The sequence below is a fragment of the Maniola hyperantus genome, chromosome 17, assembly GCF_902806685.2.
Source record: "Maniola hyperantus chromosome 17, iAphHyp1.2, whole genome shotgun sequence".
In the NCBI taxonomy this organism is placed as follows: Eukaryota; Metazoa; Arthropoda; class Insecta; order Lepidoptera; family Nymphalidae; genus Maniola; species Maniola hyperantus.
In genome coordinates, this window is record NC_048552.1 from 12,243,683 (window position 1) to 12,350,703 (window position 107,021).

A 107,021-nucleotide genomic window follows, 5' to 3' on the forward strand; every position below is an offset into this window, starting at 1 on the left:
GAAATCCAAGATGGCGGACATGATTTTTTTACAAAAAATTGACATGGGTGTCGTTTTCAGGGTTTTCGAGGGTGCTGAATTTGATGATGACATTTATTCTGAAATCCAAGATGGCGGACATGAATTTTTTTACAAAAAATTGACATGGGTGTCATTTTCAGGGTTTTCGAGGGTGCTGAATTTGATAATGACATTTATTCTGAAATCCAAGATGGCGGACATGATATTTTTTTTCAAAAAATTGACAGGGTGTCGTTTTCAGGGTTTTCGAGGGTGCTGAATTTGATGATGACATTTATTCTGAAATCCAAGATGGCAGACATGAATTTTTTTTTCAAAAAATTGACATGGGTGTCGTTTTCAGGGTTGTCGAGGGTGCTGAATTTGATGATGACATTTATTCTGAAATCCAAGATGGCGGACATGAATTTTTTTTTCAAAAAATTGACATGGGTGTCGTTTTCAGGGTTTTCGAGGGTGCTGAATTTGCTGATGACATTTATTCTGAAATCCAAGATGGCGGACATGAATTTTTTTACAAAAAATTGACATGGGTGTCGTTTTCAGGGTTTTCGAGGGTGCTGAATTTGATGATGACATTTATTCTGAAATCCAAGATGGCGGACATGATTTTTTTTTCAAAAAATTGACATGGGTGTCGTTTTCAGGGTTTTCGAGGGTGCTGAATTTGATGATGACATTTATTCTGAAATCCAAGATGGCGGACATGATTTTTAAAAAAAAAATTGACATGGGTGTCGTAATCAGGGTTTTCGAGGGTGCTGAATTTGATGATGACATTTATTCTGAAATCCAAGATGGCGGACATGAATTTTTTTTCAAAAAATTTGATATGGGTGTCGTTTTCAGGGTTTTCGAGGGTGCTGAATTTGATGATGATATTTATTCTGAAATCCAAGATGGCGCACATGATTTTTTTTTCAAAAAATTGATATGGGTGTCGTTTTCAGGGTTTTCGAGGGTGCTGAATTTGATGATGACATTTATTCTGAAATCCAAGATGGCGGACATGATTTTTTTTCAAAAAAATGACATGGAAATTATGATAATCGTCTTCAAAAATATAACGTAGCTCGTAGCTTTAGTTTTAAGTTTGCGTAATAATTATCACCACTATATCTTAGAAATCCAACATCTGACCATCAAAAAGAGTTATTTATTACCTATTTTGAATAAATCATTTGACTTTGAGTTTAACATTTGAATAACAGAACGCATTAAAAATGTTTTATTTTTGAACGCATCCATAATTATTTACATTCCTAGAGAAATCCATGCTTTTTCTAAACATTTAATCGATTTTATTTCATAATCGAAATAGATCCAATCGCATGTTAACCGTATAAACTGATGTTAAACATTAAACTAAGACAAGCTACTAACATAACCTGGTGTTACAAAACCCTGAATACGACACCCATGTCAATTTTTTGTTAAAAATATCCATGTCCGCCATCTTGGATTTCGGAATAAATGTCATCATCAAATTCAGCACCCTCGAAACCCCTGAAAACGACACCCATGTCATTTTTTTGAAAAAAAAATCATGTCCGCCATCTTGGATTTCAGAATAAATGTCATCATCAAATTCAGCACCCTCGAAAACCCTGAAAACGACACCCATGTCAATTTTTTGAAAAAAATTCATGTCCGCCATCTTGGATTTCAGAATAAATGTCATCATCAAATTCAGCACCCTCGAAAACCCTGAAAACGACACCCATGACAATTTTTTGAAAAAAAAATCATGTCCGCCATCTTGGATTTCAGAATAAATGTCATTATCAAATTCAGCACCCTCGAAAACCCTGAAAACTACACCCATGTCAATTTTTTGTGAAAAAATTCATGTCCGCCTTCTTGGATTTCAGAATAAATGTCATCATCAAATTCAGCACCCTCGAAAACCCTGAAAACGACACCCATGTCAATTTTTTGTAAAAAAATTCATGTCCGCCATCTTGGATTTCAGAATAAATGTCATCATCAAATTCAGCACCCTCGAAAACCCTGAAAACGACACCCATGTCAATTTTTGAAAAAAAAAAAAATCATGTCCGCCATCTTGGATTTCAGAATAAATGTCATCATCAAATTCAGCACCCTCGAAAGCCCTGAAAACGACACCCATGTCAATTTTTTGAAAAAAAAAATCATGTCCGCCATCTTGGATTTCAGAATAAATGTCATCATCAAATTCAGCACCCTCGAAAGCCCTGAAAACGACACCCATGTCAATTTTTTGAAAAAAAATCATGTCCGCCATCTTGGATTTCAGAATAAATGTCATCATCAAATTCAGCACCCTCGAAAACCCTGAAAACGACACCCATGTCAATTTTTTGAAAAAAATTCATGTCCGCCATCTTGGATTTCAGAATAAATGTCATCATCAAATTCAGCACCCTCGAAAACCCGGAAAACGACACCCATGTCAATTTTTTGAAAAAAAATATCATGTCCGCCATCTTGGATTTCAGAATAAATGTCATCATCAAATTCAGCACCCTCGAAAACCCTGAAAACGACACCCATGTCAATTTTTGAAAAAAAAATCATGTCCGCCATCTTGTATTTCAGAATAAATGTCATCATCAAATTCAGCACCCTCGAAAACCCTGAAAACGACACCCATGTCAATTTTTTGAAAAAAAATCATGTCCGCCATCTTGGAATTCAGAATAAATGTCATCATCAAATTCAGCACCCTCGAAAACCCTGAAAACGACACCCATGTCAATTTTTTGAAAAAAAAATCATGTCCGCCATCTTGGATTTCAGAATAAATGTCATCATCAAATTCAGCACCCTCGAAAACCCTGAAAACGACACCCATGTCAATTTTTTGAAAAAAAAAAATCATGTCCGCCATCTTGGATTTCAGAATAAATGTCATCATCAAATTCAGCACCCTCGAAAACCCTGAAAACGACACCCATGTCAATTTTTTGAAAAAAAAATCATGTCCGCCATCTTGGATTTCAGAATAAATGTCATCATCAAATTCAGCACCCTCGAAAACCCTGAAAACGACACCCATGTCAATTTTTTGAAAAAAAAATCATGTCCGCCATCTTGGATTTCAGAATAAATGTCATCATCAAATTCAGCACCCTCGAAAACCCTGAAAACGACACCCATGTCAATTTTTTGAAAAAAAAAATCATGTCCGCCATCTTGGATTTCAGAATAAATGTCATCATCAAATTCAGCACCCTCGAAAACCCTGAAAACGACACCCATGTCAATTTTTTGAAAAAAAAATCATGTCCGCCATCTTGTATTTCAGAATAAATGTCATCATCAAATTCAGCACCCTCGAAAACCCTGAAAACGACACCCATGTCAATTTTTTGAAAAAAAAATCATGTCCGCCATCTTGGATTTCAGAATAAATGTCATCATCAAATTCAGCACCCTCGAAAACCCTGAAAACGACACCCATGTCAATTTTTTGAAAAAAAAAAATCATGTCCGCCATCTTGGATTTATAAATAAATAACATCCCGGAAAAGTGCACAATCAGTTAATACTTGATACACGCGCAATAATATGTATTTATGTAGGTGTGACACAAGGTGCCAACAAGTTCAAAAAATTCCCGTTGTGTAACAGTGTTACTCAACGGGAATGTTTTGAAATTTTTGGTACCTTGTGTCACAGTGTTACACACGGGGGTGTGACTCAACGGGAATAACCCCAGAGGAGCCGCCGATGCGTTGCCGGCCTTTTAGGAATTTGTTGGTCCGCCCCTTGAATAACCCCATGTTATAATCTAGTGGGAACACCGCCGATGGGAGTTGGTTCCACAGTTTGCACGTGCGTGGAAAGAAGGATCTGGCGCAGCGGACGGTCGAAGTGCACCAGACACCCAGATGGTGAGGGTGAAATTCCTTACGGTGGCGCGCGGTGCGGTTGTAGAAAAAAGAGGGTGGAATGAGGTCAAAAAGCTCTTCAGAGCACTCCCCATTATACAGGCGATAGAACACGCATAGAGAGCTAACGTCTCTGCGGTGCTCCAGGCTTTCCAACGAGCCGGTTAGTTTGGGATCGTCCACAAGTCGAACAGCCCGCCTTTGGATCCGATCAAATGGAAGGAGTTGGTACTGGGGTGCTCCAGCCCAAAGGTGGGAGCAGTACTCCATGTGAGGGCGGACTTGCGCCTTATAGAGTAGGAGCCTATGCTCGGGCGCGAAGTACCGCTTTGCTCTGTTGAGCACCCCAAGCTTTTTGGAGGCTAATTTGGCCTTGCTTTCCAAATGATCGCGGAATTGAACCTCGCTCGAAATGTGGACTCCAAGGATCCCAATGCTGTTGGAAGGTGTGAGGGGAGTGCTCTGAAAGAGAAGAGGCAGTGTAAAAGGGGACTTCTTGGCGGAAAACGCGCAAACCTGTGTTTTAGTTGGGTTAAATTGCACTAGGTTTTGTGCGCCCCATTCTGACACTTTACCTAGGCAGGTTTCTATGTCAGACACAAGTTTGGCTCTACACTCCTCCAGCACTGCGCGAGAAAGCTGTGTATGTCCTTTGTACAGGGCATCACCCGTACTGTCATCCGCATAGCAATGGATGTTGTTGTGATGCAACATGTCATTGATATGCAGGATGAACAGTGTGGGCGATATCACCGAGCCCTGAGGGACGCCAGCATTGATGGGTTTGAGTTCCGAGCAAAAACCGTCGACAGCGACCTTGATGCTGCGACCGTCAAGGAAACTGGCGACCCAATTACACAGCTTCACTGGTAGTCCGTAAGATGGTAGTTTCGATAGAAGTGCCTCATGCCAAACCCTATCAAAGGCTTTTGCAATATCAAGACTGACCGCCAGAGCCTCTCCCTTGCTGTCAATGGCTTCCGCCCAGCGGTGCGTGAGATAAATAAGAAGATCACCAGCTGATCGGCCGTGGCGAAAACCGTATTGACGATCACTGATCAGCTGGTGCTCCTCAAGATATCCCAGCAGCTGGGCGTTTATGATTTGCTCCATGACTTTGGACAGGAGGGAGGTAATCGCGATAGGTCGATAATTTGAGGGGTCCGAATGATTGCCTTTCTTCGGAATAGGGTGAACTAAGGCAGTCTTCCACGAAGATGGAACTGTGCCGGAGGAGTAAGACAGACGGAACAGACGAGTCAGGACCGGTGTCAGCTCAGGAGCACATATTTTGAGCACAACCGCAGGAATACCGTCCGGCCCACTCGCTTTATTGACGTCGAGAGAGAAGAGTGCCTTACGCACAGCTGTTTGGGTAAAGCGTATGTCACGCAGCGAGCTTTGACACCGCGGGATGGTAGGCGGTGTTCTCCCCCCGTCATCAAGCGTTGAATTGGCAGCAAATAGTGTGCCTAGAATTTCGGCTTTCTCTTTGGCGGTGTGGGCCAGTGTATCATCCGGTTTGCGCAAAGGTGGAAACGAGGAACGACAGAAGTTGCCTTGAATGGCTTTTGCCAGCGACCAGAACGCGCGGGAACCAGATGGCATTGCGACTAGTCTCTGTCCAATTCTGTCGACATGCTTGAGTTTTGCCCTGGCAATGGCATTTTTGTAGGATCTAGAGGCAGCATTAAATTGTTTTTTCAGGATGGCGGTATTTGGTTCATTGTTGCGTTGTGCTGATAACCAGGATCGGTAAGAGGATTGCTTAAGGTTTGCAGCCCTCTTACAGGTCCCGTTAAACCATTTCTGTGCTCGCTCACCGGTGGGTATTAAAGAGTTGGGGATGAAGCAATCCATACCTTGGAGTATAGCGTCAGCAACGGCCACAGCACAGATGTTGGGGTCATTTACGGAAAAAACAAAGCTGCCCCCATGGATATGAGGCGTAGAATTCGCGGAGACCATCCCAGTCAGCTGATTTGTGATGCCAAACTCTACGGCAACCGGTAGCACGTGGGCAAACGGATGATGGAAGTTGCACGGTGGTCTGTACCAAGCAGTGATCAGACGTCCCTAGCGGAGCATCGACACTAACTTGGTAGCCGGTAGGGTGAGTGGTGAGAAAAAGATCGAGAATAAAGGGGGTATGATCAGCGATATCGGGGATCCTAGTAGGTAGCGTAACCAGTTGGTTGAAGGCGTATGCCAGGACAAAATTATGGGCGCACCTCCCGGCGTGATCAGTGGTACGTGATCCTAGCCATTCCACATGGTGGGCATTGAAGTCCCCTAGGATCACCACCTCGGCGGAAGGAATATGCTCCTGTATATAGTCCACTGATCTTTGGACGTGGTCGAAGAGTCGGTCCGTCTATTATCTTATCTATATATCTATTTTCAACTTTCAAAGGAAGATTACTATACCAACCAAGTGGGTAATCAATAATCATATTATGAAAGGGCTTTACTTGTACATGCTAAAACAGATTATTTTCTATTTTGAGGCATAATAGTTTTGGTATTATCGTACAAAATGTTGATAAAATACGATTGAAGTACGGAACCCTCACTGCGTGAGTCTGACTCGCACTTGGCCGGTTTTTAGGGTTCCGTACCTCAAAAGGAAAAACGGAACCCTTATAGGATCACTTTGATGTCTGTCTGTCTGTCTGTCCCTCTGTCTGTCAAGAAACCTACAGGGTACTTCCCGTTGACCTAGAATCATGAAATTTGGCAGGTATGTAGTTCTTTTAGCTGGCATTAGGGGAAAAATCTGAAAACCGTGAATTTGTGGTTACATTATAAATACTATCTGTCCCGGCTTACTCACGTGTGTAGTCCACGTTAGCCCGACTAGTTTCGAACCCATCCATCATCCCATCCCACCATCCACCATCATCATCATCATATGATGTGGTTACATTACACAAAAAAATTAAATTGTGGTCATAAACTAATAATTAGTATTTTCAATTTTCGAAGTAAGATAACTATATCAAGTGGGGTATCATATGAAAGGTCTTCACTTGTACATTCTAAAACAGATTTTTATTTATTTTTATGCATCATAATTTTTGAAATATCGTGCAAAATGTCGAAAAAATACGACTGTTGTACGGAACCCTCGCTGTGCGAACCTGCCTCGCACTTGGCCGGTTTTTTTTTTAAATTTGTGTTTGATACTGTATACATATATTACACAATCTAATGTAACAATAAAATATGTAATTTATATATACTGTATCAATGTTGTAACATAATAAATCTGTTATTATTATTTTACATGATATATATATATATATATATTATCATAAAAGATTGTTTTATTTCTAGTGTCTCGAAAGCGAATTTTTGTGGCCAACATGGCTCATTGCATATCGACACAGAGTGAATCCACAGACGCGAGCGTCGAATCGATGCGTATTGTATGAAATGTTCCAGTCTGTCTGTCTGAACTACAGATACAGAATCTAATAAATATATAAAAGTGAAAGGTGACTGACTGACTGATCTATCAACGCACAGCTCAAACTACTGGACGGATCTGGCTGAAATTTGGCATGCAGATAGCTATTATGACGCAGACGCAGGCATCCGCTAAGAAAGGATTTTTGAAAATTCAATCCCTATGGGGATAAAATAAGAGTTTAAAATTAGTGTAGTCCACGCGAGCGTAAGCTAGTCATCATAATCATCATCAACCAATAGACGTCCACTGCTGGACATAGGTCTCTTGTAGGGACTTCCACAAGCCACGGTCTTGCGCCGCCTGGATCCAGCGGCTCCCTGCGACTCGTCTGATTTCGTCCGTCCACCTAGTGGGGGGTCTTCCAACGCTGCGTCTTCCGGTGGGAGGTCGCCATTCTAGCACCTTGGGATCCCAACGTCTATCGGTTGTACGAACTATGTGCCCTGCCCATCGCCATTTCAGCTTCGCAACCCGTTGAGCTATGTCGGTTGCTCTAGTTCTCCTACGGATCTCCTCATTTCTGATTTGATCACGTAAAGAAACTCCAAGCATAGCTCTCTCCATCGCCCGCTGAGTGACTCTGAGCTTTCTTATGAGGCCCATAGCCAATCTATGGTTCGCCAAGCTACGGTTCGTTAATATTATGTATGTTCACTCAGTACTGAAGCGACTGTTAATGCCATCTAGTAGCCACACTTTGCAGCTATCGAAACTATTTTCAAAGGCCCATAACAATGCAGCTCATTGAACGAGAAATGACGGGTTATTCCCGTTGAGTCATACCCCCGTGTGTAACACTGTGACACAAGTTCGCAATTTTTGATATGTATTCAAAATTATTTTAAAACTTCGTTGAAGTGTAGGTACCTAATACATTATAAAAATATTCCCAAGAGAACTTGGTATAACTTCGTAAAATATTGGTATTCCAACTTGGAAAGTCCTATGTCCAGCAGTGGAGCAAACTGACTGATTGATTGATTGATACTAGGTTTCTGAAATATTTTTTTGCTTCCGTTCTAATAGCAATAAGATTAAGGTAGGTACCTACTCCATAAAAAGAAATAGGTTGCCTTTGAAACATTAAACCATAGCTTTGATCAATTTCATTTATTCATATACCTATTGCAACAGAATTCATTCATAATACATAACTGCCAGAGCATTTTTACAGATTTAAAGTAAACAAATACATAATATATACAATTTGCTCACAATAGCTAACAATCATAATTTATGTGTGGGTATACTAGTACAGTTGTACCATAGAGATATACCATACCAGAGAGAATATCTATTTCTCACCCTAGCCTGCAGCATTTGACATGATGTATTAAGTAATAAGTAGTTTTAGAGAGTAAATGGAGTAAAATCTGGTATACTGTCTATCTGTCTGGTATACCAGTCATCCAACTATGTAAGTACATGGAAAAAATATTAACAATTCAAAATAACTTGTATCTCTATTTGAATAAAATTAAGTTTGAATCAAAACCATGTCACAATCTGTAGGTACTAATATTATAAATGCAAATTTCACTGCCCATACTCTTAACCGATTTTGACGAAATTTATTTATATCTGTATTTATACAGACATAATATAACTTTCATCCCAGAGTAGGACATAGACAATTTTTTTATCCCATTTTTTTATAACACACGAGTTTCAAATGTGTTTTTGAATAAAACAATTAATTGCCAATTTAAATTAAATCCCAAGCCAACTACATAACATTTTCATGTCTGTGGTTATTGATGGTGTATATCTATCCCATTTCATTGTTTGGGTGTTAGATGTGTATTTCTATAAACTCCCGCAAATTGCTAATGCGCGTGGCTGCCATTTTAGTGACGTCAGCACTAGACTGAAGTTTCGAGCGAATGTTAATTTCTACTTAAATATACGTCAAAATGACGTCATTTCGATGTTAATGAGACATGGTTCCAGCGCAATAGCAATTTGCGGGACTTTATCCATTTTTGTCTACTCTAGTCATTGTACCAGTCTAAAAACAGTAAAGTAAACGACATAACAATCAAGAAGAATAGCACATAGACCCTGAGTCCAGCATTCCTTTGAATAGCTTGCTTTATTTGCTCATTGGCATCTTTCATTGTTTCAGTTGTGCCCACAACTGTGGTGGCGATCCTGTCTATATCTTGCTCTTGTTGTAGTATCTGAGAAAAGATAACATTTTTTTTATTACTTATCTATAAATATAAGAGGAAAAGCTGACTGACACACACACACTGATTTATTGCACAGCCCAAACTACTGGACGGATCAGGCTGAAATTTGACATGTAGATAGCTATTATGGCGTAAATATCTGCTAAGAAAGGATTTTTGAAAATTCAACCCCTAAGGGGTTAAAAAGGAGTTTGAAATTTGTGTAGTTCATGCGTATGAAGTCACGGGAATAAGCTAGTCTTTCAATAATATGTGAGCTTCAGCCTTGTTTTAAGTTGACAAAAATAGTTGTCAACAACACCTTACTACAATGAAAACATTAATCAATGATTCAAAAGAGCTTGTAAGAGTAAATGAATAGTTATAATAGCTGTAATATTGGCACCTCCAAGAGAAGAGTGAATAGGCACCTTCTAGGCAAGCATACACCACCTTAGGATGCATTATCTCTATTTGGTTTGATTGCAGTCAAGGCCTATATATATGGTTAAAAAAAGAAAATAAATCTGTAATGATTTAGTTTTGATAATTCTATCTAAGTGAATATATTGAAAATTCTGTGTGATATGATTTGAATTTTAAAAAGCCAAATATGTGACAAGTTTCTTTTTTTTCTACTTTTCTGTAGAATACTGCTTGTTATAGTATAATGCTTGTTAGCACAAACAATTTCTTGTGCTAACAAGCAATTGTTTATTTTGTATACAGAAAGTAATTGCTTGATGACAATCTATAGAAAACAAAGTAAACATATACCTTTTCAGTAAATATCTCTTGTAATTCAGCAATGTGCAGTACTTTGCTCTCTATCTGTCTCACTTCCTCTGTCATACTGTTCAGCTCATTAAACAGCTGTACATTCTCAGATTCAAACATCTGCAGCTCCTCTGCACTTAGCTCTCCCTCATCCGACAACACTGCTACTTCATTCTCGGACAAATCAAGCTTACTCTTAGAATTATCCACTTCTTCTTCTCCAACATTATCTGTATCTACATTTTCTTCTTTTTCTACAATTTTTTCTTCTATAAACGGGTTCGGTATATTAGATTTAGTCTGTGGTAATTCTAAACGAGATAGTTTTCGATTATCTAAAGCTCTTTTTACCCTGAGCGCTTTTAACTCGCTATGTATTTTGCATACAGCTTTTAAATACGAATCTATGAGGTCTATTACGGCGTCCATGTAGTCCCGCATCTGATGGGACACATAAACCTTGCGATTATCATTTCTAAATTCTTTTAATAGGTGAGAACAGGTGTTGACTATTCTTTGCGCCCCTGTGTCTATTTGATCTCTTTCCGCTTCAGACATTTCGTCCCCGTTTACATTATTAAAGAAGCTTAAATACCTCTCTCTGTGCTCTAGGAGAAAGTCCCGAAGTTTAGTTATTTGTGAAGTTATATCCCTGGCTGTAGCCATAAAACCTGTCTTCGGTTTACTTCGAAGTATGCGTTGTTTGTCATCGCTGGTGGGGTTGTGGATGCCGAAAGCTTTATTCCGAGTTCGAACAGTTTTTATACAAGCTTTGAATAGCGGTGTTATATCCATTTTTTTTTAAATCTTCGAGATTTGCAACAACAAACGAATTAACGAACCAAACTGAACCACTGAACCAAAGTTCCAAATCATTTGACATTGACGTGTAATTTTAACGTTCAAAAATCTTCTGGATTCTAGCCTTTTGGGCCCAAAAACAAATTTAGTTTTTTTCCAACTGGCTTTACGAATCTGGGTTCTAGTATTTTTGAGGCCAAATCTCGATTTTTTTGCTTTACAGCTCTGGATTCAAATTTTTTTGAACCAAATCTTGAATCGCATCAGTACACACGTGGTACACACTATATGTTATTGGTCTGTGGTACACACTCAGAGAACAAATACTATGCCATTGACTATTCGTCTGTGTATTGACCATCGACCAGAAATAAAAGGTATTGACTTCCCACTCATTCCCAGTTAGGTTAATACCGTTAATACGGTCATAGACACGTAGTGATTATATACTCTTTGACGGTTATTGACAAACAATTTCTGCAATCCGCATGCATTAATTTCCTAAAAAAATTCAGAAATTAACTTTGGATTTTTATTTATTTTTAACTAGGTACAAATTGTTTACGTGTGATGTAAACTTGCAACTAAACATAAAAAAACCGGAAAAAATGGCTTCGGCTGACCACAGTTTCCGTCATAGCAAGCATTCCATACCAATTGATATTTTGGATGACCTCTGCAGGTAAACCCATTATTAACCATGAACCCATTAATTCCTTGCATTATATTTAGAATTTATAAAAGTAAACATGACTAGTGACCAATTTTCGGATTGAACGAGATGTTAAAAATTATAAACAACTTATTTTTCTGTAGAAAACACAGTCCTAATGATTGAGGTTACGCTTTACTCAAGGATTGTGGTCTCAAAACAGTATATTAGTTACATGAAAATACATAATTTTATTTTGAAGATTAATCTTACACCTTGAAATCCATTGAGTTAATTATTGTCAAGTTCCAACCATTCAGCCACCCATCTTCCAAAAGAAATGAAATACCAATATTCATTTTGTGTAGGCCATCTTATTGTAACAACAGGTTAAGATTACACCATCAATTCTGAAAGTAGATCTAGTTGATTCTACTGTTAAGAGCCAGCAAAAACTCAGTACAGTAGGTGGTAGAAAGTAATGTACATCGACATTTAGAAGAAGCGTCGTCCCTGTCATTGAAACCGACAAAACGTCACATAGGTATGAGTGAAAGAGACAACGCTCTACAAAGCCGAAATGTCATTCTAAAGACCCATGTACATTACTTTCTGCTGCGTACTGTACTTAATGAGATGACAATGGTACTGATTCTGATCACACCCTAATTTTAGAGTATTCGCATACTCTTCTTACTAATGTAATATGAATAGGACAGACGCAGTTTGACGGTTTTAATTTTTGTTTTTAGATGGTAAAACCCGTGATTTTAAAGTAAATGTAAAGTGTTGAGTTTTTAAATGTAAAGTTCATGTTATGTCCCTTTTTAGCATTGTTAAAAAGAAAAGGATGCAGATACTCTAAATTTAGTATAGAGAAAGACAACGGAATTGGTGCCAATATATTCCTAGTAGGACCAATCTAAAAACATTGGTCATGTAGCATTGTTTCTTAGAAACATCAGTTTCAGAAGAATCAAAGTTTTATTAGAAAAGCGATTTTATTTCTTAAACAATTTATTTTGTGATTTAGCTAGTGTAAGCTCTTACAGCTTAAAATTTTCTACCTTTCAGCCGTTTCATAATCAACTTGCCCCCAGAAGACAGGGGCAATCTGGTCAGGATCTGTTTTCAAATAGAGCTGGCCCACTGGTTCTACCTGGACTACTACTGTACAGATGAGTCCACACGACTATACCCTTGCGGGATTAGAGAGTTTGCAGCTCATATATTTCAGGTATTTATATAGGATTGATTTAACAACCTCTATTGACACTGCCAAAAAGCAGAGAAAGTTCTTATGAACATAGTGTACTGCTTATGGTTGCGAACTACACAAATTTCAAACCCCTATTTCACCCTCTTAGGTGTTGAATTTTCAAAAACCCTTTCTTAGCAGATGTCTATGTCGTAATTTCTATCTGCATGCCAAATTTCAGCCCGATCCGTCCAGTAGTCTGAGCTTTGCGTAGATAGATCAGTCAGTCACCTTTTCCTTCTATATAGTTATAAGATAAGATAACTTAAACATTTATAAAATACAGCTGTACATTTATTTAAATTTTTCCTCAAAAATAAATTTATTTTTCTTTTTAACCGACTTTAAAAAAGGAGGAGGTCGTTCAGTCGTCAGAATCTTTTTTTTTTATTCAGATACAAGTTAGCCCTTGACTGCAATCTCACCTGGTGGAAAGTGACAATGCTGTCTAAGATGAAGCGGGCTAACCTGGAAGGGTTATGATTTATGCACTTATCTGTTTGTTTTATCTTTTACAGCATGTCCCACAGCTCCGAGAGCACATAAGAAACCTCGACGAAGTTCTGGACAACTGGCGAGAATACAAACAGACAGTACCAACATACGGAGCCATCCTACTAGACAGAGACCTCTCACATGTGTTGCTGGTGCAGTCCTACTGGACCAAGGCGTCCTGGGGCTTCCCCAAAGGCAAGGTCAACGAGGATGAGGAGCCGTGGAAATGTGCTGCTAGAGAAGTAAGTTTAACTAACCCAACCGCCCCCCCACCCTAATTAAGGTGATGCCTTCACCTTCATCCACATGGATTTAGGTTTCTTTATAACCCTGTGGGAATTCTTTAATTTTCTGGGATAAAAAGTAGTCTGTATCTGTATCCAGCCCACCGATTCACTAACTCTGTGTCTAGCACTAAATATCATTCAGTTGATAGCCACCAAGCTCGTTTGACATTTATTTTAATCCATTGAAGGTTTTCTATGGAAAGTTATTTTAATATCACCCAATGAAGCAACAATGTAGAACCAAATGACCTTGGTGGCTATCACTAGATATTGAGTTAGCAAATCACCCTGGTTGTCTCTGTACAAAATATAAAATAGATGCTTGTGACTTTCTCACATAGATTTAGGTTTTAAATACTGCCAGAACTTGGATTTTCCAGGACAAAACGTAGCCCATGTCCTTCCTTGTTCCATACATTTAATTCAATAGTATTTACTTTGTTTTAAAGGTACTCGAGGAAACTGGCTTCGATATCTCCGGCTTGATAAACAAACAAGACTACATTGAAGCATTAATCCACGACCAAATCGTTCGCCTTTACATAATCGGCTACATACCGCGCGACACGAAGTTCCAACCGATGACTAGAAACGAAATAAAAGCCTGCGAGTGGTTCCCCATAGCAGACCTACCAGCTAATAGGAAAGACATGACTCCTAAAGTCAAAATGGGCGTCGGGCCAAACGCGTTTTTCATGGTGTTGCCATTCGTCAAGCGCATGCGACGCTGGGTTTCCGAACGGAAGCAAAAAGTTTTTAGACGAACGCGCCACAAATCGATGGGAGAAATCGAATCGTGCAAGGGGAACAATAAACCCATTTCTCAAGGTTTAGAGAACGAGATACACGAGTACCAACAGAATTCTGAACATAAATATAATAAAACTCATGGTAACAATTCGCATACAAAGAATGGCAACACTGCAAACGAGAAGAGAAAGGGCGGGAAAATGGCCAAACGTCAACTTTTTACACCTCAAAATACGCATACAACCACTTTCTCACCAGTTAATAAAGACAATAGTCCAACTAATGAGGGTGAAGAAAATAATTCGTATGTAATGAACTTCGTCGCGCCGTCGTGGGCGAACTTCAAGTTTGACAGGCGCGCCATCTTGGATTGCCTGACCTGAACAAAAGGGTTTTAGTATTAGAATGGATCTCAAGTTTTAATGTATAGTGCGCGCAAAATATGTAGTCTTAATTTGAAGTTGCAACATGGCGTTTTGCGATTAGACTAAATAATAAGTCGATACCTCCCACGTAAGTTGTTGTATCCCCAAAACCGCTATTTTTCAATAGAGCGCTTTAAAAAGTCGAAACGATATTTTAAGCTCTCCTCTTTTGAAAAAAACAACATAACACATCTCATAAGTACTTACTTACTTTAAAAAAAATGTATAAATTTATATTATTTTGAAAGCCTAAAATAAATAAAAAAAGATGTTATTGTTAAAATGTCACTAATGTGACTTACCACAACTTGCGTGGGAGGTATCGAAATACACAAAAGCCTGGAGATTTGATTTCACTCCACTGCGCTGAAGCCCAAAGGGAGGGTTATGTGTTTGCCCTGTATATACTATGTATGTCCGCTTGTACCTACTCAATAGCTCAATCGATTTTGATAAATGATACTTCATTAGATTCGTCCTGATGACGCGAGATGGTGCCTACATAAAATTCTTAAAAAATCAAAACAGATAATGAGCTTTAATGCGCGGGCTGAACAGATGCAGTGCAAACTGCAGTCAGGGTTTTTTGAAAACATTTCAAAGTCAAAGTCAAATGATTTATTCAAAATAGGTAATAAATTACTCGTATTGATGGTCTGGTATGGTGTTAAGTAGATTTGTAAGATATAGTGGTGATAATTATTACGCAAACTTAAAACTAAAGCTACGAGGGTTCCAAAAAAATTTTAAATTACTTGTGTATAAGGCGAAGTCTTACGCCTCGTACTTCAGAGTAGACAACTTGTTTTGCACACTATACTGTTTATCTATCGATAAAATACCATTCAAGCTATTTAAAGAACGATTTAAAAAAAAAACATTTTTTATAATTTCATTATCGAAAGTAAATTTTTGACGTATTATTCTTGCATTTTTCTTACCTTTACCTTTTATTGAATTGAATTTGATTTCCAAAAAAAAAACTGAATTACCTATGCAGAGTTAGCAAATAACTCATAGCAAGATGCTCGACATACCGTGGATTTAAATGAAATATGTCTTCATGAAATAGAACAACAGCTATACTAAATTTGACTCTGGAAATTGTACCTGAGGGTAGTCTTTGCTAATGGTTATAAGAGAAAAACATGAATCATATATTAAATATTTTATTTATAATACATTTATCCAATACAAACAATAATATCACATCATAATACAATGCTAGCCAATATTCTACAAAATAATGATATAAATCCTGATCACAAAGTAAAAATGAGGGTAGCTCAATGTATAGTGTGTGTAAATGAGTGATAACATAACAAAAATCCAAATTGGCATAATATATTATCATACCTGTGTAATAATTTTATTGGTAAAACTCGACAAATCTTGTCGAAAACTTGTTGAATGATAAAATACTCTCATTATTTCAGACATACCTAATGAGTACCTAAATATGTATAATTTTAGTTACAAATAAAAAAATTGTTTAGTCATAGAAAATAAAACAAGTCTAAAATATCGAAAGGAACTTTATAAAAAGGTCAGAGAAGATAAAAATTTATGCATTGATAAAATTTCACTATTTCAGGTATTTACTATGTATTTACAAAATGACACAAATTATCCTAAAGCCCACAAGGAAACCGTATAACGCGTCCAAACTAAGAAAGGGAAATCGTCTCCGCCATATTGTGATTTCCAAGACGTCACAATATGGCGGACATGCAGGTCGATTCCGGAAAAGCTGCATGGCTGAATTTATGGTATTCTTGTTGCAACATTGCACTGTAGCCAATAGGGATGACCAGTCAGCCAATGAGATGTGATTTTACCGTAATCGAGCCGCTGATTTTCATTTCTTAGTTTCGACGCGTTATATATCTAGTTAAGTCAATTTTTAGGGTTCCGTACCTCAAAAGGACAAACGGAACCCTTATAGGATCACTTTGTTGTCTGTCTGTCAAGAAACCTACAGGGTACTTCCCGTTGACCTAAAATCATGAAATTTGGCAGGTAGGTAGATCTTATAGCTGACAATTGGGGAAAAATCTGAAAACCGTGAATTTAGGCTTACATCACACAAAAAAAAAATTGTGGTCATGAACTAATAATTAGTATTTTCAATTTTCTAAGTAAGATAACTATATCAAGTGGGGTATCATATGAAAGAGCTTCACCTGTGCATTCTAAAACAGATTTTTATTTCTTTTATGTATCATTGTTTTTGAATTGTCTTGCAAAATGTCGAAAAAATACGACTGTAGTACGGAACCCTCATTGCGCGAGCCTGACTCGCACTTGGCTGGTTTTTTCGGTATATCGGCCCTTTTATCGATATCAAAATTAGCTACCTATGCATAAACCTTACAAATATTTAAGTAAACCAGTTTTATCGGTTTGGTACAAGTGGACCTAATATATTATTTCACATTTATTTTCAACTCACTAACTCAACAAATAGCTATGAGTCTGAGTTTGAAATTTATAGAGCGCACTTTGGCTTTGCTCAGACTTAAGTTTCAGTTAAAACGAGACAGATTTATGCCAGCGATATAACGCTGTCTCGCTTTAACAGTGTCTTAAGTCTAAGCAAAGTCAAAATGCGCTCTATAGATCTCAACCTGAGATCCACGTTGATCTTCGAGAACTAACCGACATAGTTAAAGGTGAGGGTAGAACCATAGTGATCTAAGTAACGTTTCTATCAAAATAAAGATTTTGACGCGAAGGCGCAAAACAAGTATAATTCTCAATAGCTCAACGGGTACAGGAGTGCACTGAAAACCGAAAGGTCGACGGTTCAAACCCCGCCCGTTGCACTATTGTCGTACCTACTCCTAGCACAAGCTTGACGCTTAGTTGGAGAGGAAAGGGGAATATTAGTCATTTAACATGGCTAATATTCTTTAAAAAAAAAAAATCTTCCATGCTACAGGGATCCAAGTGCTATTTAGTAACATTTGCCTTAATAAATTACAACTGTAAGAAAACGTTTATACCTTATTTTTTCAAAAAACTAAAAATGTCGCTTGGATCACTATGGTTCTACCATCGCTTAATCTATTCAAATGTTATAAGTCCCGCTAATTGCTATTGCGCTGGAACCATGTCTCATTAACATCGAAATGACGTCAGCCGAAATAAAAATATACCATCAGCTCGAAACTTCAGTCTAGTGCTAACATCACTAAAATGGCGGCCACGCGCATTAGCAATTTGCGGGACTTATAACAGGCGCGAATGATTTCTGCGGAAAAGGATAAAATGAGATTTAGACCTGTCACTTTAATTGGAAAATTTCCGACACAGTGCCTATTCTTAGTTCTTGAATTTCGCCCTGTGATTGGTCAGCCTAGCCTTCGTTCAGGAAACTCGGCCTGTGATTGGTCAGCCTAGTCTTCGTTCTCAAACCTCGTCCTGCTATTGGTCTGCTTGTGCCTCCGGAACAGAACATAGGCCACGCCAGACAAGGCCAGCAGCACGGGCACGCCCAGCCCCAGCGATATGATGAGTACCACGAACCACGAGAACTTCTCCGTGGGAGGGGCGCCGTAGCCCACCGAGAACGACCTGTAGGATTTATAAAAAGACAAAGTGAATACTAAGGCTGAGATCTATGGAGCGCACTTTGACTTTGCTCAGACTTAAGATTGAATTAAAACGATATAGCTGTCTCGTTTTAACTCTGTCCTAAGTCTAAGCTAAGTCAGAATGCGCTCTATAGATCTCACTCTCTATGTTTTTGTGTTTAAAATTTAACGTTAAGCAATAAGGTTGCAGACCTTATTGTTTAACGTTTGTTTGTTGGTGTATATTCTGTTTAAGTCGGCGTTAGGTTGCAACTTTTTGTGCAAAAACGAATTTTGCCGATTTTCAACTAAATCCGACAAATTGGAAGTGGAATGAAATAATAAATTTGTTACCTATTTCGACGGAATGACAACATACAAACAAGTATAACTAATAAAACCTCTCCAAAAAGAGCAAATGATCACTTACCACGCGGTGTAGTTGTGTTGTCTATAATACCCGTCGCCCGGCTCGCCGAACGACACCATCATGTCCTGCACCAGCAAGTTCGCCTTCCCATAGTCGTCGAAGAATGTTCTCAGCGTACTATATCTAGGAAGACTTGTCCTGGGAACAAAATATTGTTGACTGATAAAACTAGTCTATAAATTAGCGTCTTGATCTCTATTATCTGTGTGATAAGGTTCATATTGCAATAGTCTCACATATTGATATAAGACAGCGATCTGACCCCTCTACTTCGTCGTCAGAATGCATGCAATGCGTTATGATCTTTATTCTCTATCCAATAACGTTCATATTAGAGTGAGAAGGCTCTTCTTATGCACAACACCTGTTATTCCATTTGATTCCTCATCATACTGCGCTGGCGTTTTGATTCCTATTACTAGTGCGATAAGGTTTATATTTCGGTGTAGCTTACAACTGAAGCTCGACATAATAATTATGAGTGACATAACCCGCCTTATTCATCATACAATTTGATTTCTATTACCTAATTATTAAGATTCATAATGCAGTGTAGTCTCATCTATTAAAGCACCACACATGAGCGACGGTCGGCCTGAACTGGAGATACCCGTTTACTTTCTCACTGTACAGCGCAAGCGATTTTCATCTCTATTACATAAACGATATGGTTCATATTGCAGTGCAGTCTCACCGATTGAAGCACGACACATGGGCGACGGTCGAGCTGGCAACGCCGCGTTCAGGCTGAACATACCCCACCGGCCTGAACTGCAGATACCCTCCCACTTCCTCATTGTACAGCGCTGGCGATTTGATCTCTATAACCTGCGTAATAAAATTCATTTTCAGTTATCAGTCACTTACCACCAGGTGAGATTGCAGTCAAGGGCTAACTTGTATTTGAATAAAAATAAAAATAAATAAATAAAAATCTTATTTTTCTTTTTTTAATTAAGAATAATAGCCATGTTAAATGACTAATATAAAATATAATTATGTCAAAGAGAGTGGAGTTTGGCCCTCACCTCAAAGACTCCGGGCGTGTGTTCGTCGTCCAGACTCTTCCTCAAGGTGTAATGCATGGTCTGAGTGACAGAGTCGGTACTAGCGAGCACTAGATGCAGCGCGTATCGCGACGCGTTGTACCCGCTAGTGGTGGTGAGATTCACGAGGCTTATGTCAAAGAGAGTGGAGTTTGCCGTGTGGATCAGATGGGGGAGCTCTGTGGCGTAGTCTTTGTATGGGAGAAGATCCAACTGTAACAAAACATTTTTTTTTTCGATGGTATATTAACTCTTGACGACGGTTTCATTTGCTGTAAGCATCTGCGATCTAAGTGTCTACAGACAAACTGCATTTGGACTGTCGGATGATGAGATGCAGTCCAAATGCAGTCTATATGTACAGGCCCTTAGGCTGAAATCTACAGTACAGCCACACGCAGCCACCATCTCGCCCGTGAATGTTGATTGTAACAGAATGTTTCCGCGCTCAACTTCAATTGCACTCTTAAGAAAAAAACGCTATAGTTAAAAATAATCATCATCATTATCATCAACCAATATATATCGATCGCCCTCGTATCCGAATATAACTTCCTTCATTAACAGTCTGGATGCAGTTCTAATTTCATTATCTAATGTTAAAACCACAGCTATCATTGGTGACATTAACATCAACCTACTTGCGTCTACTGATCGACAAACTGAAGAATATCTTAATCTTGTTGCCAGTCATGGTATGCTACCTGCACATCTATTTCCCACTAGGAAAAACAACTGTCTTGATCATGTAATAATGAGAGGTAATGTATCAGCCACCACTATTATATTAGACTCTCTTATTACGGACCATTCTCCAATCATATTATGCTGTAATCAAAAACCTAAATATACAAAAGCAGTTCGTACTATCCAGCGTGTTGATGAGGCAGCTGTCATTCGAGACCTTGAAGAAACTGATTTTTCTGCCATCTTAATTTCAGAAGATGCAGAAGAAGCTGCTGAAAAACTTGTTACAACCTTATCCTCAGTCGTGGAGACCCACAAACGTTTTGTGAATATACCTAGTAGAAAAAGAATAATTAAACCGTGGATTACCGCAGGTTTACTCCGCTGCATGCGTAACCGAGATAAACTGTATAAAAAAATGAAGAATGACCCCACAAACACTGATAAAAAAACTACTTACATGCGTTACAAAAATTTTTGTAATAACTTAATAAAAAAAGTAAAAACTGACTATGAACGTGAAGAATTTCGAAAGGCAAAAAATAACGCTAAAAAAACATGGGATCTTATCAATCTTTTCTCAAATATGCAAAAACATAGATCTAAGGATTTAAATGATCTGGTAACTCTTACAAGTGACCCAGTTTCTTCGGCTAATAAGGTTAATGAATTTTTTGTAAATATAGGTAGGAACTTAGCATCTAATTTTAAAAAACGATCAACCAATGAATCTTCCCTTTCGCAAAAAAGTCCTACTTTAGTCCCTAATTCGATGTTCTTAAATAGTGTTGACAACGAAGAGGTGGAAGCGCTCATAATTGGCCTAAAAAATAACTGTGCTGTGGGCTGGGATGGCATACCAACATCTATCATAAAATTAGCTAGAAAGGTTCTCTCACCTGTTTTAACTCACGTCTGCAATCTTTGTTTAACAACTGGTGTGTTTCCAAAAGTTTTTAAAAGAGCCATCGTACACCCTATTCACAAGAAGGGACCTAGAGACTGTGTCGATAATTATAGGCCAATTTCTGTGCTAAGTGGTCTTTCTAAAATCCTTGAAAAGCTCCTTAATCGTAGACTGATATCATTCTTAAATAAAAACAACTTACTCGCAGACAATCAATACGGTTTCAGAGCAAATAAGTCGACTGAAGATGCAGTTATCAGTTTGTCCGAGACTGTGATACGGAATTTGGACGGCAGGAAAAAGACTATAGGTATATTCCTGGACCTTTCAAAAGCCTTCGACACTGTCTCTATTCCCAAAATATTAAATAAACTTGAAAGGCTAGGAGTGCGAGGTTTAGCTTTATCTCTTTTCAAAAGTTACCTCTCGGAGCGGACTCAATGCACTACCATGAATAATGTTACTAGTCATGAAAGTACTCTCAACTTTGGGGTTCCGCAAGGCAGTGTACTTGGGCCTACCTTATTTCTTGTGTATATCAACGAGCTTTGCCAACTTACATTGCCTAACTGCAAAATAATTACTTATGCCGATGACACTACTTTACTTGTTCATGGTGTTACATGGGATGATGCACGTAGGAATGCTGAGTTGGCTTTATCAAATGTCATAAATTGGCTGTCTAACAATTTACTAACAGTCAATGTTGAAAAGACGAAATATATTGCATTTGGTTCAACGGGTTCCTTACCATCCGACTCTTTTACAATTACTGCTCATTATTGCTCGGCCCCTCTTAACCCTGATTGTAGCTGTAGCCGTGTTGCTCGTGCGCAGAGTCTTAAATATCTTGGTGTCATTATTGACCAAAGCCTTACTTGGAACGAGCACATTGAATCTGTTATCTCTAGAGTTAGAAAGGTTTTGTTTGTCTTTAGAAATCTCAGAAATTCAGCTAGCTTTGAAACCTTGAAAACCATATACTTTGCGTTCGTGCAGTCTGTGCTGAGCTATTGCATCACAGTCTGGGGAGGTGCCGGCAAAACTATAATGCTGAGGCTGGAACGGGCTCAGCGAGCGGCTCTTAAAGTCATGTTGTCAAAACCTATCCTTTTTTCGACCACAGAATTATATAAACTGAGCAAGGTCTTAACTGTACGTCAGCTCTTCATACTTTTGTTAACCCTACGTAGGCATGCCAAAACCTTTTATGATCCTGAATTTGGCAAGAGTAAGCGTAGGTTTGACAAAGTCTGTCTAATTGAGCCGTGTAGAACCACTTTAGCGAGTCGTCACTCATACTACATCAGTTCATTAATCTACAACAAAATTAACAAACTATTACACATCTACCCTCTCACATCAAGTAAATGTAAAGTGATACTGACTAATTGGCTACTCACCCTTAATTATGACCAGACTGAACTACTTCTAAAATCTCAAATATAAATTCTTACATTACACTCACACTTTACAACACACACACCCATACACCTACACTTTTTATATTATTAACTTACCTACTTGTTCTTGCATGTAACTTTGTAATTCAATTTTTAGCTCTTACTTTGATTAATCTAATGAATGTTATAGTTAATGTTTTGTATTATTATCATTATTTTTTGTAATCTATAGCAAATAGTTATATTTAGACTTTTTTCAATTATGTGTTTCATTACTCGAGGGATGGGCGATAGAATTGCGACGCAGTGTTTCACTAATGCAGTTCTATCGTTTGTGTTGTTTTTGTTTACACATATTACTTTAATGATTATTAATTATTATAGTGGTTTTTGTAAATTAATTGATTTGTGTACCAAGTTATTAATAAACAAATTCTAAAATTCTAATTCTAATAGACGTCCACTGCTGGACATAGGTCTCTTGTAGGGACTTCCACACGCCACGGTCTTGCGCCGCCTGGATCCAGCGGCTCCCTGCGACTCGTCTGATGTCGTCCGTCCACCTAGTGGGGGGTCTTCCAACGCTGCGTCTTCCGGTGCGAGGTCACCATTCCAGCACTTTGGGACCCCAACGTCTAAAAAACGTCTAAAAATAATATATTGGGGCAAATTGGGAAAAATTCAAAAATAATAAATAGTAGATTTTGCTAATTTTCTTAAAACTAAACATATTCCTCAAATTCTTTTAACTAAGAGGCTAAATCTCACCTTAACTGCAACAGTGCCATATTCACCATCCTCTCCATTGTTAAGTGTCACATAGACCATCCTTCTCTGTCAGACAACTGCTAGACCAATGGTCTAGTTTGTGATCATGGTGGGGAAACTTGGGATCGAAATGACCAATGTCATCTAAATCATCATATTCATAGAACTAAATATACACTTCGCAAATTCTTTTGAATAAGAGGCTAAATCTCACCTTAATTCCAACAGTGCCATATTCACCATCTCTTTCATTGTGAAGTGTCGCATAGACTTGCACCATGGCATCCTTCTCTGTCAGACGACTGTTATTGAGATGCCAGACCAAATGGTCTAGTTTGTGATCGTGGTGGGGGAACTTGGGGTCGAAATGACCATTGTCATCTAAATCGTCGTATTCATAGAGCTGGAATAAAAGAAAAGCTAAACTTACTTTTGACATTATGATGTCTGAGACTTCATCAGCATGGATTTAGGATTTTTAACAATCACATGGGAAATTTATGATATTGTGGGATAAAAAGTAGCCTATATCTGTCTCCAGGACAAGTTATATGTCTCTGTACCAAATAGATGATGCTCATTTTTATATATAGAGATGAAATTAATGTATTAATAATTCTTAAAAAACCTAAATCCACGCGGACGAAGTCACGAGCATCAGCTAGTTATTAATATGATTAAAAATATATATATAACCTACATTTTATACATACTACATTCCTTTGAAATAAAGTCTAGTATTTCATGAATAGAATAGAATGTTTTTTTATTCATGTAAACTTTTTACAAGTGTTTATGAATAGTCAGGTAGTTTTAATTTACCACTGGTTCGGACCGCCGTTCCCACCGAGAAGAACCAGCAAGAAACTCGGCGGTTGCTCTTTTTAATTTTTCAATTTACAATGTTATTATACCGTACTATACAAGCCATTGCAGCCCCGTGCATTGCTGGAGCGAGTCAAATCCAAGCTTTTTTATCGTTTACATAGTCTGCGACTGTATAATATGCTTTTTTTAGGAGCATACTTTTAACACATTTTTTAAACTTGTGTAAAGGCAAGTCTAAAATTGCTTGTGGCATTTTATTATAAAATATTACACTCATTCCCACAAATGACTTTCCCACCTTCCAGAGGCGGAGCGCAGGAGTAGCTAGCTTATTTTTGTTTCTAGTTTGCCTATCATGGAGATCACTGATTTTTTTTTGAACAATTTGTACTATGTATGCTCTTTCCGCTGTTTGTTTTTTCCGGATAAAAGTATAGTATGTCGATCCCTAGGATACAAGCTGCTTGGATATCTTTGCCTGTTGAAACCAGTTCAGCAGTTTGGCGTCAAAGGGTAACAAACAGACAGACAGACAGAGTTTTCTCGTTTATAGTATTAGTATGGACTGTATGTAATCACTACCCCTATTTATAAATGTGAAAGTGTGTTTGTTGGTTTGTCCTTCAATCACGTCGCAACGGACGATCGATTCGACGTGATTTTTTGCATGGGTATAGTTTAAGACCTGGAAAGGGACATAGGCTACTTTTTATCCCGGAAATCAAAGAGTTACCACGGGATTTTTAAAAACCTAAACCCATCGCGTACGAAGTCGCGGGCATCAGCTAGTATGGATAATAATATGTTTTTGGATCTGATTCATAACAATAAGTACATAAATTACAAATATCAGTGCTTTGAGCAATCTAAAAGTATTATTGTAACTATGTAATTGATACAATCATATTGTTTTGTTACATAATATTATGGATCAATTTATCACAAGGATGAGTAATGTAGACCAATGACTAATTGAATTTTGGTTTGTATATTTTAAATATCTGTGCCCAGTTGGCAAAGCCAAATAAAAAGCCAGTAATTGGGAATTGAATTGAATATTTTAAATATTATTTCTCCTTGAAGTAAAGGAAATAATTGGTAAAAACACCATCATAAAAATTATAAATTGTATATTTTAGTACTACTAATAGACCAAAGTAATAAAATTGCCTGAGAAGAAGAGAATTCTGAGAAGAGACCCGTGCTCAGTAGTGGGCCGGCAATGGGTTGATCATGATGAAGAAAAAATATATTGTGTATTTTTCAACAATCACACATCCATTTAATTCTAATCCTAATAATATTATAAATGTGAAAGTGTGGATGTTTGTATGTTTGTTACTTAATCACGCAAAAACGGCTGAACAGATTTGGATGAAATTTGGAATGGAGATAGATTATACCCTGGATTAACACATAGGCTACTTTTTATCCCGGAAAATCAAAGAGTTCCCGCGGGATTTTGAAAAATGTAAATCCACGCGGACGAAGGCGCATAATTATAATATGTTAGACAACCTTGCAAAATAATTACTAAACAAGTAATATTTTAGTTACCAAGGCAAAGGTATCGGTATCAAGAATTGCAGACAATAGAATGTGTGTTTATGTGGTACGAGTCACGACACACTGGTCCAACTGTGTAAATAGTTAATTCAATTTTTATGTACTAAAGACCAAAGTGTCTGGATCTTTTGTGGCCAAAGTTATTTAGCACTTAATACATAAAGGCAATTCGCACAAAGCATTTTGTAATATCCTTATTTCTTTTAAAACAGAAATTCTTCCTAAACTACTAATCAAGAAATGAAATAAGTGAATAAAATGTTTTCATTTTTTGATTACTTACTTGAAATTGTATATTTTTACCAATAGAAAGGCAGTAATCATGACATTGTAGCTATGTTTCAACACTTGTTTTTTTGTTGGTCTATCCTTAATCACTTCACAACGGAGAAACGAATTGTCATGATTTTTTGCATGGGTGTCGTTAAAGACCTGACATAGGCACAGGATTTTTAAAACCTATATCCATGCAGATGAAGTTGCGGGCATCAGCTAGTATATTATAATTCTAACCTAATTCTTTAACTATCATGTTTTGTTGTTACTGTAACCCTAGAGGGTCAAACAACTTAGTTATACGCTTATTAAGTTTATGTTCTTTGTTCTGATTTGTGGTGTATAGTAAAATTAATAATTCATTAATTTCTATTTTCTACGCACATGCAAACTGTGGAATCAACTCCCTTCGGCGGTGTTCCCATTAGGTTATTCAAAGGCGGACCAAAAAATTCCTGAAAAGCCAGCAACGTATTGGTGGTTCCTCTAGTACTGCAAATGTTCATGTGATTACCGCAATCACTTAACATCAGGTGACCTGCCTGCTCGTATGCTCGCCATTTTTATAAAAAAAAAAAATTCATTGTGTTTTGTAGGTTTGTATGACACTTACTTTGTCTAAAGCTGTAGCAAAACTATATGATGGAGGTGGAGAGATGTCAAATCTCACAGGCACGGTGCCTCCCCAAATTATATTAAGAGTAGAGTTGAAGCTCGCAACAGCAATCATCACTGTCGGAAGCTTTCTTGTGAAGTCCCATATTTGGTGTATCGTATCCGAGGGACCCTGGCATTTGACATACACCAGAGTTGTGTTGTCATTACAACTTCTACATCCTGGGTTGAGTTGTGGTGTTATCTGCAATGAAAAAATAAGGATAAGTTTTTAATTACAAAACAAACATGTGCTGTATGACAATCTTCCATTCTAATATTATAAATGCGAAAGTGTGTCAGTCTGTCTGTTTGAAAACAATATTCTCTTTTCTCATTCAAAAGCTTTTCTCCGTGAAACCCTGAATATTTAGAACCTTAAGTTACTAACTTAGTAATTATACTTAAAAATCAAAAAGTAATTATATAAGATTATATTTTATTACCTTACTTACTTAATAAAAAGTTAAGTAAAATATTTTAACAAAGCATATTGCATGATCACCACTGAGCCTCATCATTTAATTCGAAACAAAGAAAGTCAAACAGTTCACGATAAAAAGATCGGAGGGAAGGAAATCGCCAAATATGGGAGGTGGTTTGAAATGTTATTAAATATATAAAACATTATCTTACCTTTCTATCCTGTGCAACGGCAAACGAGAGTAGCGCGATAATAAATAAAACCTGTAACTGCATTATCGGTGCAGGAAGATTTTATTTTTTAGAATAACAACTCATTAATGTATTAACTGCGATTATTGGGTCGAGTTCACCAGTCGTTAAACAATACAAATTACACGATAAACACCTCAGCACGCGCGAGACAGCTTTGTGGAAAAATAAACATGGGTGGGCGATAACGCCTATCGGGAATTAGCAGTGTAATTGCATTTATTTTGCCCTTTGATGTCGTAAAATAAAAGTTTGCAGCCTTCCGCTCCACATCAATTTGCGTCACACTGATCTAATACTACCGATTTTAAAATCATGCTAATCATCATGCTAATTTATCAGCAAATCGGTACATTGATTTGTACTTCTAGTTTTGGTAGGCTAATAAACGAAAATGCCAAATCGAGATGACATTGACTAAGGCGAAATCGTTCAGGAATTTCTTTGACAAGTGAATTTAAAGTCAAAACGTATCCATAGTATACAGTGCGACAAGGCTATCTTTGCGCGTGCTGAAAATCGGAACTAACGTTGCCGACAAGTGTCTCTTTTGTTCTTGTGGTTCCGATTTTCACTACGCGCTAAGACAGCCTTGTCGTGTCGCACTGTATTCTTAATTTTATCGGAAACTACCTGCCCCGGCGAACTTCGTACCGCCTAAGAGTCGATTCTTCACTCCTCGTACTTCAAGGAATATTATAAAAAGAATTAGCGAAATCGGTTCAGCTGTTCTCGAGATTTGCGATCAGCAACACATTCAGTGATTCATTTTTATATTTAGAGAAAGATATCGTAGATGTAAAACTCGTCACTTATGTTGACCATTATTATTTCCAATTATATTTATATTATACCTAACCGCTTCTTTATATTGTAGAAGAATCCATTATATCTAATTTGATACTGTAAAGCTATGGTAATTTCTTACTCGTATATTGATTACAAGTTTGAATAATTAAGTTACGTTACTACATACAGGAAAGTTAAATGACAAACTAGTTTTATAGAATTCTTTATTTATGCAACTGTCTGTTCGTACTCCATATTGGTTTTCTTGTGAATTTCGTCGTCACTTGATGGAGAACGGCCTCGTTTTCCAGCGCTTTTTTCCTTGTTGCAGTGCTTATTCTGATTTCGTATCGCTTTCGATATTTTCTCTTCGCCAATACTGGAACAAAAAATTTAAATAAAAAAGAAAACCAATATGAATATGTGTGAAAGTATCAGATTTTTTATTTATTTTCACTGGCAATATTTTTTGGTAGAGCTGGTTCAGGCATTTAGAAGTTATGTTGGAATAAAGAAACTCACATACATAAACATACATACATATATTAACCTTAAAAACATTATACTTCTTTTTTGGGCAGTCATGTAAAAATGTAAAATAGCTATAACCTTGTCCGTCCCACGTTGATCCCACTTCTGATGTCTTGCAACAGTGTGTATATGTGTGTGTGTATTATAATGGTAATCTTACTTCACAGCGGCTCTAGAGCCGGGTCCCCAATACGGTGTCGGGTTGAACTGGAAGCGCAGTTGGCCGTCGCGGCGACTTATCGGGTTGGCGTCAGGTCGCTCACTCAGATCGATCCCACTTCTGATGTCTTGTGACAGTATGTGTTTTGCGACGGGATCCGATTCTAATCTGTAATACAAATCAAAAACGCTTATTAATAAAAAAAGATGTTTGTTCTTCTTAGGATATACCTAGGTATTTATAAGACAGAATTTACAGCTTCTTCAGCTTCACAAAAATAACAATGTTATTAAAAAAATGAGTACCTAGTACATTTTTTTCTGTAAGAATCATGTTTTCATAATTATTTTATATTCTTCAAGAAAACCAATAAATTTTAGTATGAATTGATCATTGTCTGCAAAAAAACTTAACCCTAGGCCCTAGAATGTAAATGGGTCTACTATCACTTTTTAAGTTACACCGATGTACCTGCACAGAAATCTTTTATTTTAATGGCACGAAAAAATTTCGGCTGACGTCAAAATGAGGTCATGAGGTCGATGTTAATGAGACATGGTTCCAGCGCAATAGCAATTTGCGGGACTTATACTTGGCAGAATTGAAAGAAAAAAATAACAAGGAAGAAATATCAAAATGATGAATAGTGTAAGTGCTGAAAGAACACGTGAACAAAGTGTATCTCTAATCAAGAAAGACTAAGATGCGTCAATGGACAATTTCTTAGTATATAAGATAATTTATAAGTTTAGGTTAAAATAAAATTACCTACTTATCTAAATATATTAAAGGAAAAGGTGACTGACTGACTGATCTATCAACGCACAGCTCAAACTACTGGACGGATCGGGCTGAAATTTAGTCATCCGCTAAGAAAGGATTTTTGAAATTTCAACCACTAAGGGGGTGAAATAGGGGTTTGAAATTTATGTGGTCCATGCGGACGAAGTCGCGAGCATAAGCTAGTTAGTCATAAATTAGGCTAGATCGTAATACAATTGAGTAGCTAATTGGCACTAATTATTACTTGGCAGGTTTGATGGGGTGTGCCTTCTCCCACGTGCGTATGATGTCCCATACGACGTGCGCGGGCGCCGCGGTCTTTATCGACAACTTGGCGGCGTGCGAGTACGACACTTTGTAGCCTGCGTTCAGGATCGCTGACCTGAGGGACACAATATAAAAGCAAAAAGTGACTGACTGACTGATCTATCAACGCACAGCTCAAACTACTGGACGGATCGGGCTGAAATTTGGCATGCAGCTATTATGACGTAGGCATCCGCTAAGAAAGAATTTTTGCAAATTCAACCCCGAAGGGGGTGAAATAGGGGTTTGAAATTTGTGTAGTCCACGCGGACGAAGTCGCGAGCATAAGCTAGTCTTATAATTAAGAGGTCCCGGGTTCGATTCCTGGCAGAGGCAACTTAGGAATTTATAACCGACATAAGTCAACGGGTTGCGAAGCTGAAGTGGCAATGGGCAGGGCACATAGTTCGTACAACCGATAGACGTTGGGGTCCCAAGGTGCTCGAATGGCGACCTCGCACCGGAAGACGCAGTGTTGGAAGACCCCCCCCCCCACTAGGTGGACGGACGACATCAGACGAGTAGCAGGGAGCCGCTGGATTCAGGCGGCGCAAGACTGGCGTGTGGAAGTCCCTACAAGAGACCTAAGTCCAGCAGTGGACGTCTATCGGTTGATGATGATGATACGTACCTCATAACAAGCATAGGCATGGTTTCCAAATGCACCCTCCCAAACAGTTTATCCAGAGTGTAATACAACGGTACGTCCTGCAACTCTTCCCGGACCATGGCGAGAATTCCCTGGATACGTTTGTTGGTGCCGAATAGTTCCGGATTGTCTTGCACGTGTCTTAGTATGCGGGTCACGAACACATCGTCGTGTATCGGCGCGGACCAGATTGGACCGCCTAGCTGTTCCAAAAAAAAAAATTTTGGTTAAAGAAAAAATATTCTCATTCTGTCCAAAAAAACTAGTCAAGTGCGAGTCAGACTCGCATACCAAGAGTTCCGTAGCATCGTACAAGAAAAAATACTTTTTTTGTGATGTAACTACAAATTAACGGTTTTCCGATTTTTCCCTTTTTACTTGTGCTATATGATATTAAAATTAAACCACAGATGGTTTAATTTTAATATCAATCGAGAGATGATTATAAAATTTTTGAGCTCGCTACGCTCACGCCTATAGTTATACTTCCCTAAAACAAAATAAAGTCTCACATGATGCCTCTGGTTGCAGTGTACACAGTGTTCGCCAACGGGAGGCACTGCGGGTAGGTAGGCCTTGGTTTGTTGGGGGTTCTTCTCTGTGGGGTTGGGTTTGAACCCCCCCAGTGCTTGCAGGGTTATGTTGTCGCAACCCACACAGTGGTATGCCATGGATAATTTGCTGGAAGCATACCAAACTAAAATTATTTAACTTATCAGTTTACTAGCTGATGCCCGTGACTTTGTTTCAAAATACAAGTGAAAAGATAGTTTTAATGTCAAAAATAATATTTCTTCCACTGTACCTGGTAGTTTTTTTACAATGTATCGCCCCAGAGTAGACTTTGACAAATACTCTAATATAGAAGTCAGCGGATATACTCAGTAGTGGTACGATGTACCGACTGTATCTGTTTGCGTGTTGCTCTATGCATTGCAGTAGGATTCTTAATGCCTAGAAAATAAATGTTAACTGCAATTGGGTATTTTCCTACTTTTGAATTTGATAAATATTATTACTTTATTATAAACTAGGATAAAAATAATGACGTACACTGAAAAAAAAATTAAAATCCAACAAAGATTTACAAAGTTACAGACATTTTAATTTTGGAGTGGGAGGGTCTTCTATCCCTTTCTCGCAAAACGAAACTTTGTATGAAACCGCACGAAGCTACTATGACATTAGTAGCGTGTGACGTCTAAATTCTATAATGCTATCTCTGTCTAATCAGAAATATTTAAATGATTATAACTTTTTTGTTATTTGATCGATTTAATTAGTTTCTTTCAGTTTACGTCATTATTTTTATCCTAGTTTATAATAAAGTAATAAAACAATTGGAGTCAAATACCCAATTAAGGTCTTTATACAAAAAAAATTTTGCCCATCTATAAACAGGCAATTTGATTTTGAAGAAAATGATTTTTAAACTATACCTAAAAAGTTTTATGTTTGTTGTTAGAAATCCAGCTATAACTATTCGAAATTAGTAACATTGCAAAAAAGATACATTTAAAAATTAAGGAATTACTTTAGACTGCCTACCAATTGTCAAAAAAAACTCATGGAACACTCCACGGAAGATGTCATACTATACTCTGACTCGCTCAATGTACCCAGCCAACAACGAGTTCATTGGCTGGGTTGAGTTCATTTATTTATTTACAAAAAAATTACAGCAAAAATGTAATTATGCCTGCATTTACTAAAGTAACTAGGTGAAAATTAACATTTCAATTTTTGATTGACTTACCATTTCATGGCAGCATTTAGTTTTTAAACTGACAGCCCCATATTTACAATAGCACGTCTCAGGAGAGTTTCCCGCCAAAACTGCCATATCAGTCGCAGTCACCAGCAATAGGCCGCCATCCTGTACACTCTGTACTGCAGAGTCAAGGAAGATAGATGGACATCCGTACGGGTCCAAGTCTATGGCGGCAAACCTCTTAGTTGGATGCTTGTGTTTGTACATTAACATGCTGGAAGCAATCAGTACCCTTATTATAAATGCGAAAGTGTGTTTGTTTGTTGGTTTGTCCCTTCAATCACGTCGCAACGGTGCAACAGATTGACGTGATTTTTTGCATGGGTATAGTCACAGACCTGGAGAGTGACATAGCTTACTTTTTATCCTGGAAAATCAAAGTTCCCACTAGATTTTTAAAAACCCAAATCTAGGTGGATGGACAACATCAGACGAGTTGCAGGGAGCCACTGGATACAGGCGGTGCAAGAACGTGGCGTGTGGAAGTCCCTACAAGAGACCCATGTCCATAATACAATAGATGGCACGCGAGTCACACTGCAATGCATGCAGAGCATTAGCTATGTTTAAAGTTCTTGCTCCAAATATCTGTTATTGAAATCTAGCTGTGGCCCGTGACTTACCTGTGTGGATTTACATTTAAGAAAATCTTTGATTAGAAAATCTGGGATAAAAAGTAGCCTATGTCACTCTCTAGGTTTTCAACTAAATCCATGCAAAAAATCCTTATCTATTCTTTTTGTGTTGTTTGTGCATGTTGTGTGGTGTGCATGTGCATAAGTGTGGATCTGTATTATAATTACAGTTATTGCTGAACTGAGTCACTTCTTTTGTATCCCATATTATTATAAACGTGAAAGTGTGTTTGTTTGTCATTCAATCATATTGCAACAGATCAACATGATTTTTTCCTAGGTACTGTTAAAGACATAGAGAGTGACATAGAGTACTTTTTATCCTGGAAAATGTAAGAGTTCCCACAGAATTTTTAAAAGCCTAAATCAGCACAAAAGAAGTGGCGGACATCAGCTAGTCGCCAATAAAGGTTTTTTCTACTGGCACCTTCCATTCCAGGTTTATCCTAGGAGACACTACTCCAGTAGCAATAAAAGTGAGCCAGAAGAGGAGGAACCTGCAGCAGATGCCAAAGACGAGACACCACTGTTCTCAAGCCAGCTGCCGGCCACGGTGGCCGTGCCAGAGGTGTGGCCACAAGTGCCTGTGATCCCAATCAACAGGAACCCTGTATTTCCTAGATTTATAAAGTTAATAGAGGTGAGAAATCACTGGAAATTGGAATTACTCAACACATTACCCAAGAGTGTAATGTTAAGTCAAAGTCAAAGCATTTGTAATGTTATAAAATAAATAAGAATAAAAATCTTTTTTATTCAAATAAACTTTTACAAGTACTTTTGAATCGTCGGATGCATCTACCACTGTTAAGACTGTTAAGTAACATTACACTTACATATTGGTATGGTATATTTTTATTTCGGCTGACGTCAAAATGACGTCATTTCCATTTAAAAACCCAAATCTAGGTGGATGGACAACATCAGACGAGTTGCAGGGAGCCACTGGATACAGGCGGTGCAAGAACGTGGCGTGTGGAAGTCCCTACAAGAGACCCATGTCCAGCAGTGGACGTCTTACGGTTGATGATGATGATCATGATGATGATCGGGCATCAGCTAGTAATAAATAACTAAAACAATTTACCAGGCATCATCTTGGCTGGTTTCAATCAACTCTGCCACACCATTATGCACAATGTTTGACTTTATGGTCTCAACAGCTTGCTCCGACAGGTCATTGGCAATGATTTTCGTTATGTTTGGCACTTCTTTAGCATAACGGATACTTCTAAGACCCGTTGCAGATAGGGCTTCTAGGATTGTTACAGGGATCTGAAAATTATTAAGTACTGAGTAAGAGCTCTTTATGGAAAGACAGGAACTAGTAAAATTTTTTTTGAAAGTTAAAGAAGCATAGCAAATAAGAATTTGAAAAAAATTACTTACAGCAAAATGTTGAATGTATAGATTTATTTCTACAAGCAAAATAGAACTCAAAATGTAATAGATAAGTAGTTATGTACTTGAAACAAAAACAATAGCCGTAAAACAAACCTCAGGGTTACCTCCATTTCCAGTAATATCTTCTACAACATTTTCAGATTTCTTTACAATTTTCTGAGCTCTGGCGAACTTCTCCTCAATGTAATCCTTAGTAAAAGCACTTAACACTGCTATGCTCAGATCTCTATTAAACTCTTGTACTGGGTTATAGAAAACCTTGTCTGATGTCAGACGTATTTCTGCTTGTCCTTCTTTTATACACTTTTGACTCGTCACAGCCGTAGATGCTTCCATTTTCATAATTTTCTAGCAATGAAAGAAAATTTAAGCTGATTATAACCCACAGTTATAACCTGGATATTTTGAAGGGCATGAACAAGGCAGAATTATGCATGGATATGATACTTACTGGACTATATCTTAATAAGTATCTAACATACTTCATATAAATAAGCGAAAATTGTTTTTTATGCAAAATTGGTTAATTTTTAACGAAGTTTACAGTGTAACAACACCACACTTTTGTGACATTTTTTTCATATCCACAGAGTACTTTGTAATATATTTCATATCAAAAGCATATCCACAGCATATCCCAATTCACAGACACAGACCAATAATCCGTACGTAATCACAGAGTATAGACTTAGTGTCACAGACCCTTGGGGCACCAACGTAGATAGAATAATAGGTAGATTTAAGTACTATTAGTAGTGTGGCTATGGCTGGGCTGATCCTTTGCGCCATCTTTGCGCGGAAATGAGCCAGCCCTTGAGTTTAAGAACGAACGTCTATTATCAATGGTTATCAAATGTCAATGACAGCAAGTTTTTGACAGTCGTGCCGATTCTTAAACTTTGATTAGGAAAAATAACCTTATATTGTTATAAAATTGTTATTTTAAATGAAAACTGCTATAAGTTTTACGTAAAATTAGTAGTAAAAGTGAAGATGCACGCAGCAAATGCGTTAGTGAGGAATACGGTACTGTTCAACCCGAGTTTACGAACTTCTTCACAAGTGGCTCGAAATGTATCGAAAATTGCATCACATTTGCACCGAAAACCTGTGGGGAGTCGGATATTGAATAGCTTTAATAGATACAGTACGCAAAATAGCAGAGTATGCGCGTACGATGGAGGTTTTACACTCATCAATCAGGTATTGCATCAAGGCTATATGCACAGGTTATATCCATAAGTATCATAAAAATTAATCTTTGTGTGTTCGTTAGTTCGTTACCTATACACATACATTGTTCATCCGATCGAGTTATAACTATATACAGTTGTTGTTGACACTTGCGTGAAAGTTTCTGACGCATAACCATCAACATACCAACAACAACCAACAACAATAGATGGCACGCGAGTCACACTGCAATGCATGCAGAGCATTAGCTATGTTTAAAGTTCTTGCTCCAAATATCTGTTATTGAAATCTAGCTGTGGCCCGTGACTTACCTGTGTGGATTTACATTTAAGAAAATCTTTGATTAGAAAATCTGGGATAAAAAGTAGCCTATGTCACTCTCTAGGTTTTCAACTAAATCCATGCAAAAAATCCTTATCTATTCTTTTTGTGTTGTTTGTGCATGTTGTGTGGTGTGCATGTGCATAAGTGTGGATCTGTATTATAATTACAGTTATTGCTGAACTGAGTCACTTCTTTTGTATCCCATATTATTATAAACGTGAAAGTGTGTTTGTTTGTCATTCAATCATATTGCAACAGATCAACATGATTTTTTCCTAGGTACTGTTAAAGACATAGAGAGTGACATAGAGTACTTTTTATCCTGGAAAATGTAAGAGTTCCCACAGAATTTTTAAAAGCCTAAATCAGCACAAAAGAAGTGGCGGACATCAGCTAGTCGCCAATAAAGGTTTTTTCTACTGGCACCTTCCATTCCAGGTTTATCCTAGGAGACACTACTCCAGTAGCAATAAAAGTGAGCCAGAAGAGGAGGAACCTGCAGCAGATGCCAAAGACGAGACACCACTGTTCTCAAGCCAGCTGCCGGCCACGGTGGCCGTGCCAGAGGTGTGGCCACAAGTGCCTGTGATCCCAATCAACAGGAACCCTGTATTTCCTAGATTTATAAAGTTAATAGAGGTGAGAAATCACTGGAAATTGGAATTACTCAACACATTACCCAAGAGTGTAATGTTAAGTCAAAGTCAAAGCATTTGTAATGTTATAAAATAAATAAGAATAAAAATCTTTTTTATTCAAATAAACTTTTACAAGTACTTTTGAATCGTCGGATGCATCTACCACTGTTAAGACTGTTAAGTAACATTACACTTACATATTGGTATGGTATATTTTTATTTCGGCTGACGTCAAAATGACGTCATTTCCATTTAAAAACCCAAATCTAGGTGGATGGACAACATCAGACGAGTTGCAGGGAGCCACTGGATACAGGCGGTGCAAGAACGTGGCGTGTGGAAGTCCCTACAAGAGACCCATGTCCAGCAGTGGACGTCTTACGGTTGATGATGATGATCATGATGATGATCGGGCATCAGCTAGTAATAAATAACTAAAACAATTTACCAGGCATCATCTTGGCTGGTTTCAATCAACTCTGCCACACCATTATGCACAATGTTTGACTTTATGGTCTCAACAGCTTGCTCCGACAGGTCATTGGCAATGATTTTCGTTATGTTTGGCACTTCTTTAGCATAACGGATACTTCTAAGACCCGTTGCAGATAGGGCTTCTAGGATTGTTACAGGGATCTGAAAATTATTAAGTACTGAGTAAGAGCTCTTTATGGAAAGACAGGAACTAGTAAAATTTTTTTTGAAAGTTAAAGAAGCATAGCAAATAAGAATTTGAAAAAAATTACTTACAGCAAAATGTTGAATGTATAGATTTATTTCTACAAGCAAAATAGAACTCAAAATGTAATAGATAAGTAGTTATGTACTTGAAACAAAAACAATAGCCGTAAAACAAACCTCAGGGTTACCTCCATTTCCAGTAATATCTTCTACAACATTTTCAGATTTCTTTACAATTTTCTGAGCTCTGGCGAACTTCTCCTCAATGTAATCCTTAGTAAAAGCACTTAACACTGCTATGCTCAGATCTCTATTAAACTCTTGTACTGGGTTATAGAAAACCTTGTCTGATGTCAGACGTATTTCTGCTTGTCCTTCTTTTATACACTTTTGACTCGTCACAGCCGTAGATGCTTCCATTTTCATAATTTTCTAGCAATGAAAGAAAATTTAAGCTGATTATAACCCACAGTTATAACCTGGATATTTTGAAGGGCATGAACAAGGCAGAATTATGCATGGATATGATACTTACTGGACTATATCTTAATAAGTATCTAACATACTTCATATAAATAAGCGAAAATTTTGTTTTTTATGCAAAATTGGTTAATTTTTAACGAAGTTTACAGTGTAACAACACCACACTTTTGTGACATTTTTTTCATATCCACAGAGTACTTTGTAATATATTTCATATCAAAAGCATATCCACAGCATATCCCAATTCACAGACACAGACCAATAATCCGTACGTAATCACAGAGTATAGACTTAGTGTCACAGACCCTTGGGGCACCAACGTAGATAGAATAATAGGTAGATTTAAGTACTATTAGTAGTGTGGCTATGGCTGGGCTGATCCTTTGCGCCATCTTTGCGCGGAAATGAGCCAGCCCTTGAGTTTAAGAACGAACGTCTATTATCAATGGTTATCAAATGTCAATGACAGCAAGTTTTTGACAGTCGTGCCGATTCTTAAACTTTGATTAGGAAAAATAACCTTATATTGTTATAAAACTGTTATTTTAAATGAAAACTGCTATAAGTTTTACGTAAAATTAGTAGTAAAAGTGAAGATGCACGCAGCAAATGCGTTAGTGAGGAATACGGTACTGTTCAACCCGAGTTTACGAACTTCTTCACAAGTGGCTCGAAATGTATCGAAAATTGCATCACATTTGCACCGAAAACCTGTGGGGAGTCGGATATTGAATAGCTTTAATAGATACAGTACGCAAAATAGCAGAGTATGCGCGTACGATGGAGGTTTTACACTCATCAATCAGGTATTGCATCAAGGCTATATGCACAGGTTATATCCATAAGTATCATAAAAATTAATCTTTGTGTGTTCGTTAGTTCGTTACCTATACACATACATTGTTCATCCGATCGAGTTATAACTATATACAGTTGTTGTTGACACTTGCGTGAAAGTTTCTGACCCATAACCATCAACATAATACAATAGATGGCACGCGAGTCACACTGCAATGCATACAGAGCATTAGCTATGTTTAAAGTTCTTGCTCCAAATATCTGTTATTGAAATCTAGCTGTGGCCCGTGACTTACCTGTGTGGATTTACATTTAAGAAAATCTTTGATTAGAAAATCTGGGATAAAAAGTAGCCTATGTCACTATCTAGGTCTTTAACTAAATCCATGCAAAAAATCCTTATCTATTCTTTTTGTGATATTTGTGCATGTTGTGTGGTGTGCATGTATTGTGCATGTGCATAAGTGTGGATCTGTATTATAATTACAGTCATTGCTGAACTGAGTCACTTGTTTTGTATCCCATATTATTATAAACGTGAAAGTGTGTTTGTTTGTCATTCAATCATATTGCAACAGATCAACATGATTTTTTCCTAGGTACTGTTAAAGACATAGAGAGTGACATAGAGTACTTTTCATCCTGGAAAATGTAAGAGTTCCCACAGGATTTTTAAAAGCCTAAATCCGCACAAAAGAAGTGGCGGACATCAGCTAGTCGCCAATAAAGGTTTTTTCTACTGGCACCTTCCATTCCAGATTTATCCTAGGAGACACTACTCCAGTAGCAATAAAAGTGAGCCAGAAGAGGAGGAACCTGCAGCAGATGCAAAAGACGAGACACCACTGTTCTCAAGCCAGCTGCCGGCCACGGTGGCCGTGCCAGAGGTGTGGCCACAAGTGCCTGTGATCCCAATCAACAGGAACCCTGTATTTCCTAGATTTATAAAGTTAATAGAGGTGAGAAATCACTGGAAATTGGAATTACTCAACACATTACCCAAGAGTGTAATGTTAAGTCAAAGTCAAAGCATTTGTAATGTTATAAAATAAATAAGAATAAAAATCTTTTTTATTCAAATAAACTTTTACAAGTACTTTTGAATCGTCGGATGCATCTACCACTGTTAAGACTGTTAAGTAACATTACACTTACATATTGGTATGGTATATTTTTATTTCGGCTGACGTCAAAATGACGTCATTTCGATGTTACTGAGACATGGTTCCAGCGCATAGCAATTTGCGGGACTTATAAGATAATGATGTAATGCTGATAGTTATGTAAACTTTAAACTTGAGCTCAAGCAAATGAAGGAGGCATCAATTCAAACATAAATTAGACAATGACATAAAAACATTAAGTACTGTAACATAGACACATCAGTGCTTAGTCTATCTATACTTTAATTAATAAATAAAATTGAATTGTCTGTCGGTAATTTCAAAATACTACTCTACAGTAACTTTAGCTATTGCTGTAATGGTTTACATTAAAGTCCATTTATTCATCCAATTTTTTTTATTTTACAGATCTCAAACCCAGCATTAATAGACCTAATCCGCAGAAAAGTCAAACTAAACCAGCCATATGTAGGCATCTTTCTCCGTAAGAAGGAAGACGAGAAATCCGATGTTGTATCAAGTTTGGACGACTTGCATGACGTTGGAGTGTTTGCTCAGATACATGAGATGCAGGATATGGACTTTAAGTTGAGATTAGTTGTGATGGCACATCGGAGGATTAAGATCACAGGGCAGTTTATTGAGGATGAGATTGAGACTGGGCCGGCAGGTAAATATGGATTCTATAACATTTGTGTGCCTTGCATCTATCTTATTGTGATTAAGTTTTTTTTTAATTAATAGGATTATGAAACATTGCTTGAAATTCATTACTTATTCATTTAATTTCCTTATTAAAAAATAACACCAACCAAATACCAATTTTCTTGGATATAACTTGAAAAATTACAGATTTCCATACCAACTTTCATCCTCTGTCCAGTGTCCAACCCAATTCCCAAAACTCGTAAAATACATATTTCTTCATTTTCAAGTTTTTACTGAAACCCAAAATCAGCGGGCACGGTAGTGCCCCCTGATTTTGGCGGCCAAGCCATACTTTTTTTTACTAAGATGTAGGAATTGTAGAATCAGGGCTTATGAGTAGAGTTATTTGTTATTTAATATTATAAATGTGATACAGTCAAGAGCACTTAAGAGCTATATACTTTGGACTTGGGACAAGCCCCATGGGCAGCACAAATCGAAGCTCAGCTAGAGGCTTGGCTCTAGTAGAGATCTCATAACTTTTTAACAGTGAAAGCATTATGAACTTGTGAGTCTTGGCAACATTTACATGAAATGTTTTTGGTGGCATCCTATTTACACATAACTTAAGGAAAAATCAAGGATTTTCATACAAATTTTCAGACTTATTTAATCTTGTTGGTGAAGGAATATCCAAAAATCCTTTCTTAGTAAGGCCTACTGCCTACATCTCCTAGGAACTCTAAGAAACCTACTGTCAAAATTCCTATTTGTAACCCCTGTAGTCTAGATTGTTAGATCAGTCAGTTAGTGAAAATCTTGCAGCTTCACTTCTGAAATGAAACAATATTTCAGAAATGAAGCTCAAGTTTCCCGTGTTTAACGTGGAGTTTAACGTTACGCGCGAAGAGTCCGACGCCGAGCGACGGAGGCGGAAGTACCGCAACACGAGACGGAAGACCAACGACGCGGACCAGCCCACTGGAGAGAAAGAGACGCAGAAACCCGCGCCGGAGCAAGTGATGATGGTGAAGGTGGAGAACATGCAGCACGAGAAGTTCCAGCACAACGAGGAGGTGAAGGCGTTGACGCAAGAGGTCATCAAGACTATACGCGATATTATCAACATGAACCCGCTTTACAGGTGAGTCTTTCATAGGTACAGTCTGATCTTGAACCTGGCTGGATCAGTGATCTATTTGGTGGTGGCTGTGCTGCCGCGCTATTGGTTTGTCAGTCCACCTTTATCTGGTGGTAGGAAGTACAGCGTGATGGCAATGGTGTCTGCTCAGCCGCAATATTGGTTTATCGAGTCAATTTATGTATGAAATTAGTATTAGGTGGAACAAAATGAGATGCAATGTTGTTGTTTGTACTGCCGTGTGATTGGTTCGTCAGTCAATATTTTAGGAAAGTACAGTATCGATGCGCTGACACATCACATCACGCTGAAACGATCGTCGCCACGTTTGGCACAGAGATATAGTCCGCGACAGGATGAGATAGCAATCGGGATATGAGGCTTCGCATATCCGTTCGTCACCCGCGCTCGCCTGCACCGGGTTAGCGCGGAGGCTGTGCGGGTGTGGGGGTGTTCCCTCCCCAATTGCCACCTCGACATGTCACATACTATAGCTTGCATCCGGAAGACAGACAGAATATTTTTCATTAACATGGAACAATTATTTTCCAGGGAATCTCTCCACCACATGCTAGCACAGGGTCAAAGGGTAGTGGACAACCCGGTATATCTCAGTGACTTGGGCGCGGCGCTAACCGGGGCGGAGCCCGCTGAGTTGCAAGCTGTGTTAGAAGAAATGGATGTAAGATAATAAACTCTAAAGATGCACTTATACTAGCAATCTAGTCAATTTAGTCATTTTTATTGTGTAATGATATAGACAATTGGATATTCGGCAATTCGTGTTGGCGACATTAGCAATCCATACTTAATATTATAAATGGGAAAGTGTGTCTGTCTGTCTGTCTGCTAGCTTTTCATGGCCCAACCGTTCAACCGATTTTGATGAAATTTGGTACAGAGTTAGCTTATATTCCGGGGAAGGACATAGGTTAATTTTTATCCCGGAAAATTAAAGAGTTCCCACGGGATTTCAAAAACCTAAATCCACGCAGACGAAGTCGCGGGCATCATCTAGTATGGAATATATGGAGCAATTAGAAACAAGTGCCTGGGGGTTGTTGATAATATCTCTGTAACTACTATTTCGATAGTAGGTAGGCTTGATTATAGGTTGAAATGTTTTTCAATTCAATATATGTCCATATGTAAGTCAAATACAACCGAACCAATCTTTCACAGATACCAAAACGTCTGATGATGTCACTGTCACTACTGAAGAAAGAGTATGAGCTGTCCAAGCTGCAGCAGAAGATCGGCAAGGAAGTGGAGGAGAAAGTCAAGCAACAGCACCGGAAATACATACTGCATGAGCAGCTCAAGGTAAAAGAAAAGTTCCATACCATCATAATATGTCATATTGTCATTCCATGTCCTGTAGAAATAACACTTTTTGATCCCATACCTAGCCCACCTTACACTTGTGACTTCAGGGACCGCGGGTCATAAGTTAATGATGGACTGCGCCATCTATGATGTGATTTAGTAAACATGTTATTTCAACACACTTTTTGATATTTTTTTTGTGATTTGACCACAAATTCACGGTTTTCGGATTTTTTCCTTGTGGTATAAGACATTGCTATCTGCCAAATTTCATGATTCTAGGTCAACGGAAAGTATACTATAGGTTTTGATTCCCTTTTCTTGTCAGACATGACCGACCGACAGACAACGAAGTGATCCTTTAAGGGCGGTTACGCACTCATCCGCTCCGAGTCCGTGAAAATACGTTCTGAAGTAGTCCCATAACTATCTGTATGGTAGCTTATGACATATGACGTACATATTTTTTATACCCATATTTTCACGGATTCGGATCGGATGAGCGTGTGATCGCACCCTTTTGAGGCATGGATCCCTAGAAAAGCGATATGACAAGTTTACGGTCCTGCAACATATTTAATTTCTTTAGAATTCTAATACAGATCTTGATAATACGGAGTCGGGCATGCTCAATGCAATCCATAAGGGTTTTCCTCCTCCAAGGGAAAAATAATAATACGGATCTTGACGTCCCGATACTAAATTCTAATTTTCTTTGCTCAGGTGATAAAGAAAGAGCTAGGTCTGGAAAAGGACGACAAGGACGCGATAGGCGACAAGTTCCGAGACCGGCTCGCGGACAAACAGGTGCCGACGGCCGTGCAAACCGTTATCGATGAGGAACTCAACAAGTTAAACTTTCTGGAGAGCCATAGCTCAGAGTTCAAGTAAGCTCTTTTCCTTATACCACTTATACCCATACGTTTTTGTGGAGTGTAATGATTTGAAATTTAGATAAGTAAAAAGTCAAAATTTCTGACAGCTTTTCTGTTTTTTTTTTTGGTTGTTGGTTTGGTTGGCCACTATTATACAATACAATACAATACAATACAAACTTCTTTATTGCGAATATGGGTAAACAGTGGAGATGTTACAAAATTAATTCATCATCATCATCATCATCGTCATCGTCAACCGATAGTCTTCTGCCGCCGTCGTCCAGTGGCTCCCTGTGACTCATTTGATGTCAACTGTCCACCTAGTAGGGGTTCTCCAAGTTCCAATGGTACGCTTTTCGGTGCGAGGTCACCTTGCGACCCCAACGTCTATCGGTTTTTGGTCTAGCCATTACCACTTCAGCTATGTCGGTTACTCTGGTTCTACAAATCTATTAATTGGTTGATATAAATTAATTAACCGACTTCAAAAAAAGGAGGAGGTTCTCAATTCGTCAGAATCTTTTTTATTTTATTTTTTATGTATGTTCCCCGATTACTCGAAGACGCCTGGACCGATTTTGAAAATTCTTTTTTTGTTTGAAAGGGTATACTTCAAAGTTGGTCCCATTTAAATTTGGTGAAGATCTGATGAACATCTTCGAAGATAGAACAGGTTAAATAATATTTTTGGGGTCGGTGCCAATGAGGTGCCATTGTGGAGTCTCATAGAAATATGAAGTCTAGACGATTCGCGCAGCTAAAGCTAATTGGCACCGGCACTAAAAATATTATTATGGAACTATATTAACTCTTGTATACATAATATATTCGGTAATAAATTTAATTATTTTTCAATTTTTAGTGTTTGTGTATCGAAGTCGGTTTTTATTTTTTTTGTAATTTTTTTTTATTTGAATAGTATTTTTATTGCCCAGCGTAACCCGTTGCTACCTCGACTGGCTAACCTCACTCCCCTGGGGGGTGACATCAGTAGAGAACCTTAAACTAGAAGAAGCTCAAGTGATACTGGACGAGGATCACTACGGAATGGAGGATATAAAGAAAAGGATCCTGGAGTTTATAGCGGTCTCGCAACTGAAGGGCAGTACCCAGGGCAAGATCCTGTGCTTCCATGGACCACCAGGTGTTGGCAAGACCAGTATAGGTAAGCTTTTTATGATCTTATCTTATCTATCTAACACACTCTTATATCTATGGTATGTGGTATATGGTCTTAGGGTATCTTTAAAACAAGAGTGAATAGGCATCTTCTAGGTAAACGCGTCTCATCTTAGGCCACATCATCACTTTCCATCAGGTGTGATTGTGGTCAAGCGTATATATACCTATAATGAATTTTAAAAAAAATCTTGAAGTTAAAAAAAATTAACGATATACGGGGCGATTACAGGATTTACTCGCCAACCGTGGCTGACATCATACTCGAGTTTCAGCACATTCGATGCATCCGAATCTTGAAATCGACAGACGACAGTTTCAGTATTGAAAAACGCGTAAAAATGGCATTTTTGCGGGCTTACAAAAATATGTCCAAAATTATTTTGAGTGTGTAAAATTATAAGTTGTACACTAAAATAAGCATTTTTTCGAATCTATAAAATAAATTGGAAGATATACAAACAATCCTGGACGAAGATCATTTACAGAATGGGGATATAGAGAAAGAAATAAAGGAATAAAGAAAGGAATTTATAGGTTCTGTTCAGCGTCAGGAATGTTCGCAGATGAACGGACTGATTACTTCTTTGCAATAATGCGTCATCATCACTGCTGACAAGGCTGCGCTCAAGTACCAACCGCATCCTGAACATGTTTGCGAGCAAGATGGACTCACCAATGCTTGAACACTTTGTTCAAGCGTTGGTGAGGCCACATTTGTAAATTTGAAAAATAAAAATAAAATTTAACTGTCTTTTTGCCAAAATTATAGTAGTAGTTACTAACATTAGTTTTAAGTGAGTCTGTCTACTAACAAATTGAGCCATAGTTGCTTGCAATAAAAAGATTTTATTTATTTATTTATTTATAGTGGTCTCTCAAATCTGCGGGTTTCCATTCACATTGGTCTTTACGTTCCAGCCCGCTCAATAGCCCGGGCGCTGAACCGGCAGTACTTCAGGTTCTCAGTGGGCGGCATGACAGACGTGGCGGAGATCAAGGGCCACCGCCGCACGTACGTCGGCGCCATGCCGGGCAAGCTGGTGCAGTGCCTCAAGAAGACTGGCACCGAGAACCCGCTGGTGCTCATTGATGAGGTCGATAAGATCGGCAAGTGAGTATAGCCAGAGGTAGGCGGCATTTGAAGAACCAAGTACTCTCATCTTCAGGTCTTTTCGTTTTTGAAAAAGTTCCAAACTTTCCTGATCGTAATCTACACTTCAGTACCCATATTATAAATGTGAAAGTGTGTTGGTTTGTCCTTCAATCACGGCGCAACGGAGCAACGGATCGACGTGATTTTTTGCATGGCTATAGCTAAACACCTGGAGAGTGACATAGGCTACTTTTTATGCCGGAAAATCAAAGAGTTCCCACGGGATTTTTAAAAACCTAAATCCACGCGTACGAAGTCGCGGTCATCAGCTAGTAATATTATGAATGCGAAACTGTGTCTGTCTGTCTGCTAGTCTCTCACGGCCTATCCGTTCAACCGATTTGGAAATTTGAGAGATAGCTTGCATCCTGGGGAAGGATGTAGGCTACTTTTTAAACCGGAAAATCAAAGAATTCCCACGGGATTTTGAAAACCTAAATCCACGCGGACAAAGTCGCGGGCATCATCTAGTACTTAAATAAAATAAATAAATACATTTTATTTGGGAGCTTTTACTTGAAATTTTTGTTTGTAAATTTTTTCTGAGTAGCCCCAATGAACTTATTGTCGGGTTTTCAGTCAGTCATTGAAGTCTTTCAGATTTTCGTCTGCCGCCTAAACTTTGAAGGTTTTAGGTTGTTTCTTCAGATCCTGATCGTATTGTGGTTATATTCAGGGGCGTGCACGGAGACCCTTCATCAGCTCTGCTGGAGCTTCTGGACCCGGAGCAAAATGCCAACTTTCTGGATCACTACCTGGATGTGGCCGTGGACTTATCTCGCGTGCTGTTCATCTGCACTGCCAACGTGGTGGACCTCATCCCTGAGCCCCTCCGGGACAGGATGGAACTCATTGACATGTCTGGTAAGTGAGGGCTATCAACTCTTTTGAATTTGCTAAGCCTGAAGCAAACCAAGTATTTTTAAATTTTTTTATATAAGAAATATTTTCCAGCAGAAATTACTCTATGTTTATGTTAATTTTTTTTTGAAAAATGCTTGTCGTTTACGCATTGTGACGTCATTATTCGCTTTCCGTACAGCGTCACGTTAATAATTAATTATGTTAAAAATAAATAATAATCATGATTTTTTAAAATTATTCTCTTTAATAATTAATTCTAGCCCCATAAACTGCCGCTATACAAAAAAATCACATCATTTTATTATTATTTTGGACTATAATAATAAAATTAGCTGATGACTACGAACGTCGCAATAGCTATCTGCATGCCTAATTTCAGCCCGATCCGTCTGGTTGTTCCAGCTGTGCGTTGATAAATCAGTCAGTCAGTCTTCTTTTATATATTTAGATTATGAAATATAGAAAAATTACGTTAACATCGTTCGGTTCGTCTCGAATTTTCGCAACCAATTCTCTTGAAATGTTATCATAGTTGTATGTTACTACGACAGGTTACGTAGCGGAAGAGAAGCTAGCGATCGCCCAACAGTACCTGGTGCCGACCGCGCGGAAGAACTGCGGACTCAGCGAGGAGCAACTGGACCTCACCGCGGAGAGTCTACACACGCTCATCAAGTCCTACTGCAGGGAGAGTGGCGTTAGAAACCTGCAGAAACACATCGAGAAGGTAAATGTAACAACAGTACCTGGTGCCGACCGCGCGGAAGAACTGCGGACTCAGCGAGGAGCAACTGGACCTCACCGCGGAGAGTCTACACACGCTCATCAAGTCCTACTGCAGGGAGAGTGGCGTTAGAAACCTGCAGAAACACATCGAGAAGGTAAATGTAACAACAGTACCTGGTGCCGACCGCGCGGAAGAACTGCGGACTCAGCGAGGAGCAACTGGACCTCACCGCGGAGAGTCTACACACGCTCATCAAGTCCTACTGCAGGGAGAGTGGCGTTAGAAACCTGCAGAAACACATCGAGAAGGTAAATGTAACAACAGTACCTGGTGCCGACCGCGCGGAAGAACTGCGGACTCAGCGAGGAGCAACTGGACCTCACCGCGGAGAGTCTACACACGCTCATCAAGTCCTACTGCAGGGAGAGTGGCGTTAGAAACCTGCAGAAACACATCGAGAAGGTAAATGTAACAACAGTACCTGGTGCCGACCGCGCGGAAGAACTGCGGACTCAGCGAGGAGCAACTGGACCTCACCGCGGAGAGTCTACACACGCTCATCAAGTCCTACTGCAGGGAGAGTGGCGTTAGAAACCTGCAGAAACACATCGAGAAGGTAAATGTAACAACAGTACCTGGTGCCGACCGCGCGGAAGAACTGCGGACTCAGCGAGGAGCAACTGGACCTCACCGCGGAGAGTCTACACACGCTCATCAAGTCCTACTGCAGGGAGAGTGGCGTTAGAAACCTGCAGAAACACATCGAGAAGGTAAATGTAACAACAGTACCTGGTGCCGACCGCGCGGAAGAACTGCGGACTCAGCGAGGAGCAACTGGACCTCACCGCGGAGAGTCTACACACGCTCATCAAGTCCTACTGCAGGGAGAGTGGCGTTAGAAACCTGCAGAAACACATCGAGAAGGTAAATGTAACAACAGTACCTGGTGCCGACCGCGCGGAAGAACTGCGGACTCAGCGAGGAGCAACTGGACCTCACCGCGGAGAGTCTACACACGCTCATCAAGTCCTACTGCAGGGAGAGTGGCGTTAGAAACCTGCAGAAACACATCGAGAAGGTAAATGTAACAACAGTACCTGGTGCCGACCGCGCGGAAGAACTGCGGACTCAGCGAGGAGCAACTGGACCTCACCGCGGAGAGTCTACACACGCTCATCAAGTCCTACTGCAGGGAGAGTGGCGTTAGAAACCTGCAGAAACACATCGAGAAGGTAAATGTAACAACAGTACCTGGTGCCGACCGCGCGGAAGAACTGCGGACTCAGCGAGGAGCAACTGGACCTCACCGCGGAGAGTCTACACACGCTCATCAAGTCCTACTGCAGGGAGAGTGGCGTTAGAAACCTGCAGAAACACATCGAGAAGGTAAATGTAACAACAGTACCTGGTGCCGACCGCGCGGAAGAACTGCGGACTCAGCGAGGAGCAACTGGACCTCACCGCGGAGAGTCTACACACGCTCATCAAGTCCTACTGCAGGGAGAGTGGCGTTAGAAACCTGCAGAAACACATCGAGAAGGTAAATGTAACAACAGTACCTGGTGCCGACCGCGCGGAAGAACTGCGGACTCAGCGAGGAGCAACTGGACCTCACCGCGGAGAGTCTACACACGCTCATCAAGTCCTACTGCAGGGAGAGTGGCGTTAGAAACCTGCAGAAACACATCGAGAAGGTAAATGTAACAACAGTACCTGGTGCCGACCGCGCGGAAGAACTGCGGACTCAGCGAGGAGCAACTGGACCTCACCGCGGAGAGTCTACACACGCTCATCAAGTCCTACTGCAGGGAGAGTGGCGTTAGAAACCTGCAGAAACACATCGAGAAGGTAAATGTAACAACAGTACCTGGTGCCGACCGCGCGGAAGAACTGCGGACTCAGCGAGGAGCAACTGGACCTCACCGCGGAGAGTCTACACACGCTCATCAAGTCCTACTGCAGGGAGAGTGGCGTTAGAAACCTGCAGAAACACATCGAGAAGGTAAATGTAACAACAGTACCTGGTGCCGACCGCGCGGAAGAACTGCGGACTCAGCGAGGAGCAACTGGACCTCACCGCGGAGAGTCTACACACGCTCATCAAGTCCTACTGCAGGGAGAGTGGCGTTAGAAACCTGCAGAAACACATCGAGAAGGTAAATGTAACAACAGTACCTGGTGCCGACCGCGCGGAAGAACTGCGGACTCAGCGAGGAGCAACTGGACCTCACCGCGGAGAGTCTACACACGCTCATCAAGTCCTACTGCAGGGAGAGTGGCGTTAGAAACCTGCAGAAACACATCGAGAAGGTAAATGTAACAACAGTACCTGGTGCCGACCGCGCGGAAGAACTGCGGACTCAGCGAGGAGCAACTGGACCTCACCGCGGAGAGTCTACACACGCTCATCAAGTCCTACTGCAGGGAGAGTGGCGTTAGAAACCTGCAGAAACACATCGAGAAGGTAAATGTAACAACAGTACCTGGTGCCGACCGCGCGGAAGAACTGCGGACTCAGCGAGGAGCAACTGGACCTCACCGCGGAGAGTCTACACACGCTCATCAAGTCCTACTGCAGGGAGAGTGGCGTTAGAAACCTGCAGAAACACATCGAGAAGGTAAATGTAACAACAGTACCTGGTGCCGACCGCGCGGAAGAACTGCGGACTCAGCGAGGAGCAACTGGACCTCACCGCGGAGAGTCTACACACGCTCATCAAGTCCTACTGCAGGGAGAGTGGCGTTAGAAACCTGCAGAAACACATCGAGAAGGTAAATGTAACAACAGTACCTGGTGCCGACCGCGCGGAAGAACTGCGGACTCAGCGAGGAGCAACTGGACCTCACCGCGGAGAGTCTACACACGCTCATCAAGTCCTACTGCAGGGAGAGTGGCGTTAGAAACCTGCAGAAACACATCGAGAAGGTAAATGTAACAACAGTACCTGGTGCCGACCGCGCGGAAGAACTGCGGACTCAGCGAGGAGCAACTGGACCTCACCGCGGAGAGTCTACACACGCTCATCAAGTCCTACTGCAGGGAGAGTGGCGTTAGAAACCTGCAGAAACACATCGAGAAGGTAAATGTAACAACAGTACCTGGTGCCGACCGCGCGGAAGAACTGCGGACTCAGCGAGGAGCAACTGGACCTCACCGCGGAGAGTCTACACACGCTCATCAAGTCCTACTGCAGGGAGAGTGGCGTTAGAAACCTGCAGAAACACATCGAGAAGGTAAATGTAACAACAGTACCTGGTGCCGACCGCGCGGAAGAACTGCGGACTCAGCGAGGAGCAACTGGACCTCACCGCGGAGAGTCTACACACGCTCATCAAGTCCTACTGCAGGGAGAGTGGCGTAGAAACCTGCAGAAACACATCGAGAAGGTAAATGTAACAACAGTACCTGGTGCCGACCGCGCGGAAGAACTGCGGACTCAGCGAGGAGCAACTGGACCTCACCGCGGAGAGTCTACACACGCTCATCAAGTCCTACTGCAGGGAGAGTGGCGTTAGAAACCTGCAGAAACACATCGAGAAGGTAAATGTAACAACAGTACCTGGTGCCGACCGCGCGGAAGAACTGCGGACTCAGCGAGGAGCAACTGGACCTCACCGCGGAGAGTCTACACACGCTCATCAAGTCCTACTGCAGGGAGAGTGGCGTTAGAAACCTGCAGAAACACATCGAGAAGGTAAATGTAACAACAGTACCTGGTGCCGACCGCGCGGAAGAACTGCGGACTCAGCGAGGAGCAACTGGACCTCACCGCGGAGAGTCTACACACGCTCATCAAGTCCTACTGCAGGGAGAGTGGCGTTAGAAACCTGCAGAAACACATCGAGAAGGTAAATGTAACAACAGTACCTGGTGCCGACCGCGCGGAAGAACTGCGGACTCAGCGAGGAGCAACTGGACCTCACCGCGGAGAGTCTACACACGCTCATCAAGTCCTACTGCAGGGAGAGTGGCGTTAGAAACCTGCAGAAACACATCGAGAAGGTAAATGTAACAACAGTACCTGGTGCCGACCGCGCGGAAGAACTGCGGACTCAGCGAGGAGCAACTGGACCTCACCGCGGAGAGTCTACACACGCTCATCAAGTCCTACTGCAGGGAGAGTGGCGTTAGAAACCTGCAGAAACACATCGAGAAGGTAAATGTAACAACAGTACCTGGTGCCGACCGCGCGGAAGAACTGCGGACTCAGCGAGGAGCAACTGGACCTCATCGCGGAGAGTCTACACACGCTCATCAAGTCCTACTGCAGGGAGAGTGGCGTTAGAAACCTGCAGAAACACATCGAGAAGGTAAATGTAACAACAGTACCTGGTGCCGACCGCGCGGAAGAACTGCGGACTCAGCGAGGAGCAACTGGACCTCACCGCGGAGAGTCTACACACGCTCATCAAGTCCTACTGCAGGGAGAGTGGCGTTAGAAACCTGCAGAAACACATCGAGAAGGTAAATGTAACAACAGTACCTGGTGCCGACCGCGCGGAAGAACTGCGGACTCAGCGAGGAGCAACTGGACCTCACCGCGGAGAGTCTACACACGCTCATCAAGTCCTACTGCAGGGAGAGTGGCGTTAGAAACCTGCAGAAACACATCGAGAAGGTAAATGTAACAACAGTACCTGGTGCCGACCGCGCGGAAGAACTGCGGACTCAGCGAGGAGCAACTGGACCTCACCGCGGAGAGTCTACACACGCTCATCAAGTCCTACTGCAGGGAGAGTGGCGTTAGAAACCTGCAGAAACACATCGAGAAGGTAAATGTAACAACAGTACCTGGTGCCGACCGCGCGGAAGAACTGCGGACTCAGCGAGGAGCAACTGGACCTCACCGCGGAGAGTCTACACACGCTCATCAAGTCCTACTGCAGGGAGAGTGGCGTTAGAAACCTGCAGAAACACATCGAGAAGGTAAATGTAACAACAGTACCTGGTGCCGACCGCGCGGAAGAACTGCGGACTCAGCGAGGAGCAACTGGACCTCATCGCGGAGAGTCTACACACGCTCATCAAGTCCTACTGCAGGGAGAGTGGCGTTAGAAACCTGCAGAAACACATCGAGAAGGTAAATGTAACAACAGTACCTGGTGCCGACCGCGCGGAAGAACTGCGGACTCAGCGAGGAGCAACTGGACCTCACCGCGGAGAGTCTACACACGCTCATCAAGTCCTACTGCAGGGAGAGTGGCGTTAGAAACCTGCAGAAACACATCGAGAAGGTAAATGTAACAACAGTACCTGGTGCCGACCGCGCGGAAGAACTGCGGACTCAGCGAGGAGCAACTGGACCTCACCGCGGAGAGTCTACACACGCTCATCAAGTCCTACTGCAGGGAGAGTGGCGTTAGAAACCTGCAGAAACACATCGAGAAGGTAAATGTAACAACAGTACCTGGTGCCGACCGCGCGGAAGAACTGCGGACTCAGCGAGGAGCAACTGGACCTCACCGCGGAGAGTCTACACACGCTCATCAAGTCCTACTGCAGGGAGAGTGGCGTTAGAAACCTGCAGAAACACATCGAGAAGGTAAATGTAACAACAGTACCTGGTGCCGACCGCGCGGAAGAACTGCGGACTCAGCGAGGAGCAACTGGACCTCACCGCGGAGAGTCTACACACGCTCATCAAGTCCTACTGCAGGGAGAGTGGCGTTAGAAACCTGCAGAAACACATCGAGAAGGTAAATGTAACAACAGTACCTGGTGCCGACCGCGCGGAAGAACTGCGGACTCAGCGAGGAGCAACTGGACCTCACCGCGGAGAGTCTACACACGCTCATCAAGTCCTACTGCAGGGAGAGTGGCGTTAGAAACCTGCAGAAACACATCGAGAAGGTAAATGTAACAACAGTACCTGGTGCCGACCGCGCGGAAGAACTGCGGACTCAGCGAGGAGCAACTGGACCTCACCGCGGAGAGTCTACACACGCTCATCAAGTCCTACTGCAGGGAGAGTGGCGTTAGAAACCTGCAGAAACACATCGAGAAGGTAAATGTAACAACAGTACCTGGTGCCGACCGCGCGGAAGAACTGCGGACTCAGCGAGGAGCAACTGGACCTCACCGCGGAGAGTCTACACACGCTCATCAAGTCCTACTGCAGGGAGAGTGGCGTTAGAAACCTGCAGAAACACATCGAGAAGGTAAATGTAACAACAGTACCTGGTGCCGACCGCGCGGAAGAACTGCGGACTCAGCGAGGAGCAACTGGACCTCACCGCGGAGAGTCTACACACGCTCATCAAGTCCTACTGCAGGGAGAGTGGCGTTAGAAACCTGCAGAAACACATCGAGAAGGTAAATGTAACAACAGTACCTGGTGCCGACCGCGCGGAAGAACTGCGGACTCAGCGAGGAGCAACTGGACCTCACCGCGGAGAGTCTACACACGCTCATCAAGTCCTACTGCAGGGAGAGTGGCGTTAGAAACCTGCAGAAACACATCGAGAAGGTAAATGTAACAACAGTACCTGGTGCCGACCGCGCGGAAGAACTGCGGACTCAGCGAGGAGCAACTGGACCTCACCGCGGAGAGTCTACACACGCTCATCAAGTCCTACTGCAGGGAGAGTGGCGTTAGAAACCTGCAGAAACACATCGAGAAGGTAAATGTAACAACAGTACCTGGTGCCGACCGCGCGGAAGAACTGCGGACTCAGCGAGGAGCAACTGGACCTCACCGCGGAGAGTCTACACACGCTCATCAAGTCCTACTGCAGGGAGAGTGGCGTTAGAAACCTGCAGAAACACATCGAGAAGGTAAATGTAACAACAGTACCTGGTGCCGACCGCGCGGAAGAACTGCGGACTCAGCGAGGAGCAACTGGACCTCACCGCGGAGAGTCTACACACGCTCATCAAGTCCTACTGCAGGGAGAGTGGCGTTAGAAACCTGCAGAAACACATCGAGAAGGTAAATGTAACAACAGTACCTGGTGCCGACCGCGCGGAAGAACTGCGGACTCAGCGAGGAGCAACTGGACCTCACCGCGGAGAGTCTACACACGCTCATCAAGTCCTACTGCAGGGAGAGTGGCGTTAGAAACCTGCAGAAACACATCGAGAAGGTAAATGTAACAACAGTACCTGGTGCCGACCGCGCGGAAGAACTGCGGACTCAGCGAGGAGCAACTGGACCTCACCGCGGAGAGTCTACACACGCTCATCAAGTCCTACTGCAGGGAGAGTGGCGTTAGAAACCTGCAGAAACACATCGAGAAGGTAAATGAGGCTTCCCACAAATTTTACTTTTTTTTGAATTGTAGGTGTGTACAAAGTCAAAATCCCTACTAATATTATAAACTAGCTGATGCCCGCGACTTCATTCGCGTGGATTTTGGTTTTTAAAATTTCTATGTCATTCTCCAGGCCTTTAGGCAGTGGTCCGACCGCCGGCGAGAAAACCACTAATTATCGGCGATTTTCTCTCTCAAGAAACGCACAATAAATGAACATTCCATGAAAACGAAAGAGATGCATATACCAAAAGTTGCTCTCTGTCTGTTTACACTGCCGGCGACGACTCGCTTTACTAGTTTTTGCGTTGAGCGACGACCTTTCAAAAATAAACTCGCTCAGCGATATTCGTAACGCGATGCTCGCTCGCTTGAACACTGTCTCTGTGTCAAACTCGAATGACAGCACTAAGTGTTGCCGGTTTCAGTAAGCGACCACATTGTAAAACCCCGACCGATTGTAATAATTGAATATACCAAAAATTTGGAAAAAGGGGAGCTGTTTTGTGCTAGAATTAAAAAAATATCAAAAGTACGGAACAGTAATAAATGTGTGTTATTGTATTTTCACAGGTGGCTCGCAAAGTGGCCTTCAAAATAGTAAAGCAAGAGGCTGATAAGATGGTGATAGACGACAGTAACTTAGCGGAACTAGTGGGCAAGCCGACGTTCAAACATGACCGTATGTACGACATCACGCCGCCTGGAGTTGTGATGGGACTGGCCTGGACAGCTATGGGTTAGTTCTGTTTATCATCATCGTGATCACTCGCCGGCTCACTACTGAGCACGGTCTCGAATGCTCAAGTGTGGTTTGGCAGACTTCACACACCTTTTTTTTTAAATAATATTAGCCATGTTAAATGACTAATATTTCCCTTTCCTCTCCGACTAAGCGTCAGGCTTGTGCTAGGAGTGGGTACGACAATAGTGCAAGGGGCGGGGTTTGAACCGTCGACCTTTCGGTTTTCAGTCCACTCCTTTACCAGTTGTGCTATTGAGGCTCTGAGAACCTTTGAGAACATTATGTAGGACTCTCAGGCATGCAGGTTTTTTTTAAAGAATATTTGTTAGTTACGACTAATATTCCCCTTTCTTCTCCAACTAAGCGAAAAGCTTGTGCTGGGAGTGAGAACGACAATAGTGCAACGAGTGGGGTTAGAACCGGCGACCTTTCGGAGTTCAGTCCGATCCTGAACCGTTGAGCTATTGAGGTTTCCTCACGATGTTTTCCTTCACTGTTAAAGCAAGGGATAGTAAATTGTTTAAAACGCACATAACTTCAAAAAGTTAGAGGTGCGTGCCCGGGGTCCAACCCCGAACTCCCACGGCTAGCAGAACCACGTCTTAACCACTAGGCTGTCATCGGTCAGGTCTCCAATCACATGCGAAAGTGTGTCTGTCTGTCTGCTACGTTTTTACGGCTCGTCCTTTCAACGGATTTTGGTACAGAGATAGCTTGCGTCCCGAGAAGGACATAGGCCACTTTTTATCCCACGGGATTTTTAAAATCTAATACCACGCGGACGAAGTCGCAGGCATCATCTAGTGAATAATATTTTTCAGGTGGCAGCACACTATACATTGAAACAGCTATCCGAAATCACCTGAAGGACGACAAGCCAACAGTGGGCACTATGGAGTTAACCGGCCATCTTGGTGACGTCATGAAAGAGTCAGCGCGCATCGCCTTGACGGTCGCCAGGAACTACCTCGCAGAGCATTATCCTGATAATAGCTTCTTAAATACTAGGTGAGTTAACATTTTGCAGCTGCTTCCCACCTCTACATTCAAGAGCAGTTTTCCATTTCATAAACTAGATGTCGCTGCACGTAGTTTAATAACGCTAGAAAAGTTTTTACTATCAGACGAATCATCTGTGAAAGAAACTAGCTAAAAAAATAAAAGAAAAAGACCGAAAACAATTAAGCAGTATTTTATACTAATCTTTTATCGATATTTTTTAACGTCCAGTAAAAACAAGTGTAAAAAGTTACGGTGTGGTAGCATGCCTTGGTTAACAATTTTGTTATATTCATCATCATCATCATCAACCGATAGACGTCCACTGCTGAACATCCGATTGCCACTTCAGCTTAGCAATCTAAGTTAAATGACTCGTTTTGGCTAACAGTAGTGCGATTTCGTAAAACCTGCATCAATCATTATTACAATCTCAATTGTCGTGATTGACTGAATTTCTGCTATTCTTGTTGCAACAATGCGTTGTAGCCAATAGTGAGCGAGCACTAACCAATCAGAGGAGATTGCGATCGTGACATTGTAGCTGTCAGTCTACCGCAATCGCGCAGCTCATTAATATAATAACGTTAAGTACTTGTTTTTCAGTCACATCCACCTCCACGTGCCAGAAGGCGCCACGCCCAAGGATGGTCCTTCAGCGGGCATCACCGTCACTAGCGCCCTTCTATCCCTGGCCTTGCGGCGCCCGGTCAGGTCACAGCTGGCCATGACCGGGGAGGTGTCGCTGACCGGACGAGTGTTGCCAGTCGGCGGGATCAAGGAGAAGATCATTGCGGTGAGTGTTGGGATGACCTGCCTCCACCGCGCACCGGTGCCATACTTGAAGTGCTGTAGAGGTGCAACCTCTACCGTTACTTGGCTGGCAGCTATTAGGAAAACTTCGCAGCTGCCACAACAATATTCAAATTTGAAACGCAGTGGAGAATCCTCGTGGTCACGCACGTTACAAGATTCCACATTCCCTATCATCCGCTCGTCACGTCAATATCTTCTACCATTGTATTATATAAAGCTCGCGAGCCCGTCTGTATTGTACATAACATATCAATTGTAAAATAAACATCACTATATGTAGCTGGTTCTTCATTACATCAACCCTTCAGCTACAGTGCCTTTCTATCTCTAGGGCTCGTCAAGTCTGAAGTCACAGCTCGCAAAAACACATTGTTTTTTTAGATACAAGTTAGCCCTTGATTGCAATCTCACCTGGTGGTAAGTGATGATGCAATCTAAAATGGAAGCGGGCTAACCTGGAAGGAGTATGGCACCTCTGGTTTCTACACGGCATCGTAACGCTTGCTAAATCGCTTGGCGGCACAGCTGTTCCAGCTTTGGCTTGTTCATATAATAAACCACCGGACGTGATGCAGCACGCCAAATGTAGTCGATTTTTTTTTTTTTTTAAATTACTGTTTAATATATAATTTCTATATACCCAGGCCAAACGCGTGGGAGTGACGTATGTGATCCTCCCAGAAGAGAACAGAAGAGACTTCGACGACCTGCCCGACTTCATTCGCGACGGCATCGACGTGCACTTCGTCAGCGAGTACCACGACGTGTTCCAGATCGCCTTCGCGCCCGAACAGGTCAATTGAGCACCTTATACTATACCATAGAACAGATCATCATCATCAACCAATAGACGTCCACTGCTGGACATAGGTCTCTTGTTGGGACATCCACACGCCACGGTCTTGAGCAGAGAGTACTAAGGGTTAAAGGAAACAGATAGTCGTGAAGTCAGTTGAATAATGAAATTTTGCTGAAATTTTAATAGTTGTCTTCCCGCGGCACGAGTTGCCCTTAGTACTACAGTACGTAGCAGAAAGAAATGTACATCGACATTTAGAAGGAGATAGCCGATTTGTAGAGCGTTGTCCCTGTCATTGAGACCGACAAAACGTCATATAGGTATGAGTGACAGACACAACGCTCTACAAAGCCGAAATGTAATTCTAAAGGCCGATGTACATTATTTTCTGCAGCGTACTGTAAAAAGTATGTGTATTATATTTGAATATTGCATTTTTTATTGTATTATAGTTTCTTTTTTCATATGAAGTGAATTATTCTTGGTTTTAAAAATAAAAATAATAATTAAACTAGATGATGCCCGCGACTTCGTCCGCGTGGATTTAGGTATTTTAAAATCCCGTGGGAACTCTTTAATTTTCCGGGATAAAAAGTAAGCTCTCTGTACCAAATTTCATCAAAATCGGTTGAACGGTTAGGCCGTGAAAAGCTAGAAGACAGACAGACACACTTTCGCATTTATAATATTAGTATGGATATGGATTGTGTACAATCTAAATATATAAAAGGAAAAGGTGACTGACTGACTGACTGATCTATCAACGCACAGCTCAAACTACTGGACGGATCGGGCTGAAATTTGGCATGCAGGTAGCTATTATAACGTAGGCATCCGCTAAGAAAGGATTTTTGAAAATTCAACCCCTAAGGGGGTGAAATAGGGGTTTGAAATTTGTGTAGTCCACGCGAACGAAGTCGCGGGCATAAGCTAGTATTATATAATTTTCGATTGATCTTAAATTTTGTAAGAATAATTCTCTTTAAATATTGTTTCTTATAGACTGTATAGAATGTAAGTATTAAATATTTTATATACCAAAACGGATAATGGGGCCGATTCTCTAGTACACAATCTCTAAACTAAACTAAATTAACAGGTCTAAGTCTAGTGCTTTCCTTTTCCGCAAGCAACATTATGAAAGGGATAGCAATAGATTTAGACGTGATATTTTAGTTTAGTTTAGAGATTGTGTACAAAGGAATTAGCCACAATATGTAGGTAGTTTAGAAAATTAGCACTTAGATGTATTTGGTCTGGGTAGATATATTCTAAATCCTAAACCTAACTAACCAAACAAAAATTTTATATCCTTTAATTTTTTTCAAATTAAAAATGTTGCAATAAAACTTATCGCTAACCTCATATTATAATTAATTGTATCGCGTGGAATGGTGGCAAGAATATTGGCTGCATTTTCGAGATAAACAGCCAAGCTGATCCTTTGCACAAAAAAAACACACAAAAAACAACCTTTCTGTCACTAGATCAGGCTATATTAACCATGAAATTTGGAATATATGTATCTACTACTTTTATTTAGATTTAGTGTAAAATAGCACTTTGTAAAGCATGTTGTAAAAAGATAGATGTTACATTAGTGTAGAGTTTTATTTTATTTGTAAAAGACAAACCCTTTCCTTGGTTACAATAATTTGATGGTTCTTGTTATTAATTTTATTTGTATGTCATGATTATGTTATCATTAAACATTTTTTAATAAGTAAGTAATAGTTTTAGTTTCCATTTTATCCTCACGAAAGACTTCTTAGTTTGAAACAAGAAGCGAAGCTTCTTAACGGACGTTTGGAATGGATAATGGCACAAAGTGAAACGAATGGACTTTTTGGCTATTTGCTATATAAATTAGGTATCGCGGGATGAAGCCTCGGGAAAAATCTAGTCTTCAAATATATAAAAGGAAAAGGCGACTGACTGATCTATTGACGCACAGCTCAAACTGCTGGACGGATTTTGCTGAAATTTGGCATGCAGATAGCTATTATGACGTAGGCATCCGCTAAGAAAGAATTTTTGAAAATTTAACTTCTAAGGGGGTGAAATAGGGGTTTAAAATTGAAGGCGCGTGCATAAGCTAGTTAGTATAAGAATCGAATATCAATGCACTAAAACTAACTGCTAAGTTTGGTGGACAGATGGGAGAGTTGGCTGGCGTCAAGAGCGCGTCCTACGTCTAGCGATAAGGACTAGAAGACAACACACAAGTTTTGTTTCAATAAATTTTATTTTAATAAATATCATAATAGCATAATTTACACATGAGTTTTATTTATACACTGTGGCTAATTAAGTTGTACACAATCAAAGGTCCTTAATACAGGGTGTAACAAGAACGCTGGCAAAAACTTAGCGAAAACTTACTAAGAAAGGATTTTTGAAAATTCAGCCCGTAAGGGTGTGAACTAGGGGTTTGAAATTTGTGTAGTCCACCCGGACGAAGTCTTCGTTACTAGTTTTAATATACATGAACTAATTTTTTAGCGCTTTTTTCCCATCCTCAAGTAATTGTAGCAGAACCGGGTAGACCTCGTCGTAGCAAGTTATTTGATTCTGTCTCACATGGTTCTGGTATCGTTGTAACGCGCCCGCGACAAACTCTAGTCTATCCCTTTCGTTCTTGTGAGTTTCCAGCCATTGGATTAGTTTCTGTATGTTCCAACCTGAAAGTATAAACATTTTTGAAGTTGTATAGAAGCAGGCGTTATTTTGCGGAAGTCCGTGATATACAATGAACCAAAAGCTTAATTTGCTATAATCCGCTGAAACAGGTTGAATCTGTATGATGCAACATGCAGCATGCGAAATGCACCGCCCGCCCTCCCACTGCTAAGCATGCAGGAGAAAGCAGCCACCAAGCAAGCAATACGCACCAGCACCACCACCACGCAGCACCACACAAATCCCAAAATGCAATTGTACATCGTAAGGTCTACATCTCCTGAGGATGCTCCGGTGTCAGGGCGAAACGTGCGTCGAGTATTTTGGGATTTGTGTGGTGGTGGTGCGTATTGCTTGCCTGGTAGCTGCTATCTCCTACATGGTTAGCAGTGGAAGGGTGGGCAATGCATGTTGCATCATACAGATTCGACCTGTTTCAGCACTTTCAGCAGATTATAGCAAATTAAGCTTTTGGTTCATTGTATTTTTGAAGTTGTCGTATTGTTTATGTACACATCTGATATGATATGCCTGAATAGGCTGAACAATGCAAGTTGACAGCTTATTACCTACCTCAAGAAACATACCAACCTGCACAAACATGTGGTGCCAGCAACTGCTGCCCACCATACGAAAACAGGTACATCATCACCAAGGAATAAGGCAGCAACGCCCCTTCATGTTGACTCTTCGCTATATCTTGAGGCTTTTTCTCTAGAAGCAGACTTAAAGCCTTCAGCTGACGGTACTGGTCACCCAACTCCGTAATATCATTTACTAGCGGCGCCAGAGACGTTTCTAAATGCTTACAATCCGCTTGCAACTTTGCACGTCCGTATAAACTTAGAGGACGTACATTACATACATGTTGCATGAACCGTTCAATACAACACTTAGAAATGTGTATACAACATTCGTTCAATGCCTGCTTTTCGTTGAATAATGACAAATATATATCTTTGCATCGTGATACGAATTGTTGAAGCTCCTTCATGTATGGGGAGCACGACATTGTTTTATTATTAGGATTCTCAGCACGAATTAGGTCCGGTTCATCGTGCATCGTGATCAAAATAAGGTATAGTGAGTTCTTGATTGATTCAGCAAATAAATTTAGGACTGGTAGACTAGACATGCCTTTTAAGCTGTTTTGTACGATTTGTATGCTTTCTTGAGGTAACATTGAGTTCATATTTGCAAGAACTCTTTTTATTTGTGAAGAAAAGTAGTACAATGTGTTGCATAAATCTGCATTCTTCTGCTGTGAGCTTGTCGGTGCTTCTATGATTTGTGCAACGTCACTGTCCATAGATAAACGTTGTTCTGTTTCTACGTTCATTTGTTTGATGCTCTTTGCCACGCTGTATGCCAAACTTATACTCAAATTTTTGTCTGCCAATGAAATACTCAGTGCTTCTGCTATCACTCTTATGGCATTATCTATTTGGTCCATGGTCGGAACTTGGTTCAAATGCCACATACTTCTAACAGGTTCCAATAGCTTGGCCAAAGATTTCGATAAGAATGCGTTTTCCCATTTAGTCAAGCAAGAACGGTTCATGTCTAGGTTCTTACATTTTAATTTTGACAGTAAATCGTTGAAACATTTTAACAGTTTTGGGAAATCAATTTCAATCGACTGACTGACAGTTGATGGGCTTTTTTCTAACTCATTACTGAAAATTAAGGATAATTCATCCCAGAACTTTTTCGCTATGTTTCTGAAGTTTCCAATAGCGTGCAGCTCGTTCACAACATTTTGCAACATGACTACTTTCATACAACTATTATACATTTCATTTTTAAACAGTTTATCAATATTATCCCAGAGTTTGATCTTGAAATCCTGTGCATTCATAATATTGGCTTTACCAGGTGCAACTCTTCCTGAACTAGACTTCTTGACTTCTATAGACACCATCTGTACATTTAGCGCAGTATTTATTTCCTTTCTCAAAACTCTTAGAATACTGTCCACTGTACTTTTAATCTGCTCTTCAGTACATTGCAGGTTGTGGAAGACTTTAAAACATTGCAGAAGTTTAACTTTGTCACCATTCAGTAAGCTAGATTGTAATAAATCTGTGGAATTTTTCAAAAGTTCTTTTCTCTGAAGTTCGACTTGTGTTAAAACATCATCGAGCAAAGTTATTCCTTTGAAATCATAATCGCTTATAAGTTCGTTTAATTCAAAAAGTATCATAGCCTCTTTCGCGGGGTTGTCTTTAACTGATGTTAGTTTGTTCCACAAAGTGAGTATTTTCGCTGAATGTCTAAGGAGGTTACACGTTGTTTGCACTCTATCTAACATCATTGTCTGGCTTTCCAACACGTTGTAGGGTGTGTGTACACGGTCTTTGAGTTTTTCAGCACTACGCAGTAGCCCCTGCACTTGGGAACGCACAGATTCAAGCATAGCTTCCAAATCGGATATATTACTTGCCTGTGTAAGTAAATCGTTGTGTTTGGCTAAAACTTGTGACTCCAGACTTTTAGTTAGCTTCTCAATACCCTGGGCGAGCTTATTGACCTGTTCCGTCACTGAGATGTTCTCACCGACTAGCGGCTTCACTGATTCCACCAGGAACTTGCTATAAAATTCATCATTCTCGATTTCTATGCAAACGTCTTTCGCATCCATAATTTATGCGTGACACACTTTACTTATTATCCTATTTAATTAGTATTTTGAAAGTTACTACACAGTAGTGGTTTCTATAGCAAAATAATTATAATAGTCGTACCAAAACATTGATAATGATAACAACAAAATGATTTAATGTACCTACTCTGTGACAAAATGACTGATAAAAGATGACGACACGATGACGATAGATCACAGACACGCATGCTATGTCGTCTTCGAAGAAATCTCTTCGGACTATAATAACTAGCGCCAACTAGTGGTCATAGACATTTTTATTTGCAAGTGTTGCTACAATTAAAAATTCTATTAATTTTTATAGTGGCCACATTGTCATAATCGCCACTGCCGCCATTGTCCGGTAGGAGTAAGGCTAAGCGCGCACTGCGATGCGATTTTTGTCCACATGTTCAATGCAAAATTTAATCGCAATATTATTATTCCTACGCGCACCACGATTTATTTGCCTACCACGAAAGACAGGGAGCCGAAATCAGTGAATACCTACTGTACCACCATGAAAACAAGACGTGAAGAACATTTAATAAATTATATCAAATAGAGTGAACATTTAAATATGGATTCAAAAAAGAAAATAGGCATAATTATTTACTACCTACTTAATATTACATAAAAGGAATTTGAAGAAGAAAAATACAAAACGTTACTGGGTCCATCCTTTAACAGCATTAAGGCCTCTAAAAGTCTTTTTTACGAACAATATTATTATAATGATCTTCGTGCATATAACAGGAATTTCTTTGATTATTATCAAATTCGCATCGCACCGCAGTAACGAATATTAATCGCATGCGATTTTTTTTCGCAGTGCGTGGATGATAATGTATTTTGATGGTTCACAGATTTGCGATTTTTTTCGCAACGATTTATTTTCGCTGTGCGCGCTTAGCCTTATAGTGTTCTGACTCTATGGTTGCCGCCCATGCCGCCATTTGTTTTTGTATCTGCTGTCATTTAATCCGTGATTATTTTTCTAATAATTTTGGTGTGATTTCATGTGATTGCTAATTCGCGTCGAGTTGAACTATCCTCAAAAGTGTTCAGCGCACCAATTGTTTTAGAGATTTTGAACTACGTTTTACATTAAGTACGTAGGGTTAAATTCAGTGCACAAACTTGGACGAATATGTATATTACACAAACTGTTTTAGAGATTTCAGACTTCTTTTATTAAATTTAAGTACCTAGTTAGTGTTAAGTTCAGTGCACAAACAGTTTTAGAGATTTTGGACTCATTTTCATATTTAAGTATAAGTATGTAAATATCAAGATGTCAAATTGCTTTGTTATACACGGACAAGGTAAATGTTTTGATTATTTATTTTATTAACGGCTGAATTCAAGTAATACCTAATCACTCTACCTGTAATCTGTCAATAAGTTACTTAGCAAAGTCAAAAAAACCGGCCAAGTGCGAGTCAGACTCGCGTACAAACGGTTCCGTACCAGTATCTATAATATCGGCAAAACAATCATCTCTGTTGAATGGGAGCCCCCTTAAATATTTATTTTATTCTGTTTTTTAGTATTTGTTGCTATAGCAGCAACAAAAATACATCTGTGAAAATTTCAACTCTCTTACTATCACAGTTCATGAGATACAGTCTGGTGACAGACTGACAGACAGACGGACGGACGACGGATTGGATGCAGAGTGCTAAGTGCGGATTAGCAGGCATGTAGGTTCCTCACAATGTTTTGCTTCACCTTCACCGAGCTGTGGAGTGGAAGTCTATCGGTTGAAACTAACATAATAATATAATTGTTAAGGTTTTGTACCAAAAATGTAAAAAAGCAATACTTATATTTTATTATTATGACTAAGTCTGTATGTCTGTCACACCTGCTTATTACAGTATCTACTTATGCTATTAACTTGAAATGACTATAGTTTTAAATAATGCAATGAAATTGCAAAATGTACGACTTTAAAGTGGAACATTATATGAAAGGGTTTCATTTACATTCTTATAAATAGGTTTTTATTTATTTTTAAGCAAAGTTGGGAAATTAAGGTGTAACACCCCTGTACCTCTGAAGACCACATGTCTGTCCTGTTCCTGATCTCGCCTCTAGTTGCGCAAAGATGGCCATGGCAAAATTCGGTTAGGAGGATATTTAATTTTGAAAAAAATATTAATTTTTTTACAGTTTTGACGCCAAATGAACTGAAGCTGAAGGAAATAATTACAAAGTTGAAGAAACAAGTGCGCAGAAAACAAGATAGCAAACAAGTCTCTTAATGATACAATCAGGTTTCTTGCCACATAAAATTATTCCTGCACTTTCGGGATGATCGCATGAGTCTCGATGGATTGACGCTAATTCCCTGAAAACAGCGAAGGACCCTTAATATGGAACACAACATTGGCAGTCTCCGAGAATTACATATTATTATATTTTGTCTCATTTGCTGTGGAAGCTGGAGACCCTGAGGCCACGGCGTAGTGCCAAAAATAAGGCTAGCCATTAGTGTTATTGTTAAATAAATCATAAAAAGTATCTATTGTTTTTGTTAATTTCCTTTTTCCCTCCATTTTATTAATAATAATGATAAAGTCTGTCTAATGGAAACAGTGAAAATGGTGAGAAATCAAAAAATAAGTTGTGTATTCCCAGATTACCTAGGGATAAAGTATCAAATACGTTTTCCTAGTTAATCCGATGTCACAACCTATTTTTTTTATTTCCCATCATTTTCACTGTTTTCATTAGATCTATAGTAGACATTTTAAGAGTATTCAATATAGTACGTAGGTACATACATATATATCGAGTTTTGTCTATGACCACTAGATGGCGCTGCTTTCTAAGAAATAAAATTTGACGTGAGATGTACATCTATTTGAATACATATTAATCTATGCAGACACGTCACAATCACCAAAATTATTGTCACGTTGACATGAGAGACTTGATTTATTTTTAATGGCTTTGGATTCTAGTCCTTTGAACTTAATTGATTAAAGGGCTAACATACCTTCACTTTTATTTTCCCTACGTAGTTTTTAAGGCTTAGGCTGGCCGCTCATTATCAAACAAAAGCTTTTGCCAGATTGGACGTCCTTTGCTTGTTCCTTTTCTCTAAGTCCCGCAAATTGCTAATGCGCGTGGCCGCCATTTTAGTGACGTCAGCACTAGACTGAAGTTTCGAGCTGATGGTATATTTTTTATCTTTTTTTTTTTTTTATATTACAATAAAACTTAAAGCTAGCCTTATCTAATTACTATATAAATCATGACCGCGTGGAATGGTGCCAAGAATACTGGCATATTTTTATTTCGGCCGACGTCATTTCGATGTTAATGAGACATGGTTCCAGCGCAATAGCAATTTGCGGGACTTATATAGGTCTATAATTATCATAAACGGTACCTAAGAAACTTTTGAGCAAGGTAAACGCCGTAGATAGTTGAGCTAATCCGTTCTACTGGTAAAAACTTATTTATTATTGTAATAAAAACCACACAACGTGTATTTGCAATAATAAATTATGATTATGATTATGATTACAAGTTCGGAATACTTTTTCACAGGTTTACCTACATTAGTTCCCGATAGTAGATAGTACCTAAATGAATGTTTAAAATTATAAGTAGGTAGGTACAAGTAAGTAAACGTAGAGCATTAAATAAGAGAAAGTTTGTTTTGCCAATTTTATTTATTTCAACTAGCACAGATGGTTGTGCTTTGTTTTACAGATTAATTCATAAATATTATCTACTATTTCCAACAAATTGTGCAGTATCATCAATCTCGGTTTATTATTTAAAAGAATTCTATAGGTCAGTGTAAAGCAAATACGAAATTTAATGATTGTATAGATTTTGTAAAATAAACTGTAACAAAACTATAAAAAATAAACACTCGTCACATATTATTATCATGGCAAAAATTTTCTTGCTGACTTTCCATTGGCAGCTTTAAATTAAATGATTTCATAATTAAAATTAATATTACACATATCATCTAAACTAAGGTACACGAAAATTATATGGTCTAAACTGTCAAAATCAGAAATAAAATGTTTGTATAAAAATTCGTTTGATTTCATTGTACCTATTCATAATATGAAATAATATTATGGTATTTTTTAAACATTAAAAAATATTAAAAATACCATGTACTTAAACACAAAGAAAAATTCAAATAACTACAGTAAAGTAACTAGAACTATAAAGATATTTAAATACTCTCCTGTTTGAAGGAGTTCCACGTACATCGATTTATGTTTTTTCAATAAATTAGACGTAATTCTGCTTTGGCGTAGTCTAGACTAGGGCCGTTTAGACGACGCCAAGGCCTTTATATTTTGTTGTTACCTTGCAGTTTTTGTTACATAGGTTTTTGAGCGTATTTTAAACTAATAAAACATAATATAGAATACTTTTTACATTTTAGAACTCAATAAAAATATTTATTTTCTATTCGATCTCCACTTATCCTCGTTTATTTTGAATTAATATAATTAATGCAGAAGTTAATAATGTACATAAGATTTTAAAAGTCAATAATATCAGAAGTTTGATTTACATCTTAATTCTATAAGCAACAGTAGAAATAATTCAATGACTTACGTTTAGTTATATTTTTTTTAGAAAATTTATACAACACAACTTTAAAAGTTGTGTTGTATTCATTTTTAAATGAATTTTATGTGTTATTAATAATTATTATAATTCCGAAGCGAATTGCATCACCTTGAATGGAGGAATTACAAAAAATAAATAAATAAAATATAATGGAGACTTATTATTCAATTACAATGTTTTTTTTTAAATTTACTCTGCCAGGAATCTAAATTATGGCCTCCCATTTGTGAGTACAGCGCTACCATTGCGCCAGTGGTAAAAATATGCATATGCAGCGATTGGTAAAAAAATATTTGGATAAAAGATAAATTAAGATAGAAACATAATAATTATATTGGCACCAATAAATACTATGTACTGAGAACTAGCGTTTAAACTTTCCTTAATATCTTTTCATACACATAATATAATACTATCACATTATTTTATATTTGAATCATTAAGTTGTTTTAACTGTGACTAAGGTAGGCAGACAAAAATTTGTACTAACTATAATCCTATTATCGTTTTATTTTTATAACTATATTAAAATTGTTATAAGAAAATGGTAAATGTGATTCTAAGATGAATTTTTCTAGAAATCAATCTGTCAACACAGACTCAGGTTACTCATACGTATAGAATTATAACTATGGCAGCACAGTCGTTTATACAGCTATAAAATATTTGCGTGCCATTTTTTGAGATATATACCATCCAGTGATCCAGGTATACGAAAGTTCTAGCAGCAGCCGAAATATCCGTTGTTTTAGCTACTAACCATTGAAACTAAAATGTGATTGTAAGTAGGTCTCACTATCTATACATTGTAATATTTTATTTACAAAACAGTAGATATGCTTCAAAAAATTGTCTATAATGTAAACGCTTAAAACCGTACTTTGGATTTTTAAAAAATGCGGTTCTATAAAACAATGATATGTAAAATAATAACTAGGTGTTCTTATAAATATACATAAGTTGAAAACAAGTTACTGTGTAGTTTTTATGTGAAGTGCGCGCTAAACAAGTAGTGCAATCTGAACACGAGGCGCATTGTACAAAAACAAATTTCAGTCGGGCCGTGTCCTTCCCTTAATCCTTGGTCTATGACCTACGCAAACCGACCATGTTGTAACTTCAGCTTGGACTGCTCGTTTTGCGATCACTGTAATCAAAAAGCGTTTGATATTGTTCACGTCTACTTTGCCTAATTTGAACAGCACCCCTAGCGGACGTATATAGGGAAAAAATAAACTGTAAACGGAAACTATACTGAAAGCGTTTCGTGTATAACACTCTAGGTGTTGACGTATAATACTAGTAAAATTAAAATACAGCACAGAATCGCACACAACCGTCACTTTAGCACCCACCACTATAAAAACATTTGTGATTCTCAGCTTTGTTACTCAAGCCTATACTAGTGCTACAAAAATCGACTAATCGAAAAATCGATAAATGATAGTGTCCTCCCCAAATTCACTCATAATATAATTTGTCCTATCGATAATAAATTATAAAAAGTCCCAAAAACCTGTTAATAGGTTAATTGATTGATTGACTGGGGTTCCATCGATCGACTACAGATTTTTAGCAACACTAGTCTATACTTTGCGCACCAAATAGATACTAGAAATAGAATAGACAAGACACCCTATAAACGTGCAACAGAGATCGCTCTTGTCATCCCTATTCGTCGCGCAAATATATAAAGACTGTCCAAAAAATGTATTTCTGCTTAGAAAATTACAGGTGTCAAAATTTCCGAGACTTCTCGAGAATCTCGTACTTATATCGAAAATTGTAATACAAAAAATAATATAATTAACAATATTACTGTGTATGTACGCAGTATGTATAGATCTTTCACCAATACATAAAAAATACATGTCAACATTCGTTTCCTTACCAAATTATACGAAGAAATAATTAAATCTACACATACTTATTTTTTCCCACATTTTGGGAGATTTTTCAACTATAATAACCCTTCGTACACACATATCAAACTGGCGCGAGTGTGGGTTCCAGCAGAGTGAACTAGATTGAGGGATGACAGGGAACCCTCGCTCAGTTTGATCCTGAATCGACGATTTGACAAATATTAGACTATGGGTGACGTCAGAGTGAACTAGAGTGAGAGAACTCTCAATTTGATTCTGAATCGACGATATGTCAAATATAAGGCTATGGGTGACGTGAAATAAAAGAAAAATAGGCAATTCATAGGCTACCTAGCATCCTTAGAATAACAACTTATCAATTGTAGCAACATTTGACGCCTGCCAGAGATGTCGATTGTCGAAGCCTCGACGTTTTGTTAGAAGTTCCCTAACTGTCGTGAACCGTGGTTCCAGTCCCATACACATTGACCCAATGCGGTCAACAAGTGCTGGCCAATGTGTTAGATGTTTGTATGAAAATCTCTATACAGCAAGCCGGCCAGTGTTGACTGTACGTGGCAAATGTACACAAAGTGATTCTGTACACGTTCGCCGAGTTAATTGGGTTAATGGGTACTAGGCTATTTAGTCAAGCTTGTTAAATGAAGATTAATGAACTATAAGGCTCTCACAGACTTCAGATTTTTGGATCGATTGATCCATAGTTTTGTAGTTAGGTATCCAAATTTTTATTTGCCTTTTAGAAATAATATACGAAGGACCATTTTTTATTAATTCGGCAGATCGTTCAGTCTGTAGTCTACGGATCTCTAATTTTATTAATATCTAATAACAGTACCTATTCAACAGCCCTTTAGATTCCTAGAATTGATATAATCGCTATCTAGCTATAAGACAAGTAAATAGCAGAAGCTTATCTATAATAATAATTTGAAATTACCGACATTTTAATTTATTATTAGTAAGTATAAAAATACGCGAAAGAAATTTCTGTCAAACTTTATATACATAGAAAAAGAAGTAAGATTTTATTTATTCAGGGCGGCGATTGACTACAGATTGAAATAAACACTCAAGGCGCGCGTACGCGTGTAGGATTTATATTATGATAAGAAAAGTATCTAGCCCTAGCGCACTCTCCAGCTCTTTCCATATAAAAATAGTTGTCATTGGAATATTAACCAATCAAACTGTGAAATGGAGGCACCTTCTAGGAACTAATATAATAAGCCATGTTAAATGACTAATATTCCCCATTCCTCTCCAACTAAGCGTCAAGCTTGTGCTAGGAGTAGGTACGACAATAGTGCAACGGGTGGGGTTTGAACCGTCGACCTTTCAGTTTTCAGTCTACTCCTTTACCCGTTGAGCTGGCAATATTCTTTTTATTAAAAAAAATGTTAAGTAAAAAATTTTCAGCACTATGGCTGAGATCTATAGAGCGCACTTTGACTTTGCTCAGACTTAAGATTGAGTTAAAACGAGACAGATTTATGTGAAAGATATAGTTCTGTCTCGTTTTAACTCTGTCTTAAAGTCTAAGCAAAGTCCGAGTGCGCTCTATAAACCACGGCAAATGGAACAAAAATTTAACTGTCGACAAGAGAGGTATACTTGCGCCAGATATTAGTATCTAGGATGTGTGTACAAAATTACATCGAGTTTGATTGGTTGATATTTAAATGAGAATCAATGGAGCAAGTAACAGAAAGACAACTGTTAAATAGATAATTTTAGAATAGCAATATCAGTGTGTGAGTATTTTTTTAATGATTTTATTTTATACTTTAATATAATATAATATAGTCTAATAAAATATATAATCGTCGCCACCCGTACTACATTTTAATTATTTAGTTAATAAGCTTTATTTTTGATTTAAGTAGTTATAATTATAAAATAATTCAAAGTTTATAATTACAATATTATGACTACCTATAATAAAAGTTTGTAATAGTAATTATTATGTATTAGGATATTTTATTACAGTACCTACAGTGATCTCTAAAAGTCATAAGGATGTTAGATCGTGACGTCAGATGATGACGTTTTCCCGAAGGACACTTTCCGTACTAAATGGTAGACTTGCGTATAGGTAACGTTAACTTGAGGAGTTACAATAGGGCTCTTACAAATACGCCGATAGCGAATTTTCTGGCAGTGTGCGGTTACCTTTAGGAAGGTACAGTTCTTGCAATTCACGAAGGCTACTGAACTTTACTTGTGGTAACGTCGTTTACATGGTCATTGCGTAAGTGTGCGTGCATGTCGGACCAATCAGTCGCGAGCAAGCGCCGTCAAACGCACACATTTAGTGTACCTTACGTATACCGATACGACTTAAACGCAATCATGAGTCAGTGGCCTTCGTGAAATGCAAGAGCTATTATTTAAAGTAGTCTTGGAAGTCCTTAAAGGTTAAGAGCTTCCCAGACGGTCAAGACGTCAAGCACGTAGTTTTGTTAGCTTGGTCGAGCTGCTTGATGCGACCCACAAGCAGCTCGATCAAGAAAGCGGCACTTTTTCACATCTTGAACATTGCACTGATCGAACGTTGCGTCAAGCAAAAATATAAAATCGCATCAATCACCGTCGAGCACGTAAATGAACTCAAGCATCAAGCAAACATTGTAAACGGTCAGACTGCTTGGCTCAAGTAAAATCTACGTGTTTGACCGTCTCGAAAGCCCATTAGACCCATTACGCACAGTTGACTAGTCACCCGGCGACCTTTAGAATCTGTAATTTATATGGAAGTTGTCGGCGTTATGCACACGCAGTCATGCGACTAAGGCTGAGATCTATAGAGCGTACTTTGACTTTGCTCAGACTTAAGTTTCAGTTAAAACGAGACAGATTTATGCCAGCGATATAGCGCTGTCTCGTTTTAAGTCTGAGCAAAGTGCGCTCTATATAGATCTCGGCTTGTCTCGCCGGGCGATCAGTTGACCGTGTGCAATGGGTCTTACATTTATCTGAGCATTTTGTACAACAACGAACCTTTGATAAAGAACCTAAAAAGTGATTCTCCAGTTATTAAAATATAAAATGATGGTTCTAATATAACATACCCACAAATACAGAAACGCTTATTATAATTTAAGCACACCTTAAATTTTAATTGGTGTGTTTCGGGTATATCGAATCATCGTATCGTTTTGTATGAGCAAAAAAGTGGTTATTTCGTGGCACCAAGTCAAGGCATTTGCAAAAATTTCACTTTTGATTTTCTATTGATTTGATTGAACACGGATGGCGCGGTGTGGGGCAAAAATCTGTCTTGTTTTAATTCTAAGTGTGAGATCTATTAGAACACACTCTGACTTAGCTTAGAGTTAAAACGAGACAGAGCTATATCTCTCACATAAATCTGTCTCGTTTTAACTCAATCTTAAGTCTAAGCAAAGACAAGCTCTATAAATCTGCCTCAGTCTGAGCAAAGTCAAAGTAAGCTGTAAGAGTACTTTGACTTAGCTCAGACTTCAGTTTCAATTAAAACGAGACATATTTATGCCAGTGATATAATGCTGTCTCGTTTTAAGTGCCTTAAGTCTGAGCAACGTCAAAGTACTCTATAGATCTCAGCCTTAGTGTAAATATGCGACACTAAGGTCTAAGCTTAGCTGTTAAACACTTTGTCTAGGTTCATACCTACAGCAGCCATTAAAAAAAAATATATATTTCTATCATAAAATTTGAGGTGCCCTTAACAACAAGCATCTCAGTATCTGCCTCACGACCTTAGATTATATAAGGGTACACTTGAAGGTGCGTTGGGAGCCGAGCTTCTTCCCTCTCCGGTACTTCTTGCCCCGGCTCTCCTTGTCCTTGCGGATCTCGCGCACCAGCGTGTAGAACGCGTCGTCGACCCCCATCCGGGTCTTGGCTGACGTTTCTACGAAGGGGACCCCGTAGCTTCGCGCTACCTGGAATGACACATAATTTTTGTTATAAACTGGTAATGTTTTATGATATGTTTATTATACTTATAAAAAAAGCGGTGATAGGTGATGATTCGTTAATACGACGTCTCCTATTCGGGAGGTCAGGGGTTCGATCCCGGGCACGCGCACCTCTAACTTTATGGAGGTATGTTCTAATTCTAATTTAGCCTGTACTGTCCCACGTCTAGGCAAAGGCCTCCCTCCGATTCTTTCACCATTTTCTATTCCGTGCGTGGTATGTGCATTAAAAACAAAATAAACACTTGCTTTGACGATAAAGGAAAACATCGTGAGGAAGCCTGCATGCCTGAGAGCGCTCCATAATATTCTTAAAGGAAAATACTCGATGATGTTCTTACAAGCATGTAAGAACATCATCGTATGAAGTCTGTGTGCGGTGGCTACTCTTAGCATTCTGGTATGAAGCAGTGTAGAAACTATAAAGGGTATAGGTTTACATTAACTGCACTACCCCTTCAAAGTTAACCCACTTCCATCCAGGCGCGGATCCTGCCCTCAAAAAAGGTTGTAGGCACCGCCATCCATAAATCGGCCAAGTGCGAGTTGGTTTTTACTCAGACCAGGTTTTAGGGGAGTCTTGGTTCATTGGTTCATAGGGAGAATTTTGATAGTTAAACAATACTCATCATATAATAGAAATTAAATCTAGACATTTGCAATTTGATAAAACGAGCATAATTTTTTCTTTTGGCCCCCGGCCCTCGAGAGTCGTGGGGCCCCTTGATCCGTGGGCCCAGTGGCATTTTAGGATTAGGGTTGTGGGCATGTCCAACGTGCCCACACGGTGGATCCACGCATGCTTCCATCTTAGGCTGCACTTTCACTTACCACCAGCAGAGATCCCAGTCAAAGGATAACTTGCAATCAAATAACAAATACATTCAAAAATCCGGCTGTTCTTCTTCAACGCAACACACATCAAGAGAGCACATTCCGCACCATACAATCGTCACATCAACAACTTTCATCATTGTTTTATATAAAGCTCGCAAGCCAATCATCAGTGGACATCATTGGAAATCTGCACCTATACGTAGTCAACATTCCACAGATACCTACGAAGCGATTTGCCTCCTCATTTCTGATTCGAACCGCTAAGATTTGGAACACCCTTCAAGCATCAGTATATGGGTACCTTCAAGTCAAGAGTGAATAGGTATCTACTAGGCAAGCGTGCTCCATGTTAGGCTGCATCATCACATGCCACCAGGTCTGATTGCAACCAAGCGCTAGTCTATAAATTAAAAAAAAATATAGATCTTGTAAAGTGTAGAATAGAATAGAATACAATAGTGTACAAATAAACTGTATATTATATGTAGCTGGTTCATCACTATCCAACCCCCAGCTACAGCATCAAAAACAGTTTGGCAATCATAGGTCCAGCGTGTAAATTAATAGAGGACAAGGAGAGTAAGTACTTAATAACATTTATTACCCCAATTCAGATGAATCAGTGAACCTTTGTTTTACTTTGTAATGACAGGAGATAAAAATGACTAATCAACTACTAGCTAGTTGCATTTAATTGATTCTGATAACCTTTTATGGTCTTAGTCATTTGTACCAATTTCTTTGTTGCTAAGTAAAATCTATTTTTCTTAGCTGACTTAAAGGGTAAACAAACCACATACTTAAACTATTTTGAAGATATATATACATACAGGATGTAACCAGAACGCTGGCAAAAACGAAGACAGGTGATAGTACTGATGATTAGTGATATGATACCACAAAAAAAACGAGAAGAAAATATTTAAAAATCCTATAATATTGTAAAAATTAACAATATATTGCAAATAAAACATCTGACTGATGCTAGAGGTCAACGAACGTTTTGTAACTAGGCCGCTCGTGTCGTAAGTGGGGCACTGACCCGAGCACGCCTTTTGCATGCTATACATTGTGGGTTTGAAAAATACTAAAACTACAAAATGAGGCAAATGGTTATTGGTATTGGATTGTGTTTAGGTAGTATAACAATAACGCTTAGTTTTTACTAGCGTTCTGGTTACACCCTGTACATATATGCATCACCAATTGTGTGATTGCAAAAAACAATAGCCTAAGTGGTTATGATGTTGGGGTCCTAGCCCAGGGTTCAATTCAGAGCAAGTATATCTAACTGGAAGTTATGTGTTTTAAACTATTTTTAAGCATTTGCTTTAACAGAGAAGGAAAACATCATGAGGAAACCAGCATGCCTAAATGTTCTCCATAATGTTTCTAAAGGTGTGTGAATTCTGCCAATCCACACTTGGTCAGTGTTGTAGACCTTGCCCAAATTCTCATTTCGAGAGGAGACCTATACTCAATAGTGAGCTGGGCTAACAAACAAACACTTTCACAATTTTATAGTATGGACAGTGATGGCAGGACAGTTGACAATTGTTGTTATTGGCCGAATCAATTCTTGTTGTATCAATGAATAGTAGCCAATAGTGAGCAAGCATCAACCAATCAGAGGTGATTGCGATCGTGATATTGTAGCTGTCACTCGATTGCAATCGATCCGCTGCTGCGCAATTGCGGGAGAATGACGGCTACAATGTCACGATCACAATCATCTCTGATTGGTTAGCGCTCGCTCATTATTGGCTACAATGCATTGTTGCAACGAGAATCGCACAAATTCAGCCAATCAGAACAATTGAGATTGTAATAATGATTGATGCCGGTTTTAGACAATCGCCCTACTGTTCTACACAGTCTCTAAACTAAATTGACAGGTCTAAATCTAGTGATAGTCTTTTCTGTAGGGAGCATTATGAAAGAAATAGCAATACATTGAGATCTGTCACTTTAGTTTATGATTGTGTACAACAGTTAGCTACGCTGTGGCTATCTCGGCAGCACACAATCTCTAAACTTTAATGACAAGTCTACATATTTTGCTATCCCTTTCATAATGCTTTTTGGCAGAAAAGGAAGGCACTAGATTTAGGCCAATTTTAGAGATTGTATGTAGCAAAATTAGCCACAAATGGAACTGATTCTTTTTAAGAGTATTCGCATACTCTTCTTACTGTAATATGAAAAGGACAGATGCAGTTTGACAGTTTTAAATTTTATTTTTAGATGATAAAACCTGTGATTTTAGCGCAGTCGCGAGCCTACTGTTTAAATTTGTAATAGAGTCTTTAAATGTAAAGTTCATGTTCTGTCCCTTTATGTAAAGTTCATGTTCTGTCCCTTTTTAGCATTGTTAAAAAGAAAAGGATGCAGACACTCTAAATTAAGTTTAGAGAAAGACAACGGAATCGGTGCCATTGTATGACTAACCTAACCTTATGACAGTAAAAACAAAACAAAAACAAACCTCTCTCGCTTGTGTCATATCCACAGCCCAGGCTTGAAGGTCGCACTTGTTGCCAACAAGCACCATCGGCACTTCTTCCGCATCCTTCACCCTCTTTATTTGTTCTCTGTAGGACCCAATGTCTTCGAAACTCTTCGCACTATTCACTGCAAACACAAGGAGGAATCCTTCCCCCGTCCGCATATACTGGTCTCTCATGGCAGAGTACTCCTCTTGACCCGCCGTGTCTAAGATATCGAGTAAACAAGTCTCTCCGTCTATGACCACCTGCTTCCTATACGAGTCTTCGATCGTAGGATCGTACTCGTCCACAAAATGGTTCTGTATAAGCTGTATAGTCAATGCGGATTTGCCCACGCCACCGGCCCCTACCACCACTAATTTGTACTCGGTCATCTTGCGACGGGCTAGGCACAATATTTTTCGTAACACAAGTGTCACTTGCACTAAGATCAACACAGAAACAACGCCCAGAGCGCAGCGCCACACCTTCGCTATTACTCACATCAGCATGGCTGTCACGACTTGTAATGTATGTTATTGCACTCACTGTACCAGTAAAACGGCTAATTAATGTATTATTAGAGTCAAATGCAATAAATAACAATGAGGCAGTTCACTCACCCTTTTACCACAGACTAGAGAAGATTTTTCTCACGTCTCTCAAGGTGACATGTGTGATGTGACATTATGATTTAGATGGCATGTTTTTATTTTGTAATTTGTTTTAAAAATAAATTCATAAATTAAATAAAAGTATTATTTGCATTATACAACTTGACTATCACTTTTTGATTTAATACATTCATAATTTATTTATATTAATAAAGTAGCATAGCATAGACGATATAGAGCAACTATGGAGTTTTGCTTTATACCATGGAGATGGCGCTGAAGTTCCGTTTATTGGCGCGATTTAGAAGGCGTGCAATTTTTTAAGCGGTTAGGAAGCTTGTACTTAATTAGTTCCAGAATGAACTAGTAGTTCACTGGTGACTCTGTCTACACGATAATATTTCTATCACAGTTCACGTTCATTTACTGTGGTTCTATAGAAGGAACAAAATTATTATCCATGTAGTTAATGGTATCGGATATCTACTAGTCGGTGCTCCATTACATACCTACATATTATGTTCGGACAAACACTAAGACCACTAAATACAAAACTACTACTAAAAGCCAGCCTGCGTGACAGCCCTACGTTCTTCCTATAACATTTGTGAAAACATATTCGTGGGTATTATACCTACGCACGAATTTAGCGTTTAGTATTTCATCCAAGTACCCACAGTATACCCTCCGTGTTAAGAAATAAGAAGTTAGTACTGTACTGCGCCCTCTCCGCTAAGCAATCCCATACAAATGATAAGAGCCAAAAATCCCAGTCGGCGCCAATCACTTTGCACCACCAACATAGTACATACTCTTTGATTAGTAAGTATTCCTATTTCAAAAATTCAAAGATATCTGAAAATTTTATGAACGTCAACGCGAAGCCAAACGGAACGGACACTTGATGAACGGACATCATTCGTGGATCGCAAACTTTGGCAAACTTCGCGATAATACAAGATTGTGGTAACTTTAAATCCAAAATGTCTACAGAGAAAAATGACGATGAAGCTCAACCAGAGACTTTGGAAGAAGCAGGAATATTGGAAGCAGATGTTGGCGCTAATTTGTTAGTTGGAAAATACCCGTTACACGGCTCTATATTTATTGTCAACCTATGTTCTGAACTTTTATTGGCCGTGGTGTTATTAGTTTTCAGTTAAAACAATTAAAGTAAGTACTAAAGTACCTACAGGTACTTGTGACTGACAAGTATACTCAGAGGCGGATTAAATGTCGAGAGCGCCCTAGGCAAGCACCTCATAGGCGCCCCTCTAGTCATATTAAAAAAATAATCTGACTAACTTCAAAAGAACGACGAATATCGTGTATAGTATGTGACATGTTGAAATGGCAATCGGGGTACGAGGGGGGACGCCCCGCCCACACGCACGTTACCCACGCTCACCCGCACCGGGGGCTGTGTGGGTGTGGGAGCGTTTCCTCCTCGATTGCCATCTCGACCTGCCACGTACTATAATTGCAAAGCTGGTAGTTGGTTGATATTGTACTAAGTGAACGAGTGAAGACTTCACAATTTGCTATATTAAAGAAAAGGCGGTCACTCCAAGATTTTGCACAGAAACCTAACTCTACATGATCGCACGCGCCCCTTCGTAATCTCGCGCCCCTAGGCGCGTGCCTAGTTTGCCTTAGGGATAATCCGCCACTGAGTATACTGTATAACCATCCGGTTCCAGTGACCATCAACTGGCAGCCATAGACCCGAAGCTGAAGATCACCATGGACCCGCAGGCGCACCGCCACCTCAGACCTGAGATGATGTTTATACGGGAGGAGTTGCGGCAGGCTAAAATGCAGACTCTTGCTGTAAGTAGGTATTATCTAAATATATAAAAGGAAAAGGGGACTGACTGACTGACTGACTAACTGACTGATCTATCAATGCACAGCTCAATCTACTGGATGGATCGGGCTCAAATTTGGAATGCAGATAGCTATTATGACGTAGGCATCCGCTAAGAAAGGATTTTTGAAAATTCAACCCCAAACGGGGTGCAATAGGGATTTGAAATGTATGTAGTCCACGCGGATGAAGTCGCGAGCATAAGCTAGTTGTTGGATATAATCCATACTTATATTATTAATATGCGAAAGCCGTAATCAGCCGGCTATGGGTTGATCATGATGATAGTTTTTTGATATCCTTTAGGCGTTAGTCTTCTATTATTTGAACTGATCAACTTTACCATCCAGGTTCGTCGTACGGCGCTAAAGAAGCTCTTGCTGCAGGATTTCATGCAAGAAGACTGCGAGCTCAAGAATATTGGGCTCTCGTACGCACCGCCTGATCCGTAGGGCGTCATTATAATATAACCTTCCCAGTTCCCATACTATTTGACGAACAGCGTGAGCACTATCAATGCGAAAATATGGCTAATTCTGTTATATATGTTGGGCTCAAAGACCGAAAACGCTCAATGCTTATTGAGCGAAAAAATAGTTCACAACACGTTGTGGCATTCGCAGAAAGGCCAGGACGCAAAATTCGTCTTGTGGCTCTTATGAAAACTCTCACGACGCGTTGTGGTATTTGCAGAAAAGCCACGACGCAAAATTCGTGTTGTGGCTCTTATGAAAACTCTCACGACGCGTTGTGGTATTTGCAGAAAAGCCACGACGCAAAATTCGTGTTGTGACTCTTATGAAAACTCTTACGACGCGTTGTGGAATTCGCAGAAAGGCCACGACGCAAAATTCGTGTTGTGCCTCTTATGAAAACTCTTACGACGCGTTGTGGAATTCGCAGAAAGGCCACGACGCAAAATTTGTGTTGTGGCTCCTATAAAAAGGCTCACGATACGTTGTGGCAATCATAGAAAGGCTATGACGCAAAATTAGTGTTGTGGCTCTTATAAAAAGGCTGACGATACGTCGTGGCAATCGCAAACATGCCTACGACGTGAAATTCGTGTCGTGGCTATCATGCTATTACGACCACAACGCGTTGTGGCAATGAAGAAAAGCCACGACGCGCTCAATGAGCGTTTTCGGTCTTTGAGTGTAACATATTATAGGTACAAATATCTTAACTAAATAAACAGATCAACACTTGTAGTACCATAAAGCTATTTACATGTAAATTAACAGACTCGATTAGAGTAGGACCTACCTAACTAATAATATGTTAACTTAACCATAGATTAATTATTGGTTTCGCATGATGTTAACCAAGTAAACACTTCAATATAACTAGTTATTATGTTAACGTGGGGTTTACTTTACTATAATATAATATGAACTAGTACGATAAGCAAACTTTATTGTTTGTTATAGAAAAATCAACAAGAGAACGAACGAGATTTAGCCTTCTTTGAATCCTCACACTTCATTTTCAATAGTAGGTGTAGACGTGTTTACAATATTTTCCCTATTGCTTTCAATGAAAATTAATATTATTTTGACTTACTTGCATAATATAACAAAATAATTTAAACGTAAAAAAGATTTTTTTTATTTATTGAACTAAACAGGATAAAACTTACTTATATAAGTAGAAAAAATATAAATTCAAACAAAAGTCCTTTAAGTATCTACGGTATAACGGCATTCCGAACCAGTGGTAAATTAAAACTACCTGACTATTCATAAGCACTTTTAAAAAGTTTACATGAATAAAAAAACATTCTATTCTATTCTATTCTATCTATTTACGTACCTATATAGTTTTGCGGTCATTGCAAATGTTGTGATTTGCTAAAGTTACGATGAAGTACGATTTTTTAGGGTTCCGTACCTCAAAATGAAAAAAGGAACCCTTGTAGGATCACTTCGTCGTCTGTCTGTCTGTCAGAAACGTATAGGGTACTTCCCGTTGACCTAAAATCATGAAATTTGGCAAGTAGATACCTAGGTCCAAAGAATTTGGATGTACCACTACGTAGTACCCTAGGTCTTATATCCGAAAACCGTGAATTTTACCGTTGTGGTTACATCACGAAAAAAAAATGTGTTCATGAACAAACAATTGGTACCTACCTAATTTTAACTTTCAAAGTAAGATTACTAAGTGGGGTATCATAATTATGAATAGGCTTTATCTATACATTTTAAAACTGATTTTTATATATTTTTATGCGAAATAGTTTTTGATTTATCGTACAAAATGTCGAAAAAATACGACTGTAGTACAGAACGCTTGGTGCGCGGGCCGGTTTTTTTATTGTAGAAATAGCCATGCCCTTGACGACAATCATGCTTTATGGAAAGCAATGAGTGTTGCCTATTTATTCAGTCTTGCCTAGCTAGGAACATTTGTGAATTTTCAACAAAAACGTAGTAATTTTCATCAGAAACTTATTAGAAGCTGCAGCAAAGCAATGATGTAAAAAGAAATCATAAAATGAAAATGTTATATTTTATTATCATTGCATCAGCGGCGCGATTGCGGTAGAATGACAGCTACAATGTCAAGATCGCAATCATCTCTGTGGCTCTACCGCGGTTGTTTGACAGCTACAATGTCACGATCGCAATCATCTCTGATTGGTTAATGCTCGCTCACTATTGGCTACAATGCATTGTTGCAACAAGAATCGCAAAAATTCAGCCAATCAGAACAATTGAGATTGTAAAAATGATTGATGCAGGTTTTAGACAATCGCCCTACTGCTGTTAATTGCTCGCTCACTATTGGCTACAATTATTGTTGTAACAAGACAACAATTGATGCAGTTTGCCCACAATCGAGCAGCTGTATTAGATTAGATTACGTAGGAAAGTAAGGGTGGTCCGACCGCCGACGATGAACGAGAAACGAGTAGAACTAGAAACTTAAACGAGTTGGCGATCAGCGGGAAGCGGGAAGTGAGTGTGTAGCTACGATAGTTTTGTCGCCGGGCTAAGCGAGTGTGCAAGTGCGACGAGCGATTACTCGCGTCAAATTCGCCTGTGGTCGCTCAGTCCTGTGCAAAGTGCAAACCTGCGCGCGCGTTACACGTGCTCAAGCGAGCGAGCATCGCTGAACGAATATCGCTGAGCGAGTTTATTTTTGAAAGCTCGTCGCTCAGCAACCAAACTAGTATAGAGAGTCGCCGGTAGTGTGGACAACCCACCACCTCCCATGCTTTTGATATAATACCTATGCATCTCTTTCGTTTGCACGGAATGTTCATTTATTGTGCGTTTCTTGAGAGAGAGAAAATTGCCGATAGTTAGTCGTTTTCTCGCCGGCGGCGGCGTCGGACCACTGCCTAAAGTGGGTAACCATGCACTGAAACATTCCTTCCGTAGTTAATCATTGTCGCCAATTTACGATCAAGGCACTTATCAGTCGGGTAGCTAGCCGCCCGGTCAGCGAACTTGGGACCTTTGATTTGTGTTTATATAACTCTATGGCCACGACACAACACTTTATTGTGATACATTTTTATCTCTACGCGTAGGTACTATAAATGCGAAAATGTGTTTGTTTGTTGGTTTATTGGTTTGTCCTTCAATCTCGTCGCAACGGAGCAACGGATTGACGTGATTTTTTGCGTGGGTATAAGACCTGGAGAGTGACATAGGTAACTTTTTATGTCGGAAAACCAAAGAGTCCCCTTGGGATTTTGAAAAATGTAAATCCACGCGGAAGAAGTCGCGGGGACTACCTACATAATTATTGGGTATTTGACTCCAATTTTTTTATTACTTTATTATAAACTAGGATAAAAATAATGGCGTAAACTGAAAAAATAAACAAGTGCGAGTCAGGCTCGCGCAACGAGGGTTCCGTACAACAGTCGTATTTTTTCGACATTTTGCACGATAATTCAAAAACTATGATGCATAAAAATAAATAAAAATCTGTTTTAGAATGCACAGGTGAAGCCTTTTCATATGATACCCTACTTGATATTATAGTTATCTTACTTCGAAAATTGAAAATACTAATTATTAGTTCATGACCACAATTTTTTTTGTGTGATCTTACCACATATTCCCAGTTTTTCTATTTTTCCCCTAATGTCAGCTATAAGACCTACCTACCTGCCAAATTTCATGATTCTAGGTCAACAGACAGACAGACAACAAAGTGATCCTATAAGGGTTCCGTTTTCCTTTTGAAGTACGGAACCCTAAAAACTAATTAAATCGATTAAATAACAAAAAAGTTATAAGCATTAATTAAATATTTCTGATTAGACAGAGATAGCGATATAGCATTTTGACGTCACACCTTACTATGCCATAGTAGCTTCGTGCGGTTTCATACAAATTTTCGTTTTGCGAGAAAGGGATAGAAGACCCTCTCACTCCAAAATTAAAATGCCTGTAACTTTGTAAATCTTTGTTGGATTTTAATATTTTTTCAGCGTACCTACGCCATTATTTTTATCCTAGTTTATAATAAAGTAATAATATTTATCAAATTCAAAAGTAGGAAAATGTCCAATTTACAAAACTCACCATGACTAAGTATTCGCTCTTTATCAGATAACCAGCTTTTGTGTGCAATCTTTGGCGCATGACTCATGAGTCATGACTGCTAAACAAAAACACTAATTGATATTAGGTAGGTAACTAGGGAAAATTATTTTGTACTAAGCAGCTAGATATACTTATCTACATATTACATTACTCACATATTATAATAAATATGACGACCTCCCTGGCGCAGTGGTGAGCGCTGTGGTCTTAATAGTGGGAGGTCCCGGGTTCGATTCCTGGCAGGGGTTTGGAATTTTATAATTTCTAAATTTCTGGTCTGGTCTGGTGGGAGCCTACCGGCAAAGCCGTGCCGCCAAGCGATTTAGCGTTCCGGTACGATGCCGTGTAGAAACCAAAGGGGTATGGGTTTAATAAAAACTGCCATACCCCTTCCAGGTTAGGCCGCTATCATCTTAGACTGCATCATCACTTACCACCAGGTGAGATTGCAGTCATGGGCTAACTTGTATCTGAATAAAAAAAAATATAGGTACTTACCTACATCCATACTTATACCTACTATAAATGCGAAAGTGTGTCTGTCTGTCCGTCTGCTAGCTTTTCACGGCCCAATCGTTCAACCGATTTGATGCAAATAAATACATGCCAAATTTCAGCCCGATCCGTCCAGTAGATTGAGCTGTGCGTTGATAGATCACTATCAGTCAATCAGTCAGTCAGTCAGTCAGTCAGTCACCTTTTCTTTTTCTATATTTAGACTAGCTTATGCTCGCGACTTCGTCCGCGTGGACTACACAAATTTCAAACCCTTATGTCACCCCCTTAGGGGTTGAATTTTTAAAAATCCTTTCTTAGCGTCCAGTAGTTTGAGCTGTGCGTTGATAGATCAGCAATCAGTCAGTCACCTTTTCGTTTTATATATTTAGTTTTTTTTTTTCTTTTTTTTTTTTTTAAAAGAATATTAGCCATGTTAAATGACTAATATTCCCCTTTCCTCTCCAACTAAGCGTCAAGCTTGTGCTAGGAGTAGGTACGACAATAGTGCAACGGGCGGGGTTTGAACCGTCGACCATTCGGTTTTCAGTCCACTCCTTTACCCGTTGAGCTATTGAGGCTCAAAATTATTCAACTATAATACCTACCTACTTGGCTTGACTTCATCTCACCGAATGTAACGCTCAAATAGCTCTTACAAGCGAATGCTCCTAGTTTGCATTACTGTAGAGACTGTAGACTAGAGAAGTTAGAGGTATAATGAATAATAGCTTACTTGTCCAGGCGTGAAGTAGGTATGTAGGTACCTCTTCACATCGTTAATGCTACCCAAGCATAAGGTTATTTAATGCAAAATCCGTAATTTAATACATCAGTAGTGGTTTATCTATACTTAATACTTAAGTATAATAAAAATGTAACAGGACAATAACTGTACCTACATTAAATAAATTTTGAAAATTTTAATCGGGGGAAACATTGTTATTTACTATCGATATAGACCCCAAGCCAATTTTTTTTTGGAATTTTTGTCTGTCTCGCGAGAACTATAATCTTCAATTGTGTAATATGCTTTTTTCAGGAGCATACTTTTAATAGATTTTTTAAATTTGTGTAAAGGTAAGTCCAAAATAGTTTGCGGGATTTTATTATAAAAGGTTATTATACCCATACCCACAAATGACTTTTGGACTTTCCTGTCCACAAAGGTAGGAGCTGCAAGCTTATTAATGTTTCTAGTTAGCCTTTTTCTAGATAGGTATAGGTACTTATAGTAAAATACAACCTTTGTATTCAATTTTCTCGTAACTCGTTAATCATTAAAGTCTAATCACTAGGTGATTATTATCTATTATTGGTGATAATAAATGGTTATTTGTTTGTTGTTTTTGAGTTTATAGTTCATCTTAAACAGGTTTTGACGCAACTTCAAGGATAATATGGTTATATAATTTCTGATTTTGTTATTTTGTTATACTAATTTTTTATTTTTTATATAGATAAATGAAATTTGACATTATAAAATTGTACCTAACTATTATTATGTATTTTGCTTGTAATTGTGTTAGACTATTAATTTAATTGCTTTTTTGTTCACTGACTATTTTAAAAATTTAATTATTTTAAAAATTGTCACTCAAAAATATTTGCACACTATTAATTTAGTAGAATGTTATGGCCTCTGATTATAGTGTAATTTCCATCTTTCTTGTACAAACATTCTTGCAAATAAATGATTATTTATTTATTTATTAACCGACTTCAAAAAAAGGAGGAGGTTCTCAATTCGTCGGAATCTTTTTTTTTTTTTTTTTTTTTTTTTTTTTTTATTTTTTATGTATGTTCCCCGATTACTCAAAAACGCCTGGACCGATTTTGAAAATTCTTTTTTTGTTTGAAAGGGTATACTTCAAAGTTGGTCCCATTTCAATTTGGTGAAGATCTGATGAACATCTTCGAAGATAGATACTGGAACTCCTCAACGGATAAGAGTAAATTGCTCGCGATCAGTGTAATAGCTTAGTAAACAGTAGATTTTTAACCAGTCATAGCATAATTCCATGGGGCCACTAAAAATTGTGAAATAAAAAATTTTTACAAAAAAAATAAAAACCGACTTCGTTACATAAACACTAAAAATTGAAAAATAATTTAATTTATTACCGAATATATTATGTATACAAGAGTTAATATAGTTCCATAATAATATTTTTTGGGGTCGGTGCCAATGAGGTGCCATTGTGGAGTCCCATAAAATTATGAAGTCTAGACGATTCGCGCAGCTAAAGCTAATTGGCACCGGCACCAAAAAATATTATTATGGAACTATATTAACTCTTGTATACATAATATATTCGGTAATAAATTAAATTATTTTTCAATTTTTAGTGTTTATGTAACGAAGTCGGTTTTTATTTTTTTTGTAAAAATTTTTTAACTAAAGAGATAATTCCGATTTTACAAAAATGTGGTTCCTTCAATTGATGCGTACTTTAAAATTCAGTACCAAAAGGAATATACTTAAATAAAACTAGCTGATGGTCGCGAATTCGTACGCGTGGATTTAGGTTTTTAAAAATCCCGTGGGAAATCGTTGATTTTTCGGGATAAAAAGCAGCCTATGCCCCTCTCCCATGCAAAAAACCGGCCAAGTGCGAGTCAGGCTCGAACAATGAGGGTTCCGTACTACAGTCGTATTTTTCGACATTTTGCACGATAATTCAAAAACTATGATGCATAAAAATAAATAAAAATCTGTTTTAGAATGTACAGGTGAAGACCTTTCATATGATACCCCATTTGATATAGTCACTCACTTCGAAAGTTGTCAATACTAATTATTAGTTCATGACCACAATTTAATTTTTTTGTGTGATCTAACCCTAAATTCGTGGTTTTCAGATTTTTCCCCAAATGTCAGCTATAAGATCTACCTACCTGCCAAATTTCATGATTCTAGGTCAACGGGAAGTACCCTGTAGGTTTCTTGACAGACAGACGGACAGACAGTCAGACAGACAGACAGACAGACAACAAAGTGATCCTATAAGGGTTCCGTTTTTCCTTTTCAGGTACGGAACCCTAAAAAAAACAAACCAACAAACAAACACACATTCACATTTATAATAGGGGTAGTGATAAATAGCTCATTTGGTTCGTATTTATAGAGATCCTTCAAAATAGCACAAGCATATACCTACTACGTTTTGTATGAGGACCACTTCGAATCGTATTTTTACGAAAACGAATACGAATGAGTGCACTAACGCCCTAAAGGAAAAATCCAAAAAACGTTAGTATCGTGGTATACATACCACGAAACTAACGTACCTACCCTATACCCTAACCTAGTTATAATATCACATTTTTTCGATTACAAACTTACATTTACAGTTGGACATACCTAGTACACAATAATAATTGCACGTGGTAAGTATTCTTCCAAGATACGGAACCCAGGGCGCCTGAGTGCGACTCGCACTTCGTATGTTTTTTTGTGTAAAATCAATCCAAAAAAACTGATTTGCGGGTTTTTTTCTAGATACATAGGATAAATCTAGATTCTAGCCTAAATCTTGTATAGAATAAAAAAACCTGTAGCTATTGATCATCACATCTCACATCGCAGTCGTAGCGTTTTATCAATGAGTAATCTTTCGTTATACTTCGTTAGCCACTTATAATAAGTAAATAAATAAATCATTTATTGTTTTACGAAAATTTACAGCCAAGATTAGGTTAGGTTAGCCACTGATTCCTAAAATAAGTTGTACACTCCTGTTATAGGCATCAGTGCTCTCCCCTTACAGACTAGAATATTAAAAACAATGAAGGAAATTTATGAAAAATATTATTCAAAACAACTTATTATCTAGATATTAACGACGCAGGAAAAGAAGAAATCAGCGATTTCGCGAACTTCCTAGGAGTATCACAAAATCCTAGAAGAAGCCTAATATCCCAATTAATTAATTGACACTAAACATGCTTCAATTCACTAAAAAAATCTAGTGAAATAGCAATACACGGAACATCATCATCATGGCCAACCCATCGCTGGCTCACTACAGACAGGTCTCCTCCAGCAATGTCTCTGTCGTTGAGACCGACAAAACGGCATAAAGGTATGAGAGACAGAAACAACGCTCTTCAAAGCCGAAATGTCATTCTAAAGGCCGATGTACATTACTTTCTGCCACGTACTGTAGGCGGTACAATACCTACTTGTTGTTGCCAAATAAATAACATTTACAAAATAAACGTTTTTCTTTCTTTCTTTTGCAAGCACTGTAGCTATCTTTAGATTTCAGGAACCATCTCGGTCAAACGGGAGGAGGTTATTATTATTTATTTATTCTACATCTAATTAGAACGGCAGTGCCACTTACACTAACTAGATGATCAACAATAAATTTAAATACAAACACAAAAAGACGATAAAACATTCAAGGATTTTGAAATAAATTTGAATGTACGCCGAGAACATTGAATGACATGTAACGAACGTTTTATTAAACTTTGTTCAGTGCTTTGCATTTCACTAAACAAATCTAGTGAAATGTCACTAGATTTGTTTAGTGAAATGAGATAATCAATTAGGGTAGGTATTCGGCTTCTTCCGGGATTTCGTGATATGCTTAGAATTTATAGGAAATTCGCGAATTTACTGATTCGCCAGTTTCCTGCGTCATACGTGTCGTATATACTTACAATCTGGTTAACTACTTACTATATCGCAGCGCAAATGCGCAGTGTCCTTTGTTATGTAAACTTGTGTTTTAAATATCATGGTTTTTTAATGTGGTTTAATAATGTGTTACGAATTGTGAGTTTTTTTAGAGATCAGAATATACTCGTTAAGGTTGAGTTTTTGTGAACAAGATTGGATGTTCTAATTCTAACTTCTAACAAATAACAACTAAATGTGATTTTTTATGTAAGTGTTCTAGTTTTTAGGCTTCTATGAGCTTCAGCTATCCGTCCCTCCGTCCGTCCGTCCGTCTGTCCGTCCGTCTGTCTGTCAGCGGGCTGCCTCGTGAATATAGGTAGAGAGTTGAAATTTTCACAGAATGTGTAGGTATCTTTATTGCCGCTATAACAACAAATAATAAAAACTTCAAAATGGCTGCCATGAATAAAAAAAAACCGGCCAAGTGCGAGTAGGCTCGCGCAACGAGGGTTCCGTAATTCAGTCGTATTTTTTCGATACTTTGCACGATAATTAAAAAACTATGATGCGTAAAAATAAATAAAAATCCGTTTTAGAATGCACAGGTGAAGACCTTTCATATGATACCCCACTTGAAATAGTAATCTTACTTCGAAAATTGAAAATACTAATTATTAATTTATGACCACAATTTTTTTTTTGTGTGATGTAACCACAAATTCACGGTTTTCAGATTTTTACCCTAATGCCAGCTAAAAGACCCACCTGCCAAATTTCATTATTCTATGTCAACGGGAAGTACCCTGTAGGTTTCTTGACAGACAAACGGACAGACAGACAGACAACAAAGTGATCCTATAAGGGTTCCGTTTTACCTTTTGAGGTACGGACCCCTAAAAAATATTATTTTTTAGGGTTCCGTACCTCAAAAGGAACATAGGACCCCTTATAGGATCACTTCGCTATCTGTCTGCCTGTCTGTCGTGTCTGTCAAGAGACCTACAGGGTAGGTACTTCCCGTTGATCATGAAATTTGGCAGGTAGGTAGGTCTTATAGCAGACAAAAGGAGAAAAATCTGAAAACCGCGAATTTGTGGTAACATCACAAAAAAATGTGTTCATGAACAAATAAAATTAGTATTTTCAACTTTCAAAGTAAGATTACTGTACCAAGAGGGCTTTACTTGTACATTCTAAAACAGATTTTTATTTATTTTTAACCGACTTCAAAAAAGGAGGAGGTTCTCAATTCGTCGGAATCTTTTTTTATGCATAATAGTTTTTGATTTAAGTATCTATATATAAAATTTTTATTATACTATAAAATATAAAATATATACTTATATTATAAAATTTTTTCCTTATGAGGTACGGAACCTTAAAAATCACTTTTATATAACATAATTAATTTATTTATAGCCGCGCGTGGTCGCAAAACCTTGGATTTTGCATTGCCTGAGTCCATTTTATGTTTAGCAAGTAGGTAGATATATTTTTAGTGCCACAAGATAAGGTCTGACTCAGTCAAAATGAATGACGCCTGCATTTGTGAAGCGGTGATAACCTTGGATGAATCTCTATGGTGATAACTGATATCTATAGTTTGGTTGTCATATTTCTTTTCGTGATTAAGTTTTAGAATAAAGAAAATAAGAGAGGCACGTAGTAATTAGACCAGGATTTTTTTGAAAAAAATCATTGCCCTAGAGGCATTATCCACGAAGGGAACAACCGACTACCTCATATGGCCCCACCAACCTTGCGGTTACGTTACATGAGCCGAAACGCGGGAGGGCGCCCGTTCGGTACTTGCTCGGTGGCTTTTTCCCGGGGCGCCTTCTTGACTCCCTACAAATTCTTTCTTTCCTGTCTTTGTTCCTATTTGGTCCTTCTCCCCTTTCTGGGGCAGACGTACACAACACGCAGATGCCCGCGTGCCCCGCGGTCCGGATCCTTCCTCAAACACCCACTGGTGTTCCACGAAGGGGCAAAATACGTGTTTGTATGGAGAAAGGCCTAAGTACTACCATCGATCCTACTAGGTACCGTACGCTCTTAAGAAATCCGCCTTTTATTGCAGCGGTCCGTGTTTCGAACCGGGCATGCACTTCTAAATTATTTTAGGAGTTAATATCCCGCAAATTGCTATTGCGCTGGGACCATGTCTCATTAACATCGAAATGACGTCATTTGACGTAGGTATATTTAAGTAAAAATATACTTACCATCAGCTCGAAATTTCAGTCTAGTGCTGACGTCACTAAAATGGCGGCCACGCGCTATAGCCATTTGCGGGACTTATACCTACAAAATTATTTGCGTTTCAAGCAATTAAAAATCACTTGCTATGAAGGTAAAGCAAAATATCATGAGAAAACTTGCACGCCTGTATTCTCCATAATGTTCTGAATTCTGAAAGGTGTGTGATGTTAGCCAATCCGCACTTGGGCAGCGTGGTGGACTTAAGGCCTAAACCCTTGAAAATTGTGACTTGTGATCATAATGGTGATGATTATTTTTTGTACAAAATGTTAGACCTCATCATTCACAGCTGAAAAATCTAGGCTAGATACTAGATCAACGAGGCAGTTAATGCTTCGTCGTTAACTGATAGACGTCCACAGCTGGACATAGTATCAGTTCTCCGAAGTATGTGCCCCACGGCGCCCGCCCATTGCCACTTCAGCTTCGCAATCCGTTGAGCTATGTCGGTTATTTTGGTTCTTCTATGGATTTCCTCATTTCTGATATTTTGATGACGTAGAAAAACTCCAAGCATAGGTCTCTCCATGCCTGCCGAGTGACTATCTTTCTTATGATAATAACCTAATAACAAATAGGTTTTAACAGGTGGTTAGCCCACTTCCATCTTAGACTGCATCATCACTCACCACCAGGTGAGATTGCAGTCAAGAATAAAAGAAATTTATTTATTTATATTTAACTTGTGTCTTGATTAAAAAAAACCGGCCAAGTGCGAGTCGGGCACGCGCAACGAGGGTTCCGTACTATAGTCGTATTTTTTCGACATTTTGCATGATAATTCAAAAATTATGATGCATAAAAATAAATAACAATCTGTTTTAGAATGCACAGGTGAAAACCTTTCATATGATACCCCACTTGATATAGTTATCTTACTTCGAAAATTGAAAATACTAATTATTAGCTGTTCATGATCACAATTTTTTTTGTGTGATGTAACCACAAATTCATGGTTTAACCCCGAATGTCTGCTATAAGACCTACCTATCTGCCTAATTTCATGATTCTAGCTCAACGGGAAGTACTCTGTAGGTTTCTTGACAGACAGACAACAAAACTAAAAACAAAGGTTCTAATAATTTATGTATTTTTTTGCAGATTTAGAGGATCTACAACGATATTAAAATGCTGTGGCCACTAGTTGTATCAGTAGTCATAATCGTAGTCCTGTGGAAGTACTTCACCCAGGAGCAGAATGACCTGGCTCGCCTTCCCGGCCCACCAAAGGTGCCCATCGTTGGCAGCGCCCTCACTTTCCTGGGACTGACTCAGGGTCAGTATTCACAGTATCCAATCTAATCCAATCTATGTATGTATATACTTTATTGCACCACAGAAACACAAATGACAGGTTACAAAAAGAAATCTTAATAAGTAGGTACAAAAAGGCGGTCTTATCGCTAAATAGCGATCTCTTCCAGACAACCTTAACGCTAGGGAAAAAACGAACAAATGGACAATGGGAGGTGGTGTAAAATAAACCTAAATACCAATAGCTAAATAAACTAAACCATATAATAAGAATATAAAATACATATTGTTAATACACTAATACATACAAATAAAGTATAATAGACATACATAAGACTACATAGATATATATACACATATAGATTTAAATAATAAACTATGCCGTTACTGATGATAGCAAAGAGATAGGTAATGATCTTTGACGTCAATTTTAAATTTGTTAAGGGATTCAGCACGATGGATTTGCGAGGGAAGCTCGTTCCATAAACAGATAGCAGTGACCGTGAAGGAATTCTTAAAGTATTTTGTCCGATGTGTAGGTGGCGCTAGAATGAGTTTTCCCGCTGATCGTAAAACTCTATCTGGTACAGACCAGATAGAGTTTTACGATCAGCGGGAAAACTCATGGCATCTATCAGCTCGTGTGTATCCAAAGCTGGACATATGACTTTTCAAGCGCCATCAAACAGGATCTTTAGAAGTAGAATATATTTTATTCAAGTAGACCCTACCAGTTTGTGGAGCCTTGGTTAGGAACAGGCCTGCTTATTAGCACAGGTTAACTCACTTACCTTGGAATCAAGTTGTGTTCAAGTGCAATAGTGGTGGAAGGCTTCGGCCGTGGCTAGTTACCACCTTACCGGCAAAGCCGTGCCGCCAAGAAATTTAGCGTTCCGGTACGATGCCGTGTAGAAACCAAAGGTGAATAGGTTTAGTAAAAACTGCCGTACTCCTTCCAGGTTAGCCCGCTCCCACCTTAGACTGCATAGTCACTTACCATCAGGTGAGATTGCAGTCAAGGGCTAACTTGTACACAACTATGGCATTAGTAAGGTGTGACGTCAAAATGCTATATCGTTATCTCTGTCTAATCAGAAATATTTAAATGCTTATAACTTTTTTGTTTGATCGATTTAATTAGATTTTTCAGTTTACTTCATTATTTTTATCCTAGTTTATAATAAAGTAATAAAAAAATTGGAGTCAAATAAATACCCAATTCAACAATTTGTTTCAGAGGAGATATTCAAGAAGATTACTAACCTACCGAAGCTGTATGGAAGCCGTGTTGTTATCACGGCGTTTGGCCAATACATCCTGCATACATACAACTTAGAGGACATCGAGGCAAGTACAGTTTCTGCTTTCCAGAGTAAATATCTGGTGGAAGGCTCCGGCTGTACCTAGTTACCACCCTACCGGTAAAACCGTGTAGAATAGAAAAGAATAGCGTTTAAACTATCGTGAGTGATTTCCATTATATATAATATCTGTCCCGGCTTTACTCACGTGTTTAGTCGACGTCAGTCGCTGGATTACGGTGACGGTTCCAGCGATGAAGACCAGCAAGAACTGTCGGGAGACCACGGAACAGAAAAAACTCTGTTCCGTGCGGGAGACGATCTGCAGCTGTCTCTCTCCCCCCCCCCCCCCCCCCCTCAAAACGGGCTCTACGGGCAGCGGCACGCGCAGCACGCGTGCGCGAACTGACAGATAAGCTGAAGCTTATCCTTTATCTAGGATTGTCTGATTATTTTTGCTGACTGACTGACACATCTGCTACGCCACAGAGAATTCCACCTCAAGAGTACGCACGTAAGTACAAGGTTTTGGATGGAAACAAAATCGTAAAATGTTGATGGGGGACAGGGGAGAATGCTTTGTTGTGATTGGTGGACCCAAAAGTCACGTAAGACAATGTGCGGAATGAGGGTACCGAACGGGCGTGGGCTGACTTTTATGCTAAGCCATTGCCTAAGCTTGGCGATCGGGGGTATTCGGCTATTAGGCGTCTATAGGTGGTGGTCTGTGCTGTGATCAACGCACAGGTCAAACTACTGGGCGGATCAGGCTAAAATTTGGCATGCATATAGCTATTATGATGTGGACACCCGCTCAGAAAGGATTTTAGAAAATGTATCCTCTAAGGGAGTAAAATAGGATTTAGAAATCTGTTTAGTCCACGCGGATGAAGTCGCGGGCATAAGCTAGTGTCATAATATAACAATCAGTTTCTGAATTCTTGCACTTTCGAACTGAGATATCGGTACAGTAATCGTGGATTATATATTTTTTTAATTGTTTTAAATACTAATTAATAATCGTGGGTTTGTAATCACAAATAGGTATTTTATAGATTGTGTTATCACACTCGAGGAACATAACGAAGAGTAAACCGTACCGGTTCATGGCGCCCTGGTTAGGATCTGGCCTGCTCATCAGCACAGGTAACTCTGTTTACTTTTAAAAATCAGTTCTCTTCTGTACTGTACTCTTGAATAGCTTGGTCTTTATAAGGCAAATTATATTTACTTTTCTGATCTAAAAAGTACTGTAGATATAAAAAAGTAAGTTGTCCAATTGTTGGTTTGTCCTTCAATCACGTCGCAGCGGACCATCGGATCGACGTGATTTTTTGCATGGGTATAGGTAAAGACCTGGAGAGTGACATAGGCTACTTTTTATCCCGGAAAATCAAAGATTTCCCACGGGATTTTTAAAAACCTAATTCCACGCGGACGAAGTCGCGGGCATCAGCTAGTAGGAACAATACCCTATACCAGAGGTTCCCAATTTTTTTTGACCATGGAACCCTAATTGATCATACTTTTTTTGGCGGAACCCTAGCTGGCTAGTTACCATCCTACCCGTAAAGACGTAAGCCCAAGCGATTGAGCGATCCCGGTAAGATGCCGTGTAGAAACCGATTTAGGAGTATACCTACCGGGTAGTTTCCATCTTAGACTGCTGTGTGTAGGCGTGATGGTTTATTATTATTATTATTTATTTATTATTTAATTAGAACGGCCATAAAGCCAATTACACTAATTAAAATACGAGTACAAACTAACATAAACATACTTACAAAAATTAACAACTTAAAATTATAAATTTTAAAAAGCAAAATTATAAATTTTCACAAAAGTGCAAGATCTGACCCATGAGGTCAGCCCATTTGTCAGCAAATATGTCACAGCGAGGGGACTCCTTCAGCAGTGCGTTGAGCGCAGCCAAAGTGCGCGGTATGGGTGACCTGGAACGCGCTACCGTGCGACTAAACGGACTTACGAAAAATTTGGAGCGGTGGCGGAGATAGCTGTAATTAGAGGGTGCATAAACGCAGCAGAGCTTGTTGTGTAGTTCAGAGCAGTCAATCACACCCCTAAGAATCTTGCAAATTGTACCAATTTGGTCGCAGTCTCTTCGGGTTTTGAGCGAGTGGAAACCCAAGTGCCCTTGGAGAAATTTTGTGGGATACATAAATGAGTATGAGTATGTATATACATTATGAGTCTTTTCCACAAAAGTTTTATTTAGGTAACTCTCGGACAGACCGTGAAACCCGTGTGGACCACCAATTGGGAATCGCTGCCCTATACATCCAAATCTGTTTAGGCATTTAGAAATTATGGGGGCATAAATAAACTCACATGCACACAGATTATACAGACATGAACCCTGAAAAAATGCCGTTTTTTTTGGGCAGTCCTGTGAAAAAAAATTCATGATGATCGATCAAATGAAGCATTTCAGGTAACAAATGGCACCGGCGTCGCAAGATCCTGACTCCGACATTCCACTTTGACATCCTGAAGAGTTTCCTGAAGGTCTTCGAGGAGCAAAGCAGGAGCATGGTGGAAGAGCTTAGTAAATTGACTAAAGAAGGCAAAGATGTTGTGGACGTCATACCATTTATAAGCGATTACATGCTTTATACTATTTGTGGTAAGTTGGTAGAGCCGTCTCTCTGTCACTCCTCCATACAAACGTAGTTTGGGTCTCGTTTGTATAATATATTAACCAATTAAACTCGGTGTAATTTTGTAGACACGTTCCAGAAACTAATACCTATATTATACTTACAGTGCGACAAGGCTCTCTTGGCACTTGAATGACATTGACAGGGGGGCGCTGTTGGAGAACAAAGAAGAGAAGTTGGAGAATCTATGCTTAATAATGCCTTATAATATTCCATCAAGAACTAAGGGGACTTCGTCCGCGTGGATTTATGTTTTCAACAATCCCGTGGGAACTCATTGGTTTTCCGGGATAAAAAGTAGCCTATATCACTGTTCTGGTCTTTGACTATACCCATGCGAAAAATCAGGTCAATCCGTTGCTCCGTTGCGACGTGATTGAAGGACAAACCAACAAACAAACACACTTTCGCATTAATAATAAGGGTACTGACTCCTGAGTAGAGCGGAGCGAGACCAATAAAATTAATGTATGGGTACTGATTACTCATAATATAATAACAAACACGATAGGTACCTACCGTATGGTACGATGGCACGTGACCCTGCCTTTCTACTTACCTATCTATCTTCTAAATATATAAAAGAGAAATACCACTCACTCACTGACTGACTGACTGACTGACTGACAGACTGACTGACTAATCACGAAATCTCTGAAACTATAAAGCCTACAAACTTGAAATTTGGAAGGTAGGTTCTTTCTAGGACGTAGGTGTCAGCTAAGAAACGGTTTTGAAAACTTCCCCCCCTAAGGGTGCGAAAGGGGGGTTCGAAGGTTGTATGAAAGTCCTATGTTATTGGAGTTAGAGACGTGAAAATCGACATTTAGGTTATTAGCTTTAAATAATAAAAATCTGTATAATTCAATTTGGGAAATTCCCCCCTTAAGAGTGGTAAAATAGGGGGGCAATGTTTTTATAGAAAAGTTTTAACAATTGTTATTTTTCTTGAAATTTGAAATGTAGGCTATTTCTAGAGGGTAGGTATCAGATAAGAAAGGATCTAACTAAATACCCCCACCTAAGGGAGTAAAATGGGGGTGGAAGGGTTATATGAAAATCCTACGTTTTAGAAGTTAGAGATATGAAAATTGGCATTTAGGTATTCTGGGTTCTGTGTCTTAAGGTGAGACTGAGTGAGTAGGTAAGTGAGGCCTTTTGCAGCGGGAAAATTTCAGATCTCATGTGAAACCAGTACGCGGACGAAGTCGCGGGCATTTGCTAGTATATAAATATAACTGTAAACATCAAATAATAGGGTAGGTATTTTTTGGCGTTTATCCGACGGAGTTATTATCCGTCTGAGGTAACTTTGGGAGCATTTCAATTCCAAGCCATTAGATAGCTTTTACGCTTAAAAATTAAATTCCGAGTAACGTTGTTTGCTTCAGAAAATGTACAAGTCATCTCATCTCAACAAAAGCATGAAACTTACCAGTCTCAAAGAATTTTTTTTTTGTATGTCCGCTTTTTTGTCCTCCGACATGATGATCGGAGACCTTTTATAGCTGACATGGCTTGCTTTTTTTTTTTTTACGAACTTACAGTTAAAATTCCAGTATGCGAGAAAAAATCAACCGACTTCAAATGCACTGAAACCATCGAATAGTCGTTATAATACGATGACTGAAAACATTAACTTATATTTTTGCGTTATATATAATATCTAATGGTACGGGAAGCGGCACGCGCAGCTCGCAGTCACAACCGCGACGCGTGCGCGAACTGACTCCCTTGAAAAAGGACCCCGGAAATACTATCATAATATTATTCTGTGCCCCGGATGGGTTCGAAACTAGTTGGGCTAACGTCGACTAAACACATGAGTAAAGCCGGGACAGATATTATATATAATTGACTTATATGTATATTACTTCGTATGGACAGGGTTATTAAACAAACAAAATGGCACCGACTCATTGGTGCGTAAATGGTAAATATGCACCAATGCAACCTCAGTGACGTCTGGATTTCAAACGGGTCGTTCAATTAGTACCTATCTAAGAGGTGGCGCTGATTTCTTTGGTTTCTAAACCGTGAAAATTTTGCTAGGCCCATGGCTTGACCGCTATGTTGTCATTTATATCGATGACTGAAAAGCATTTTTTTTAATATTAAAATAGAAAAAATAATTCAGATTCATAGGTACTAGGTATGTCACAACTAGGCAACACTCTAACCTACAGTCTACAGAATTCCGTTAAAATAAGTAATAAAAATTAGGATTCCTAAAAACGTTTAACTGACAAAGGATCTCCCTTGCAAAATAATATTAGCGTCTTTTTTAACGTGGCTATTTTTTAGTCATCCAAGTTATTGGATGTGGCTATTTTTTAGTCATCCAAGTTAGTGGATATCCTACTCGCTTGAACACGTGTAACGCGCGCGCAGGTTTGCACCAGGACTGAGCGATCGCGGGCAAATGGCGCGAGTAATCGCTCGTCGCACTTGCACACTCGCTTTATAGCCCGGCGACCAAATTATTGAAACTATATTATATTATGTACTCGCTTCCCGCTGATCGCCAACTCGTTTATAGTTTTTAGTTCTACACGTTTCTCGTTCATCGTCGGCGGTCGGACCCACTGCCTTATTAGGGGATTTTTTGTTTCAGAAACCGCTATGGGCATCAAGTTGGATTCGGATACGTCCGAAACAAAAATCGAATACAAGGCAGCAATTTTAGACATTGGATCGATGGTTATGGAACGATTGACAAATATTTATTTGCATAACGATTTTTTATTTAATTTGCACCCATTGGGCAGACGGTTTGCCAAATCGTTGGAAAAAGTGCATTCGTTTGCTGACAACGTTATTATGGAGAGGAAAAAGGCTTATGATAGCGGCGATATAGTAAATGTAGGGAATGGTGATAACGGAGGAAGTAAACGGAGGTTGGCTCTGCTTGATTTGTTGTTGGAAGCTGAGAGGAAAGGAGAAATAGATTTAGAAGGGATTAGAGAAGAAGTCAATACTTTTATGTTTGAGGTAAGTTTTCACCTTTTTTTTTTCCTACCATAAAGCACCATTATAAAATGGCAGCTTTATTACTACTATCATCTAGCCTATGGGCTAATAAGTAATATTATTCTAGCTTAAACTTCTACTTATGATTAATTTTTAAATCTAATTTACAGTCCAATAACTGTCCTTAGTTTATTCTTACACGTTAAGTTTTCAGTTTTCACCTAAAAAAGTAATGGATAAGTAGCTACTTTGCGACAGTTCGTGCAACTTTATTTAGAATTTATTTAGAATTAGCTTATGCTCGCGACTTCATCCGCGTGGACCACACAAATTTCAAACCCCTATTTCACCCCCTTAGAGGTTGAATTTTCAATAATCCTTTCTTAGCGGATGCCTACGTCATAATAGCTATCTGCATGCCAAATTTTAGCCCGATCCGTCCAGTAGTTTGAGCTGCACGTTGATAGATCAATCAGTCAGTCAGTCAGTCAGTCATCTTTTCCTTTTATACATATTTAGATAGATTCTTTATTACTCATACAACATTTAAAAAAAATATATGTAAGATACAGAAGAACTGTACAAGGGTGCTAAGGCGACCTTATTGCTAAAGCAATCTCTTACAGGCAACCTTTGTCTGATGTGTTGTTACGTAGTCATAAATAATTTCAGATGTTCGATTGTGATCAAAAGCCAAATTTGATGGTTGTAATTAGCGATTTTTTTTATTTTTACAGGGTCATGACACCACGGCAACAGCTTTGTCATTCGGATTAATGCTTCTGGCTGACCATGAAGAAGTACAGGTGAAAAAAGTTGTACTTTCAGCACAGAATATTTCATGTTGTAGGAATTAAATTTACTTATTATTTTTATGATTTAGTAAATAAAAGAGACTTTAGATTAAAAATAAACTTGGAGTGTATTCACAATTAATATACAATTTTCAAGATGACATTTTGACACACTACATTGACATTGACAGATCTACAATAGACAATAGTCTTTTTAATCACTTGTCGTAGACAAGGTGCGTTCACTTTAGGCTCTGGCTTCCATCACATGTCATCAGAGCAAATTTTTTTCAAAGCACCCATTTGCAGTTATCGACCAATGGAATTTTAATTTTTTATATTTGTTTCAGGAGCGTATTTTCGACGAATGCAAATCTCTGTACGGTGACTCGGACCAGGCCACCAACATGTCTGACCTGGGCGAGATGAAGTACCTGGAGGCTGTCATAAAAGAGATCCTCAGGCTCTACCCCAGTGTGCCCTTTATTGGGCGAGAAATTGTCGAAGATTTTATGTTAGGTCGGTTCGATTTGCCTTATAATAATAATAATATAGCCTTTATTTACTGAAAACATTACATGCAATTACATTTTATCATAATATTCAGTATATACATATTTTTATAGAATCAAAATAAACAAAACTTATACATAATACTTATTTACATTTACATTTATATTTAATATAATATATCATTACTATTATTTATGTCATCGCTATTTTTTAATTATTAATTTTCTTACTGTATATATTTTCATTTTTTTAATATGTACACAATACTATTCTGTATATCACTACTAATTTTCATATTTTATTAGGTATATACATTCTTCTTCCACTTTTATTTTTCAGTACGCCCCATTTGGACGAAGGCCTCCTCCAGTCGTTTCCACATTTCTCTATCTTGGGTCAATCGTTGCCATGTTGCTCCCATAATTATCACAAAATCATCATTCCACCTAACTCTTTGTCTCCCTCTTGATCTTTTTCCGTCTCTACAACTGCTACGATTTGCCTTAATTAACCTTAATGATTCCTGACTGAATCATTTTTGGTCCCCGTGGAATAAAATGCTACAGCATTAATTTTCCATGTCTTCCGCTTTGGCATGGGTTTACGAGAACTTTCGGTTTTACTTTTATAAGTTCTGCCTCAATGAACTTAGTCTTCTCTTCTTCCAGGTGTTCGTTGGTTGACTAGGTCTACTTAGACTGGCAGGCTGCCATTGAAACCCTGCTGTACGCCTTCTTTATTCGGAAAATATGCCCCATCTATCGCCATTGCCTCAGAGCTATTTCTATTTCCTTTTACGCAAGAGTTTTTATCAGTCATTGCTTTTGAGCACTTCCCCAACACGCCTTTAACTGGTCTGATTCAAAAAGCTGGCTTTCGATAACTTTAATTCTTACCACTAACACCTTCCTAAGATTGACTGGGAGATCTCAAGCCTTGAGCCAACCTTTTGCATAACTTTTATTTCTTCTTGTACAATAAAGAGCTAAAAAGTTGATGACATGTTACCCACAAATCTACATACCTATAGTTCTTGTATTTCACGAAGGCCACTGACTCATGCTTGTGTTTAAGTCGTATTGGTATACGTAAGATACACTAAATGTGTGCGCTTGACAGCGCTTGCTCGCGACTGATTTGTCCGACATGCACGCACACCATGGAAACCACAAGTAAAGTTCAGTAGCCTTCGTGAATTGCAAGAACTGTACCAGAAAATCCAGAAAATTACCATGACATTTCTATTTCGATATTTCTTATTCTTTTCAGATGATATCAAAGTGCAAAAAGGTGAAGAGGTCGTGGTGCATATATACGATGTGCAGCGCAGGGCTGACCTGTACCCGGAGCCCGAGGTCTTCAAGCCGGAGAGGTTCCTCGAGGCAGACTCGAGGCACCCCTACGCCTATGTGCCGTTCAGCGCTGGCCCTAGGAACTGCATCGGTTAGTAGAAGGAATAGATTTATGTATCGGCGGGATCTGATGCATTATATGCAAATGCATTTCGACTCTTATGGATTTTTTAATCGCCTCTGTTTAGTGAGAAAATTCTTTAGAGATATCGAGTTATTAGGCATTGCTAGGTTCCTTGAAAACAGGTTTACCGCTTCTCTGGAAGTTTTCTGTGATTTGTTTACCTTTTGAGCTAACTCAGGGCAAACAGGCTCGTTTATTGTAAAATAATTTGTTCTTTCTTTCCCTTTCTCAGGCCAGCGTTTCGCGAAAATGGAGATGAAGTGCGTACTCAGTGAGATTGTCCGCAACTTCAGATTGGAGCCCATGAAGAGGGGGGCGCGACCCACCCTCAAGGCGGACATCGTGCTGCGCTGTGTCGACCCTATACACGTGCGATTTATACCACGTTAATACATACAATCCATACAATAGATTAGACAGATTCTTATTTATTTTTATGCATCATAGTTTTTGAATTATCGTGCAAAATGTCGTTAAATACGACTTTAGTACGGAACCCTCGTTGCGCGAGCCTGACTTGCACTTGGCCGGTTTTTGAACATTGAGATAATTGAATAATAAACTCGGAAAAACAATTGTCCTACAAAATAGATGGTATGACTGGCCACTCCGAATAGGTACCTAACTATGTCCAAATAACGAGATCATAAAAATTATGAATAACCAGCTGATTTTTTGTATGCAGCTGAGTAAATATTTGTACCTACAATGGAATGGCCACATAGTCCTACAAAAGTGGCACGTTTTCCCAGGCCTACGCTTAGAAGTTGTCCATTTTACGGTAACAATTTTTTCATTCGCCCGCACCGGGGGATGTGTGGGTGGACGGGGCGTACCCAACTCGACTGCCACCTCGACCTGTCGCGTACCTACTATAAGTACTTTACTTTACTTATACCGATGCGACTTAAACACAAACATGAACCAGGCGCACTCTTGAAACGTAAGAATTACAGAATAAAATATATTTGTACCTATCGAGTATTTACACACTTAAACCCACCTTAAACCACTTAAACATCATGATTTGACATCTCATCATCAAGTTAGATAGCGCTAATAGAATAACTAGGTAACTACAAGTAAGTAAATGTTTGGATAATAAATATACTTATGCTTTTTAACTTGTAAACTTTTATTTATTTATATACCTACCTACTTTCTTACCTTCCTTTAATTAGTTATTTAAATCGCATTAACTCGGTTGGGCAACGTTCAGGAAGCTTCGAGTCTTCTTGTCCAAAATTCCTCAGTGCTTGAAGATCAAAGTCTTCGAACAGTGCGTGTTGCCAGTGATGACATATGGATCCGAGACATGGTCGCTAACTATGAGCCTCATAAGAAAGCTCAGAGTCACTCAGCGGGCGATGGAGAGAGTTATGCTTGGAGTTTCTCTACGTGATCAAATCAGAAATGAGGAGATCCGTAGGAGAACTAGAGTAACCGACATAGCTTAACGAGTTGCGAAGCTGAAGTGGCAATGGGTAGGGCACATAGTTCGTACAACCGATAGACGTTGGGGTCCCAAGGTGCTGGAATGGCGACCTCGCACCGGAAGACGCAGCTTTGGAAGACCCCCCACTAGGTGGACGGACGACATCAGACGAGTCGGAAGGAACCGCTGGATCCAGGCGGCGCAAGACCGTGGCGTGTGGAAGTCCCTACAACAGACCTATGTCCAGCAGTGGACGTCTATTGGTTGATGATGATGATGATGATGATGCATCACATCCTGGAATAATACAATGCGTCTTCCAACATCAATGCATTATATGAAAAGTTTTCAAAAAGTCAACGGGAGTTTACGCACAGTGTTGTTTTAATACCACCCATTATATACAACCGTTTCATAAGCTACTGTTATTACACTAGCTTATTCCCGCGACTTCATCCGCGTGGCCTACACAAATTTCAAACCCCTTAAATTATCCCCCCAGGGGTTGAATTTTCAAAAATCCTTAGCGGATGTCTATGTCATAATAGCTATCTGCATCCCAAATTTCAACCCGATCCGTCCAGTATTTCGAGCTGTGCGTTGATAGATAGTCAGTCAGTGAGTGAGTCAGTTTTTCCTTTTATTATAATAATATGTAGTTAGAAGATTACATGCATCGAGATTTAGAAGCTGTCGTTGAAATTGTCAGTGACAAAAATCGCATGAGTGATAGAGACGACGCTCTATGAAACCGAAGCTACCAACTATATCTCTTTCTAAAGCTCGATGTAAGTATAACATAGTATGGTAGGTATAAGTGTTTACTGTACCTACGTTTCAACTGCTGCATTCATAAATGCCTGTCGTAGAGGCGATGGCCGTTGGAGCCGGAAAGTCCTTGAGTGGAGACCGTAGTGTGGGACGCCCTCCAGCACGATGGACCGACGATATAAAGAGGCTGGCGGGAAGTGGCTAGGTGAGGAAGGCTGAGGACCGGGTGTGGTGGCGCTCTTTAGGGAAGGCCTATGTCCAACAGTGGATGTCCACAGGCTGATGATGACGATGATGATGATGATGATGATGATGATTCATAATAGGTATTATAGGTAAGTAGGTAGTTAGTATTTACTTAATCTCGAACTTGTAATTATATAAATTTTAAAATAATTCTTATAATTTAATTGGTGTTCTTTATAAAAAAAATCGGTAAAGTGCGAGTCAGACTCGCATACGAATTCCGTACCTACAAGAAATAAAGCTTTTAATATTTTTTTTAATTTTCATGGCCACCATTTTGAATTATTTGTCAGCAATAGCGGCAATACAAATCCTAATTCTAATCCTAATCCATACTAATATTACAAATGCGAAAGTGTCTGTCTGTCCGTCTGTCTGTCTGCTAGCCTTTCACAGCCCATTCGTTTAACCGATTTTGATGAAATTTGGTACAACGATAGCTTGCATCCCGGGGAAGGACATAGGCTACTTTTTATCCCGGAAAATCAAAGAGTTCCCGCGGGATTTAGAAAAACGTAAATCCACTGCGGACGAAGTCGCGGGCATCAGCTAGTAAGTATATATTCTGTGAAAATTTCAACTCTCTACCTATTACGGTTCACGAGATAGGCACCTAGCTCGCTGACAGACAGACGGACGGACGGATGGACAGCAGCGGAGTCTTGTAACAGGGTCGCGTTGACACTCTTCGGATACGGAAACCTGAAAATGAAAACAAAAAAGCATTGATTTAGGTACTCGGTAATTATATCTACCAGTTACCAAGACCAATGACCATGCAACTGGTAGGTATTTTATGTTTCGTAGGTACCTACCCGATCTATATAAGTTGATGCAACTGTGCAACTGATTTTTGTGCAACAAAATAAGCTGAACAGGTTAGTCGATGCAGTCAAAATTAAGGACGTCTCGTGTGTGTAATTTGTTTTAGTATTTTTGTAAGTTAAAATAACTTTTATATTAGTTACAAAAACATAATAATAATAAATCTTTTTTATTCAAAGTAAACTTTCACAAGTAGGTACTTTCGAATCGTCTACCACTGGTTCGGAATGCCTTTCCTACCGAGAAGAACCAGCAAGAAACTCGGCGGTTGCACTTTTCAAATATTTGATATACAATATTATGCCATGTGATAAAGCTGTGATAGCCTAGTGGTTAGGACGTCCGCCTTCTAATCGGAGGTCGGGGGTTCGATCCCCGGAACCTCTAACTTTTCGGAGTTATGTGCGTTTTAAGTAATTAAATGTCACTTGCTCTAACGGTGAAGGAAAACATCGTGAGGAAACCTGCACGCCTGAGAGTTCTCCATAAAGTTCTCAAAGGTGTGTTAAGTCTACCAATCCGCACATGGCCAGCGTGGTAGACTATGGCCAAAACCCTTTTCACTCTAAGAGGAGACCCGTGTTCTGTAGTGAGCCGGTGATGGGTTGATCATGATTAT

The 107,021-nt window shown here is 39.2% G+C and overlaps 10 protein-coding genes across 11 annotated transcripts; 4 read left to right on the forward strand and 6 right to left on the reverse strand.

Moving 5' to 3' along the window:
- Window positions 1-8,459: 8,459 nt before the first annotated feature.
- Syx18 (syntaxin 18) lies at window positions 8,460-11,192 on the reverse strand. Its single transcript, XM_069504067.1, has 2 exons — window positions 10,317-11,192; window positions 8,460-9,548 (listed from the first exon to the last, which is right to left on the reverse strand). The coding sequence occupies exons 1-2, from the start codon at window positions 11,109-11,111 to the stop codon at window positions 9,360-9,362; spliced, it is 984 nt and encodes a 327-aa protein (XP_069360168.1). The 5' UTR covers window positions 11,112-11,192; the 3' UTR covers window positions 8,460-9,359.
- A 348-nt stretch (window positions 11,193-11,540) lies between these two features.
- Window positions 11,541-15,907, forward strand: DCP2 (decapping protein 2). Its single transcript, XM_034977605.2, has 4 exons — window positions 11,541-11,799; window positions 12,844-13,006; window positions 13,546-13,764; window positions 14,259-15,907. Exons 1-4 carry the CDS (start codon window positions 11,726-11,728, stop codon window positions 14,940-14,942), a joined length of 1,140 nt encoding a protein of 379 aa, XP_034833496.1. The 5' UTR covers window positions 11,541-11,725; the 3' UTR covers window positions 14,943-15,907.
- A 230-nt stretch (window positions 15,908-16,137) lies between these two features.
- On the reverse strand, window positions 16,138-28,104 carry LOC117990150 (glycosylated lysosomal membrane protein B-like). Its single transcript, XM_034977603.2, has 7 exons — window positions 27,761-28,104; window positions 27,084-27,329; window positions 24,015-24,203; window positions 20,018-20,248; window positions 19,684-19,817; window positions 18,990-19,127; window positions 16,138-18,560 (listed from the first exon to the last, which is right to left on the reverse strand). Exons 1-7 carry the CDS (start codon window positions 27,821-27,823, stop codon window positions 18,383-18,385), a joined length of 1,179 nt encoding a protein of 392 aa, XP_034833494.1. The 5' UTR covers window positions 27,824-28,104; the 3' UTR covers window positions 16,138-18,382.
- A 704-nt stretch (window positions 28,105-28,808) lies between these two features.
- Trm1 (tRNA methyltransferase 1) lies at window positions 28,809-35,394 on the reverse strand. Its single transcript, XM_034977601.2, has 10 exons — window positions 35,279-35,394; window positions 34,921-35,175; window positions 34,511-34,698; window positions 32,774-33,002; window positions 31,823-31,971; window positions 31,530-31,698; window positions 31,000-31,220; window positions 30,307-30,444; window positions 29,280-29,447; window positions 28,809-28,967 (listed from the first exon to the last, which is right to left on the reverse strand). Exons 1-10 carry the CDS (start codon window positions 35,312-35,314, stop codon window positions 28,817-28,819), a joined length of 1,704 nt encoding a protein of 567 aa, XP_034833492.1. The 5' UTR covers window positions 35,315-35,394; the 3' UTR covers window positions 28,809-28,816.
- On the reverse strand, window positions 30,477-64,078 carry fws (four way stop). Of its 2 annotated transcripts, XM_069504132.1 has the most exons (3): window positions 61,869-64,078; window positions 61,070-61,279; window positions 30,477-30,662 (listed from the first exon to the last, which is right to left on the reverse strand). In XM_069504132.1, the coding sequence occupies exons 1-2, from the start codon at window positions 63,916-63,918 to the stop codon at window positions 61,089-61,091; spliced, it is 2,241 nt and encodes a 746-aa protein (XP_069360233.1). In that variant the 5' UTR covers window positions 63,919-64,078; the 3' UTR covers window positions 30,477-30,662; window positions 61,070-61,088. The 2 variants fall into 2 exon arrangements, with proteins under 2 accessions (XP_069360233.1, XP_034833627.1); XM_034977736.2 differs by lacking the exon at window positions 30,477-30,662 and having other exon boundaries at window positions 60,853-61,279.
- Lon (Lon protease) lies at window positions 35,701-60,874 on the forward strand. Its single transcript, XM_069504215.1, has 16 exons — window positions 35,701-36,030; window positions 36,784-36,984; window positions 40,478-40,739; window positions 41,573-41,861; window positions 42,411-42,540; window positions 43,041-43,181; window positions 43,908-44,071; window positions 44,998-45,227; window positions 46,163-46,355; window positions 47,074-47,261; window positions 47,813-47,988; window positions 55,813-55,978; window positions 56,806-56,992; window positions 57,590-57,779; window positions 58,444-58,593; window positions 60,755-60,874. Exons 1-16 carry the CDS (start codon window positions 35,821-35,823, stop codon window positions 60,794-60,796), a joined length of 2,919 nt encoding a protein of 972 aa, XP_069360316.1. The 5' UTR covers window positions 35,701-35,820; the 3' UTR covers window positions 60,797-60,874.
- On the reverse strand, window positions 37,428-38,334 carry LOC138403511 (tRNA (guanine(26)-N(2))-dimethyltransferase-like). Its single transcript, XM_069504370.1, has 3 exons — window positions 38,200-38,334; window positions 37,842-38,096; window positions 37,428-37,619 (listed from the first exon to the last, which is right to left on the reverse strand). Exons 1-3 carry the CDS (start codon window positions 38,233-38,235, stop codon window positions 37,428-37,430), a joined length of 483 nt encoding a protein of 160 aa, XP_069360471.1. The 5' UTR covers window positions 38,236-38,334.
- Window positions 64,079-67,585: 3,507 nt separating the features above from the next.
- Window positions 67,586-78,353, reverse strand: Ras85D (ras-like protein 1). The gene is made up of 2 exons (XM_034977234.2): window positions 77,706-78,353; window positions 67,586-74,347 (listed from the first exon to the last, which is right to left on the reverse strand). The coding sequence occupies exons 1-2, from the start codon at window positions 78,099-78,101 to the stop codon at window positions 74,168-74,170; spliced, it is 576 nt and encodes a 191-aa protein (XP_034833125.1). The 5' UTR covers window positions 78,102-78,353; the 3' UTR covers window positions 67,586-74,167.
- A 950-nt stretch (window positions 78,354-79,303) lies between these two features.
- On the forward strand, window positions 79,304-80,645 carry LOC117989841 (uncharacterized). The gene is made up of 3 exons (XM_034977235.2): window positions 79,304-79,389; window positions 80,021-80,150; window positions 80,538-80,645. Exons 1-3 carry the CDS (start codon window positions 79,304-79,306, stop codon window positions 80,637-80,639), a joined length of 318 nt encoding a protein of 105 aa, XP_034833126.1. The 3' UTR covers window positions 80,640-80,645.
- A 9,296-nt stretch (window positions 80,646-89,941) lies between these two features.
- On the forward strand, window positions 89,942-104,257 carry LOC138403484 (cytochrome P450 4C1-like). Its single transcript, XM_069504179.1, has 10 exons — window positions 89,942-90,144; window positions 93,241-93,415; window positions 94,631-94,740; window positions 95,750-95,840; window positions 97,147-97,338; window positions 99,987-100,363; window positions 101,080-101,148; window positions 101,487-101,655; window positions 102,919-103,092; window positions 103,358-104,257. The coding sequence occupies exons 2-10, from the start codon at window positions 93,268-93,270 to the stop codon at window positions 103,513-103,515; spliced, it is 1,488 nt and encodes a 495-aa protein (XP_069360280.1). The 5' UTR covers window positions 89,942-90,144; window positions 93,241-93,267; the 3' UTR covers window positions 103,516-104,257.
- Window positions 104,258-107,021: the final 2,764 nt, after the last annotated feature.

What these genes read in the sequence shown, in the direction of transcription:
- LOC138403484 (XM_069504179.1), top strand. Translation starts at nt 93,268, where the DNA reads ATGCTGTGGCCACTAGTTGTATCAGTAGTCATAATCGTAGTCCTGTGG. An exon ending in TTTCCTGGGACTGACTCAGG is followed by an intron (nt 93,416 to 94,630) that starts GTCAGTATTCAC and finishes AATTTGTTTCAG; the next exon opens with AGGAGATATTCAAGAAGATT. An exon ending in TCAATACTTTTATGTTTGAG is followed by an intron (nt 100,364 to 101,079) that starts GTAAGTTTTCAC and finishes TTATTTTTACAG; the next exon opens with GGTCATGACACCACGGCAAC.
- Syx18 (XM_069504067.1), bottom strand. Translation starts at nt 11,111, where the DNA reads ATGGATATAACACCGCTATTCAAAGCTTGTATAAAAACTGTTCGAACT. An exon ending in AAGAGATATTTACTGAAAAG is followed by an intron (nt 9,549 to 10,316) that starts GTATATGTTTAC and finishes ATCTTTTCTCAG; the next exon opens with ATACTACAACAAGAGCAAGA.
- LOC138403511 (XM_069504370.1), bottom strand. Translation starts at nt 38,235, where the DNA reads ATGAAGTATGTTAGATACTTATTAAGATATAGTCCA. An exon ending in ACTTATTAAGATATAGTCCA is followed by an intron (nt 38,097 to 38,199) that starts GTAAGTATCATA and finishes TTTCATTGCTAG; the next exon opens with AAAATTATGAAAATGGAAGC. An exon ending in GAAATGGAGGTAACCCTGAG is followed by an intron (nt 37,620 to 37,841) that starts GTTTGTTTTACG and finishes AATAATTTTCAG; the next exon opens with ATCCCTGTAACAATCCTAGA.
- DCP2 (XM_034977605.2), top strand. Translation starts at nt 11,726, where the DNA reads ATGGCTTCGGCTGACCACAGTTTCCGTCATAGCAAGCATTCCATACCA. An exon ending in ATTTTGGATGACCTCTGCAG is followed by an intron (nt 11,800 to 12,843) that starts GTAAACCCATTA and finishes TCTACCTTTCAG; the next exon opens with CCGTTTCATAATCAACTTGC. An exon ending in GGAAATGTGCTGCTAGAGAA is followed by an intron (nt 13,765 to 14,258) that starts GTAAGTTTAACT and finishes TTTGTTTTAAAG; the next exon opens with GTACTCGAGGAAACTGGCTT.
- fws (XM_069504132.1), bottom strand. Translation starts at nt 63,918, where the DNA reads ATGGATGCGAAAGACGTTTGCATAGAAATCGAGAATGATGAATTTTAT. An exon ending in GGCACCACATGTTTGTGCAG is followed by an intron (nt 61,280 to 61,868) that starts GTTGGTATGTTT and finishes TTATACTTTCAG; the next exon opens with GTTGGAACATACAGAAACTA.
- Lon (XM_069504215.1), top strand. Translation starts at nt 35,821, where the DNA reads ATGCACGCAGCAAATGCGTTAGTGAGGAATACGGTACTGTTCAACCCG. An exon ending in GATTGAGACTGGGCCGGCAG is followed by an intron (nt 40,740 to 41,572) that starts GTAAATATGGAT and finishes ACAATATTTCAG; the next exon opens with AAATGAAGCTCAAGTTTCCC. An exon ending in CTGTGTTAGAAGAAATGGAT is followed by an intron (nt 42,541 to 43,040) that starts GTAAGATAATAA and finishes AATCTTTCACAG; the next exon opens with ATACCAAAACGTCTGATGAT.
- Trm1 (XM_034977601.2), bottom strand. Translation starts at nt 35,314, where the DNA reads ATGAAGTATGTTAGATACTTATTAAGATATAGTCCA. An exon ending in CTAAATGCTGCCATGAAATG is followed by an intron (nt 31,972 to 32,773) that starts GTAAGTCAATCA and finishes TTTATTTTCTAG; the next exon opens with GCATTAAGAATCCTACTGCA. An exon ending in CACCCCATCAAACCTGCCAA is followed by an intron (nt 29,448 to 30,306) that starts GTAATAATTAGT and finishes TTTGTATTACAG; the next exon opens with ATTAGAATCGGATCCCGTCG.
- LOC117989841 (XM_034977235.2), top strand. Translation starts at nt 79,304, where the DNA reads ATGTCTACAGAGAAAAATGACGATGAAGCTCAACCAGAGACTTTGGAA. An exon ending in GCAGATGTTGGCGCTAATTT is followed by an intron (nt 79,390 to 80,020) that starts GTTAGTTGGAAA and finishes ATCCGGTTCCAG; the next exon opens with TGACCATCAACTGGCAGCCA. An exon ending in CTAAAATGCAGACTCTTGCT is followed by an intron (nt 80,151 to 80,537) that starts GTAAGTAGGTAT and finishes TTTACCATCCAG; the next exon opens with GTTCGTCGTACGGCGCTAAA.
- LOC117990150 (XM_034977603.2), bottom strand. Translation starts at nt 27,823, where the DNA reads ATGCAGTTACAGGTTTTATTTATTATCGCGCTACTCTCGTTTGCCGTT. An exon ending in TTGCTACAGCTTTAGACAAA is followed by an intron (nt 24,204 to 27,083) that starts GTAAGTGTCATA and finishes CTTTTATTCCAG; the next exon opens with CTCTATGAATACGACGATTT. An exon ending in ATGGCACTGTTGGAATTAAG is followed by an intron (nt 20,249 to 24,014) that starts GTGAGATTTAGC and finishes GTTTTGTTACAG; the next exon opens with TTGGATCTTCTCCCATACAA.
- Ras85D (XM_034977234.2), bottom strand. Translation starts at nt 78,101, where the DNA reads ATGACCGAGTACAAATTAGTGGTGGTAGGGGCCGGTGGCGTGGGCAAA. An exon ending in ATATGACACAAGCGAGAGAG is followed by an intron (nt 74,348 to 77,705) that starts GTTTGTTTTTGT and finishes GTGTCATTCCAG; the next exon opens with GTAGCGCGAAGCTACGGGGT.